The sequence below is a fragment of the Mesoplodon mirus genome, assembly GCF_964341445.2.
Source record: "Mesoplodon mirus genome assembly, chromosome: 1".
Taxonomy (NCBI): domain Eukaryota; kingdom Metazoa; phylum Chordata; class Mammalia; order Artiodactyla; family Ziphiidae; genus Mesoplodon; species Mesoplodon mirus.
The window spans coordinates 206,647,988-206,792,166 of NC_138976.1; the positions used below are offsets into that span (position 1 = coordinate 206,647,988).

A 144,179-nucleotide genomic window follows, 5' to 3' on the forward strand; every position below is an offset into this window, starting at 1 on the left:
CACTAATGATAAAGTCCAACTTCTAAACATGTCATAAAGGTCTCCATATTTTGGCCTTGCTCTGCCAATTTAACTAATGTCTTTTTTTAGTAATTAAAATCTACTATCCTTGTTGTTTTACGAGTGTTAGCAGTTGCTGTTCTCACTTTTGAAAATATTTCCCCCTTTCATTCACTTAGAAAACTCCTATTCATCCTTTAAAACCCAAATGCAGTGAAACCGATTTTCTCTCTCACTCAAATCACTTTCTCCTCAAAACTGTAATTTTACCTCTGTGTAGCTCAATTGTTTGTTATACTCTAATGACAACAGATTCTTAAATATACTCATCTTTGTATCTTAATATCCGATAATATGACTGGCATTTAACAAACGCTAAACATACTTGACACTTGAATTGATTGAATTGAATTAAACTGAATCAATCACTCTCAAGAACACTAACGATTGTGAGGGTTTCCTGCATCAAGAGTACAAATCACGCTGAATTTTCATAATACTGCTAGTTTTGATTGAGGCACAGCAAACAAGTTTACAACAGATTTCCCCTGTGAAAAGAATAACTTCAGTAAAAGATAACAAATACACTCAGAAGTCCATAAAGGAGGCAGGGTAGTCTAGGGGATTCTGTTCTCATCCAAAGTCTTGCTGAGATTTGATTCAGAGGGGAAAGATTGATTTTTCTAGCTTAAGTTAAACAAGGCATGGAACAAATGTCAAAAGCAGGACATAGACTTAGATTCTTCACTGTCACACCAGTAAAGTTACCATCCTTCCATCTCCTTGAGAACAAACAAGAAAGCCTGCTGTGGACCGTGAACAAAACAACAACTGTGAATTTACACAGCTCCTTCAACTTCTAAGCTGTGTACTGAGAGTGAATTAGAGGTCTCCTCCAGATAGCATTGCAAATGAGCGTTATTTTATTTTCACCAAGCCTTTCAGGTGATACATGTGACAAAATCAGCAAAGTCAGTACTCACTGTGGCAGACAAAGTAACTATTATGTATCTGTCCTAAAAGTTCCTGTGATGTTCTGGCTAGTTTTGCTTAAGTACTATTTATAATATTTATGAGAAAGGAGGACAAAAATGAACCTGATGCTTTTGTGGAGAAGGAATTCCCTGGCTGAGCAGAAAAGGCTGCCAAAGTTTTGGTGTTTCTTGTTTGTTTGAAACAAGACTGAAGGACCATATAATGCAAGATGAAGCCATTAACAGTTAAAAGGGAGAGGACACACTAAAGAGACTCAGCCAGGGCCCTGGTAAATTATCAAACATTGTGGGCTTTCTTAGTGAGAGTCTAGGATTTGAGAAATTCATGAGGAGAAAAGGCGGAGGTCCCTGGGCACCTGAAAATGAGAATTGCTGCATTGAACTAGGCTGACTTTGGCATGGCATTTTGAAGAAGGCAGTCATATGGAATGTAACGAATAAATAGAGCATATCAGAGCCTGAAAACCTGAGAATAGGCTCCTGTGGGTGAAACGAGGTGAAGCACGGTGCTTGGTACACTATAAACCCTCAGTAACATTGGCTGGATTTGAATGAAATGAAACCTAACCTGAATCCAGTCCCTACTCGGTAACAGCGGGGAAGATAATGGGTGCCTAGGCAACGTCTAGCAAGTTCTGGGCTAGAGGTGGCTCCCAACTGTTGCGTCACCAGGGGCCACAGAACTGAGTTGGGAAGGGAGAAGGGAGGAATCTGTGCGGAGGGTCATCCGACTGAGTCGGAACCGGACACTCTGGCAGGAAGTAGAAAGCGAAGAAAACGAAACGACCATTGGTGAATTTCAACACCACGTCGTGAATTTCAGATAATTTTCCACTTGTTTATTAAGATGGAAAACTCGGATTCCAACGATGAAAGAGATGGAGTTTCGGCCCAACACATAAATCAAACGGACCGATTGGTTCGGGAAGAAGATTTCTCCAGGTTCGTAAATAATCTGAGTGAAGAAGATTACGAACTTATGAGAGACAACAATCTTCTAGGCATTCCAGGTGAAAGTACGGAAGAAGAGTTGCTGAGAAGACTTCAGCTAATTAAAGAAAACGCACCACAAGACTCAGATGAAAAGACAGGTATATTTTGCTTTTGGAGGGAATAGGATGGGATGAATAAGGAACTTCATAATAGGAAATAGTAACTTCATAATAGTAAATAGTAAATTATACAGAAGTGACTTACATTAATTTGGTAAGTAACTTCTCATAAAAAGAACTGGCATTTACTTGATTTTTGGTGAGCATGTCAAGGTATGTTTGTTTGTTTTCCTGATTCACATCTGGGTTGTTTTAATTGGGAAACAGTGCAAAGTAGCCTATTTGTATTTTTCTTGGTTTTCTACCTCAACTGAAAGTCCCTCCTACATCCTGAATTATTTTTTCTACATAGACATGTAAAAAAAGCAAACAGAAATATTCTCCACTGGGGACAATTGTGCTTTCTTCAACACCTGGGGACATTTGGCAATGGCTAGAGATATTTTTGGTTGTCACAGGGGAGGCATGGGTGTTACTAGCATCTAGTGGGCAGAGGCCAGGGATGCTGCCAAAGATCCCACAATGCACAGGATAGCTCCCCAAAACAAAGAATTGTCCAGCACCAAAATGTCAATAGTGCTAATGCTGAGAAACCCTGCTCGGACCTCAGGTCTGGTGCCTTCCCTTCCAGTGTGAAGTAGAGGATTTTGCTGTCTAATGAAGAAGATACTATAATACTTTGGCTCTTGAATATGGTCTTATATGTACCATGCTAGGTTCAGTCTATTCATTTGATCTGACCTTCAATTTAATGTCAATTAAAAATCTTGGTAACATTAAGAAGTATTCAAAATGCAAACACTTTTAAACCTATAAAACTTGTTTATGTTTGGGCAATAACCTTATATTTTAAAACAGCTTATCTATTATCAAAAGCACATAAGTGAAGAGCCTACAAGTAGTCATGTTGGAGACTAATGAAAATTAGACAATAATGTAAATTGAACTAAACTACTAGCATTGTACCTTAACTGGTGTTTACCTTGTTTAATTGCATTAGTGTTTTGACAGTGGACTGAAAAAAAAGTCTCTTGACATTCCTCTGACAGTGGTACACAGGGCTGTGTATATGATGAAATACTGAAAAATAGACTTCCTCCGGATTCCCTTTTTAAAAAATTCTCTAAGTTTATCTAGGATTAGCTCACTCTTTTTGGATGGAATCGAAACTTTTCTACCTTTACTTATAAATCTACACAGTGCAGTTTATAAAATATTAACTCTATAAATGTGAAATCAGTTGAAAACATCTGAGTATTTAAGTTCTCATTTTTTGTTTTTGAAACAAAGTTTCAGAGTGCTATTTTATGATGGTTCTAATTTTGGTAGTTCTTTTATGCACCCTCCCCATTTTTTTTGTTAACAGACAGAGGAGACTCTTCAGATGACGTGTCTAGTGGTGACTCTATAATAGACTGGCTTAACTGTTCTGGACAAACTGAAAATATGACAAGTGGACAAAGAGAAAACCAATCTTGGAGAGAAGAGAGCCAAATTAATCCTAAAAGTGATCAGTTCATATTCAGTTTAGAAATAAATGCTAACCTTGATAATGGGAGTCCAAATCCAGAGAATGAATATGTAGCATCTGCAAGACTTCCCAGAAGAGAAAATATGGAAGACAGCCAAAGGCAAGTGGAAAGTCCACAATCTGAATCAATATTTACAAGACCATCTATGCCTGAACAAGATACAACTGAAACATTAATGGAATTCCCACCTACCACAAGTCAGAGACGAGCAAGAAGTAGGAGTCCAGAGTATCGGAGAACCAGAGCAAGAATTGAAAGTTGGTCGCCTCCACGTTCACTTAGGGAAATTGTACAAAGACTTAATCATAGTATACCCTCTCAGAATTTTGAGCAGCCGCTGCTAAGTGAGAATGTGAGATTTTCTAGAACTGAGCACCAAGAAATATTGAGACAGCAAATGACTGGATTTGAGTTGCAAAATAGCGGTCTTATTGAAACTTCTAGAACAAGGAATGCTGTTCATGGAGAAAATTCTCCAGATACAACCAGCAGTGGTGAATCTTGGGGAATGAGGGAAATATATCCAACCATACCCTTCAATCTTGAAGTAGGACAAGTTCATTCTGGAGCATATTCTCAGAGAGACAGCAGAGCTAGTAGAACTCAGTTAACATCTGAGACACCAAACAACACTGTCACTTCTGAAAGTGAACGAGGACTGAGGCATATGTATTCACATTCTGAGCAGGCAGGTGTGAGAGCTTATGTCAATACCATTAGAAATCCCGTTTGCAGAATGTTAAATACTAGCTTAAATGATACAACATCTCTTCCAACTCAGAGCACGTTAAGGCAGACAATGACAGAATTTAGTAACTCAAATAACCTTATGGACAGTGACAGTAATTTAGAGCATAGTGTCTCACCTCCAAGTCAAAACATGGAATGGCTAGAGTCACCTAATGGTAGTAGTAGTGGTACATTTGGTTCTGATTCAAATGCTAGCTATGATACCCATTCAAGTTCCACACTGAGTTGGCATTCAAGCCCCAATTGTACGTCTAGTTCCAGTTCTAGTCCTATTTCTGGTTCCAGCTCAAGTGATGAAAATTCAGGAATTAGATCACTGATGTTTGAAGGCATTGAAGAAACAAACTTATCATCAGAGACCAGCCAAGGGGGTATACAAATTAGCCTAATAATATCTGATGAAAGTGACTCTGGGTCCTCCCATAATCTGCAAACTACAGGACTCACCAAAGCACAGATTGACAGCTTGGCTGTAAGATCTTTTGGTGAAAATGATGCACTAAAAGCCTGTAGCATTTGCCTTACAGACTACACAGAAAACAGCAAGCTTCGCATACTACCTTGCTCCCATGAATATCACATTCACTGCATTGATCGCTGGCTGTCTGAGAACTCTACGTGTCCGATTTGTCGTAGGCAAGTAGTGGATTCCAATGAGAGTGAAAATCCTGATCGATGAATTCTCAGCTATATAAAGTGTTATAGGGCTTCCCTGGTGGCACAGGGCTTGAGAGTCGGCCTGCCGACGCAGGGGACTGACAATAAAAATTAATTTCACACCATAGCAGTTCACTGAATTTCAATAAAAACAGCATGTGCACTGGGTTGGGATGTTCCTGATTCCATGGGAGAAATGTCTTAATATGATATAATGAATCTAGATAGATCCTAGTAGTATTATCTCGTCATGTAAATCCCAGACATCTCTTAGCCCTGTTCAATCCTGTTTGTGCATGCAAAGAAACAGAAACCCAACCAAATATCAATAATTAAGAAGCCATTTAAGACTACATTAGAGTCATTCACATAAAGAAGTCATGTTACATTCCTAGAATGCCATAAAAAGCTTTGAAACCCTTCTCTTCCTATCTCTCTCCACAGCAGTTTATCCCACCTCCCTAACACTACCTTAACGTTTCGCCTATTCCTCACTACCAATGTATCAGTCAGTTCTAGCTAAAAACTGATGGCACACTTTAAAAGAGTGATGGAATAGCATTTAATGAAGAGACTAAAGTGTGTAAAGAATGAAGGGAAACCAAGAGATGATGAAGTAGCCTGAGGCTAGCAGCTGTGAGAAGCCAGTATTATAACCACTAGGTTTGAAGGGGCATAGAGAGATAGCAGTTCCTGCAACCCAGAATGTCTTCGAGTTATAGGAGAAGCCCACCCAACAAGAGATGTAACCTTAGAAAATGGCATCCACTGCCAACCTAAAGTTTGGAAGGGGGCAGATCATGGAAATAAATACCCTTGCCTTCTTTCCTCCTGACTTCTAATCACTTATCAGTAGTTCATATTAACCAAACCCAACCTGAAGACACAGAGAGACTGGTCCATGAAGCTGATAAAGATCAGCCTCCTGGAATCACGAAGCAGGGTTAAGAAGGATAGCGAGTAGATCCGGTAAGCAAATCAGAGACCATCTACCACAACCAGCTTTCCCAACTCTCTTCAAACCCAGCCTGTGTATGCTTTCTTGCCTCTTCCGCTTCCGCTTGTTCTCTATTCCACTCTATGACTCAGCTCTTTAACAACCCTCTCTATTTTCCTTTCATTTACTCAGATCTTGTATTTTTAAAAGTGATAAGATGACAAAGCCTTAGAACTTAATTACCTTTCTCTTAAACATGTCACACTTTGATTTGCTGTGATTGTAAACAACTAAGGATAAAGGGCAGTTATAGGTATGTCTTTAATTTTTGCTTCTTCAATATATTCAAGCTTCAATTTCTTTCTATATATGTTTAGTTCATATAATTAATTTTTAAAACAGATTCTAATTTCTTATAAAGGGTTTTATGGTTTATATATGACTCAATCATATGATTAAGAGTGAATTCATGTGAATGACCCAAAGTAGCCAATTGCTGCTTGGAGCCTCACAAGCTGCAATATGAAAGCCTTAAAGGTAAAACTTGGCTTCAGGAAACATGTCTACATAGGTCAATTCTAACTGTCCCCAGTAAAACCATCACCCAAAACCCCGAGTATTTGAAATCAAAATTTAGGTCATGCTTCCTTCCAACCTAAACATAGTGAAGGATTTTTCTCCTAATTCAGCCTGAAGGCTATTTTTGGGGGGTTGTATTGGCCAGTCCAGAAAATTTTGCTTAAATTTTTCAATCCTGGTATAGGTGAGAGTACATTGTATTATAACCTAAAGCAATAATCAGAAATTTTGTGCAATGTGCAGCCTATACAAATGTAGGCAGTGTTAAGTATACACCTTCTCTAAAAAGTTAAAGTCAGAAGCATCACTGACCTTTCTTTTCTCTGTGAATTGCTGGCAGCCACAGTATTTGCACATAACTACAAAATATAAATGGGGAGTGGTGGTGAAGTTTTTGAAAACATCTTTGAGGTAGCATATTTTTCACACAGAAGATATCTGCATGGCCAGAAATGAAGGCTTGGCTCAAACCTCTGAAATTTACATTAACTTCTGAAAGTTGTTTGAATAGTCTGATTTTTAGGAAGTATTTTTGATATCAGATATACTTCATTTAAAGTGAGTAGAATAATTATAACAGTACTTGGCTTTCATGCTATCCTAACAGATTAAAACCTTCCAAAGGATGATAATTGCTTAATTAATGCTTCAGTACATTCACATGCACCTTCTGTGGTCGACAGAATTCTAAGATGATGCCCAATGATCTTTGTAGGAGCCCCTCCCCTTGAGTATGAGACCTGTGAATGTGATGGAATATCATTCCCATTATTAGATTATGATATATAGCACAGTTGATTGGGAGATTATCCAGAGTGAGCCTGACCTAATCAGGTGAGCACTTAAAAGGCACAGAGAGGACTTCTAATCCAGATAAGATGGTTTATACTTCCCTCTCCCTGTTCCCCCTTTATACGCACAACTATATATCCTGGAAATAATATGAGACAACCAAAGGAGATCTCTGAAAGGTCTAGAGAAAGTGAATTGTCTATGGACCCTCAGAATGGATGAACAGCCTCATGGCAGGGCACCTTATGACCCTCTACCAACAAAAAAATGTGATCCAGGCCCAGCATTTCCTAACTCCCAACTTAGTAACAGGAAGTGGCTCAAAGAGGCTCTTCCTCCATCACATCAAATGGGAATCCCCCAAACACCAGGCGAGCCTTGCAGAACCTGCAAGGACGAACAATTGGAAGCCCTGATGACACTAAGTGACCAGGGAAAGTGCTTTCCTTCCCCACTGGGCCTGAGATCCCCCTTCACCACCCAGACACATCAGTGGCTAAGGGTCCCAGCAAAAGTGCTCCTACCACAAAAAGCTCCCACCTGGACAATGCTCTCCTCAGATGGGCCTGAGACTCCTCTCCCCTCCCCAGAAACATCAGGCAACTTGCTGGTACCGGCAACGGAGATCCCTCCACAGAAAGCTCTCAACCTGGTAAGCACCCTCCACTCCGTACAGTCCAGGGAGACCCTGTCACAAGTGCCTGGCCCAGGAAGGACTCTTCATCACGTGTTCCAGAGATTCCCTTCCCTCACCAGAAGCACCAAGTGCCGTATCCTGGGGAAGCTACTTCAGACCCCATAAGCAGCATGAGAAGGGACCAGAGGTAACCCCACCTGCCCAAGAGAAACAGACCATAAGAGTACCACAAAGGGTCAGAAAATTAGGTGATCATGGAACCACCATCCATAAAAGTACAGGAAATGTGTGCCAAACCTATAAAGAGTGAATGCCTGCTAAAAATTAAAAAAAACAAAACACTTTAAATAGGGACCAAAGTATCCTAACATAATAGCCAAAATGTCCAAAAGACAATAAAATATCACTACTTATACCAAGAACCAGATACATGACAGCTTGAATAAGATGTGACAGATGATGCCAACAGAGATGAATTAGATGTTAGAATTATCTGACAAGGGTTTAAAAATGCTGATTTCAGACCTTTAAGACCTTGAACACAGAACCTAGTCACTCCATGCCAGTATCCCAACCTGTAGAACTGTGAGCTAATAAAGGGATGCTGTTTTAAGCCATTACATTTGTACTAATTTCTTATGCAGCAACAGACAACTAATACAACTTCTCATCTAGGATCCATCCTGTACCTAGAAAATGATTATAATGAGTCCTAGACAAGTAAATGGCTTAATGTCTTGGTTCTAGGCCCACTATAACATTATATTCTACCATTTTTCCCAAAAATGGAATCCCTAATTCCTGCTACTGAAGCTGCTAGAAGACAGTATCCTTCCTGTTTGAACAACCACCAATATCGTATCGCTCTAACTTTACTTCACATCACCCTATCTCATTATACCAGTATATGCTGCTTATATCATAAACCCAATTTAACACTATGACTTTGAAACTATAGAGCCACTTATTTTGCTCTCAAAGCGATTGCTGAGTATTATATTGCTCTTCCAAATCATATTCCTCTCTGTCTGCCCTGACAAATCAGAAATGGAGAAGATTTGTACCTGAATCTTCTGAGCTCAACCTGATACGTTTTTTACATTACAGTATATCAGTTTAAATACACAGCATCACCGTGGTTGTGAGCATAAATATTTCCATCGTAAGAATTTTCTCTGTATTTTCTTGGTAGTTTTTAAAACATTTGTTTATTTTGGCCTAATTCCAAAAAAAAACCCTTATCTGAATAACAAATTCTTTTTGAAAGTAGTTATAGCCTGTGGATAAGTTTTTGATAGCAATATAAAGTCTATCTTTTTTGGCTAACCATGAAAATAAGTTGTGCTCTCAATATTCCATGAAGAATTAAGTAGAAAGATTCTTTTGTAAATGCAAACAAGCCTGAGCATCGAACAACATGAACATCAAAACACTGCATGTACTGGAAAGTTCACAAAGAAATGTGACGTTTCTGTGAAGTAATATTACTTGTTATCCATATACAATACTTTGAGATCTTCAGTATCTTCTTTACTACAATTAACCAAACATTTCATGTCTTTTCATTATTTGAGAGGTGAATGTATACTCCCTTCAATGAGAAGTTCCTGGTATGAGAATTTCGACTGGAAATCTGAACTGCATTTCTTTTCTGTGACTTCATTTAAGATTTGAAAATTCTTTACCATCCTAACTCAGGCTTTTTCACCATGAAATAAGAGGCTCTCCTTTGTGTGATATTCAAAACTCTCCATTTTTAAGCATCAAGCCAGCATCTTTAACATCACTGCAAAAATGTGGAGATTTGGAAAAGCATGTTGGGGAAAATCCTTTTTCTCTCATCCACCATTCGTAGAGGACAGACACTAATTATAAGCCAACTCTGGGCTCTGGGTTCTCCATTCTCACATCACTATTCACAACACAGTTATCTACCACCCCTGGCCTTGTCATCTTCTATTCTGGAAGTGTATTTTTTTTTCTTTAGTAGCACTTGTGACTATCTAAAACATTTTTTATTTATCTTGTGCTTGTTTTCTTCCCCATTCCTATCCCAAAATAGAAGCTCCAAAAGATGTTTCTTTTTTTTAAAATTACTACTATATTTCTAAAAACTAGAACAGTTACTGGCATACACACACACACACACTCACACACACACACACACTGCTTCAGAATTTTTGGCCACTGTGAGCATCCCAGACTTATTTTTCACCCTTTATTCTCCAAAGAAAACCTATTTTAATACTGTTACCTACCATCCAGGATTTGATGTATTTCAACCTAGATCTCTCTCACTTACTTAACATATTTGTATAGGGTTTCTTGCCTATTAAGTTATAATATCTGCCAACCCTTTTCTAAATCACTATTTCAGGCATTCAACACTGACCAAGAATGTGCCATGCCCAATGCTGGGTGCTAGGGTTATAGTTACGAAGTACAGCACTTATCATGAAGAAATGTATTACATTTTAAAGAAGGCAGATGAATAAACATACAGTAACACTCTAGGTCAGGGATGCCCTGACACAGATTCAGATACAGGATAAAATGGAATGATCTAGGAGGAGAAATCTACACTAATAATTCAAACCTCCTTAAAGTTGGGTTATATCTGAGTTGTATCTTACAGGACTAGTAGCAATTAGCCAATGAAATGAAGTCATTAATTTTATTCTAAGCAAAATAAACACTGCATGCAACAGTAAAGATGCACTGAAAATTTAGGGCTCAGTAAACAGTAAGTATGAATCATCATGCTCTGGGGTAGAAGAGGAAGAGATGTAAGTACATTAGCAAGAAATGAAGAGATGAGGCCAAAGAGGTAACAAGTGGTATTGTGTATCAGGCTGAAGAGTTGAACTAGATCTTCTAAGCAATGCACAGTCAACACAATTTTTCTTTTCCTTTTTTTTTTAATTTTTTTTATCAGTTTCTGCTTTATAACAAAGTGAATCAGTCATACATATACATCCGTTCCCACATCCCTTCCCTCATGCATCTCCCTCCCTCCCACCCTCCCCATCCCACCCCTCCAGGCAGTCCCAAAGCACCGAGCTGATCTCCCCATGCTCTGCGGCTGCTTCCCACTATCTATCTACCTCACGTTTTGTAGTGTATATATGTCCATGCCTCTCTTTCGCTTTGTCACAGCTTACCCTTCCCCCTCCCCATATCCTCAAGTCCATTCTCAAGTAGGTCTGTGTCTTTATTCCCGTTTTACCCCTAGGTTCTTCATGACATTTTTTTTTAATTCCATATATATGTGTTAGCATACGGTATTTGTCTTTCTCTTTCTGACTTACTTCACTCTGTATGACAGACTCTAGGTCTATCCACCTCATTACAAATAGCTCAGTTTCGTTTCTTTTTATGGCTGAGTAATATTCCATTGTATATATGTGCCACATCTTCTTTATCCATTCATCCGATGATGGACACTTAGGTTGTTTCCATCTCCAGGCTATTGTGAATAGAGCTGCAATGAACATTTTGGTACATATCTCTTTTTGAATTATGGTTTTCTCAGGGTATATGCCTAGTAGTGGGATTGCTGGGTCATATGGTAGTTCTATTTGTAGTTTTTTAAGGAACCTCCATACTGTTCTCCATAGTGGCTGTACCAATTCACATTCCCACCAGCAGTGCAAGACTGTTCCCTTTTCTCCACACCCTCTCCAGCATTTATTGTTTCTAGATTTCTTGATGATGGCCATTCTGACTGGTGTGAGATGATATCTCATTGTAGTTTTGATTTGCATTTCTCTAATGATTAATGATGTTGAGCATTCTTTCATGTGTTTGTTGGCAGTCTGTATATCTTCTTTGGAGAAATGCCTATTTAAGTCTTCTGCCCATTTTTGGATTGGATTGTTTGTTTTTTTGCTATTGAGCTGCATGAGCTGCTTATAAATTTTGGAGATTAATCCTTTGTCAGTTGCTTCATTTGCAAATATTTTCTCCCATTCTGAGGGTTGTCTTTTGGTCTTCTTTATGGTTTCCTTGGCTGTGCAAAAGCTTTGAAGTTTCATTAGGTCCCATTTGTTTATCTGTGTTTTTATTTCCATTTCTCTAGAAGGTGGGTCCAAAAGGATCTTGCTGTGATTTATGTCATAGAGTGTTCTGCGTATGTTTTCCTCTAAGAGTTTGATAGTTTCTGGCCTTACATTTAAGTCTTTAATCCATTTTGAGCTTATTTTTGTGTATGGTGTTAGGGAATGATCTAATCTCATACTTTTACATGTCCCTGTCCAGTTTTCCCAGCACCACTTACTGAAGAGGCTGTCCTTTCTCCACTGTACATTCCTGCCTCCTTTATCAAAGATAAGTTGACCATATGTGCGTGGGTTTATCTCTGGGCTTTCTATCCTGTTGCATTGATCTATCTTTCTGTTTTTATGCCAGTACCACACTGTCTTGATTACTGTAGCTTTGTAGTCTAGTCTGAAGTCAGGGAGCCTGATTCCTCCAGCTCCATTTTTCGTTCTCAAGATTGCTTTGGCTATTTGGGGTCTTTTGTTTTTCCAAACAAATTTTGAAATTTTTTGTTCTAATTCTCTGAAAAATGCCAGTGGTAGTTTGATAGGGATTGCATTGAATCTGTAGATTGCTTTGGGTAGTAGAGTCATTTTCACAATATTGATTCTTCCAATCCAGGAGCATGGTATATCTCTCCATCTATTTGTATCATCTTTAATTTCTTTCATCAGTGTCTTATAATTTTCTGCATACAGGTCTTTTGTCTCCTTAGGTAGGTTTATTCCTAGATATTTTATTCTTTTTGTTGCAATGGTAAATGGGAGTGTTTTCTTGATTTCATTTTCAGATGTTTCATCATTAGTGTACAGGAATGCCAGAGATTTCTGTGCATTAATTTTGTATCCTGCTACTTTACCAAATTCATTGATTAGCTCTAGTAGTTTTCTGGTAGCATCTTTAGGATTCTCTATGTATAGGTCATGTCATCTGCAAACAGTGACAGCTTTACTTCTTCTTTTCCAATTTGGATTCCTTTTATTTCCTTTTCTTCTCTGATTGCTGTGGCTAGAACTTCCAAAACTAGGTTGAATAAGAGTGGTGAGAGTGGGCAGCCTTGTCTTGTTCCTGATCTTAGTGGAAATGGTTTCAGTTTTTCACCATTGAGGACAATGTTGGCTGTGGGTTTGTCATATATGGCCTTTATTATGTTGAGGAAAGTTCCCTCTATGCCTACTTTCTGCACGGTTTTTATCATAAATGGGTGTTGAATTTTGTCGAAAGCTTTCTCTGCATCTATTGAGATGATCATATGGTTTTTCTCCTTCAACTTGTTAATATGGTGTATCACATTGATTGATTTGCGTATATTGAAGAATCCTTGCATTCCTGGAATAAACCCCACTTGATCATGGTGTATGATCCTTTTAATGTGCTGTTGGATTCTGTTTGCTAGTATTTTGTTGAGGATTTTTGCATCTATGTTCATCAGTGATATTGGCCTGTACTTTTCTTTCTTTGTGACATCCTTGCCTGGTTTTGGTATCAAGGTGATGGTGGCCTTGTAGAATGAGTTTGGGAGTGTTCATTCCTCTGAAATTGTTTGGAAGAGTTTGAGAAGGATGGGTGTTAGCTCTTCTCTAAATATTTGATAGAATTCGCCTGTGAAGCCATCTGGTCCTGGGCTTTTGTTTGTTGGAAGATTTTTAATCACAGTTTCAATTTCAGTGCTTGTGATTGTTCTATTCATATTTTCTATTTCTTCCTGAGTCAGTCTTGGCAGGTTGTGCATTTCTAAGAATTTGTCCATTTCTTCCAGGTTGTCCATTTTATTGGCATAGAGTTGCTTGTAGTAATCTCTCATGATCTTTTGTATTTCTGCAGTGTCAGTTGTTACTTCTTTTTCATTTCTAATTCTATTGATTTGAGTCTTCTCCCTTCTTTTCTTGATGAGTCTGGCTAATGGTTTGTCAATTTTGTTTATCTTCTCAAAGAACCAGCTTTTAGTTTGGTTGATCTTTGCTATCGTTTCCTTCATTTCTTTTTCATTTTTTTCTGATCTGATCTTTATGATTTCTTTCCTTCTGCTAACCTTGGGGTTTTTTTGTTCTTCTTTCTCTAATTGCTTTAGGTGCAGGGTCAGGTTGTTTACTCCAGATATTTCCTGTTTCTTAAGGTGGGATTGTATTACTATAAACTTCCCCCTTAGAACTGCTTTTGCTGCGTCCCATAGGTTTTGGGCCGTTGTGTCTCCATTGTCATTTGTTTCTAGGTATTTTTTAATTTCCTCTTTGATTTCTTCAGTGATCACTTCGTTATTGAGTAGTGTATTGTTTAGCCTCCATGTGTTTGTATTTTTTACAGATCTTTTCCTGTAATTGATGTCTAGTCTCATAGCATTGTGGTCGGAAAAGATACTTGATACAATTTCAATTTTCTTAAATTTACCAAGGCTTGATTTGTGACCCAAGATATGATCTATCCTGGAGAATGTTCCATGAGCACTTGAGAAAAATGTGTATTCTGTTGTTTTGGGATGGAATGTCCTATAAATATCAACTAAGTCCATCTTGTTTAATGTATCATTTAAAGCTTGTGTTTCCTTATTTATTTTCATTTAGGATGATCTGTCCATTGGTGAAAGTGGGGTGTTATAGTCTCCTACTATGATTGTGTTACTGTCGATTTCCCCTTTTATAGCTGTTAGTATTTGCCTTATGTATTGAGGTGCTCCTATGTTGGATGCATAAATATTTACAATTGTTATATCTTCTTCTTGGATTGATCCCTTTATCGTTATGTAGCGTCCTTCTTTGTCTCTTCTAATAGTCTTTATTTTAAAGTCTATTTTGTCTGATATAAGAATCGCTACTCCAGCTTTCTTTTGATTTCCATTTGCATGGAATATCTTTTTCCATCCCCTTACTTTCAATCTGTATGTGTCTCTAGGTCTGAAGTGGGTCTCTTGTAGACAGCACATATATGGGTCTTGTTTTTGAATCCATTCAGCCACTCTGTGTCTTTTGGTGGGAGCATTTAGTCCATTTACATTTTTTTTTACACAATTTTTTTTATTAGTTTCTGCTTTATAACAAAGTGAATCAGTCATACACATACATCTGTTCCCACATCCCTTCCCTCATGCATCTCCCTCCCTCCCACCCTCCCCATCCCACCCCTCCAGGCGGTCACAAAGCACCGAGCTGATCTCCCTGTGCCATGCGGCCGCTTCCCACCATCTATCTACCCCACGTTTGGTAGTGTATATATGTCCATGCCTCTCTTTCGCTTTGTCACAGCTTACCCTTCCCCCTCCCCATATCCTCAAGTCCATTCTCAAGTAGGTCTGTGTCTTTATTCCCGTTTTACCCCTAGGTTCTTCATGACATTTTTTTTTAATTCCATATATATGTGTTAGCATACGGTATTTGTCTTTCTCTTTCTGACTTACTTCACTCTGTATGACAGACTCTAGGTCTATCCACCTCATTACAAATAGCTCAGTTTCGTTTCTTTTTATGGCTGAGTAATATTCCATTGTATATATGTGCCACATCTTCTTTATCCATTCATCCGATGATGGACACTTAGGTTGTTTCCAGCTCCGGGCTATTGTGAATTGAGCTGCAATGAACATTTTGGTACATGTCTCTTTTTGAATTATGGTTTTCTCAGGGTATGCCTAGTAGTGGGATTGCTGGGTCATATGGTAGTTCTATTTGTAGTTTTTTAAGGAACCTCCATACTGTTCTCCATAGTGGCTGTACCAATTCACATTCCCACCAGCAGTGCAAGACTGTTCCCTTTTCTCCACACCCTCTCCAGCATTTATTGTTTCTAGATTTCTTGATGATGGCCATTCTGACTGGTGTGAGATGATATCTCATTGTAGTTTTGATTTGCATTTCTCTGATGATTAATGATGTTGAGCATTCTTTCATGTGTTTGTTGGCAGTCTGTATATCTTCTTTGGAGAAATGCCTATTTAAGTCTTCTGCCCATTTTTGGATTGGGTTGTTTGTTTTTTTGCTATTGAGCTGAATGAGCTGTTTATAAATTTTGGAGATTAATCCTTTGTCAGTTGCTTCATTTGCAAATATTTTCTCCCATTCTGAGGGTTGTCTTTTGGTCTTGTTTATGGTTTCCTTTGCTGTGCAAAAGCTTTGAAGTTTCATTAGGTCCCATTTGTTTATCTTTGTTTTTATTTCCATTTCTCTAGGAGGTGGGTCCAAAAGGATCTTGCTGTGATTTATGTCATAGAGTGTTCTACCTATGTTTTCCTCTAAGAGTTTGATAGTTTCTGGCCTTACATTTAAGTCTTTAATCCATTTTGAGCTTATTTTTGTGTATGGTGTTAGGGAATGATCTAATCTCAAACTTTTACATGTCCTTGTCCAGTTTTCCCAGCACCACTTATTGAAGAGGCTGTCCTTTCTCCACTGTACATTCCTGCCTCCTTTATCAAAGATAAGTTGGCCATATGTGCATGGGTTTATCTCTGGGCTTTCTATCCTGATCCACTGATCTATCTTTCTGTTTTTATGCCAGTACCACACTGTCTTAATTACTGTAGCTTTGTAGTATAATCTGAAGTCAGGGAGCCTGATTCCTCCAGCTCCGTTTTTCGTTCTCAAGATTGCTTTGGCTATTCGGGGTCTTTTGTTTTTCCAAACAAATTTTGAAATTTTTTGTTCTAGTTCTGTGAAAAATGCCAGTGGTAGTTTGATAGGGATTGCATTGAATCTGTAGATTGCTTTAGGTAGTACAGTCATTTTCACAATATTGATTCTTCCAATCCAGGAGCATGGTATATCTCTCCATCTATTTGTATCTTCTTTAATTTCTTTCATCAGTGTCTTATAATTTTCTGCATACAGGTCTTTTGTCTCCTTAGGTAGGTTTATTCCTAGATATTTTATTCTTTTTGTTGCAATGGTAAATGGGAGTGTTTTCTTGATTTCATTTTCAGATTTTTCATCATTAGTGTACAGGAATGCCAGAGATTTCTGTACATTAATTTTGTATCCTGCTACTTTACCAAATTCATTGATTAGCTCTAGTAGTTTTTCGGTAGCATCTTTAGGATTCTCTATGTACAGTATCATGTCATCTGCAAACAGTGACAGCTTTACTTCTTCTTTTCCGATTTGGATTCCTTTTATTTCCTTTTCTTCTCTGATTGCTGTGGCTAAAACTTCCAAAACTATGTTGAATAAGAGTGGTGAGAGTGGGCAACCTTGTCTTGTTCCTGATCTTAGTGGAAATGGTTTCAGTTTTTCACCATTGAGGACAATGTTGGCTGTGGGTTTGTCATATATGGCCTTTATTATGTTGAGGAAAGATCCCTCTATGCCTACTTTCTGCAGGGTTTTTATCATAAATGGGTGTTGAATTTTGTCGAAAGCTTTCTCTGCATCTATTGAGATGATCATATGGTTTTTCTCCTTCAACTTGTTAATATGGTGTATCACATTGATTGATTTGCGTATATTGAAGAATCCTTGCATTCCTGGAATAAACCCCACTTGATCATGGTGTATGATCCTTTTAATATGCTGTTGGATTCTGTTTGCTAGTATTTTATTGAGGATTTTTGCATCTATGTTCATCAGTGATATTGGCCTGTAGTGTTCTTTCTTTGTGACATCCTTGCCTGGTTTTGGTATCAAGGTGATGGTGGCCTCGTAGAATGTGTTTGGGAGTGTTCCTTCCTCTGAAATTGTTTGGAAGAGTTTGAGAAGGATAGGTGTTAGCTCTTCACTAAATGTTTGATAGAATTCGCCTGTGAAGCCATCTGGTCCTGGGCTTTTGTTTGATGGAAGATTTTTAATCACAGTTTCAATTTCAGTGCTTGTGATTGGTCTATTCATATTTTCTATTTCTTCCTGAGTCAGTCTTGGCAGGTTGTGCATTTCTAAGAATTTGTCCATTTCTTCCAGGTTGTCCATTTTATTGGCATAGAGTTGCTTATAGTAATCTCTCATGATCTTTTGTATTTCTGCAGTGTCAGTTGTTACTTCTCCTTTTTCATTTCTAATTCTATTGATTTGAGTCTTCTCCCTTCTTTTCTTGATGAGTCTGGCTAATGGTTTGTCAATTTTGTTTATCTTCTCAAAGAACCAGCTTTTAGTTTGGTTGATCTTTGCTATCGTTTCCTTCATTTCTTTTTCATTTATTTCTGATCTGATCTTTATGATTTCTTTCCTTCTGCTAGCTTTGGGGGTTTTTTGTTCTTCTTTCTCTAATTGCTTTAGGTGCAGGGTCAGGTTGTTTACTCGAAATGTTTCCTGTTTCTTAAGGTGGGATTGTATTGCTATAAACTTCCCCCTTAGAACTGCTTTTGCTGCGTCCCATAGGTTTTGGGTCGTCGTGTCTCCATTGTCATTTGTTTCTAGGTATTTTTTAATTTCCTCTTTGATTTCTTCAGTGATCACTTCGTTATTGAGTAGTGTATTGTTTAGCCTCCATGTGTTTGTATTTTTTACAGATCTTTTCCTGTAATTGATGTCTAGTCTCATAGCATTGTGGTCGGAAAAGATACTTGATACAATTTCAATTTTCTTAAATTTACCAAGGCTTGATTTGTGACCCAAGATATGATCTATCCTGGAGAATGTTCCATGAGCACTTGAGAAAAATGTGTATTCTGTTGTTTTGGGATGGAATGTCCTATAAATATCAACTAAGTCCATCTTGTTTAATGTATCATTTAAAGCTTGTGTTTCCTTATTTATTTTCATTTTGGATGATCTGTCCATTGGTGAAAGTGGGGTGTTAAAGTCCCCTACTATGATTATGTTACTGTCGATTTCCCCTTTTATGGCTGTTAGTATTTGCCGTATGTATTGAGGTGCTCCTATGTTGGGTGCATAAATATTTACAATTGTTATATCTTCTTCTTGGATCGATCCCTTTATCGTTATGTAGTGTCCTTCTTTGTCTCTTCTAATAGTCTTTATTTTAAAGTCTATTTGTCTGATATGAGAATTGCTACTCCAGCTTTCTTTTGATTTCCATTTGCATGGAATATCTTTTTCCATCCCCTTACTTTCAATCTGTATGTGTCTCTAGGTCTGAAGTGGGTCTCTTGTAGACAGCATATATATGGGTCTTGTTTTTGTATCCATTCAGCCACTCTGTGTCTTTTGGTGGGAGCATTTAGTCCATTTACATTTAAGGTAATTATTGATATGTATGTTCCTATTCCCATTTCCTTAATTGCTTTGGGTTGTTATTGTAGGTATATTCCTTCTGTTGTGCTTCTTGCCTAGAGAAGTTCCTTTAGCAATTGTTGTAGAGCTGGTTTGGTGGTGCTGAACTCTCTCAGCTTTTGCTTGTCTGTAAACGTTTTAATTTCTCCTTCAAATCTGAATGAGATCCTTGCTGGGTAGAGTAATCTTGGTTGCAGATTTCTCTCCTTCATCACTTTAATTATGTCCTGCCACTCCCTTCTGGCTTGTAGAGTTTCTGCTGAGAGATCAGCTGTTAACCTTATGGGGATTCCCTTGTGTGTTATTTGTTGTTTTTGCCTTGCTGCTTTTAATATGATTTCTTTGTGTTTAACTTTTGACAGTTTGATTAATATGTGTCTTGGTGTATTTCTCCTTGGATTTATTCTGTATGGGACTCTCTGTGCCTCCTGGACTTGATTAACTATTTCCTTTCCCATATTGGGGAAGTTTTCAACTATAATCTCTTCAAATATTTTCTCAGTCCCTTTCTTTTTCTCTTCTTCTTCTGGAACCCCTATAATTCGAATGTTGGTGCGTTTAATGTTGTCCCAGAGGTCTCTGAGACTGTCCTCTGTTCTTTTCATTCTTTTTTCTTTATTTTGCTCTGCATCAGTTATTTCCACTATTTTATCTTCCACCTCACTTATCCGTTCTTCTGCCTCAGTTATTCTGCTATTGATCCCATCTAGAGTATTTTTCATTTCATTTATTGTGTTTTTAATCGATGCTTGATTCATCTTTAGTTCTTCTAGGTCCTTGTTAACTGTTTCTTGCATTTTGTCTATTCTATTTCCAAGATTATGGATCTTGGAAATAGAATCTTGGATCAGCTTTACTATCATTATTCTGAATTCTTTTTCAGGTAGACTGCCTATTACCTCTTCATTTGTTAGGTCTGGTGGGTTTTTATCTTGCTCCTTCACCTGCTGTGTGTTTTTCTGTCTTCTCATTTTGCTTATGTTACTGTGTTTGGGGTCTCCTTTTTGCAGGCTGTAGATTCGTAGTTCCCGTTGTTTTTGGTGTCTGACCCCAGTGGCTAAGGTTGTTTCAGTAGGTTGTGTAGGCTTCCTGGTGGGGGGTACTAATGCCTGTGTTCTGGTGGTTGAGGCTCGATCTTGTCTTTCTGGGGGACAGGTCCACGTCTGGTGGTGTGTTTTGGGGTGCCTACTGCCTTATTATGTTTTTAGGTAGCCTCTCTGCTAATGGGTGGGGTTGTGTTCCTGCCTTGCTAGTTGCTTTGCATAGGGTGACCAGCACTGTAGCTTGCTTGTCGTTGACTGAAGCTGGGTGCTGGTGTTGGGATGGAGATCTCTGGGAGATTTTCGCTGCTTGATATTATGTGGAGCTGGGAGGTCTCTTGTGGACCCGTGTCCTGAAGTTGGCTCTCCCACTTCAGAGGCACAGCACTGGCTCCTGGCTGCAGCACCAAGAGCCTTTCATCCACCCGGCTCAGAATAACAGGGAGAAAAAGCAGAAAGAATTAGTAGAAGAAAGAAAGAGAGAGGGAAAGAAAGGAAGAAGGGAAGAAAGGAAGGAAGGAAGGAAGAAAGGAGGGAGGGAGGAAGGATGGAAAGAAAGAAGGAAAGAAAGGAGGAGGGGAGGGAGGAATGAAAGCAAAAGGAAGAGTGAATGGAAGAAGGGAGGGAGGGAGGGAGGAAGGAAAGAAAGAAAGAAAGACAGGAGGGAGCGAGGGAGGAAGGAAAGAAAAAGAAAGTGGAAAGAAGAAGGGTGGGAGGGAGGGAGGGAGGAAAGAAGAAAGAAGGAAAGGAGGAGCGGAGGGAGGGAGGGAGGAAGGGAAGGTAGGAAAAAAAGAAAGAGCAGGTAAAGTAAATTAGAATAAAGTATGAAATATAGTAGCATTATTAAAATTAGAAAGTAATTATTGAAAAAAAAAAAAAAAAAACGGACCGATAGAACCCTGGGACATATGGTGGAAGCAAAGCTATACAGAGAGAATCTTACACAGAAGATTACACATACACATTCACAAAAAGAGAGCAGGGGGAAAAATAAAAAATCTTGCTCTCCAAGTCCACCTCCTCAATTTGGAATAATTCGTTGTAAAAAGAGGAAAAGGGGGGAAAGTCTTAAATCTTGTCCTCAAAGTCCACTTCCTCAATTTGGGATGATTCGCTGTCCATTCATGCACTCCACAGACGCAGGGCACATCAAATGGACCTTGGAGCTTTAATCCGCTGCCTCCGAGACTGCACAGAGAGATTTCCCTGTCTCTGCTCTCACAGCTCCCGGGTCTCAGCCTTGGACCCGGCCCCGCCTCTGTGCGTAGGTCGCTGGAGGGCGTCCGTTCTTCGCTCAGACAGGACGGGTTTAAAGGAGCCGCTGATTCGGGGGCTCTGGCTCACTCAGGCAGAGGGGAGGGAGGGGCGGGCAGTGTGGGGCGGGCCTGCGGCGGCAGAGGCCGGCGTGACGTTGCAGCAGCCCGTGGCGCTCCGTGCGCTTTACCGGGAAAGCCGCCCCCGGGTCTTGGGACCCCGGCAGTGGCGGGGTGCACAGGCCCCCCGGAAGGCGGGGCGGACAGCGACCCGCGCCCGCACACAGGCCCCGTGTCGGCGGGCAGCGGCGTCGGCGGCGGGCGGCGGCGGCGGGCCGCGTCGGCGGCGTCGGCGGCGGGCTGCGGCGTCGGCGGGCCGCGGCGTCGGCGGCGTCGGCGGCGGGCCGCAGCGGCGTCGGCGTCGGCGGCGGCGGGCCGCGGCGGCGGCGGCGGGCCGCGGGCGGCGGCGGCGGCGGCGGCGGCGGCGGCGGCCGCCCACACCCGTCTCCGAGGTCCGCGCCTTACCCGCGGCTCGTGCCTGTCTCCAGCGCTTCCCTAAGCAGCCCTCTTAATGCTCTCTCCTCGCGCACCAGGAAACAAAAGGGAAAAAAGTCTCTTGCCTCTTCGGCAGCTCCAGACCCTTTCCCCGGACTCCCTCCGGGCTAGCCGTGGTGCACTAACCCCTTCAGGCTCTCTTCCTGCCGCCAGCCCCAGTCCTCTCCCTGCGCTCTGACTGAAAGCTGATACCCGAGCCTCAGCTCCCAGCCCCCCCGCCACGGCGGCCGAGCAGACAAGCCTCTCGGGCTGGTGAGTGCCTGAGGGCACCGATCCTCTGTGCCGGAATCTCTCCGCTTTGCCCTCCACACCCCTGTTGCTGTGCTCTTCTCCGCTACTCCGAAGCTTTCCCCCTCCGCCACCTGCAGTCTCCGCCCACGAAGGGGCTTGTAGTGTGTAGAAACCTTCCCTCCTTCACGGCTCCCTCCCACTGGTGCAGGTCCCGTCCCTATCCTATTGTCTCTGTTTATTCTTTTTTTCTTTTGCCCTACCCAGGTATGTGGGGAGTTTCTTGCCTTTTGAGGGGTCTGAGGTCTTCTGTCAGCGTTCAATAGGTGTTCTGTAGGAGTTGTTCCACGTGTAGATGAATTTCTGATGTATCTGTGGGGAGGAAGGTGATCTCCGCGTCTTACTCTTCCGCCATCTTCCTCCGGGGTCAGTCCATTTACATTTAAGGTAATTATTGATATGTATGTTCCTATTCCCATTTCCTTAATTGCTTTGGGTTCGTTATTGTAGGTATATTCCTTCTGTTGTGTTTCTTGCCTAGAGAAGTTCCTTTAGCATTTGTTGTAAAGCTGGTTTGGTGGTGCTGAACTCTCTCAGCTTTTGCTGGTCTGTAAACGTTTTAATTTCTCCATCAAATCTGAATGAGATCCTTGCTGGGTAGAGTAATCTTGGTTGCAGGCTTCTCTCCTTCATCACTTTAATTATGTCTTGCCACTCCCTTCTGGCTTGTAGAGTTTCTGCTGAGAGATCAGCTGTTAACCTTATGGGGATTCCCTTGTGTGTTATTTGTTGTTTTTCCCTTGCTGCTTTTAATATGATTTCTTTGTTTTTAATTTTTGACAGTTTGATTAATATGTGTCTTGGCGTATTTCCCCTTGGATTTATTCTGTATGGGACTCTCTGTGCCTCCTGGACTTGATTAACTATTTCCTTTCCCATATTAGGGAAGTTTTCAACTATAATCTCTTCAAATATTTTCTCAGTCCCTTTCTTTTTCTCTTCTTCTTCTGGAACCCCTATAATTCGAATGTTGGTGTGTTTAATGTTGTCCCAGAGGTCTCTGAGACTGTCCTCTGTTCTTTTCATTCTTTTTTCTTTATTTTGCTCTGCATCAGTTATTTCCACTATTTTATCTTCCACCTCACTTATCCGTTCTTCTGCCTCAGTTATTCTGCTATTGATCCCATCTAGAGTATTTTTCATTTCATTTATTGTGTTTTTAATCGATGCTTGATTCATCTTTAGTTCTTCTAGGTCCTTGTTAACTGTTTCTTGCATTTTGTCTATTCTATTTCCAAGATTATGGATCTTGGAAATAGAATCTTGGATCAGCTTTACTATCATTATTCTGAATTCTTTTTCAGGTAGACTGCCTATTACCTTTTCATTTGTTACGTCTGGTAGGTTTTTATCTTGCTCCTTCACCTGCTGTGTGTTTTTCTGTTTTCTCATTTTGCTTATGTTACTGTGTTTGGGGTCTCCTTTTTGCAGGCTGCAGATTTGTAGTTCCCGTTGTTTTTGGTGTCTGTCCCCAGTGGCTAAGGTTGTTTCAGTAGGTTGTGTAGGCTTCCTGGTGGGGGTGACTAATGCCTGTGTTCTGGTGGTTGAGGCTCGATCTTGTCTTTCTGGTGGACAGGTCCACGTCTGGTGGTGTGTTTTGGGGTGCCTATGGCCTTATTATGTTTTTAGGTAGCCTCTCTGCTAATGGGTGGGGTTGTGTTCCTGCCTTGCTAGTTGCTTGGCATAGAGTGAACAGCACTGTAGCTTGCTGGTCATTGACTGAAGCTGGGTGCTGGTGTTGAGATGGAGATCTCTGGGAGATTTTCGCTGCTTGATATTATGTGGAGCTGGGAGGTCTCTTGTGGACCCGTGTCCTGAAGTTGGCTCTCCCACTTCAGAGGCACAGCACTGACTCCTGGCTGCAGCACCAAGAGCCTTTCATCCACCCGGCTCAGAATAACAGGGAGAAAAAGCAGAAAGAATTAGTAGAAGAAAGAAAGACAGAGGGAAAGAAAGGAAGAAGGGAAGAAAGGAAGGAAGGAAGGAAGAAAGAAAGAAAGGGAGGAAGGAAGGAAGAAAGAATGAAAGGAGGGAAGGAGGGAGGAAGGATGGAAAGAAAGAAAGAAAGGAGGGATGGAGGGAGGAGTGAAAGCAAAAGGAAGAGTGAATGGAAGAAGGGAGGGAGGGAGGGAGGAAGGAAAGAAAGAAAGAAAGACAGGAGGGAGGGAGGGAGTAAGGAAAGTAAAAGAAAGTGGAAAGAAGGGTGGGAGGCAGGGAGGGAGGAAAGAAAAAGAAAGAAGGAAAGGAGGAGCAGAAGGAGGGAGGGAGGTAGGGAAGGTAGGAAAAAAAGAAAGATCAGGTAAAGTAAAATAGAATAAAGTATGAAATATAGTAGTGTTATTAAAATTAAAAAGTAATTATTGAAAAAAAAACGGACAGATAGAACCCTGGGACATATGGTGGAAGCAAAGCTATACAGAGAGAATCTTACACAGAAGATTACACCTACACATTCACAAAAAGAGAGCAGGGGGAAAAATCAAAAATCTTGCTCTCCAAGTCCACCTCCTCAATTTGGGATAATTTGTTGTAAAAAGAGGAAAAGGGCAAGAAGTCTGAAATCTTGCTCTCTAAGTCCACCTCCTTAATTTGGGATAATTCGTTGTAAAAAGATGAAAAGGGGGGAAAGTCTTAAATCTTGTCCTCAAAGTCCACTTCCTCAATTTGGGATGATTCGCTGTCCATTTATGCACTCCACAGACACAGGGCACATCAAATGGACCGTGAAGCTTTAATCCGCTGCCTCCGAGGCTGCACAGAGAGATTTCCCTTTCTCTTCTCTGCTCTCACAGCTCCCGGGTCTCAGCCTTGGACCTGGCCCCGCCTCTGCGTGTAGGTCGCCGAAGGGCATCAGTTCTTCGCTCAGACAGGACGGGTTTAAAGAAGCCGCTGATTCGGGGGCTCTGGCTCACTCAGGCAGAGGGGAGGGAGGGGCGCGCAGTGTGGGGCGGGCCTGCGGCGGCAGAGGCCGGCGTGACATTGCAGCAGCCCGAGGCGCTCCGTGCGCTTTCTCAGAATAGCCGTCCCCGGGTCCCGGGACCCCGGCAGTGGCGGGGTGCAAGGCCCCCCGGAAGGCGGGGCGGACAGTGACCCGCGCTCGCACACTGGCCCTGCGGTGGCGGCAGCAACAGCAGCCCCAGCGTCCCACGCCCGTCTCCGAGGTCCGCGCCTGTCTCCGGCGCTTCCCCAAGCAGCCCTCTTAATGCCCTCTCCTGGCGCACCAGGAAACAAAAGGGAAAAAAGTCTCTTGCCTCTTCAGCAGCTCCAGACCCTTTCCCCAGACTCCCTCCGGGCTAGCCGTGGTGCACTAACCCCTTCAGGCTCTCTTCCTGCCGCCAGCCCCAGTCCTCTCCCTGCGCTCTGACTGAAAGCCAATACCCGAGCCTCAGCTCCCAGCCCCCCCCGCCACGGCGGCCGAGCAGACAAGCCTCTCGGGCTGGTGAGTGCCTAAGAGCACCGATCCTCTGTGCCGGAATCTCTCCGCTTTGCCCTCCACACCCCTGTTGCTGTGCTCTTCTCCGCTACTCTGAAGCTCTCCCCCTCTGCCACCTGCAGTCTCCGCCCGCGAAGGGGCTTGTAGTGTGTAGAAACCTTCCCTCCTTCACGGCTCCCTCCCACTGGTGCAGGTCCCGTCCCTATCCTTTTGTCTCTGTTTATTCTTTTTTCTTTTGCCCTACCCAGGTATGTGGGGAGTTTCTTGCCTTTTGGGGGGTCTGAGGTCTTCTGTCAGCGTTCAGTAGGTGTGCTGTAGGAGTTGTTCCACGTGTAGATGAATTTCTGATGTATCTGTGGGGAGGAAGGTGATCGCGTCTTACTCTTCCGCCATCTTCCTCCGGGGTCCGATTTTTCTAATAGGAATAAAATTTTTCAATTTTTAGAATGGTCATATTAGCAGGGATATGAACAGTTTGTCAAAATTTAGATTGTCCCACTTATGGTGTTACGGCATTAACTGGAAGAAAAAAGTATAAAGTCCTGATATAATGGTGAGACAGTTGAGATATGGATGCATATAGATTCAAGTAGTATTAAAGAAGCACAATAAAATTTGGTGGCTGCTTGGATAATTTAAAGATGACCTTAAGTTTCTGGTTTAGGTGACTGAGTAGATGGTGAGAAGTTCCACTGATATAAGAAATGCAATATAACTTGTTTGTCATAGTAGAGGAATAGATGACAATTCAGCTGGAATCTCTGAGATTTGAGATGTCAGAGTGATATTTTAGTGGCAATGTTCATCTAGCTATCACGGAATATCAAGTATGCTTCTAAAATCAGGATAAAGATGCCAGACTGAAGTCAAAGAAGTATGAGGTATTGCCTGTGAAAGTATGTTCCATGGTAGTAGTGGAGGGAGATGGATGGAATCCTTTGGAACAGGAGCAATTATAAAGTAGACAGACATAAAGAAGCTAGCAAAGATAATCAAGACAGAAAAATGAGAGGTGTAAAGATAATCATAAACACAGAGCTCATGGTCTTCATTCGTAAATATGAAGAGAAAACAAAATATCTCTAGATGTTAAGAAGAATGTAAACTACTAGGAAAGCAAGGGTTTTGTAATTTTCACTACAATAGTCATAGCACCCAAAAAATACTGCCTTGCCCAAAGTCGATGTTCCATAAATATTTGTTGAGATATTTGAGATAGGCATGACATAAGAGAGAATAAGATAAATATTAAAAATAGCAAAATAAATCCTGGGAGAAATAAGAATAATTCATGGACTAGGAAAGAACCTGAAAGGCTTAGTTTTACCATGAACAGATGGAGACCTGCCACTATTCTAAACACATACAAATGTTGAAAGAATAAGTCTTTGGCAGGAACTGTAACAAACACACTGGCCATTATAGATCACCTGGAAACAGTCTTTACATATCTTTTTTAAAAGGCTCCTTTTTAAAAGAAAGAATTGGTAAGAGGGTGGTTAAATGCCTTTCTGTCAGGCTTTTTGTTTGGAGAAAAAGGTGTAGGTGAAGTAACTCTGCCCCACATAGACTTTCAGTCTACGTCTCCCTCTTGCCATCCTGAGTTACTCAGGAGTTCTGCTGAGCACATATATATCTCAGAAGCTGAAGTCCCCTCCTTGCATATTATAGTAGTGGACTTCCCTTTCTTTCAGATTTCACCGTTATTATGATAGGTTTTTGAGAGGCAAAGGTAATGGCTACGTATGCTTGCAGTCACAAACATCTTGAAGCAGAGCCCATTTTCTTTTGTATTTTGAAATCCAATATAAAGGAATTTAAAAATTCAGCAAGAGGGAAAGGGTTTCAGAGTATGTGAACTTGAAAGAGTATATACCCATAACTTCATTTTTGCAAGAAAATTAGCTTCTTGAAATCTTATGCAATTGCTGCCATGGTCATTGTATTAATTTTAAGTTGTAATTTTAGAGAACACTTACAAATTAGTTTAAAGGCTAAAAAGGAATTTATTGACTCACAATACAACAAAGTTTGAAAGTGCTGATACTTTCAGACACAGGTAAGTGTGGGGGCCCAAAGGATATAAATAGAAAATGTTTCTCTGACTTGGATATTCTTCCCTCTGCAGTTTGTTTTGTTTGTTTTGTTTTGTTTTGTTTTGTATTATTTTGGGGAAACCTTTCTCCAAAGGGTGGCAAGAAAAATGACCAAACACAACTCTATTTTTGTATATTACCAATTTACTGAACCCAGGCAAAGAGACAGCCTTTGTACAAAAGACTGACTCAGCTTGGGATTTCTGTTAAAACCTCAAGATCAGGGAATTCTAACTGGCCAGGTCTTGGTCACATGCCCAGCACGAGAATATGGAGGTGGGATCTCCAAGCCAAACCAGATGGAAATGTGGACAAATTCACCAAAAGTAGCAATGAAGGTCTTCTAAGGGTTCTCTTTTGTTTTTCACACTCTTCTGGAATCAATTCTGGTGGTATATATTTTACTAGGAAATAATCAAATTCATCCAGTTTTTAGATTTTTACAGCATATTTATGTTCCATGCATCATCCTAAATTTAATATATTTCCCTTTGTGTTATTTTTCTTTCTGTTCCTATACTTTATACCTTGGCTTTCTCCCTTTTTCCTTGATCAGAATATCAAATGACATTCGATAAACTCTATATTAAGGTTTGGTTGGACAAGTAGAACCACTAGAAGGACTTTATTATAGAGATTAAACCTTACATGATAGTGGGGCTTTGTTAAGCAGTCTATGTAAATCCACTGCCCCTGCCTCTTGGTGCCAGTCCTGAAGTCAGTAGGGCTGGCGGTCAGGAATGAGAGATGATCTGAAGTTAGGAGATCAAGGATAAGCTGGAACCTTCAAAGATAAGCTATAATCCAACTAGAAAAAATGAACTGAACACCATATTAAAAGGATTATACATCATGGCCAAGTGGGATTTATGTGTAAAATGGTTCAACACACAAAAATCAATCAATGTGATACACCACATTAACAGAATGAAGGACAGAAAAACCACATGATCATCTCAATTGATGCAGAAAAAGGCAGAAAAAGTATGTTCATTGGAGTTCAAAACTCCATAGAAAGTTTAAATAACATATTTGATAAAACTGAATTTGAATTTTATAAGTTGAAAATAAGCAAGAAAAAAATGATGAGATTAAATGAAAATGTGAATGATAAAGGAATAAAGGATAAAACGGAGGACCCACATTCATCTAATAATATTTTTAGAAGGTGAGATTAGAGTGAATTTAACAAGTATTTGAAGAAATAGTACTTCTCAGAGATTAAGTTAGAAATAAATCCTCAGATAAAAGAAGTGCATGGAGTCACCAGTAAAAGAAATAAAAACAAATATATGACTATATCCTGTATCGTATACCTCACCTCAGCCTGATCCTTCCTTTGTTCCACATTAAAAGAATGTGCAACACTGGCAGACTACTTATATATACAATCTGGCAGTGTCTCACTGTGTTCATGATTCCAACAAATCTATCCTCCACCTCTCTCCTTACTCCAGCAGGTGAGAATATTCCTAAAGCAACCCTTTCAGTTCTCCCACAGGCTAAAGCCATGGATGAATTCTTTCTCCTTTCTTCACATTCCCTCCCCATAATTTTGAGATCCAGTTTACAGCACTTCCAGAGGTCAAATCCCAGCTTGATCATGCATTCTCATATTGAATCGCCAGCCTTCCCTGCTTCACTGCTTTTGCCCTGCAATCCGGTTCACTTGCATTGTACTCTCTAATTAAATAATAGCACATAAACTCTTGGCCTGAGGCTCTGCTTTCTGGGGAACCAAGGCTAAAAAACAGCTGGTAAACCACATCACATAATGGCAAAGAGGAAAGTCTACAAAGCAACTTGGAAGAAAGAAAGAATATCAAATAAAAAGAGCAATGAGACTAGTAGCAATCTTCTCATCAGTAACAATAGATGCCAGAAGATAACTGAAAGCACTATCCTTAAAGTACTAATGGAAAAATCACTCTTAACCTAGAATAGAACATTTAACTATCCATATTAAAAAATGAAAGAGATGACATTTTCGGACAAAGACAGAAATTTCTACCTATAGATCTTCAATACTAAAACTTCCAAGGAATAGGTTTCTTACTGAAGGGAATTAAACTCACTGTGAAGAAGTGGGATTAAGGAACAAACTGAGCAAAGAAAGTGATATACAGGTAGATAAATCCAAGAAGTTTAACTGTTAAACACTGTGTAATTGTGTGACTAATTTGGGGGCCAAGTCAAAAATAAAGTGCAGGGGCTTCCCTGGTGGCACAGTGGTTGAGAGTATGCCTGCCGATGCAGGGGACACGGGTTCGTGCCCCGGTCTGGGAAGATCCCACATGCCACGGAGCAGCTGGGCCCATGAGCCAAAATTACTGAGCCTGCGCGTCTGGAGCCTGTGCTCCGCAACAAGAGAGGCCGCGATAGTGAGAGGCCCGCGCACCACGATGAAGAGTGGCCCCCGCTCTACAACTGGAGAAAGCCCTTGCACAGAAACGAAGACCCAACAGAGCCAAAAAATAAATAAATAAATAAAGCAAAACTGTCAACAAGTAAAAATAAACACTAAAAAATAAAAAATAAAATAAATAAAATAAAATAAAGTGCAATTCAATGGAATATTACTCAGCCATAAAAAGAAACAAAATTGAGTTATTTGTAGTGAGGTGGATGAACCTAGAGTCTGTCATACAGAGTGAAGTAAGTCGAAAGAGAAAAACAAATACCGTATGCTAACACATGTATATGGAATCTAAGAAAAAATAAAGGTCATGAAGAACCTAGTGGTAAGATGGGAATAAAGACACAGACCTACTAGAGCATGGACTTGAGGATATTGGGAGGGGGAAGGGTAAGCTGTGACAAAGTGAGAGAGTGGCATGGACATATATACACTACCAAACGTAACATAGATAGCTAGTGGGAAGTAGCCGCATAGCACAGGGAGATCAGCTAGGTGGTTTGTGACCACTTAGAGGGGTGGCATAGGGAGGGTGGGAGGGAGGGAGATGCAAGAGGGAAGAGATATGGGAACATATGTATATGTATAACTGATTCACTTTGTTATAAAGCAGAAATTAACACACCATTGTAAAGCAATTATACTCCAATATAGATATTTTTTTAAAAAAGAAATTAGAAACTCAAATAATAATAATAATAAATAAGTACAGTTAAAATAGAGATGATAATTACATGGAGATGATATAAAATACAATCAGAACCAATGCTTTGAAACTCATCAATTTTGTTTTCTGTAAGGGTTAGAGCTATTAAATATAAGACTGTGATCACTCAAGTAGGAATGTTCGACCTTTAATTACTAAAAATCTAGAATTAGAATAGATAAACTCCAAATCTGTTGAGGGGAAAAACATAACATTGAATGAAAAATGCAAGTTACTAATGGAAATATATTATTTATGCAAGTTCAAAATATAAAAGAGTAGAATAGGATTTCTAACTATAAACAAATTCTTGATTTACAAAAATATGGATGCTAGCTATAGTCAAACTTTAGACAGTGTGTAACTAAGCAGCAAGGAAAATGCCATGGACTTTGAGAGCTCTCATGTGTATCACTAATATTTTATTCTAAAACAAGGTACCAATCAAATAGGGAAAAATCACATCTTGACTCTGAGTTTTGGATATACTAGTGATTCTGTGCTGTTTTATTAAGTTTAAATAGTTGTAAACAGTAAAAGTTAAAAAAAAAACTGTAATGGATCAATGTCCTTTACTAAGTCCTGAGTCTTAGATCATGCTTTCTCCTCCTCCTTGGGCCAGTCCTTCTCTCTTCTTCCTTTTCCTTTTATCTCTAGTACATAACCTTGTATATGGAACATAGTAAGTACACATTAAACATGTGTTGACATGAATAATTCACATGAATGAGCTTTGCAAACTAAAGCCATTATCATAAACATAAACTCCTCACAAAATAGCACAATTGTCTTCCAAGAAGTGAACCACTATAATAAACTCTGTTATGTGCTACAGAGTACCTCAACATTAGTAAATGTGAAAATATGTACCATAATTAGAAAGCTATCTTAAAGAGCATTAAAAACAAAAGAAACAATTAACTAGCATTAGTATATTAGGTAAAAATTGCTTTGTTAGATGTCTTTCCAGAAAACTGCTAGACTACAGAAAATTGTAGACTGAGGAATTTTCTAAATATGATTCTGATGTGAATCCTGTAGACCTATTTTTGCAAATAAAAGTTTCTGTAGAGAAAGTGGCATCATATAACACTGGTGGAACCAAAGCTTTTATGACTAAAGTGCACAATTAGTGGTGCAAAATTATATATAACTTTGGTGGGAGACTATTAAATATCTAGCATGCGAAGGTAATCCATTAATCTAAGAGTATAATTTTTAAGACAGGTGAGAGTAGAAGGCCAATTTTTATGACAGCATAAATGCTATCAGAATTGCACTTGCGTTACTATTATAAAGTAGGACACTCGCTGGTACAGAAAAATAGGTTTCTCAAGTGTGGAAGGTGAAAGAAAGAATAATGGAAATTTTAGCTTTTTGAACATAAAAATGTGAAATATATGCTTTAGCAATGAAAATGAAACTACAAAATAATCGTTTTTATTAAAAATATTTTCTTTCCCGTTACTAGGTCTTGCTACAATACTTTTAACCAGATCATTTAATTCCCATTTCAATCCATTCTTTATACCCGATTTGGTTATGATTTCTAAAAGTAATATGTATTCCCCCCCAAACCACAATATTGCACACAATATGAAAAGAGAATATGAAGCTTACCGTGAGATTGAGTAAAACCTATCATTATGCAGTGTCCTCATAATGAGATTGCATAGTATAAAAAGAACAAAACAGAATTGAAATAATGTATGAACATCCATATGTTATAGTTAGTTCTACTTGGGTGACACATTATACAATAATTCCGTGAAATTAATTGGAGAGAAATATCTCAAGACTTGAAAAAAAATCCAAATTCACAGACATTAATCTACTCTAGCATTAATTTTACTACTGTTCTTTAAAAATACTGTGAGCCTTTCTTGAAAATCTATTCTAAGTCAAACTCTCTGTCATAGTCAACTATGATTTTTGTACATTTATTCTATGGACTCAAGGAGAGAACTGAATGCTGATATCAAAATGTCCCTTGAGTCCACAGATAGATTCATTGACAATCATCTATATACATAACAAAAAAATCATGAGCTGATACTCACTACACGCAACACTTTTGGTATTCATACTTAGAGTGTTTCCTTCAAATTGATGTTCCATAGATTTTTGGTATACAATTATTTATGGAAAAAAAGATGAAATATTAAAATCTATAAAATCGCATAAATACACATACAGTTGATAATGTCTATAAGCAGTTAAACCAAATTTTTAATTCATATTTTATTTTTTGCATTTTTGTGAGAAAAGTATCAAACTCAAAGAAAAGTTGAAAGACCCGTATAATGAATAAATATACCAACTATTAATGTACCACAATGCCAGTTTTCTCTCTCTCTCTCACTCTCCAAACACAGACACACACACACACACACACACTCACACACACCTATGTCTCTTTTATCAAACAATCTGATATTAGCCTGAGGATATTATACTTCACCTCTAAATACTTCATTTTGCCTGTAATGAGGATACAAACCCATATGACCACTACCACACTTATGAAAATTAACATTAATTCAATTCTATCATCCATTATACAAAAGTGGAGGAAAATTTGGGACCCCAAAATATGCCTCTTTGGCATAAGAATTATTTTAGACTGGTTATTTTTAAAAAAAGAGCAGACTCAGGAGAAACTCAGAAAACCAAGTAGAAGTTACCCTTTTGTAAAGGACATTTACAAGGGGAAATCTCCATTTGTAAGGGTGTCTCCCCCTCTATATCAGAACAGGAAGGATGACTCTAAATCTCTAGAAACTCTTATCAGTAGAGAGGAAAATGACTTAAATCTGCATAACAAACATATCTTTATTTACTGTGCTTTGCCGGGTAACCTCCCATAACTGCCCCCCCACACTAAACATCTTCTTTGTCTTTAGCTGGAGATGGTATCTCAGGTGGTGGCTTGGGCCATTTTGGGGAGATACTCAGTTTTCCTGGGTACCTCCCATGTATATAGGAGGTATACCTGTTATTAAAATTCTGTTTGGGGACTTCTCTGGTGGCACAGTGGTTAAGAATCCACCTGCCAATGCAGGGCACATGGGTTCGAACCCTGGTCCGGGAAGATGCCACATGCTGCGGGGCAACAAAGCCCGTGCACCACAACTACTGAACCTGCACTCTAGAGCCTGCGAGCCACAACTACTGAAGACCGCATGCCTAGAGCCCGTGCTCTGCCACAAGAGAAGCCACCGCAATGAGAACCCGCGCACTGCAACGAAGAGTATCCCCAACTCACCACAACTAGAGAAAGCCCGCATGCAGCAACAAAGACCCAATGTGGCCAAAAATAAATAAAATAAAATAAATAAATTTATTTTTAAAATTATCTTTTTATTCCTGTTACTCTGTATTTTATTATAGGAGGATTAAAGGGGAACACATTTTTCTACCCCAAAAGATGTCTCTTTGGCATAAGGATTATTTTGAGCGAAAGATAATCAAAATACATCAGATTCAGGAAAAGCCCTTTACCTGCCCCTCAACAGCTTAAATTTACATTGGAAAGGGAGCCTGTACCAGGAAAAAAGCTATTACCAGAGAGAACTTTTTACCTAAGAGACTTACTTGCGTAACAGGGCAAACTTTGTTTTCTAAACATCTCTTCCTTCCTGTGAATGGCCTTCTTTCCCTTTGTACCCCCAGACCCCTACCCCTTTCCTTAGCTCAGAATGTTATATAAGCTTCAATTCCCTGGCTGCCTTTTGGGGCTCTTATTTTTATGGGACTCCCATACATATAAAATTAAATTTGTTTTTCTCCTGTTAATGTCTTAGGTCAATTTGATTATTAGACCAGCCAAAGAACCTAGAAGGGTAGTAGGAAAATGTTTCCACTCGAGTTGGTAACCATGAAGCGACCTTCACTGGCTGGACACTGCTCACTCTGGCTGCTGCAGCTGAGAGAACCTGGGACCTCTGACAAAAGCCAAAAGAAGAAATCTCATGTCAGTCTCCCAGATCTCTGCCTGCAGGGTCTGATGGAAGTGAAGGTGGTGAGAGTCCTTTGCTTTTTCTAAATTTAGATTAGCAGGAGAAAATATTTGGGTGAATTCGTTCCTTAGGAACACCTACTCTGGTAAAAATTTGATATGAGTACTCTTGTTTTCTATTGATTCTTTTCCTACTGTTTCTTTTCTTTGTTTATGTCTTTTGTGTCATTTGCCATAAGGATGAAAACCACAGTGTATAACAGAGGCAAAAGTCCTATAAGCTTGTCATTTGAGCCTGCCTCACAGACTGGTGAGTTCCCAGTTCTCACCAGACAGGCACTGTGAGTTAATGTGCACATGAGGTAAAGGCTATGACTAATGGAATTTCAGAAGCAAGCCACAGAATTGGTGGGCACAGTCGAGCACTTAAAAGCTGTTAGAGCACTTGCAACCTAACTCCAAGACCCCCAGGTTAGGATAAGTTGGTCATGAATGGGTTAAATTGACTAGGTCACCACCAACCTCAAGAAAATTTCCATGTCATGAGGTACATGGTAAAATACCACAATCCCCAATCCAGTGGCACATGCCTCTTAGCTATCAGTTTGGCTCCAAGAGACCCAAGGCTTATCTGAAGCCATTCATGTGTATATGAAAAAAAAAAAAAGAGGTGCAGGAAATTTTCCTTTTGTGTTGTTCTATGCTTAAGAGCTTAGCTTTATGACCAGTGAGAATATCACGTCTAGTCTCCACCACCTGGAAGGTACCTATACTTATGTGCATTTCCAGTTGAAAAGACTGGGATTCCAAGTGCGGTAACCAGTTGATCAGAATCACTGGTAACAATCTGGGCTTGCAACTGGCATCTCTTTGTCTGACTATGCCAGCTCTCAGGGGAGTCTGTCACAAGGGGCCCTGCACCATAAGGGGCCTTTGTCATCTCAACCTTCATTGTCTCATTCTAGATATTGTTAGGGCTGCATGTTTGCAGTCTCCTTTGGGACATTTCTTGCATCCATGGTTAAGCCATAAAAAGTCTTATTGGTTTGATTTGATATTGAGATTAATATAAGATCCTACCTGTCAATTGCCAGACAATGGGAGCTTCGAATTGGCTATATTTAAGTGTAATGTCTATTGTTAGGGACTCCCTTAATAAGACGAGAGAACAGAAATTAGACTCAGAACAAAAATAACATCTACACCTGACATAAATTCCCCTTTTTCATCCTCTTATACATTCCTTTACCCCCAACTCCCTGTCCCTGACCCTCCAGATCTTTTGGCTCTCTGGGCCTCTGGTCTAAACCCTACCTCTCAAAATCCAACTCCATCACCTCAGTGAACTCCCTTAGGTCCCCAGAATCCTCCAACTTCCCCCCAAATCCATTAAACATCAAGTTGCCTGTTTTGACTTCCCTTTCTTTACAAGATTTACAGAGAGCACTCTGGCCTAACCTCTAGGCCTGGGGTATACAGATTAGGCATTAAAATACTAAAAGCAAGGAACTGAATTTAGAACAAGTACCAGAGACAGATGGTAGGGATCATTTTTCCATCCCTTATGACCCTTGCCACTTTCCAGGGCTCTGTAAACAGGCTCTGCCAGCTTTAGGCCTTCCTATGCAATGCCTCTGTGGTTGTTTCCAGGACCCACACCACAAAAAATTCATGGCCCCCAGACAGCAGCAGATCTTCTAAGTTATAAAGCCTTTTACCTCAACTTTCAGAACATGTTACCAAATTTAGAGAGGAATGGAAAGCTTAGTGGCCATTCACAACCACACTCACAGCAACCTAGATTGGCTGTTAAGGGATGTTCTTCCCACCCTTGATTATACTACAGCTATCAGACAAGCCAGGCAGTCCCCTGAGGAACACCTCCCCGCTGCAGAGGAAACAGATGGCCAGAAGTTCTCCCAGGCCCTCCTACAAATGATCGGGAAATGGGTCACCTGGAGGCCAATGTTTAGGGGCTAGTAGAAGCAATAGTACAGGTTTCTCCCTAAGGTGAATTGGTCTGAGGTTGAATTTTGACTCAGAAAGGTCTTTCTTAAATGCTTTAGACAGACTTTTTGAAGGCATACTGCATTAAACCCTCAAGCTCTAGAAATCTTTTAATTTTCATCTTACTTGGAAATCTCCCTGATATAAAGAAGCAAGTTTAGTTGGATGGGCACATCAGTCCCTTGATAGGCTGTTAACCAGGTCTTTGGGGAATTGGAAACAACAATCTTTGTCTTACAAACCTCTAAAAAACCAGAAATGTGGCTCTAGAAGCAGATCAAATTCCACCTATTTTACCAATCTTCAAATCTCCCCTATTCATCTCAAAATGCTTGTAGATATTGTTAAAAACCAGGACATTGGAGACAGAACTGTCTTGCACTTAAGAAAAAGAAAAATTTAAATAGTAATTACCCTGGACCTCTGAAAACAGGCAAATATGCCTGAAAAACTCCATCTTGGAGAAAACTTGGATACTTTCTCTGTGATGTAGATTTTCTACCTCCATCTCCTCTATTGACTCAACAGCCATTCCCTAAAATGCAAATCTTAGGGAGATGTTCCTCATCCGAAAAACGGGGAGGGATGGTAATTGGAAATTGGGCAAATAAAAAAAATCTTAAATGTCCTCTCCACAAATATTAATAAAAAGCTTTAGCCATCTGAGCAGGTGAACGTCACTTATTCCAAGTGCCAAAACAAAATTTGGATCCACCTGTTCATTTATAAACTCGTGAGTTTTATATTACTGTACCTTAATCATAGCTAAAATTTTAAAACTATAGTTATAAGGCCTATTTGCATCTGTCTGTATGTTTATGTGTGTCTATATATGTACGTGTGTCTATATATGTACATTGTATATGTGTGGTATTTTTCTACCTTAGGATGGTATTGCCAAAATTAATTTGTAAAAGAGCTCTATTTAGTTGGGTTGAAGGTCAAGTACTTGAAAAAATTGGGTCTTCTAAAACTCTCAGAAATATAGAAACTAACCCAAGTGTTAATCTGGGATAATCTTCAGTAAATAAAACCTAGTTTAAGTTTGTTATTTTAATTAAAATGTGTGTTGGTTTAATTACAATAATGAATGTAAACAAATTTTATTCTACCTGAGTTTACTAGAACTGCTCCTATAGAACACCCACTGATCGCTGGCAGAAGACTTCAGACCTCCCAAAAGGCAAGAAACTCCCCACGTACCTGGGTAGGGCAAAAGAAAAAACAGAGACAAAAGAATAGGGACGGGACTTGCACCAGTGGGAGGGAGCCATGAAGGAGGAAAGGTTTCCGCACGCTAGGAAGCCCCTTCGCGGGCAGAGACTCCGGCTGGCGGAGGGGGAAAGCTTCGGAGCCACGGAGGAGAGCGCAGCAACAGGGGTGCGGAGGGCAAAGCAGAGAGATTCCGCACAGAGAACCGGTGCCGACCAGCACTCACCAGCCCGAGAGGCTTGTCTGCTCACCCGCCGGGGCAGGCGGGGGCTGGGAGCTGAGGCTCGGGCTTCAGTCGGATCCCAGGGAGATGACAGGGGTTGGCAGTCTGAACACAGCCTGAAGGGGTTAGTGCACCACGGCTAGCCGGGAGGGAGTCTGGGAAAAAGTCTGGACCTGCGGAAAAGGCAAGAGACTTTTTCTTCCCTCTTGTTTCCTGGTGCGCGAGGAGAGGGGATTAAGAGCGCGAGCTGCGGCTAAGAGCGCGGACCATAGAGACGGGCATGAGACACTAAGGCTGCTGCTGCAGCCACCAAGAAGCCTGTTTGAAAGCACAGCTCACTATCCACACCTCCCCTCCCTGGAGCCTGTGCAGCCTGCCACTGCCAGGGTCCCGTGATCCAGGAACAACCTCCCCGGGAGAACACACGGCACGCCGCAGGCTGGTGCAACGTCACGCCGGCCTCTGCCGCCGCAGGCTCGCCCTGCACTCCGTAGCCCTCCCTCCCACCGGCCTGAGTGAGACAGAGTCCCCGAAGCATCTGCTCCTTTAACCCCGTCCTGTCTGAGCGAGGAACAGATGCCCTCAGGTGACCTACACGCAGAGGCGGGGCCAAATCCAAAGCTGAACCCCGGGAACTGTGCGAACAAAGAAGACAAAGGGAAATCTCTCCCAGCAGCCTCAGGAGCAGTGGATTAAATCTCCACAGTCAACTTGATGTACCCTGCAACTGTGGAATACCTGAATAGACAACAAATCATCCCAAAATTGAGGCGGTTGACTTTGGGAGCAAGATATATTATTTTTTCCCCTTTTCCTCTTTTTCTGAGTGTGTATGTATGCTTCTGTGTGAGATTTTGTCTGTTAAGCTTTGCTTTCACCATTTGTCCTAGGGTTCTGTCCGTCCATTTTTGTTCTTTACTTTAAAAAGAAAATTGATTCCTTAATAATTATTTTTTATTGTAATAACTTTATTTCATTTTATATTACTTTATTTTATTTTATTTTATCCTCTTCCTTCCTTCCTCTCTCTTTCTTTCTTTCTTTTTTCATTCACTTTTTCTCCCTTTTATTCTGAGCCGTGTGGATGAAAGGCTCTTGGTGCTCCAGCCAGGCGTAAGTGCTGTGCCTCTAAGGTAGGAGAGCCAAATTCAGGACACTGTTCCACAAGAGACCTCCCAGCTCCATGTAATATCAAATGGCGAAAATCTCCCACAGATCTCCATCTCAACACCAAGACCCAGCTCCATTCAACGCCCAGCAAGCTACAGTGCTGGACACCCAATGCCGGGGTCAACAATATGATGACAGTTGACAACTAACCTTTTGGTGGTGAGCACACTGTAGTTTATATAAATGTCAAAATATAATATTATACACATGAACCTTATGTGTTATAAACCCATGAAAATATAAATAAATAAAAATTTAATAAATAAATTTACTTTCATTAACTTATGAAACAGCAACATACTTTGCCCAATTTACTTAGCTTCAGAATTTTCATTTGTACAGTTTGAACCAGAAGAAGTACCTTTATTGGTTTATTTTTTTTCTAAAATTCTAAGACTAAATTGTTTTAACAATGTCTTCAAAAATTATTAATAGAATGCTTTCATAATTATCTCACGTAAATATTTAGGTAAATAGCTATGTAATAGCTGAATTTTCTCAAACTGTTAAAATATTATTTCTAAAGGTATATTTCAGGTTAAGAAGGATTAAGCTGCAGAGATATAACGTTTAATGATATTTCTCAAGTGATAAGAACTTACTATCAGAAGCATGTAATATATTAGTACCCTCATTATGAAGTTCAGATTCTCCAGCAGAAAATGCTCAGGGCACATGTGAGTGATGATAATTTTTTTTTTCTATGCCTATATTCCTATAGCATTTCTTATCATGATGTCATTGTGTAACTGCATTTAAAGTGGGCTCTTAGGGACTTCCCAAGTGGCACAGTGGTTAAGAATCCGTCTGTCAATGCGGGGGACACAGGTTCGAGCCCTGGTCTGGGAGGATCCCACATGCCGTGGAGCAACTAAGCCCATGCACCAAAACTACTGAGCCCGTGTGCCACAACTAGTGATGTCCACGTGCCTAGAGCCCGTGCTCTGCAACAAGAGAAGGCATCGCAATGAGAAGCCCACGCACCACAATGAAGAGTAGCCCCCACTCCCCGCAACTAGAGAAACTCCGCGTGCAGCAACGAAGACCCAACACAGCCAAAAATAAATAAATTAAAAAAAAGATGATTCTTTAATCAATCAATCAATCAATCAGTAAAGTGTGCTCTTAAGCATTTGCCAATTAAAGAAACTCAACCTAAAGACCCAAAGACCCCATCTGAGTTTGCTAAGTGATGCAGTGTTAATAAAACTGTGGCTCAATGGAATCTAGTGTGTTAAAGGATTTTTTGCACACTTAGCTCTTCAACTGATTTGGTTTGGATTCTAGTCAAATTACTTGGTACCTTGGTTAAGTGGGCTTGTGAAAAATACCTGATGTATACAACCACTTCCTATGGAGCTAATAGCTATGTGTTTGCTAAGTATTTTGTGAGAAGAAAAGATCAGAGAGCAAAGAAAGCTGGATTTCCTTCAAAGCACTGAACTGTAACATTATGTAAAGACTGGGTAATTACTGGGCAGAAACAGGCCTGCCAGTAAAAGCCAACGATATGCAGCTCCCTTCTTTTGCTGAAAATCTGTCCTAGTTTCATGTTAAATTATATATTAAAAGAATACTACATTTTTCTATAATGATGTTTTTATAATATAGAGGGTATGTTTCTGACCAAAGACTCTACATCCACGATATATGACAAAAGCAAAGGTATAATGATAAAATATCATACTCAACTCATTTAAGTAGTAAAGTATATTCTAAACCTCATAATGGACAAATATAGTCACTGTGAGGTGGTTCTATAAGTCTCTAATATATTTTAAAAAGGTATATATCATGTTCAAACGAATTTCTACTATATCTTAAATTATAACTATATAAAATGAACACATTAACTTTAATGACTACTTATTAATACTAATATAAGTCTGTTCCCCAACAAGAAAGATGTACATATGTATATGGGCGTTTGTATAAGTTAGGTAACTGGCATCTTTTAAAAAACTGTTCAAGAAAGTTTGAAGTAATGAATTTTCATGTAGCATGAGGAGGTAATCAAAATCATTCTCCCATATTTCCTTAATTCTAAGGTACCTTATGTTGTATATGTCCTTAAGTTAGGGAAACTTTTTTTAGAAATAAAAAGCAAGTACACCAAATGCGTACATTAGAAGGAAAATTCTGGTTTTATAAATTTTATAATGAAGAAAGAAAATAGAATACATAGTTTTATTTACCTTAGAATTAAATTTGAATTTAAGCTTAATTTCTACAGTAACCTTTAGAAATTTTTATTATGCAGTCTTTCTTGATGGTAATTTGTAATTTGCTATGATTGATTTAGAATTTCCAAATTTCCATCCATTTTTAGAATTCAAAATTTTGGCTAAAGCCATCAATTATTTGAAATCCTCTCTCAATCTAGACTGTGCCTGAGGCCAGTACCTGAGCTGATCCTCTAGAGAGCTTCATGGAGAGTATAATAAGGGGAGCCCTTGTTGAGTAATTTATAATTGATTAACATCATCATGAATTGCTCCCAACTTTATTCATGATTCTGAACACTTGAGATAATTGAAATACCAAAAGAATGAGTATAAAGCTATTAGGACAAGTGGATACTTGAGCCTACTCACAGTCTCTTTGAGGCAGAGGCTCATTTTGTGCATAAGTGTAAAGAAATATATTTTTGGAAAAATAATTCTAGTTCCAGTTAGAAGATGGTGAACTCAGAGATTTCATTTATCACTGCTCAAAGTGTTTAGAGCCATTGAAAACATTTCCCCCTAGACACTGACATGATGGACTTATTTAAATCAGCAATTACAAAAGTTGACCAAGTGCCAGGCATCAGTGAGTAGATTATTGGGCAAAAATCCGTTTTTCCCCTTGTACAAAACCTGGATGCATCCTGTCCAAGGACAGACTTAAACAGGCAAGGGAAAGTTTATTGAAAACTTGCAATTGGAGAGAGAGATTGGACTAAACTCTGCTGAAACAAAAGGTGGGACAGTTTATCAATTCTGGAGTGAGCTAGTGGACTGGTACTGGAGGACATTAGGAGGAGACTGGTTAATGTGATTAGGCCATCTGTGTTTGCTAATCAGCACTTATTGAAGTTAGACTCTTTCCCTCCCACAGAGAATGTGGTGCCATCTTTCTTGATGATTACATTTCGAAAACTGGCTCCCATGTCCCTGAGAAAGACATTCCTGGGTTGTAAATCTGGCAAGATGACTAGAAGAAGATTTATGAGTCAAAGGGGTGAAAAAAGAATTTCCATGTTTTTTTAGAGTAAATCTTCTAAATAAGGGGAGGTCAAGGGCCTATAAGTCAGGAAGAAACCTGTCTAAAATTTTATTAAGCTGAAAGGAATGTTAAGGCTGTCTTGGTCAATCTAAACCTTGAACACAGGTACAGATGTTTGCCAACTCTAGAGAAAAGCCTACAAGTATGGCAAGCTCCTTTATCTTTAATCTCCCATCCTCCCTAATCTGATTTAGATATTTCACTTGTGTTGTCACAGGCTTACCAATATCACAGAATTTATCAGGTCAAATTGCAATTTTTTGTCTGTTTACTACTCTTGACACTAGACTGTAAGTTACCTGAGAACAGGGATCCTGTTTGCATTTGTAACCACAGGACCTACTGTAATTCCCCTTACCTCAATTAATGCCTGCTAAAATAAACTGAATTCTAAAAAATTAACAGAAAAGTAGCTGAGATAGGAAATAAGAATGTGGGAATTACAAAAAAATTAAGAGCCTTTAGTTTAGTAAAATGAAGATGGTAAGGGAATATGATCAGAAGCCATATATTCCTAGAAGGTATGAAATTTTCTAGTAAATCCTAGAAAACTAGAAGTTGGCCACACCCAGTGGAGATAGGAAAGAGGGCTCACATTTAATGTACACTATATGGTAGACACTATGTTAGCATATCAAATTTAATCGTTTCTCTGTGAAGAAAGCACTGCAAACCCTATTTCATAAGTAAGAAAACTGATACCTGGAGTGGCCATATACCACCTACAGAACAGTGAACCAAGATTGAAACACTCACCTTTATGGCCCCAAGTCATAAAGCTATTAAACTTGGCTGCCTTAAACATAAATTATAATAGTTTAAGTTTAGGAGAGAAAAATGATCAATACTTTTAACTTTGCATATGAGATGATATCCCTAAGAAGGGATCACCCTCAAAATATAAATAGAATCAATAAGTATCAGATGTATCTTTAAATACTAGAGACAAGCCAGGGTGTAAAGAAAACTGGTGATGTTTGGGGGTACCTTCCAAAACTTTTGAAGGTGGTGTCCCCACAAGGAGACTCTGTTTCTTGGTAGCACCATCAGCTCTGCTTCTGGATTGGATGGATATTGAGAAGACGTTAGAAGTGCTCTTCTCTTAGAGTTAGGACATTCTCGGATTTTTTAGTAATGAAATACCTTTGATTCTTTGCTTTATCACCAAAAAAGATTGTTTAAAGGAACAACATTTTTGTTTTTCCAGATACACACTGGGAATGCTATTTACCAACACTCAATACATGCTAGAGATATGATGGTAGTCCCCTTATATATCCCAGTATACCGTACAGAAAATATTAAGGCTACTGGCATCAGTTCCATATGGTTAAATAAGCTGTTTAAAGGAGGATATTCCTGAACTGGAGAGGGATGTCTGGGACAAGAGCAAGCAGGATGGAGAGGATTTAATCAACAATTTAGTTTTATCTGGAAGCCTGATAAAATTCAAATACCCATGTCTCGCTTACATGGGACTTAGTTTTCAACATAATATGGCTTGACAATTTTTCTTAAGAATTTGGGATGAGAAGGAAAAACATAATAATTTAATCTAGTCAATAAAAGGAATATTGATGTTCCTCTTATTTCTTTGAAATCCTTTGGTAAATTTCTTGACTTGTCATCTGACTGACTTTTACCCTTTTCTAGACAAAAAGCATACCGGGAGGAAGTAAGACCTAGTGCTTTTTAGTGTACTCTTGGCATTCTTCCAACTCTTCTGGAAAACATCATTCTATCACTTATATTCCTATAGAACTGTAAGTTGAAATGAAGAACCCTCTTACCCAGCCTCTTACACAAAAGTATCATGATATTCTTTAAAAGACCCTATCCAAACAGACACATTTTAAATAATCATTAGTTCACCATCATGACCCAACCAGACTGCAAGGTTGCTTAGCAACAGAATCAGGCACTCTTAACAGGAACATGCATGGGAACAATGGTGAAAAGTGATGGAGATCTTACAAAGGTAAATTCTTTGAATTAAATCTTTGTGAAAAGACATCATAGGGAAAATGATTTTTTTAACCTAAGAATTGTTTCCTGAGATTGATACATTATTTCATAGCTAAACATCAACCACTTTCCGTAGAATAGATAGAACAATGGAACTTTTAGTCTTTACATAATTTAGGGCACTTACAAAACATTATTTATCAGTGTTAGCTTGAAAATGAATAATATTTCTGTGTCGTCCCATTATCTTTAAAACTGTATAGATATATAAAGAAAGGAAGTTATTTACAAAAATAAATACTGCAAATGTATTTGATTAACGATGTTCTATTTTTATGTCATACATAATTAGACTATAAAAATTGTATTCTTTTAAATTTGAACAAGATATAAGTATATATATATATATATATATATATATATATATATACATACATACACACAAACATGCATTATCTATGTAATTCCCATTTCCAGTGGAAAAGAAAAGAAAAGAAAAGAAAAAGCCTGCAAAGCATTGTCTCTTTGGGACTCCTAGATTGACTAATTTTTGGCTGAATGGGCTGATTTTATACTACAATACCTGTAAAGGCACTAACTTGCTTCTGTTAGTAAATGGAAGAAAATCCAGTACATATAGGCTCTGTTGATGCAATATGTAAACACCCAGCAAGTTCAAAGAGTAAGCTAAACATCCGGGAAGAAGACCTCAACTTTGACCCTAGTCCCATCTCTGGCTTGGACAATTCACTTAACCACCATAGATCTCATATTCCTCATCTCTAAAAGGAGGCCTCCAAGATTATTTTCAGCTCTAAAATTCCTAAAGTTCATGTCCATCAACTCTAAGTAGCATCATTCTTTTTTCTCACAGAAGAATTGTTTGTTTTACTGCATTGGTTATTTGACTACTGTCTTTATGTAAATACTAGAAGTAGCAGGCTTGTTCGCCAATACATTGACGTATCAGGCAGAAAATTTTCAGTACTGGGTGTTTGTTTGTTTGTTTCTTTCTTCATGGCTGATTGCATGTTGCAGAGGTGATTTTTTGTTTCTGGAAGTTAAAAACATGCAGGTGTAGATATAATATGCTGCAGCCATTTATATCACCAGCCATAATGTTTTAAAACAACTGGCTTTTTTGCATAGTCTTTTTAATCCCACTAGTTGATGCCAGGCCAGGTTTTTGATTATACAACTGAGGATGTAGCTCTATAGTCCTGACAGCTGAGTAGTAGAGAAGATGCAGTTTTCTTCCCACAAAAATACCACTTCTCCTACTAACAATTCTAAAGGGAGAGAAAGCCTTTAACAGAGAACACATTAAAGGAGAGTCACAGTTATTTAAAACCAGAAACTTAAATATTGATGGAAGAAGCAAGTAGGTTTAGGAAGAGAGCAAGCTTCAGAAATTGATAAAAGCTTTGCACTTTTAGTTGAAATTTTTAAAATTATAAACAAAAATGAAGAATTCTCTGCAATTTGTATTTTATCCAGTATTCAACTAAGTGGCCTATTAGTTTAGTAGGATGAAAAGTATCGTGCTGGCAAATGTGGAAACTAATACTGAAACAAAAAGATAAGGCAGAGACATATTTTTGTAGCAAAGGATTTCACCAGCTTTGTCAAGGTTGACACAAGAATCATATTATAGTTATACTTAATATAAATGTTAGATTATGTAATACATAAATGTATATTCAGTAGAAATAGTCAATAAATTGTACATAATGTACTACAGTAGTAAATGTTAGGTTCTTTTCAATGAATACTTTATAGTGTTTTTGTGATCTTTATAAAGAGCCTAGTTTTTAAATAAATACTATTTCAAATTTGGGGAATGAGAAGTTTAAAATAAGATGAACCAGATTTCTACAATCCATTTTCTGATGCTCAAAGTGGGCAGACTACAAAATGGAGCATGGCTGAGGCCATGTGGTAATCTGTGTGTTCCTTGCACTGTTTGAATTATATTATACATCCGTAATATGCAGGGGCACAAATCACTCATAGGTTATGCTTTTTAGGCAAACTTTTACACACAAATAACAACTAATTAGAATAGACCTTAGCAAAACCATGATGTTTGCTTGTTTCATCAGGCTCCACTTTCTGAGATGCCCCTGTGAGTCTATTTATTGCTCTGTCTTCTCTATTCCCTAATACCCTCTGCAGAACACTTATGCCCTCAAGTTCTCTTCCCTCTTGCACATCATCAAAACTTGCTTTTGGATCATTCAGGCTGAGGTAAAAATGACTACGATCTTAAAGCACAACCAGTATTTGAATTTTAATGGGAAAAAAAGATTCAAGCTAAAGGGATGAGATTCCGAGATAAAGGGATGAAAGTTGAGTGCCAACCATCAGTTAGTAGATGAGAAGACATTTTTAGGCATCAAAACTTTTCTGCATCTCTAGTCATAATACTAATTCTGCAAGCTATATAGTTGGAGAGATGCAGTCATATGAAAGGCTCAAGATATCAGAAAATAGAAACCAAAACTATTTCTTCTTAGTTCATAAATAGGGTGTAGGTTTACTAAAGAGGACATTAAAATTGCTCCCTGTTTCCTGAACCCAATCCAACCAGCAAGGGAAAGGAGTTGAATAATGTGGCATTTGAGTTGGTTAATGGCAGGGAGTATTCAGAGTGGAATTACAGATGTAAAATGGATATCAGGATGTTATTTGTGTGTATGTGTCCATTGAGTATGTGTATAGAAGCCACCTCTGTCATCTAGGAAAAGACATTTATATCTTCCAGAGTTACAAATTCACTGAGAAGAGACGATAAACTTCAGCATCATTTTGTTGCTCAATTGGGTCCTATTTGAGGGATGAATCAATAACAATGATTTCCTTGAATGGTGTCTCAAGGCTATTGTTTTTTTATGGCCCTGGTATGCAAGTGGGTTGTTCTGAAAGGACACAAACAGGTAATTCTCTCTTTCAAGGATTTTGGTCGTAGGAGTTGAGCAAAAACTACAGTATGATAGAAAGCAGTTCATTTTCTTTGTCTCATATACAGAGTTAAAATTAAAAAGTGAAAAGACCCTACGTTTTATCATTTAATATTCAACACTGATCTACATAAGTGTTAAAACAAATTGATCTTACTACCCATTATGATTATTAAGGAACCAAAAAAAATTCACTTTGAAAACGATTCCTGAATATGGATACATTTTGTATTCAGAATCACATGGAAAAAGAAGCCTCTTAATTTACATGGGCCAGTGTCCCATAGTTATTGATCATTATTCATGGGAAATAAATTAATTTTCTAACATTCCATCATTTGCTATTTTTTTAACAAAAGAGAGATTTTGTTGTTCAGCACAGGGAAATATAGCCATCACTTTATAATAATTAAATGTAGTATAATCTATAAAAATATTGAATCACTATGTTGTACACCTGAAACTAATATAATATCGTAAATCATCTATACATCAATAAAAAGAGGTATTTTAGTTTTCTTATCAGCTGTTCTGTTCTTTGTTAAGAAGTGAGAAAAAAAAACACTTACTGATTCTAAGGAAGTCAGATCCTTTATTTGCCTGATGATTATGAATATGAAAAATGTGTTCTCTACAGAACAGTAGCTCTTAATCAAAAAAGGCCGGCTCTACCATATTCTACAAAGAAGAGTGTGCCAAGATATAACGATCCTTTTTAATTCTTTTGAAGTTTAAACAAATAGTGTACTCTGCATGAATTTTATCTTTCAACTAAATCATTCTACTGGAATTTATGATGCTATAGTACTAGTTTACGAAGAAAGTGTAGTAGGCTTCACATATCTCCATATCTTATATTGATGGCATTTAAATTCTAATACCAAACTGTTATTGTTTCATAAACTAGGAGAAAATTACGCTTATAACAAGCAGGAGAAGCTGGAAGAAGCAATAGATTTTCTATTCTTTGCTTTCTATTGTTTGTAAGCCTAATTACCCTAGTCGACCAATTAATGACAACACATGATGAAATTTTCCTGACTGCTAATTAATGAGCTCTAATTTCACTAGCTTTGTTACTGCTAAGGCTTCCACTAATTCTATGTGTGAATGTCTTCTTACCCTACTCCTCCTACTTTCCCCTTTGAACTTCCTCCTATGTAGAGAACCCATTTGATTGACTTAAGCGTCAGAAGATACTTATAATCAGAGAAAAAGCAAAAAAGAATGACTATAATGCCAATTAGTATAACTATTAATTAGAAATTATGTTTTGAGGATTTTCAGACAGAAGAGGAGTAGAAATGATAATAGTTTAGTTTTAGGAAAGCTGTAGTACACAAAGAGAACCCCAAATCACACCACAGAGAATTTTGCAGGAATTTAATATATCTGATATACACTCAATTTGTGCCCATGAATGGTGAGCAACTAGAAGTAAAGGAGAATCACATAGTTACATTTCTGGACAAATCAGGTTATCAGAATGATGTAATAATGGCAGTTTACCTCAATCACTTCTTAGGCTTTCTTATTTACTATGCTAAATGTTAAATGAGATTTCTGAGTAAAAGCATTACAATGACTTCAGCATTGTGGGACATGAAACACAGTGAGAACTCAGAGCAAGGAAGGAAATAAGTCAGGTAAGAAGGAAAAAGAATTGAAAGAGCTGAAAGATGTATTACTTGGCTGTCAGGTGTTAGGAGAGTTTATTTGTGCTTTTTCTTAATCTTCATAACGCTCTTGTCAGAATGGTAGTAACATACCCATTTTTTTTAGATGAGCGACCTTTAACTGTAGGTTACACGTGATTGTCTGCCAGGTTTTCAAGTCTGTGATGGGGACAGTAATGTCAGAAATTTCAATCCCAGTCAAATCAAGACCTGGTAGAAACACCATTATGGCAGTGCATAGTTTTGACCCAAATTTGACCACATTAAAATGTTGTTCTTTCTTCTCCAGGATGATAGTCTGTATTTCAAGAAGAATTCTAATTCTTGCCCCATAACAATTTCTCTGAGTTCTTTGTGCCAACTAAAGCCTTTGATTGATTTTCATATTAGCAAAGCCCTGGAATTCTATGCAAAATGCTATGAATAGTTAGCAAATAGCAAAAGGATGCAGAGCCGTTATCAGATTCTCAAAACTCAATCAGATTATCTAAGAGTTTACATTAAATGAGGTAATGAATGCCCTTTCTGGATCCAAACATTATAATATTTTTAATCCTTACCGTGGTCCCTGAAATGTCTATGATCTCTAATTATCAGTAAGGGAACTGAGGCGTCGTAAAGTCTAAGTAAGTGAGAGATCTGGAATTCAAATCCAGGTCAGTTTCAGTCTTGAACACCACTAATTCTATAGCTTACACTGCATTCTATACTCTCACTGTAGATAATCAATAAATGTTCATTTATTTCCTTTACCCCAGTTGGGGACAAAGAACATGGGTGTGTGAAAGAAAGTACAGATTAGTTTTAATGTAAATGATATAATAATAATGCTAGTCAGCAGTTACAGAATATTCATATTGTGTTAGGAGTTGAGCATTAAGTACTTTACAGGCATTCTTTTGTTTAAAATCTCATATATATAATACCTACCTTAGGAAGTAGGTAATATAAATGTGCCAAGGTGATTGAAATAACATGGTCATGTACAGTTAATGAAACTGGGAAGGAGTTTTCTGGGCTGATGGTTGAATTTTGGCCAAGACATTAAGGGGAGAAGGGATGAGCACTGGTGGGGAGACTGAAAACTTATTCATCATAGGGAGAAAGCACTGGTGGAAGCATTGTACTGCTTGCTTAAGAACTGTTACCCTCATAACCCAAAAACTGAGGTTTTGCTGAAAGCTGAAGGCAGATTTCTTGCAGTGTGAAAAAGAATTTACTGATATCTCTTCATGTTTGAACATGACTGTTTTGCAGATTTGTTGAAATGACTCAAGTTCTCTTTCAGATCTGGACTAAATGTCTGTATCATAGCATTAGGGCCCATGAAGCAGCATCTGCAAGCCCATACTCACCTCCCCCCTTTTTAGTGTTTTGCACTCTGGAAAAGCAAACAACAGCAACAACAATATCTTATTTCCTTTTATCTATAGTTATTATTAATCTTGTCAAGAAACCCAATTTGATATATTTATGCTAAAATATAAATGAGATTTTTCCAGTTTTATTGAGATTGAATTGATATATAATATTGTATCTGTCCAAGGTGTACAATGTGATGATTGATATATATATATATAAATATAGTGTGAAATGACTACCACAATAAGTTTAGTTAACCTTAATTCACATAATTACAAATTTTATTTTTGTGATGAGAACTTTCAAGATCTACTCTCTTAGCAACTTTCAAGCATAAAATATGGTATTGTTAACTGTAGCGACCAAGCTGTACATGACATCACCATTACTCACTTATCTTATAACTAGAAGTTTTTATCTTTTGATCATCTTCACTCATTTTCCTCACCTCCAACCCCCAGCTCTGGCAACCATCATTCCATTCTTTCTATCATGAGTTCAGTAGTTTAGATTTCACATATGAGATCCTAAAGAATTTATCTTTCTCTGTCTGACATTTCATTTAGCATAATGCCCCCCAAATCCACCCATGTGGTCACAAATAGCCAGATTTCCTTCTTTATCATGGCTGAATAATAGTAGGTTGTATGCACCCCATTTTCTTCATCCATTCATCCACAAAAATCACTGAGGTTGTTTCCATGTCTTGGCTACTGTATTGGGTTGGCCACAGAGTTCATACAGTTAATGAATACACTGTTCAATAAAACTTGGTGGAAATGAAAAATGTGTCTTTTATTTTTACTTAAAATAAATCTTTGACAAAGCCAGCTAGGCATCCCTTTGAATAATGACTTTTATCACATTGAAATATTTTAAACATATGAACAGTAATAGCTTAAATGACAAATGTTACTAATATTGACACAATTGATCAAGGAGAATATGTTAGGATATGTTAAAATGCAGATGGACAGTGAAAGAACCAATATAACTTTTAATTAAATATTGTCTTGATATTTAGACCATTGGTTAAGAACATGATAACAGGTTTCATCCATTTCAAGAAAGCAGAATATTTGCAGATCACTTAACATTTACTAGGTATGTTCTCAGTCTCGAAGGATATATTTCATTTACATGTGTCATTTAATTTAACCACATCCCTCTGTAATAGATAGTGTTATCCCTATTTGCAGATAGGAAACAGGCTCAGAAAGATTAAGAACATTACCTAATTCTAGTAAGTTGTCAAACCTAAACTGATCTAATTCCAGGGCACAGCTCTTTCTGACACGTCAGTGTGGGTCTTTATCTCTTTGAGAATTGTTGAACATTAAAAGCCTTCTTCCAGGTAAATGCATAAAGAAACAACATGAGCAATGATATAACAATACAAGTCTCACTAAATAATTCGTGTGTTTGGCCTTGCTTTTGCTGACAGATCTTTTGCAAAATTGCTTTTCTCTGAGATAGTGGACTTTAAATATTTTCTTTGAAGACTTTCCTAAACTATACCTATCAAAAAGCTACTTTGCTTTCAGCCTAAAGAAAAATGAAAGCTTACTTAACTACACTTAGGTGCCAGGGTCATACTATGAACTCTACACCTGCCAGGATTCACGCTAAGATAGGGTGGCTCCACAAACTGTCCATAGTACTGTGATTTCTTTCTGATATTTTGAAGTAGAAATAATTTAATAACTATTCACAAAAGAGAGAAACACTGTTTCTTGGTCCTCAATATCATACTGCTGTAGGCTAATTCTTTCTCTCTTTTTACCCCTTAGTATAGAGAGTGTGTTTTGGGGACCCTCCTTCACGATCTTCTCCATTCCAAGAGCATCTTACATAAATCCAGGACTTCTCAAGCAGCCAGTTTTGCCAGATGGTCTTAGGGTTGGTTGTACCCATATATGTATAATCCTGAACTTCTCAAGTAAGGTCCTTATAGAGCATAATGGCTAAGAGAATTGGTGCTGATACCAGACCTGAGTCCAAACACTGCCTATGCCCCTAACTAGCTGTGTAACCTTGGAGAAGTAACTTAAGCCCCTTAAAGGGATTAGATGTCTCACCCGGAAAATGGTATCATAAATGCATCTACCCTATATGGTTAGTGTGTAAATTAATGTAACTTGAGATGGTGCATGTTTAGCATTAGCACAGTGCCTGTCTCTTGTTAGTAATACCTGCTTTTATTATTAATTATTCTCTATATTCCCAGTTTCAGCAAGGTGCCTAACATATAATAGTTGTTCAGCAAATATTTACTGGATTGAACTAGCTCTGAAATGTAAGCATTGGGTCAACAGCAAAGTAGTCACCCCACCATCATTTCTCCCACAGGAAGGGAGAATAGATGGAAGCCAGCCATCATACTTTCGTTTCTTATTCTAAACTTCCCATCCAGGCCCAGCACTAAAATAATCTTCCTGAACCCCAACAATTTCGAGAATTTTTTAAATCACACTATTTGAAAATAGTTGGGTTTCCCTAATCTAATATGTCCCAGGACCCCAAGGTCACCAAACTTATATTAATGAAGTCTAGTTAAGATAAATGATTACACTTAGTAAACCAACTGCTTATGAGCTTATTGGGCTTTTTAAATTTTACTATCCGCACTTCATAGAGACACAAGTATTTTGCTTTTGTAGGACACTCAACAGTCAAAGTAGTCTTTCAAAAAGCACAAATCAGATGCTATTATTGCACTGCTTCTAACCTCTAAAGGCTATCTATTGTAAAGAGATTAAATTTTCAACTACTTAGCCAGGCTCACAGGGACCATGTGCTCTGGTCACTTATTACATCTTTCCCTGAGCTTCATGGGGTTCAAGGCACAGTTGTCTTTTTCAGTCCCTCAGATGCAACAAGCTCTACTTCTTGCTCTCCCAGCTTTAGATTGGCTAATCCTTCTACCCAGACCAATTTCCCTCTGATCATTAAGGTCTCGGTTCAAACGCCACCACTACTATCTTGACCAAAGAGACCTGCCTCCTCAGTGCCTCTCTGTCCCATTGTCCAGTCATATTTCTGTCACTGTACAAAATTTGTTTACATGTTTACTCTGTCTTCCTCCACCACTGGACATTTGCTTAAGAGCAAGGACTTTGTAATTTTTTGCTCACCACTGAATCTTCCAAGGCTTGCAGCAGACACTGGCACATAGAAGGTGTGTAGGAAATGTGTGGCTAATAAATGAATAAATATGTGAATGAAAAAAAACTGTGAAACACTAACACAAGAATATTCTTCTTTCAAAAGAATAATGAAATATAATTTCATTCAATAAGAGTCATTCTTAGTTACTGATACATGACTTAGTAGTTCCCAATCAATTTAAAATGTTCCATTTTTTTCTGATACTTCACAAGTCATTAATTAAATGTTGCTCACATTTAGGGCCAATCTGTGAGACATTATTAACTTGTCTACTCTAAAGTTCCAGCATTAACTCAGGCGTAGCTTCACCAAGTACTGATCATGTGACCTTGGCCTCTCATTGCCTCAGTTTTCTCATTTGTAACACGGGTATAATAATAGGCTTATTTCACAGGCCTATGAGGAGGAAAACCTCATATATGTGTGTGTGTGTCTATATATATGTATTTAAACAGTGTCTTAGAATAGTGTCTGGCACATGATAAGCATCACAGAGTATTGACTGCTGCTACTAGTACTGTTATTATGAGAACTAACTGTTGAGAATAATCCTTCATATACTGGTTTATTCCACTGAAGATAAAGGAAACTAATAGAATATTAGAAATAAGATTAAACACAGAAAGCCAATAAAATATACCAAGACAGAAGATGATGAGAGTGTAAAAGCATAGAAGAAAAAAAAAACGGTTTTTGTTTTTCTTTTTCTTTTTTAAAGAAGGAAAAATCCTAGAAATAGGACAAAAACTATTCATTGGCTATAGTGATATGGGAATCGCTGGTGACCTTCATAAGTAAAATTTCAGGACAGTGGGCAGTGAGATTACGGTGAGAGAAGTCAGATGGATGTAAATTATAGAGTAAATGGGACGTGAGGAAATGGAAACAATATATGAAGATAACAATTTTGAAAAGCTCAGACATGAATTGGCTAAAGAAGATATGCAGGGATTAGGGGAGGAGGGAGGCTTTCATGTTACACGTATAGTTTTTAACATTTTAAGTTGGAGTTACTAGTCTAGAATGAGGTTGAATTTTGGCAAGAATCATTCATAAGGGGTAGATGGGTTGTAGAAAATGCAGTGCTGTGAAGTACTTGAGAAGATGAGGGAAAATGAAATGCTATCTGTAGTGCACACGGCCTTTTAACTTTAACTCCTGTAGTAAAAGGGAATACAAAGATCAACGCAAATGCTAATGAATTAGTGGATTTGGCAGTAGACTATTTACTGACTTCTGTGTTCTTAATGAGTTATGAAGCACCTCACCGGCTCAGAATGGAGGGAGTAGAGAGGATGGAGGAAAATTTGAGGAGGACAGGTAAAGCTTCTCAGAATATTGTCCTTAAGGAGAATTCGAAAGAACGTACGATAAGTCAGAGCAATATTTCCAGTCTTGAAAATCCATTTGAAGCGGGTGATTATTAATTTATTGGAATACCAATTTGCCCTGCCACATGATTTTTCTCCAGCTACCTGGATATAAGTTACACAGAGGCAGAAAAGAGTGAGAGATAACAATGGAGGGAAAATACAATTAGTATTTTTTTTACCTTTTTCCACTTCCCAGCTCCAACTCTGGGGAGCCTTCACAGACATGGCTGCCCTCCCAGCCTCCAGCAGCACTCTGTTATCAAAGAATTCAAAGAAATGGAACATAGGTTTCCAACTTATTAATTTAGCAAAATCAAAAATTATATATAATGTCTTCTGTTGGCAAAGATATTTGCAATATAATTTGGTTCCATCTTTTGACAAGTAATTTGGCAATGTCTAGCAAGATAAAAATGTTAATAGCTTTTTACACATTAATTCTAATTCTGGACGCTTATGCCAATAAATACTTTATAATCCAGAAAATTATTATATAAAGAAGCTCATTGTCATGTCGTTTGCAATAACAAGAAATTAGAAACACTTTAATTGTTAACAATAGGAAAACAGTTTAGGAAATTATATCCACTTAGTAGAAAATTACACAGTTACTATACTATAATTACAAGATGATGGAGCAAATTAGAATAATGCTTAATAAAGAAAGAATGAAGAAAGCTTACCTAAAATTTTGTCTTCCTTATGACAGTAATTATGTAAACATATAAATATTTATTAAAACTTAAAACCAAAATAAGGTTTTAAAAGCTCTGTACCACTAATGGGGATTTTATGTTTGTTTCAAAATATTTTTTAACATAACTCTTATAATTTTGTTTTTTCTACTCCTTTTCTTAAGAATTTCGGATTATTACCTCATTTTTCATTTCATAGTTTCAAATAAAGTCAGCAATTTTATCATCAGAGAAGATTAGACTTATTTGACAGTTCATAATTCCAAGTTATTTGGTATAAAAAGACCATATACACTTGTAGGTGCTTTCAAAATAAAATTTCGAGAATTTTTTTTTTTTTTGCTTAGTCTTTCCTAGTATGGAGATTAAGCAAACTACCTAAAATTGCTAGCCATTCTTTTTTCATTTTTCGCATTTTATTCAGTTATTCACAGAAATGATAACAAATGAGTCTGCAGTTGCCTCTGCCAGTTTCTTAAATCCTCTATTATCCACAATATGAAACCATACTAATATGAATGCTTCCAGTATTTTCAGAGCTCTTTAGTTATTATACTTGAGCATTCTGTATGAAGTATCTTATGTAAGTGTAAAATTTAGACTCAACTTCTGGAAGCTTTTCATTTCTTAGTTCAAAAGTGAGAGATGCTTAATCCAGTCATATGATTAACAATTACTTGTATAGTAAGAAGCTCCTAAATTATTGTTTTATGGATACCTGGCAGTTTTCTTGCCATTTCTCAGAAGTTCTCTATTAAACACATTCTCTCTCTCTCTCTCTCTCTCTCTCTCTCTCTCTCACACACACACACACACACACACACACACACATTGTGATTAAAAGCACAGACTTTGGCATTATGAAATCTAAGGTTCAATTTCCAGGTCTGTAGTTTCTGGGCCACTTCACTTTAGGCAAGTAACCTAATGTCTCTGAACCTTGTTATTTTCATCTGTAAAATGGACATTGTAATCATATCAGACAATCCTCAAAACATCCATAATGATTTTAGAGTTTCAGAGTCAGGTACAATCAGGCACTCAGTAAATGGCTAGTGCTTTTATTACTTTATTATTATTTAGGTCTTGATTTTCCTTGAGTCTGTGAGTCCCCATAATGAAACGTAATTTCCAGTAGATTGACACCTGTTTTCACTAAAAATTTTAACTGAGTTCATTACTTTCTGTGCAACCCAGATTAGTTTTCTGCCTTTTTTTCTGTGCCGTCTCTAGGTGTTCAATAGATTTATTTAATAAATGTATGAATGCATAGATGAATTTTGAATGCTTCTTTTTGAGAAGGTAGAACAGATGTGACACAGTAGAACAGATAAGAAAATAGTCCATGGAAAATATGGCAAAGTCACATATGTGCCCAGGGCCAGACTAAGAAGAATTGCTTTTTTTTTTTTTTTGAAGGGAAAATGTGTTGAATAGCTTATTTTAATTATTTTTAAAAGTTAAGTACAGGGACTTCCCTGGCGGTCCAATGGTTAAGACTTCGCCTTCCAATGCAGGGTGTGTGTGTTCAATCCCTAGTCAGGGAGCTATGATCCCACATGCCTTGCAGCCAAAATACCAAAACATAAAACAGAAGGTGTATTGTAACAAATTCAATAAAGACTTTAAAATGTGGTCCACATCAAAAGAAAAGTTAAGTACAAAAAATTGCTGATGATTTACATATTTAGCACCAATAAAATAATGTGAGATTAGCTGTATTAAAACAGAAGGTTGAGCTACATTCACATTAAGTGACATTATAAAGTCTAATTTTTTGGAAAACTTCTGAGATGGCTGATAGAAAGTAAGATGGTGAGTGACCTTTGAGCAGAAAGAGACAGAAAGAGAAATGGCCTTTTCTACATTCTATTGTGCCTCTAAGTAAAATGCTTGGTAATCTAGCTACAAAGCTATATGTCATTTGGCTTCAGGCACCTACTGTGATTTACCTTGTGAAGATCAGATTTTGCCATGGAGAGGATTTGTAAAAGTATCACACATTCCAGTACCATTGGAAACCACAGCTACCAAAAACGCTAATTTAACTTGATGAACCTAATGTCAGATGATAGTATCATTTCTTGTGGGTGTTTTCGGAAAAGGTGGGTAGGAAATGTATAAAAGTGAATACTTTATTGACTGAAATAACAATTCATCATTTTGAAAACATTAAATACATTAAAGTTGTTATAGCATCAGGCATTAATATTTCACTGTACTTTAAACATTGCCTACAATCAAAGTTTTCTGCCCTTTGAAACAGAATCATGCTTGTGGTATGCATTAATCATATAAAAGATTAAACACTGAAAAGAAATTCAGCCTTTAAAGACAATTTGCTTTGATTTATTCAGTGGGTTCTTCCAAAAAGTTAATACCAAGAATTATTGCTTGTTGAATTGGAGTTACAAATTCTTTCAGAGTTACTTAGTATTTTCTGTAATATCAGTATCAAGGAAGGCAAAGCAAATTTACATTTTTTTAGGAAATACAGGCACATAATTATAAAAAAAGAAACACGATGTTTTTATAGACTTTATTTTTAGAAATTTTTTAATTTCACAGAAAAATTGAGAAGATAGCATAAAGTGTTTCCATATACACTATATCCATTTCCCTCTATGATGATCCACTTATATTAGTATGTTACATTGTTACAATCAATTAACAAATATTGATACATTATCATTTATTATAGCCCATCCATTAGCAAAGTTCCTTAGTTTTTACCTAATGTCCTTTTTCTATTCCAGGATTTCATCCAAAACATCGCATTACCTTTAGTTGCCATGTTTCCTTAGGCTCCTCTTGGGTTTGATAGCTTCTCATATTTTCCTTGGATGACCTTGACAATTCTGAGTAGTTAGTTTTTTGTAGGATGCCCACTACTAGAATTTGTTTGATGCATTTTTCATGATAATATTGGGATTATGTGTTTTTGGGAGGAAGACCACAGAGTAGAATGGTCATTCTGTCAGATCACATCAAGTGTACAAAGTATCAGCATGCGTTTTGAATGCTGAGGTCGACCTTGATCACCAGGCTGAGGTAGTGTTTTTCAGGTTTCTCCATCGTACAATTACTGTTTTCCCATTTTCATACTGTACTTTTTGGAAGGAAGTCAATATGCTCAGCCCACAACTAAGGAATAGGGAGTTATGCTTAAGATGGAGTACTACATAAACTATTTGGAATTCCTTTGCACTGGAGATTTATCTATTCTCCTGCATTTATTTATGTATCCAATTATTTATTTATATCAGAAGAACTCATGGATTTTTATTTTATACTTTGGGTTATAATCTAATTCTACTTTAGTTACTTTGTTCCTCAAATTGCTCTAGTCCTGACCCTTGTGAACTCTTTTCAGTTGGCTCTTGTGCCACTCTGAGGTATCCCCATCCTGTATTTTTTTTTTGGAACTTCCTTACTTTCTGACACTATAAGATGGTCTTGTCTATAAATCTTGTATATTTACTGCCCCAGTCCTAGAATCAGCTATTTCTTCAAGGATAACTAGGTCTTTTGAGTGGAGAACGGTATTAGACAGCAGGATCTGGGTGTGGGGTGTGCTAATTGCTGCTCGGATGTCATTGCTTCTAGATCTTCTCAGCTGACAGAGCAAAGAGATAATATGTGTGTACATGACCCATGTATACACACATATCTATAAGTATCTCTCTACATAACCATGTGTATTAAGGTAATATGAAGCAATATTAAGCTAAAAATGAATGTATATTGATGTTTCCAACTTTAATCTGTTACCACATAGATCATCTTAGCCTCATCTCTTGCTTATCATTAAATTTCAACTCCAGCAAAACACTTGGCTTTTAGAAGTATGGAAATCAAATTGTAGCAACTTTGGGAAGCCACATCATCTAGTAGAATAATTCTTAAAGGGCAAGGTGTTTATCATCAAATTTTAATTTACAGTCAGCAGTACTTTTTAACATCAAAAGTCCTCCAGACCTCTGCTTCCAAGAAGATGAAGTAGCCCATTTCTCCCAGGTTCTCCCACTTAAAACTAAAACCCTGAACATAACAACAAACAAACATAGGAAGACGCTGAAAGGTGGAAATGAGAAGGCAGACTTAACTAGGGACTTTGGGACTTGAGGAATAACATGGTGATGAGTCCCCTGTGTTTCCTGTTGCTTCCCATACATCCTGGAGAGGGTATTACAGGAACCCCCAATCAATAACCACCAACAGAACAACAGACAAAAAAGCTTCAGAAAAAAACACAAAACCCAGTTCCCCCTAGCCAAAGTATGAGGAAAGGGGTTGCTAAAGAGAGAAGACCATTTGGGCAATAATATACACACTACTCGAGCCAAGTGCCAGTGGAATATACACACTACTCGAGCCAAGTGCCAGTGGAATATTGCACCCATCCCCTATGTCCTGTGGTTTCAGTTGGGCCAAGCTAGGATTTGATCTTCCACACCACCCCACTCCTGCCCTCCAGAAGAGGCAGCACTCTGAAACAACCCATCAGGGTTGTTTCAGTGTGGTCCAGTGGTGAGCTGAGCCTCCACCCCTTTCCATTAGCAAACAGACTTTTTTTTTTTTTTTTTTTTCGGTACGCGGGCCTCTCACTGTTGGGGCCTCTCCCATTGCGAAGCACAGGCTCCGAACGCGCAGGCTCAGCGGCCATGGCTCACGGGCCCAGCCGCTCCGCGGCATATGGGATCCTCCCAGACCGGGGCACGAACCCGTATCCCCTGCATCGGCAGGCGGACTCTCAACCACTGCGCCACCAGGGAGGCCCTAGCAAACAGACTTTAAAAGGTGGTGCCTGGGCTTCCCTGGTGGCGCAGTGGTTGAGAATCTACCTGCCAATGCAGAGGACACAGGTTCGAGCCCTGGTCTGGGAAGATGCCATATGCCGCAGAGCAGCTGGGCCCATGAGCCACAGCTATTGAGCCTGCGCTCCGCAACAAGAGGGGCCACAACAGTGAGAGGCCCGAGCACCACGATGAGGAGTGGCACCCGCTCGCCGCAACTAGAGAAAGCCCTTGCACAGAAATGAAGACCCAACACAGCCAAATAAATAAGTAAATTTACTTATTAAAAACAAAAAATAACGTGGTGCCTGACAGGCTTGTTAACACTGGGCTGCCCTCACACAGTCGTGGGGTCCAATGGTGGGACATAGCGTCCATCTCTCCCTGACATCAATAAGAATAGGATGTTACAGGTTGGAGGGAGTAGGCACCCCAGTAACCCCCAACACATGATGTCAGTGAGACCCAATGAGGTGCTGAATCCCCATAACCATCCTGAGGCAATAAGACAGAATGAGATGGCACAAGCAGGGCTAGTTGGCAGTTCTCTTCCTCTTACCCTGGTGTCAGTGGGGCCAGCAGGAAGCTGACCCTCTACCCACACCCGGCATCAACAAGAAGGAAAGAAGTGGGAGGAAGGACAGCAAACACTTCACTTCTCCCCTCCCCTGTGTCAAGAAATCTACTGGGGAGATGAACTTCCACTCCTACTAAAAGGCAACACAATGATATTAATGTTCCCTCTTTTGGGGGAAGGTGTCAGAAGGGCCATAGGATAGCTGAACTTCTACTTGATCTGTCTGCAGTGAGGCAATGTAAGTGCCCACTTTTGCTGGGGTATTGTCAGTAGGGCCCAATGGAAATCTGTACGTAACCTCCCAGTCCTCATACTACACCTCAAATAGGATGATTTCCTTCTAAAAAGTAATTATAAAATTAAATGGGATACAGAGTCATATAATAACTCACAATGTTTAGAATACAATGGAAAATTACTCATGACACCAAGAACCAGGAAATCACAGAATAAATGAGAAAAGACAATAAACATACACCAACACTGAGATAAAACATCTATTGAAATGATCAGACAAGGATTTTAAATAAGCTGTCACATAAATGCTTCAATTAGCAATTATGTGTTCCTTGACAGAAATGGGAAAAATAGAAAATGGAAAAAAAGAACTAGAAGTTACAACAATAAAAACAAATGAGAACAGTAGAACTGAAAAATACAACAATCAAAAAACTTTTCTCAAGAGTAGAGTGGAGATTACAAAGCATAGAATCATGAACTTAGATCAATACAATCCACCACATGCACAGAGAAAAATAGACTGAGGGGTAGAGACGGGAGAAAGAACAGGATCTCAAGAACGTGTAAACAGTAACAAAAGCACTAACATTCATATCATCAAAGTTCCAGAATGAAAACAGAGAGCAAGTAGGACTGACAAAGTATTCAAAGAAATCATGACTAAAAAGTCCCCAATTTTTTAGAAGACATAAACACAAATTCAAGAAACTGAGCAAACCCAAAGAGGAAAAACACAAAAATGTCCTTGCCAAGACGTGTCATAATTAAACTTCTGAAAAGTAAAAACAAAAAAAATCTCGAAAGTGGACAGGCAGAAACAATGCATTACTTATTGAGAAACACCAATTCCAATGACAGCATATTTCTTGTCTAAAACTCTGGAGTCAGAAGCATTGACATAACATTTTTCAAGTGCTAAAAGAAAATAACGCTCAGCCACAAATTCACACTTTCTATATCCACTTTCTTGTTTGACTTACATTAATGGACTACTAACTCATCTTTCTATATCCGGGACTGCCATCACCCTTCTCCAAAAATCTAGTCACAGTATTTCCAGAGTGATCTTTCTGAAAATGAAACAAATTTTTCTTATAAAAATACCTGATTGTGTTATGAAACTTTTCTCTCTTCTAAGTTACCAGTTAAAATCCTTCAATGGATTCCCATCTTTCTTGGAGTAAAATCTCACATCCAAACTCTCTTTGTCCTTTTGGGCTGCTGTAAGATTATGGTGCAGGTTGGGTGGCTCATAAACAACAGGCATTTTTTTCTCACAGTTCTGGAGGCTGCAAGTGCAAGAATAGGGTGCCAGTATGGTCAGATGAGGGCCCTCTTTTGAGTTACAGACTTCTCATGGTAACCTCACATGGCAGAAGAGCTTAGAGAGCTCTGTGGCATCTCTTATAAGAGCACTAATACCATAATCATTTCCCAAAGGCCCCACCTACTACTACTATCACCTCCAGAAATTAAGATTTCAATGTACAAATTTAGAGGGGAACACAAACACTAGACCATAGCACTTAGTATACATACATGGACCATTCATGGTCTGGCTTCTACCACCCTCTCCATTGTCTTCTTTTCTTACACTCCAGTGAGCATTTCTTTTTTTTTTTTTTTTTTTTTTTTTTGCTGTACGCGGGCCTCTCCCTGTTGTGGCCTCTCCCGTTGCGGAGCACAGGCTCCGGACGCGCAGGCTCAGCAGCCATGGCTCACGGGCCCAGCCGCTCCGCGGCATGTGGGATCTTCCCGGACCGGGGCACGAACCCGTGTCCCCAGCATCGGCAGGCGAACTCTCAACCACTGCACCACCAGGGAAGCCCCAGTGACATTTCTTATACTGATTATGAATGGAACTCCTTTCTGGACTGATCCTTAACCATTCATTTTCTGGCAAACATGAATTTATCTTCTCTTTTCCTCAAAAATTCACCCTTCCTTCATGTTACGTATCCATTTCCATTGCCTTCTACAGGAAGCCCTACTGATATCCCCCATATACTACTGTCCACGGCATGAATTAAGGTCTTACCGTGTCTTCCTATAGCACTCTGTAATAATTTTTACGGTAACTATGGGTTTTCTTATTTGAGTGTCACAATACATTGACTTCTAGGTGGCACGATAATGATTTTAGTAACAGTAACACTGGTGCCTAGTTTAACCCAGGGCATACTTTAGGTGTTCAATAAATGTTTGTTTAATGAGTGAATGAATGAATGAATGGATGGTCAGTTTGGAATCTTAATCATGTTACTTTTCAAAAATCTGTTAAAAAGATCCCCACAGTTTTCCAGAAGATTAGGGACTTAGGATCTTCAACTTGATTTAATAGAGGAAATTTTTACTCATACATCATGCTTAAATGCCTCAAAGTAAAACCATTAACCCAGGAATTTAAGGTTACCCATTTGGACTTGCAAGCCAATAATTAATATCACCTGCCCCAACTGTATTAGATGGTTTCAATGCTCCACTCATATCTCCCCAGCACTCATCATTCCAGTATATGCTGATAGACTCATGCTACCACCTGCAATTATCCACCTTAGGGCAGGCCAGAAATGTACAGGAGTTAATGTATCTGGGTGTAGCTTTCAACCAAGGACAGAGGGGACTGGAAGATAAGTACTTCAAGTTTCTCACCAGTTCTTGGGATAACTCTGAGACATGTTCTATAGAGTTTCACAGAACTCCCCTGAAGTACTGGCAGCAGTTTCCTGCAGGAGTAATTGATTCAGTAATGCACCTCTGTTGGCTTCCTTCCATGCCTCCATTCTCAATTCCCACTCCACTTCTGAGTTTTCTGAAAGCACCTCCCAGATGAACAGTTTGCATTGAAATTATTGCCTCAGGTTCTGCTTCTAGGGGAATTCAATTTATAGCCCCTTAACAATCCAGTGCTCCTTAGAGAGCCATCACTGGTACAAGTACCAAGGCATGGCACATTATATATCACCCCTCCTAAATCCTAATATTTTTAAACGATAGGAAAGAGCACGACCTTGAAGAGAAAAATCATTTATATGAGAATAGCCAATGGACAAAGGGAAGGAGAGACAGTGCCATTTGTTTTCCATTAATGATAGTGTGAAATTTATGGGCAGATGGTCTAACAGGTGTGACTATAATTTGAGGAGCCTGCTCCCTTGGTTACAGAAGACTGCTATTGTTATTATTATGGAAGCACAACCTCATAACTTTTTTGCTTCACTTGATGTAGCCTTTTCCTTTACCCTTAAATCTTTCTACATCACTGAATTGCAGCCAATAGATTTATTTTTTCCCTATGGCTCCATCACAAAAAAAGACACACATGTGCACACACACACACACAGAGAGAGTTTTGTGTGTGCCAGTGCTAGAAAAGACAAGCTCATGGTGCATGTATGCAATGGGTATTGTACATTACAGGTCTCTGTGAAATTGTCTTCTGCAGGTTCGTATGTTTATTTTATGAATAATTAACTTTAGTAAAGTTAATTTCCTGAAGATCTTGATGAAGGCTGAGGAAAGGAAGTAAATTTTAAAGAAAAAGACTTAGAAACTTGCCCTTTTTACCCTCTCTTTGTGTCTTTTTTTTTTAGTTTCTTCTTTATAACAAAGTGAATCAGTCATACATATACATCTGTTCCCACATCCCTTCCCTCTTGCGTCTCCCTCCCTCCCACCCTCCATATCCCACCCCTCCAGGCGGTCACAAAGCACCAAGCCAATCTCCCTGTGCTATGTGGCTGCTTCCCACTATCTATCTACCTTACGTTTGGTAGTGTATATATGTCCATGCCTCTCTTTCGTTTTGTCACAGCTTACCCTTCCCCCTCCCCATATCCTCAAGTCCATTTTCAGTAGGTCTGTGTCTTTATTCCTGTTTTACCCCTAGGTTCTTCATGACATTTTTTTTTCTTAAATTCCATATATATGTGTTAGCATACGGTATTTGTCTTTCTCTTTCTGCTTTACTTCACTCTGTATGACAGACTCTAGGTCTATCCACCTCATTACAAATAGCTCAGTTTCGTTTCTTTTTATGGCTGAGTAATATTCCATTGTATATATGTACCACATCTTCTTTATCCATTCATCTGATGATGGACACTTAGGTTGTTTCCATCTCCAGGCTATTGTGAATAGAGCTGCAATGAACATTTTGGTACATGTCTCTTTTTGAATTATGGTTTTCTCAGGGTATATGCAGAGTAGTGGGATTGCTGGGTCATATGGTAGTTCTATTTGTAGTTTTTTAAGTAACCTCCATACTGTTCTCCATAGTGGCTGTACCAATTCACATTCCCACCAGCAGTGCAAGACTGTTCCCTTTTCTCCACATCCTCTCCAGCATTTATTGTTTCTAGATTTTTTGATGATGGCCATTCTGACTGGTGTGAGATGATATATCATTGTAGTTTTGATTTGCATTTCTCTAATGATTAATGAGTTTGAGCATTCTTTCATGTGTTTGTTGGCAGTCTGTATACCTTCTTTGGAGAAATGCCTACTTAAGTCTTCTGCCCATTTTTGGATTGGGTTGTTTGTTTTTTTGCTATTGAGCTGCATGAGCTGCTTATAAATTTTGGAGATTAATCCTTTGTCAGTTGCTTCATTTGCAAATATTTTCTCCCATTCTGAGGGTTGTCTTTTGGTCTTGCTTATGGTTTCCTTTGCTGTGCAAAAGCTTTGAAGTTTCATTAGGTCCCATTTGTTTATCTTTGTTTTTATTTCCATTTCTCTAGGAGGTGGGTCCAAAAGGATCTTGCTGTGATTTATGTCATAGAGTGTTCTGCCTATGTTTTCCTCTAAGAGTTTGATAGTTTCTGGCCTTACATTTAAGTCTTTAATCCATTTTGAGCTTATTTTTGTGTATGGTGTTAGGGAATGATCTAATCTCATACTTTTACATGTCCCTGTCCAGTTTTCCCAGCACCATTTATTGAAGAGGCTGTCCTTTCTCCACTGTATATTCCTGCTTCCTTTATCAAAGATAAGTTGACCATATGTGCGTGGGTTTATCTCTGGGCTTTCTATCCTGTTCCATTGATCTATCTTTCTGTTTTTGTGCCAGTACCACACTGTCTTGATTACTGTAGCTTTGTAGTATAGTCTGAAGTCAGGGAGCCTGATTCCTCCGGCTCCGTGTTTTGTTCTCAAGACTGCTTTGGCTATTCGGGGTCTTTTGTTTTTCCAAACAAATTTTGAAATTTTTTGTTCTAGTTCTCTGAAAAATGCCAGTGGTAGTTTGATGGGGATTGCATTGAATCTGTAGATTGCTTTGGGTAGTAGAGTCATTTTCACAATATTGATTCTTCCAATCCAGGAGCATGGTATATCTCTCCATCTGTTTGTATCTTCTTTAATTTCTTTCATCAGTGTCTTATAATTTTCTGCATACAGGTCTTTTGTCTCCTTAGGTAGGTTTATTCCTAGATATTTTATTCTTTTTGTTGCAATGGTAAATGGGAGTGTTTTCTTGATTTCACTTTCAGATTGTTCATCATTAGTGTACAGGAATGCCAGAGATTTCTGTGCATTAATTTTGTATCCTGCTACTTTACCAAATTCATTGATTAGCTCTAGTAATTTTCTGGTAGTCTCTTTAGGATTCTCTATGTACAGTATCATGTCATCTGCAAACAGTGACAGCTTTACTTCTTTTCCAATTTGGATTCCTTTTATTTCCTTTTCTTCTCTGATTGCTGTGCCTAAAACTTCCAAAACTAAGTTGAATAAGAGTGGTGAGAGTGGGCAGCCTTGTGTTACTCCTGATCTTAGTGGAAATGGTTTCAGTTTTTCACCATTGAGGACGATGTTGGCGGTGGGTTTGTCATATATGGCCTTTATTATGTTGAGGAAAGTTCCCTCTATGCCTACTTTCTGCAGGGTTTTTATCATAAATGGGTGTTGAATTTTGTCAAAAGCTTTCTCTGCATCTATTGAGATGATCATATGGTTTTTCTCTTTCAACTTGTTAATATGCTGTATCACATTGATTGATTTGTGAATATTGAAGAATCCTTGCATTCCTGGAATAAATCGCAATTGATCATGGTGTATGATCCTTTTAATGTGCTGTTGGATTCTGTTTGCTAGTATTTTGTTGAGGATTTTTGCATCTATGTTCATCAGTGATATTGGCCTGTACTTTTCTTTCTTTGTGACATCCTTGCCTGGTTTTGGTATCAAGGTGATGGTGGTCTCGTAGAATGAGTTTGGGAGTGCTCCTCCCTCTGCTATATTTTGGAAAAGTTTGAGAAGAATAGGTGTTAGCTCTTCTCTAAATGTTTGATAGAATTCGCCTGTGAAGCCACCTGGTCCTGGGCTTTTGTTTGTTGGAAGATTTTTAATCACAGTTTCAATTTCAGTGCTTGGGATTGGTGTATTCATATTTTCTATTTCATCCTGAGTCAGTCTCGGCAGGTTGTGCATTTCTAAGAATTTGTCCATTTCTTCCAGGTTATCCATTTTATTAGCATAGAGTTTCTTGTAGTAATCTCTCATGATCTTTTGTATTTCTGCAGTGTCAGTTGTTACTTCTCCTTTTTCATTTCTAATTCTATTGATTTGAGTCTTCTCCCTTTTTTCCTTGATGAGTCTGGCTAATGGTTTATCAATTTTGTTTATCTTCTCAGAGAACCAGCTTTTAGTTTTATTGATCTTTGCTATTGTTTCCTTCATTTCTTTTTCATTTATTTCTGATCTGATTTTTATGATTTCTTTCCTTCTGCTAATTTTGAGGTGTTTTTGTTCTTCTTTCTCTAATTGCAGGTGCAAGGTTAGGTTGTTTATTTGAGATGTTTCCTGTTTCTTAAGGTGGGATTGTATTGCTATAAACTTCCCCCTTAGAACTGCTTTTGCTGCGTCCCATAGGTTTTGGGTCGTCGTGTCTCCATTGTCATTTGTTTCTAGGTATTTTTAAATTTCCTCTTTGATTTCTTCAGTGATCACTTCATTATTGAGTAGTGTATTGTTTAGCCTCCATGTGTTTGTATTTTTTACAGATCTTTTCCTGTAATTGATGTCTAGTCTCATAGCATTGTGGTTGGAAAATATACTTGATACAATTTCAATTTTCTTAAATTTACCAAGGCTTGATTTGTGACCCAAGATATGATCTATCCTGGAGAATGTTCCATGAGCACTTGAGCAAAATGTGTATTCTGTTGTTTTTGAATGGAATGTCCTATAAATATCAATTAAGTCCATCTTGTTTAATGTATCATTTAAAGCTTGTGTTTCCTTATTTATTTTCATTTTGGATGATCTGTCCATTGGTGAAAGTGGGGTGTTAAAGCCCCCTACTATGATTGTGTTACTGTCGATTTCCCCTTTTATGGCTGTTAGTATTTGCCTTATGTATTGAGGTGCTCCTATGTTGGATGCATAAATATTTACAATTGTTATATCTTCTTCTTGGATCGACCCCTTGATCGTTATGTAGTGTCCTTCTTTGTCTCTTCTAATAGTCTTTATTTTAAAGTCTATTTTTTCTGATATAAGAATTGCTACTCCAGCTTTCTTTTGATTTCCATTTGCATGGAATATCTTTTTCCATCCCCTTACTTTCAATCTGTATGTGTCTCTAGGTCTGAAGTGGGTCTCTTGTAGACAGCATATATATGGGTCTTGTTTTTGTATCCATTCAGCCAATCTGTGGCTTTTGGTGGGAGCATTTAGTCCATTTTCATTTAGGGTAACTATTGATATGTATGTTCCTATTCCCATTTCCTTAATTGTTTTGGGTTCGTTATTGTAGGTATTTTCCTTCTGTTGTGTTTCTTGCCTAGAGAAGTTCCTTTAGTGTTTGTTGTATAGCTGGTTTGGTGGTGCTGAACTCTCTCAGCTTTTGCTTGTCTCTAAAGTTTTTAATTTCTACATCAAATCTGATTGAGATCCTTGCTGTGTAGAGTAATCTTGGTTGCAGGTTTTTCTCCTTCATCACTTTAATTATGTCCTGCCACTCCCTTCTGGCTTGTAGAGTTTCTGCTGAGAGATCAGCTGTTAACCTGATGGGGATTTCCTTGTGTGTTATTTGTTGTTTTTCCCTTGCTGCTTTTTTTTTTTTTTTTTTTTTTTTTCTTTTTGTGGTATGCGGGCCTCTCACTGTTGTGGCCTCTCCCGTTGCGGAGCACAGGCTCCGGACGTGCAGGCCCAGCGGCCATGGCCCACGGGCCCAGCCGCTCCGCGGCACATGGGATCCTCCCAGACCGGGGCACGAACCCGTATCCCCTGCATCGGCAGGCGGACTCTCAACCACTGCGCCACCAGGGAGGCCCCTCCCTTGCTGCTTTTAATATGATTTCTTTGTATTTAATTTTTGACAGTTTGATTAATATGTGTCTTGGCGTATTTCTCCTTGGATTTATTCTGTATGGGACTCTCTGTGCCTCCTGGACTTGATTAACTATTTCCTTTCCCATATTAGGGAAGTTTTCAACTATAATCTCTTCAAATATTTTCTCAGTCCCTTTCTTTTTCTCTTCTTCTCCTGGAACCGCTATAATTCCAATGTTGTTGTGTTTAATGTTGTCCCAGAGGTCTCTGAGACTGTCCTCTGTTCTTTTCATTCTTTTTTCTTTATTTTGCTCTGCATCAGTTATTTCCACTACTTTATCTTCCACCTCACTTATCCGTTCTTCTGCCTCAGTTATTCTGCTACTGATCCCATCTAGAGTATTTTTCATTTCATTTATTGTGTTTTTAATCGATGCTTGATTCATCTTTAGTTCTTCTAAGTCCTTGTTAACTGTTTCTTGCATTTTGTCTATTCTATTTCCAAGATTTTGGATCTTGGAAATAGAATCTTGGATCAGCTTTACTATCATTATTCTGAATTCTTTTTCAGGTAGACTGCCTATTACCTCTTCATTTGTTAGGTCTGGTAGGTTTTTATCTTGCTCCTTCACCTGCTGTGTGTTTTTCTGTCTTCTCATTTTGCTTATCTTACTGTGTTTGGGGTCTCCTTTTTGCAGGCTGCAGATTCGTAGTTCCTGTTGTTTTTGGTGTCTGTCCCCAGTGGCTAAGGTTGTTTCAGTAGGTTGTGTAGGCTTCCTGGTGGGGAGGACTAGTGCCTGTGTTCTGGTGCTTGAGGCTCGATCTTGTCTTTCTGGTGGACAGGTCCACGTCTGGTGGTGTGTTTTGGGGTGCCTGTGGCCTTATTATGTTTTTAGGCAGCCTCTCTGCTAATGGGTGGGTTTGTGTTCCTGTCTTGCTAGTTGCTTGGCATAGGGTGACCAGCACTGTAGCTTGCTGGTCGTTGACTGAAGCTGGGTGCTGGTGTTGAGATGGAGATCTCTGGGAGATTTTCGCTGCTTGATATTATGTGGAGCTGGGAGGTCTCTTGTGCACCCGTGTCCTGAAGTTGGCTCTCCCACTTCAGAGGCACAGCACTGACTCCTGGCTGCAGCACCAAGAGCTTTTCATAATGTAGAGAACATATCATGGGAAGCACATAGACAGTTGTTAAGGTACTCCACTGTATGATAAAGTTCTTGAATTATTACATTATAAACTGGTCCGGGGAGGAAGGCGCCATCCGGGCGCGCATAAGGGCTGCGCGGCACAGGCGGCAGGCAGGGCCGAGCGCTGGCGGCGGCGCTGTCCTAGGAGAGGTACTGGAGCCGGGGGACGCTGAGGCGGCGACAGCGGCGGCGGGAGCGCGGGGCCCTCTTTTTGTGTCTTAATGAACAAAGGATAACTGAGACTTTTTTGAAGTCTTTGCTTGAGTTGAAGACACAAAATGAAACCTGTACTCTTATAATATGTTCAGTTTATCAGTACACAAACTTATAAACCGTGAATTTCCCTAAAGTTATTATACTATTTAGAAGATGTTTGCTGGGACGTTTACTTAAAACCAAACAATTGAGGTCTATATGTCCAAATAATTTCCTTCTCTCTTGCTGTCTCCATTTCAGTTTCCTGAGTTTCTGGGAAGGCCTGGTTTCCCCAAAGGAACGATTTCTGGTAGAAGTCTGAAGGTCTGACCCAAGAAAAAAAATCCAGTATAGCCAATGAATTGAGGACAAGAAGGTTTCCAGTCAGGAACATTTAATCTCATACATTACAATGACCTTAAGTAAGATGTGCTGATAGCTGGATATGATTTAACTTCTTGGAAAAAGATGCATATATAACCTGCCCCACAAGGAAGCTGTTCTCAATTCCCTTAGTGGTTGTGGTGTTTATCAGAGAGTGCCTTGGGGGAAGATGAATACAATAACAGTATGATGCTCTTTTTTTGTTCATTTTTAGCTCATTGTTGCCAAGTACACTTGGTGACCTTGGTGCCTGTGGTTTAATCCCAGGAGGTTAGACATGTGAAAGAGCACATTAACCCTTTTTAGTATTTTCTCCCAATACAAATCATTTTTATAGGTTGTCTCCATGGACTTCTAGTTGCTTATCAAAATTAAGCATCAAGTCTTCTAAGTGAGCAATAGCCCCAGTCAGTGTGAGGAAATCAACTTGGTTCTTATTGGGGCACAATTTCTTTGTCTTGGCACAAAGTGAGTTCACATAGGGAGTTAGAAGGAGAAGAATGGGGCATGCGAAAGGGGAGTTCTCTGTTCTCATTTACCTATGCATGTTGAAACTCCACTAACAGTTTTATTTTCATTAGCAATTTGTGATAAAAACTTAGGGTAAAGGGAATAATGAAGCTGTCCCATTATATGGCAGGACAAAAGATAGTAGTGACATCAAAATCAGGGCCTATCCATCTCATTTGAAGTTATATACTCAGTGTTTAGCATAGCATTTGACCCCTCATCAGTATTCAATAAGAAGATGCCTGTTGAATGACTTAGGGATGAATTAATGAACGAAAAAAGTTAATATGGTAGAAAATGTGTTTGATCCTTGTATTTTCGTGTGTTGACTTCTGTATTTCAAGACCCAGCACTGTAACTGACACATAGAATATAAGTAGTAAAATTTGCTGAAAGAATGAATGAGTCCCCACAATTCTAAGAATAATTTTAAGACCAACACAGACCCCATATCTGCCAAGGTCTATGACAGAAGTATCCAGAGAAGAAAGCCTGATCTCAGCTAGTGGTAGAGCTGACAGAATTTATCTAGTTTTAATAATTTACAGCTCATCCCATTACATCTAAGCATAGTACCTACGTGAGCCATACAATTAAATGTTGACTGAAAAAAAATGCACAACCTAAAAGTTGAGAATTATGTTTTATTTGGAGGACATACTGAGGACTTAAATCAGGAGACAGCCTCTCAAATAGCTCTGAGGGACTGTTCTGAAGAGGTCAGGGAGGGCACAGGATATTTAGGGGTTCTTGCAAAAAAAACCCAGGTAGTTGGAACATCAAAAGATTACTGTTAAGTAAAGAAACTAGACATCTTAAGTTAATAAATTTAGTACTTTTCTATATATGGTGAGATGCAAGAATCTGGTCTCATGGAAATCATTCCCTTGATATGCACTTTAATTATCTAGGGCCAGTATCCTGTTTTCTCCATCCTGAATCCCCTCAGGGTGAAGCATTGGGGGTGGCTACAGTGGCTGATGGCTGGATGGCTCTAACATCCTTTGTTACTGATACCGCAGGCTACATTCTTTGTCCACGTAAATGACTTGAATATGGATAGTAAATCTGTGGATTTGCAAAACGTAATTCTTGGAGCATTTTTAGAAGGACAAAGATAAGGGCAATTTCAGAATCACTAGCAGCTAAAATTGCTATTTATACTTTTCAACCAGTAGGTAGTAATCTGCTGTTGCTATCTTCAGTATTCCCAAGGGATAACAAATGCCATTTAATTCAAGAAAGAAATGTAAACTTTAGCACAATGCAACTTCCACAAAACCAAACACACAAACACACACCCAACTCTCGCAGATATGAAGTAATAAACTAAAATAGAATCCTGGAACTAATTGCAAAAAAAGAGCAAATGTACTCATATTGGATTTTATTCTTTTATTAATGTTTGATATATATATATGTATTTATTAATAAAATTCAGAGTTGCTTTATGGAGAAATAGCTTTGTACGAATATTGTCTTTGTATGTGTTTATCAATAATGTATGAGATTGCCTCCTATGCTCCTTTTCCTTTATTCTCTAGCAGGCAGTAGATGTAGTTATCAGTTGTTTTTAAAATTTCTAGGCAGCCAAAGGACTTGTATCACTTAAATAAAGAAGGCAAATTGTCCCAAAGTAGGAACAATTTTCCTTCATTATGGAACATAAAGTCCTCCTATGAAGGGGGAAGAATTTCATAGCTAAAAGCTTTCAACTACAGAAGATTTATGAGTAACTATGTATGTTGTTTCAAAGTGGACTCTCTATAATTAATGTCTAGGTGTTATCTTTGGTATATAATGGATTTTGATTTTTTAAATATTATTAGATAATATACAGAAGAATATATTTAATTGTATGTAAGTTATGAGAAATAATAAAAACTCCTGCAAACACACCACCAAAACTAAGAACCAGAATCAAAACTGCTGAGTCTTCTCTCTGTTCTCTACCCTGATCCCACCTTCCTGCTTTCACCAAAGAAATCACTCTGATCTTGGCTTTATGTTGAACATCCACATAATTTTTATCTGATTTTGCTTATTATTGAGATTTATAAAATTGATATCATACTTGAGTCTTCTGTGCTTGCTTTTTTTACTCAACATTATGTTTCTAAGGTTCATCCACTTTACTTTAACTAGTGTTCATTCATTTGTACTACTGTATAATATTTGATTGTATAAATACAAGAAAATGTGTTTATTCTATTAATGATATTTGGGTTGTTTGGGGCCTATTACGGACAGTACTTCCATGAACATTTATTTTAATGTTTCCTGGTACACATGTGCAAGATTTAACATAAGTAAAAGAGTAGACATACTAAGAGTAGAATTGCTGAGGTGTCGGGAATTCAAATATTCAACTTTAAAAATTCATGTCAAAATGTTTTCCAAAGTTATGGAATCAATTTTCAGCCCTTTTGCTCTATAGCTTCACCAGTTAGAATGGCCATTCTAGTCTTTTGTTCCTTGTATTAGTCTGCTCAGGTTGTCCTAGCAAAATACCTCAGATTCAGTGGCTTAAAAAACAAGAGATTTATCTTCTCACAGTTCTGGAGGCTGGAAGTCCAGGCTCAGGATGTTGGCAGTTTTGGGTCCTCCTGAGGCCTCTGTCCTTGACTTGCAGATGACCACTGCTTCCTTGCCATGTCCTCACATGGCCTTTTCTCTGTGTGTATACATCCCTCTTATCTCTTTCTCTTCTTACAAGGACACCAGTCATATCAGTTAGGGCCCCACCATTATGACCTCATTTAACCATAATTATGTTTTTAAAGTCCCTGTCTCCAAACAGCCACATTGGGAGATGGGGCATCAACATACGAATTTTAGGGAACACAATTCAGTCCATAACAATTTTAATTTGTATTTCCCTAATTACTGATAGGCTGAGAATCCTTTCATTTGTTTAATAGTTGCCTATGTTTCCTATTCTGTGAAGTCCAGAGAATATCTTTTGTCCATTTTTCTACTGTTTATCTTTTTCTTACTTATTTGTATTGTTTTTTAAATACAAGCAAATAATCTTTGGTCAGCTATATACGACACAAATAAGTTATTTCATACCTTCTAACTTTTTTAATGTTGTCTTTTGATAAATAGCGGCTCTCAATTTTAATGAAATCAAATTTATCTTTTAGCTTAGTGTCTTTTTGTTCTACTTAAAATGTCCTTCCTTAGTTTAATGCTACCCAGATATAGTATATTTTCTTCTGAAAGTTCTAGTGTATCTTTGTTTTATATTCAAGCCATTAATGCACTTACAATCGACTCGTCTGTATTATCCAATTTCTTTGTTTTCTTATGAATAATTAAGTTTTCCAGGACCATTTTGGAATGAATGGATTTTTTAGGTGTGTCTGAGCTGTTCTTGACCATTCACATAAATTTCAGAATTGGCAATCCTGTAAAACCTCTATTAAGTATTTTTATTGTAATTGTATTGACTATATAAATTAAGTTGGGGGAAACTTACACCATTATGTTGAGTCTTTTCTATCCATAAACAAGATGTACCTCTCCATTTATTTAAGACTTCTTTAATATCTTTCAATAAGGTTTCATTTTCTCCATAAATGTCTTGCACATTTTTATTTAGATTTATTCCTAGGTAGTTTTTTTTTCCATTTTAAATAATTTTTAAGCTCTCTCTTTGTTCCTGGATTATAGAAATCCAATAGATTTTTGCATCTTGAGCTTATATCTAGCCATCTTGCTAATATTGTTTTTTAGTAAGAGAGAGGATTTTCTTAGCAAAGAGGAATAAATGTAAAATTAAGTAAAAAGGTTATGGGTCAGCTCTGGTCAATAGAACTTTCCATGATAATGGAAATGTTCTTAGTGCTGTCAAACACTACAGCCATTAGTCACATGTGTTTTTAAATTTTTAAATGTAAGTTCAATAAAATTAAAATTTCAGTTCCTAAGTCAAACTTGCCCACATTTCAAGTATTTAATAGCCACTTGTGACTAATGGACACTATACTGGACATTGTATCTCTAGACTATTAGACTGTGAAGCCATGGCGTCCCAGGATTTTATCTTTGTCAATGGCATAGTCAGATCTTTCATGTGACAGTTATTCTGTTATTAAAAAGAGAAGTTACTTAACCTAGTCATCCCTAACTTTTTGAAATAATCCAACATAGCTTTCACCATCCATGGATTTCTTGAATCATATTTATGTTTCTAAACTATTTTTTATGTCATGTGTTCACTTTGTAGCAAGTTCATTGTCCTAAAATGGCACATACCAAAGTATCAAGAGGTTCTCTTATTCCTGATATGCTGTGATGGGATGAAGAAGACCTTGTTACCCTGCCAATCTGATTTTTATTATAATCAGATGTTAATCTGTATCAGTCTCCATATTCAAAATTCACCTTCAAAATTATATGTTATTCACATGATGGTTGTCTTTATTTCATTTAGCTAGTATCATGACCTTATAAATGCAGTTTTGGTCATTTTCTACTAAAACCTCATATTTATCTGTGTGGCAATACATCTCCTACTTGTTTGCCCTCTTATAAACTCTTCCTGTAATTTAATCCTCATGAGCTTTATTTCCCCTAATTTTAATTACTTAATATTTTGTAAAACATTTAAGAGATCACTGGTATGCTCTTTTTTTCAATCATCTATACATTTAAACAGTGTGTTGCAATAAGAAATAGTACTGGTAATCAGAAGACCAGAGTCCTAGTTTTACCCGTAAAAATGAACTATATGTGCATTTAAATAAGTTTTATGTAAGGTTATATAAGGTTTATCCTGATTCTAAAATTGTTATGATTATTTAGAAAATTATGTTTGAAATATGACATTATTCAAAACCAATAGAGGTTTGAAATCTATTAAAAATCTACAAAGAATTCAACTATTTCACCTTTCTCCCTGATTTGATATTAAACTGTAATCCTTCATCTTTCACTTACAGCAGGCTGTAGCTGCTGTGGACACAAAGACAAAATATAAGGTCTAAATATTGTGTACTTGTTTTTTAAATGAATACTTTTGTTTAAAATTGTCTTTTACATAGATTCTTGATTCCCTTTTCACAACGTTTCCATTCCCCATGCTACTGCAATCAATCACTCATGACAGAAAATTATTCTCTTTTCTGTTTGCTAAAGCTCTTTTTAAAATACCAAGTTTCAAATGATCATCAATTCAAGAAACTTTGGGAAATGAACCTCATAATTTCCAGAATGAATATTTTGTTTCACTGGCTACCAGGACACCATCCTCTCCTAGATTTCTCCCCTCCTCACTCACCATTCCTTGGCAGTCTCCCTTGGTGATGCCTCCCATCCCTCAACGTCTTTTAGAATGCCCTAAGGCTCATTCCTGGCCCCCTTCACTCTCCATCTACCTTAACTACTCATGAGTTTTAATCTAGTCCCATTACTTTAATGGGAAGATGACTTATGACTCCCCAATTCATACTTCTAGCCCTAAGCACTCACCTAACCTCCAGACTCCTAATTCCAATTTCCCACTAAATATCTCCAGTCTATGCATAATAGACATTTCAAACTTAGCAAATAAAACTAAATATTTTGCTTTGATCCATCCATTGCACTCCCGTTTTTCCTGGCTCCATAACTAATCTAGTTGCTCAGGCCAAAAATGTTAGATTCATCCTTAAACTCTCACTTTCCCACAATTCCTGTGTCCAGTCCATCAGTGCCAAATGGCACTGCACATTTTTTTAAGTTGCTGAGTATTAAAGTGTATGGCTAAGCATCATAAGTTTTGTTAAATTATATTTTGGTTGCTATAAAATTAGGTGTACGTTGTGTGTCATAGATGTAGAGATACAGATGTGTAAATATATGTCGTTGTTTCAGTTCTTCAGCTGATACTTCATAATGTCTTTGCAACTTCTAAATGAAGGACCTCTTCAAATATTGTTTAGAAAGGAAAGATACCTGTTCATCCCTGTCCACCTCCCTTTCTTCATCCCCGTTCTTGTCCCTTCCCTTCTTTTTTTTTATATCTTTATTGGAGTATAACTGCTTTATAGTGTTGTGATCCCTTCCCTTCTTGAACAAATTAGTCCATTAAGTGAGGTAAAATAACACTTTGTCAGCATGGGGGAGGTGGGCATTCAAGGAACCACATGACTTGGCATTGGGTCTCAGAGTCTGAGAAAGGGGAGAGGATGTCTGCATAAGGGAGCCTGGAGTTGACTGCTGAAGTCTGATTCGTGTGAAAGGGCATCCACATGAGGAAGTGGCCTTGGCAACCACTCTGTACAGATTGTCCTAACCCGTGCCAGGTGGAGAAAATGTGTGGATGGGAAAGTGGCAGCTACAAGAATTTACTTAAATACAGGAAGATTGATCAAATAATTAAGGATATTAAGAATATGGTAATCAGTGTTATTTTAATATCTGTGGAGGGAGTTAAAATATGAAAAGGGCAAAAACTAGAATGAAAGGGTGTTGAAAGGGAATGGAGGATGTTAATGTGAACACATGATTTTCAATATAGTGACATTATAGAAAAAAACATAGACTATACGTATGCATATGTTTATGAATGTGTTTGTGAATATGTGTAAATGGTTATGAATATGTGTTTTCATATGTGTGTATGTATATATGTACATAAATCCCCTAGCTCTGCCTATTGAGAGTACCTGGGACCACTGCTTCCCAAGAGCAATGAATACACCTAGTGTCCAGATCTTGGTTTCTAAATACAGCTCTCCAACTGAAGGAACTAAAGCTCTTTGGAGAAATGGCTGATTCTAGAACCACTACAGGGAAAATATAAGATGACCCTAGAACATACTATTGTTTCAAGAAGTAAGGGATCAGCCATAAAAAGAAAGGAAATTGAGTTATTTGTAGTGAGGTGGCTGGACCTAGAGTCTGTCATACAGAGTGAAGTAAGTCAGAAAGAGAAAGACAAATACCGTATGCTAACACATATATATGGAATCTAAAAAAAAAAAAATGTCATGAAGAACCTAGGGGTAAGACGGGAATAAAGACACAGACCTACTAGAGAATGGACTTAAGGATATGGGGAGGGGGAAGGATAAGCTGTGACAAAGTGAGAGAGTGGCATGGACATGTATACACTAGCAAACGTAAAATAAATAGCTAGTGGGAAGCAGCCACATAGCACAGGGAGATCAGTTCGGTGCTTTGTGACCTAGAGGGGTGGGATTGGGAGGGTGGGAAGGAGAGCGATGCAAGAGGGAAGAGATATGAGGATACATGTATAACTGATTCACTTTGTTATAAAGCAGAAACTAACACACCATTGTAAAACAAGTATACTCCAATAAAGATGTTAAAAAAAAAACGAAGGGAGATATCACAGAATAATTGGGAAACATCAAAGGATATAGAAGCCAAACGGAAGGGGTTTCCACTGGACAAATCTTGAACAATCTCAGCCTCAAAATAAATAATGGCAGAAATGTATTATAGTCAATTGAATAAAATAGGAGTCTATGAGTTCATACTGATTTAAATAATTAAACTGAGTAAATTATGTTTGATGAGGAACAGGATATTTACATAATTACAAAGTGCCTTACCACAAAATTTATTAATAATGAAGGAGAAAAAATAACTTTACAATGGAGAAGACTGGGTGATACACCTTAATCAAATGAGTAACATGATAGTCCAGTAAGGTTACAAGTTAAAAGTTTGCCAAAATTGTTTGATAGGAAGCAGTGAGAAGAACAGAGCTTCACCACTGTGTTATTCCTGCCAACTACACATATCCTGAATAATCATGAGACAAATACAAACAGCTAAATCCTACAAAATAACTGATCCATATTCTTTAAAACTTTCTAGTTCATGAGATTCAAGGGAGGCCTGAGAAAATTTTCCAGATTAAAAAACTAAAGAGACAGGACAGCTAGATGCAACATGTGACACTGGGCTGATCCTTTTATTATGAAGGACATGATGGGGATAATTGACAAAACTTGAAAGGGGTCTGAGGATTAGTAGCTCTGTGGTCATGTGTCAGTGTTAATTTCCTTATTTTCATGATTATATTTGGATATATGTTTGTAGGAAATACTAGAGGATTTGGGGGAGACATTGCATTGTGTTAGCAACTACTCTCAAATGGTTTGGGAAATAAATTATTTTTATTGTCATTTCAATCTTTCTTTAATTTTCGAGATTGTTAAAAGAAGGCAAAAAAAGAGGAGTAACCCTCCTTTTCCTGGCGACTGCCATAGTTAAAAGCTCAGTTTACAATGGTGGTCAGTTTTTCAGTCTATTTGTGCTAATTTCTGTTACTAACAACATAGCATCTTATTTTCTATTTGAGGTTTTTGGATTTTTCCGAATTATGCTTTTGCTTTTTATTCTATCAAATGTCTATGAATTTGACAAAGTCCCCGGTATTAAAACAAAATCAGTAAGATTCATAAAAATAAAAATAAGTTCTTGGAGAAATTTATAAATTTCTACCTGCATTCAAATTGGAGTAAGTTGGCAAGAATTTTATAAGGGGAAAATACTCTAAGGAGCACTCCCATTCAGAAACTCAAAATGGTTGCACGTGTTTATCTTGTAAGAGGTCTGTGATGAAACAGCAGGATGAAGGCTATATGTCCAAACTTAAATGCAATCTTTTAAATCACCTTTCATGTCAGGCCATGTAAGAACTGGGCAATTCAAGAAGTAAATTAGAACAATTCTTATTTTCAATAATTTCTTAGGTCAACACTTAGAATAACGAAAAACTTATCTTTAACTCCAAGAAATCTGGACAGTTGTTAAAGCAAATGTGTTGTCCTACTGGCCTACACCTGGTTACAAACAGCAGTACGACTTCAGAAAACCCTGGACACTGAGTGGGCTTTCTAAATATAGCTTTTTCTTTCTATAAAGGTGTTTTACAAGAATGCTATCTTTTGTGAAAATGTGGCCTTTATAAAGGGTACACTAAGGTCTGTGACTTTTAGACCTAGAAAAGATTTGAAATATTTTCTTAGCCTGGGAATCCACATTTTAGAGGCATAGAAAGAGAAACCCAATGAAATTAAATATTTTGCCCACCATCAAATGGCAAACAAGTAATAATGACAGCACTCAAGCCTCTGTCTTCTAAATCCATTGAATGCAGCATAAATAGATTGCAATAACTGCTGATTTTCATTGTCCTCAACACTACATTTCTTCTGTGCCTTATCCGTCTTCTTTTAAGAGGGATGACAACATTATCTGCAAACTTTATCTATAACTTTTTTTTTTTAATTTTGCTGTTTTGTAAACTTTTTGTTTCTATGTTGAAAATGTGTAAGGACATTTACCTTCTTTCTTGAAACACCTTTGCCTGCAGTTATCACATTTTATTGTTGAACTATTGTGTAGCAATAAGTACAAAAGCGCCTCTAGTAGAGGAGATAATATCAGAGGCAACAAGGTGTGTGTATGGGGGGGCGGGGTTAGAGTTGACATACCTTAAGGGAGATGAGGAGAGAGGGAAGAGAATAGAAAGTTTATTTATTTGAAAAAATATGGCAAGTTAGAGAATTTTGGCTAAACTTTATACAATATAGCTTTCCTTAACTTAAATTCCGGCTTAACTTCCACTCTTTACATTGCCACAGACTAGGGAATAAACAAAGCAATAAGATTTTTGGTACCACCATTTTGTGTTAATTTCATAAAGATTTCTACAAGACTTTTAAAAAATAAATTGAAAAACGAAAGTCTTGTCTTTAGCTTATTTTCCCTGCATGCTTGCACTTTAATAAGTTGATAAATGGCATTTAAACTCAATAGTTATGATTAATTCTGTCCCACAATTTTTAAAAGCACTGGGGATTGTGTGCGTGTGCATGTGCCCACCTTTACAACCAGTAAAATAAAGTTCTTGATCAAAAATTATTATCACTTAGACTATTGAATAAAATCAGATATGATAGAGGGGCCAGCTGTTGGTAGGTTTAAAAGTCACCCTAGGTGATGAATTCATGCAGCAGTGTTGCACGTCTCTCTTTAGATGAAGCACTTAGAAGTATAACCAAGCATGGATCTAATTTCATATCTGAGATGTGTTTTATTTAGAGTTCTTTGGCAAGTGCTTGCTCTATGTGTTTTTATAGTCTTTGGTTGTGCTATAAAAATGTCAAAATTATGAATTAACAGATATGCAAAAGTGAAATCCTAGAAGATAGGATAAACATGAAGTCCTCTAATTATCACTCAAATAAGTTTGGTTGACACAGAACTGGGAATCAGATAAAGACATTAATAATTCATAATGCTGAAGTTAAAATCTTCTAGTTACAGTATAAAAGAAATCCTCATTTGTACCACAAGGTAATGAATTCAGTACTTTTCATTTGTTAAACATTTGCTTATCACCCTGCACCGTGCAAATAAAACTGTTCCCAAATTTGGAGGGCAAACAGGAAAAACAGACACTCTCTACCCTCAAGTTGTTTATACTGCAGTCAGTGAAATTTCTCTACTTTGAGATCTTTTAATTCCTCAGCTCATTGTAACATCTTCTTCAGATGAATTGTTTTTTATTTGTTAAAACCAATGTTTAGCACTTTAAATAGTTTCTTCAATGTTCCTGATAGTGAAATAGAGTCATCATGGTAATTTCCAATACTAATTATAGAGTTGATAGGAGAAATGCTCAAGATTGATAGTAAAGTGATTTTGATAAGTTACAAAATGTCTTGAGGTTTCCCAGATAACAACTTGTCTCCCAGGCAAAAATGCGCTTATTATTTATATTCCAAGCTTATAAAATTTTTTGTACTTTAATCATATAGAGATTTTACAACATCTTTTCATTCATATTTTAAGATATTTTGTTCAGTAGATTATCTCATTTAGAAACTATTGATTTATATATACATACTATGTAAATATTAGTATACATTTCTCAATGACTAGATTAGTGCTTTCTTAACTACTTAAATTTGTTTAATTCTTATTGTTGTTCTTCAGCATTTCTTTTACTCACTGGAGCCTATCCTACTGACTTCAAAAAGCCTGAAAAATCTGAAAATCCCGTTTAAAGTAACTGTATGGAAAATCTTTAAAATAACATATAATAATGATAGAGAAGAAGTGTATTTAACATTGTGCTGAGATTATTCCATTAATAAAGAGATTAATCAATAATTCTAATATTCAGACATATAATAAAAATGAAAAACAATCATAATACTGAGCAATGACATTTTCAATAAAGGGAGATATTAAATATTGTATAGGAAACTAGAATCTGCAAAGCAGACAAGTTGGCAATGATTATACATATATTTAAAATATGTTGAAACAGTCATAGACAGTTTTTCTTTTAGGCTGAAAAGAGGCATATTGAAGTGTTTAAGCACTACTTCAACTGGAATAGATATTTAGACACTATACAGAAAACACATGATTGCAGAAGAGCAGATATTAGCAGGTGTGTGAATGTGTGTGTCTTCTTTTTTTTTTTTTTTTTTTTTTGTGGTACGCGGGCTTCTCACTGCTGTGGCCTCTCCAGTTGCGGAGCACAGGCTCCAGATGCGCAGGCTCAGCGGCCATGGCGCATGGACCCAGCTGCTCCGCGGCATGTGGGATCTTCCCAAACCGGGGCACGAACCCGTGTCCCCTGCATCGGCAGGCGGACTCTCAACCACTGTGCCACCAGGGGAGCTCGTGTGTGTCTTTAATTAATGTATTTTCATTCATTCAAAAAGGAGAAGAATACCAAATTTACTTTAAAGGTGGCATTGTGATATGTTAAAGTTCCATTCTTAGACTTTTGCTGCTGTTGCTGTTCCTTTAGTATTCACCAAAGAGTACCGTCCTGTCATTTATCCAAGTTAGAAATCTAGGAGCAATCCTAGGATTCTCATTATAGGGTCCACTACCTTCATGCTCCCCCCTCAATAAGTAACAAATTCTTGGCTCTCCTATATAGGAAAGCTCTCTCCAATGTACGCCTGCTCTGTCACTCTCCGGGTCCAGCATCTCTGCCTCAGCCTCCCACTGAAGTCACTTCTAGTTCATTCTGTGCAGGGCCATTTTTAAACCTTCCTCAGTCCTAGGCAATTGCCCTTTTAGAAGCTTTACCCTAAATGTTATCAAATGCATTAAAATGTGCCCAAGTCACATATCCAGTATAATTTACAGATAACTATATGAAAGCTGAGTAACATTGCTGTTGTAGTAATATTAGTTAAAAATATTAATTACACAGGTTTTGATCTCAATTTTGCAGATTTGTTTTCATATTCTGGAGCCATTTTTTTCAGGTTCCAAACAATTTTCTAAGTCCTTCTCAAACTCCTAGTCCCTAGTGAGTGTGCTTTTACTGTCACAGGGTTGAACAGCCCAGACAGCAAGATGTCTGAAGATGAAGACCATCACAGGGATGAGTAAATCAGATACGTGGAAGTTGGAATGCAAAGTGTTTGTAGAAAAAAATATACAAATCAAGGAAGAAATTGCAGTGTCAATTAATATGATGTATATCAGATGATAGTATTAAAAAGCCAGGTGAAAATAAAATAACTTAATAATGTACATACATGTCTGATTTTTTACTAGTGATATACTGCTCAGTGTAAGGTGAGAACCTCAGATATTATCTTCTGGAAAAAAGCCCTTTAAGCCCTAACAGTTTCAGTTTATAAATTTCCTCTCTAATAAATGAGGAATAAAATAATTTACAATAAATTAATTATTTCCTCTTCTGAAGGTACCAATACCACAAATTCAGTCAGAAGATGGATCAAGTTTTTCATACATTTCTCTCATTTCACATTTTTTAAATAAATGAGACTATATTTTGTCTAATGACTACCAGAACAACTATCTGGAAACTGTGACTTCATTATATGTGAGAGAGTATTTTAGGAGATATAGATGTATATTTAGATGGAGATATAAATACATAGCATATATACACAATATTTAATCAGACACAGGAAATGTAGGATAGCTCCAGAGTGGTACACCCTATGTTCTGAGCTGCTCCGAAATGCAGTTGCTTTTTTTTTTTTTTAACATCTTTATTGGAGTATACTTGCTTTACAATGGTGTGTTAGTTTCTGCTTTATAACAAAGTGAATCAGTTATACATATACACATGTTCCCATATCACTTCCCTCTTGCGTCTCCCTCCCTCCCACCCTCCCTATCCCACCCCTCTAGGTGGTCACAAAGCACCCAGCTGATCTCCCTGTGCTATGTGGCTGCTTCCCACTAGCTATCTGTTCTAATGGGAGTTCTCTGGGCACAAAGGGCACTATTTTCTGTAATGAGACTAGAAGAAAGGATTTGCTAATAATTGCTTCTATAGCAACTAAAAATCTTGGAATCCCACCTTTCAGCATTTTGAAAATCTTAAAGGGGATGTTGTCAGTAACAAAAAAATTGAAGACTGATTATGTATTTAAATTAATGATTCTTTAAATTCATCTGCCCTTTCATCTTTTAAATTGATTCATGCTTCTCAGAAAATAAAATATGCTAATCCGTATATCATTTTTCCACTGCGTAGGGCAACTATATCTAAAAACAAAAATACTATCATTTTACTTTCCTTTACTCTATTCCTCCACAACTTGTGTTGTACTTTCATATTTTCTTTTCATTCTGCTAGTGAGATATATATACATATATGTATGTATACATATATGTATATATACACATAATATTTAGATTTTAGATATTTGCATTATGCAGGGCAATCCATAAAATGGATAGATGCTTCATTTTAATACCATTGAATACAATTTTCATAATTTTATACTTTAATTATTTTTGGAAGCACAAAGCAGAAAGGGTAAAGCAAACTTGAAATGGAAAAAGATGACCAAGCTGGCATTTTGCATTTCAGACTTTATATTTGGACTACTCAGTGGGACAGATTATAATAACAAAATTTTGCTTTTGCACGGAGGTCAATCTTTGCTTCTGCATTGCCTCATCTCTTTTAATCCCATCCAGTTTATTTTTCATCTCAGAAACTATATTTTTCATCTCTAGGAACTCAATTTGGGTTATTTTTATATCCTCTATATGTCTATTTAAGATGTTGATGCTTTCCTTTAAACTTTTTGAACCTATGAAAATTAGTTATAATAACTGTTTGAATGTCTTTGTTTACTGATTGTACCATTTTTCAGTCTGTTTTCATTAATTAATTTTTCTCCTTGTTATGGGTTATATTTTCCTTCGTCTTTGCATCCCTAGTAATTCTAGATTGCATGTCAGATATTGTGAATTTTACTTTACTGGTTGCAGAGCGTATTTGTATTTTTTTAAAATATTTGTAACTTTGCTCAAAGAGGTAGTTAAGAAATAGTTTGATCATTTTGAGGCTTCCTTGTAAGCCTTATTAGGCTGCAAGTGAAACAATTTAGTCTAGGGCTAATTTGGTCCCACTACTAAGCCTATACCCATTGAATACTCTGTGTATTGAATACTCTAGTTGATGCTGCATGTATTCAATTATATCAAAACATATTTGTATAATCTTAAAGCAATAAATGCAACACATAAAAATATAAAAATTTTAAAAATTAACTCTTATTAAATAAAACAAAAATGTTTTCTTCTAGTAATTTTAGTATTTTAACATATTTAAATACTGCATCACTATGAAATTCATTTTGTTAATAAATATGAAAAGAGAATCCACCTTTATTTTTCACAGGTGACCAGGGACTTGTTCAAACACCAACATTTAACTGTATTACACAAAACATTATGCCACTGGTTTTTATGGGTTATCATTATAATTAAAGCTTTATACAACCGTTGTCTTGTGCTGTTTGTTGTTCAATGTCTAAAAGTATTGTTTAATATATATATATTTTTTTACTTTTAGCAGTTTAAGCCAGGAGAGTAAATCCAGTTCCTATTACTCCATCCTGTCCAGAAGCACAGGTCTTAAGTGAAATTTAATACCAAAGAAACAGTTCCAAATTTTACAACGGATCTATCACTGGTTGTTAGCATATCTTCCCACACCCAAGACACCAAGATACCTTCTACTCACTGTTAAAGCTTTATGATGAGCAAAACTTCCACCACTGTGCTTCCTTAGCATGTGAGTATATTTTTAATTTACTGGTTATATATATTCTCTAATTATCCATTATTTTGTCCTTCTTTTTGATTAGATATTGATATCCACATTTTTTTTCTAATAGATCACAGAAATTTCTCTCATTAACAACACCAATAGAAATAACAATAAAAATCGCCTTGGGGGACCAAATTTATATCACATTATCAAGTTTTTATTTTGCTCCCATAAAACTTCTGCAAAATACAACCACTGTCTATCATCAGTATCATTAGAACAAAACCAAGTCATTCTAATCTCAAAAGCACAATATTTTATTTAACTTAATAAATTTCACATTATAAAATTTTCTCATAGCATCATCCTTAATCCCTCAGTATTCACTAATATTGGGGGATTTTTCTTTCAGTTATATGAGACTAAGGATGATTTTATTCATCTCTACAACCTGGTATATATATGTACAATGTTTGTCAAAAGTGGATATTCAAAAAAATTCTTGACTAAATTACGGTAATTCATGTGATCAGTTCTGCAGTTCTTAAAATTTTAAATTACTTGTTAATTCTAAGAGAAAGTCAGATACTTTTTAGAAGGATTTCCAAACCATGCTAAAGTGTCAGCCTTCATTTCCTTGTGTGAGGGAAACAGGAGAGAAATAGATGGTTTTAAAGTTCTCCAAGCTTCTGTGTCCTTTATACATCCACAATTTTAATCCTTATCATTTTCAAGATTTGCTAAATTATTTGAGGTGATCCATTCTCTTATTAAAGTTACATATTTTATGTCACATACTGAGCATATTAACAAATAACTTACTGATAAATGACAATGCCCATAACATCAGGTTAATCTGATTTCCATGAAATGAGCTATAACTTCAAGAATATTAATTCATCTAATAAGGGTGATGATTTACATAATGTTGCCTAAACTATTTCTCTTGATTATTTAAGAGAGTTTTCCTAGGGGAAAATAGCTGGGAAGTCTATAGAAAAAAAAATACAACCATGATTAATTTAATTCCAGGCTAAAGGACTCCATATATAATGTATTTGAGAAAACCAAGTCACTATTATAGATTCCGATAAATGGTTGTATATATGAGATATTTTTAATGTAACCCAAATTATAAGAAATAGTTTTTTGGTATAGAAGCAACCACTCTTTTACCTAAAGGAAAATATAAAATCTGAGTTCATTGAAAATTTGCCTCATTGCCCTCTGTTAGTTTGTGCCTGCCCCATCCTTAGGGGCCCAGTTAAGGACTATTCTATCATCCATACATCAGAAGAGAATGTCTGTGTTCTATGTTGATAGTCAGTCTAAACAAATATTTATACAGTTGAGATCAGAGATATAAAATGTCAGTTCCAAATCCACCCATGATGGCACATATACCAGACAGATGACAAAGGTTATAAAGGCCTGTGAAATACTTGAATCATATTTTGCAACCCTTGAAAGAATTCAAGTTGGAGATTAGCAGAAACCAGGCTCAGTTCTGTCCATAATCCCCTTTATCTGTCTTCTAGCCAACAATATGAAAACCTGAAGCCAAGCTGACAAATAGAGTGTGAAGGGTCTTCTACTGCATTTAAGAAAAAACTGAGACTTGCTATAGGTAGAAATTATCTTTTCTATTACTATTATTGTTGATGTTGTTGTTATTCATAGAAATAATGGGAAAAAAACCCTAAATAATATTATTCTGCTGGATTCTTTACTATATGCAACACAATAAATTAACTCGCTTCATATTACACAGGGCATATAACATGAAAACATGTGCAGAGAACAGAAATCAGTATCTGTACAGACAAATGCCCCTGTGATAGAGAAATCTATTATTTTAAGTCCAGACAATTAGATCTATTAAGGTGTAAGAGTGTTTCAGTACAGTCTTGCTAAAAGTAAACCTTAAAAGTAAATCGAAAAAAAAAAAAGGAAAACTGATGCCAGTTAGATACAAAATATAAGATTATGCTATGTATATGGGACAGGATAGAACTCTGAATGCACTCACATGTAGGGAAAGCAATATTAGTGACAAGTCAACTAATGTCCTTATTGAGCATAGACGTTCCAAGAAGGGTGAAGAGTACTGCATATTAGATGTAAGACTCATAATATTCAAGTTAGTTGTAAAAGAAACAAGGTAAATGCTTTCAGTCAATAGGATAGGCTGAACTGATATTGAGAATCCTTTCTTCCAATCTGAACACACAGTTTGTTATACTTGTGTTTTCTTTTATATGTTGCTTTTACATGTAGCAACACATAAAAAGAAAATGAAGAAGCTTACAAAAAATGGGGGGATCCCCAGTCTCAGGATTTAAGGAGAAAAAACAAATTCAACATTAGAATAGTGAGGAGGAGTTGAAACCAAGAAATTCAAGGGGGCCCTGGAAATAATAAGCCTTGTTTTTGAGGTCTGGCTTTAAATATCTGTTGTCTTATCAGAAAACAGGTAGATGCTGTTGTCTTATCAGAAAACAGGTAGATGCTGGAAAACAATAGAATAATATCTTCAAAGTACTGAGCACATATAGCTCTCCAAATTAAAATTCTACACTTCATTTTCAAAAAACTACTCAAGAACAAGAAGTAAAGAAATTTTCATTCCTAGACAAAGAGGAATTACCACCCACAAACTGTAACAACAACAACAACAAAATGCCTAAAGCAGTAGCAGCAGCTATTGGAATTGTCTGAAGGCATTAAAAAATATTCTGATGCCTGAAGCCAATACTTGGAGATTTTTTTTTTTAACCAAAGTGATCTAGGCGGTGTTTCAATAATGGGAGCTTTAAAAAGTTCTCACATAATTCTCATGTGTTTTAGGCAAGATTGGAGACCATTGTACAAAGAATGTTCTTCAGTAAGAAAGAAAATAAGCATAAAAAGAAGTAGGAAGGTGCACTGAACAGTGACCAACAAAGAAATTTGTAATGTTGGAATGAATCTGAATAACGGTTGAGTGTAAAAAATAATAGCCAATGGGGGTGTGTACAAAGTAAAACTAAAACACTAGATAATATACTGAAATACTGGAGATCAGATTTAAAAGTTGAGGGGTCCATGAACCGCTTAGGAGGAAGATGAGATAATTAGTTTTAGACTTTTTCAAGTTAGACATATATGTCAAATTTTTCAGAAAACACTAAAAATGAAGACTTCATATATGATTCATAAAAAGGTAGACCATAAAAAGAGAATGAAAAATGTGTTTAAACGAAGTTAGTACCGGGAGGGATAAAACATGGAAAAATAAAGGAGAAATAGATCAATAATCACCATACATTTGATCACAGAGACAATAAAAATAAATTTTAAAATTCCATTTTATGCTGCTTACAAAAGACATATATAAACTATTTTTAAGATGCAATGCAATACTTCACTCGAAGTAATTAATTATATACATGATAAATGATTTTTAAGATTACATATTTGGCATGATGACATGTATATAAATTTTTAAAACTCAAAGCAGTCATGTGTTTTTCATGGATTCATTTGCATATAGTAAAAAGTTCAAGCATGGATTCAAAGTATTTATATTCAATTCATGATACCAGTTACCTAAGAAGAGGAAAAATGGGACTGAAATGAGAATAGAGAGGAGAGAAAAGAAATGTGTGTTTATCTGTGTGTTTGTGTGTGTGTGTGTGAACACATGTACAACAAATATGTGCTTCTTTCACAGCATGATTCACTGTATTCCATCACAATATTAATAAGATTTCATACAATATGGGCATCTCTGCAGAAATTAAAATTGTCACATGCTTATGTGTATTGGGCAATGAGCTCACCTTACTATTTCCATCCATTCTTCAATTAAAATCTAGAAATGTGAATGGGCTGTTAGAATTTAGTTAGTGAGCCAATTATCTTTACAGAACATGCTAGTTATGCACAGCTTTTCCTTGGCTTAACTATGTTTTCAAATAGCAGGCATTCATTTTACGTCTTTAATTGATGGCTATCACACACAATTAGTTTGAAATTTCTTATCAATATGTTGAAATATATTTGGTTGAAGCATTGGAGTAATCTTTTTTGAACTTACCCAAAAGTATGTGTTTAGCCTTCCTAAACACAGTGGCACATTTCCAAATACAAAGTAGTTGCATTAGAATTATTCCTAATATGAAGTCATTCAATATTTGTGGCAACAAATTTTCTCTTGAAAACTTAGCTTCCAGATGGAAGAAAAATAAGGGTAGAAATGTATTTAAAGGCAAATTTGAAGATGAGAAATCAAAATTCACATTCCATAGTGAAAGAAAAAGGGTTAGTAATTACAGAGAGAAAGGCAAATACAATGCAAAAATTATTGGAACATATTTTGCTCAATTACAAACAAACTTACGTGGTAAGTTGTAGCTTCCATTATTGCACCAATTTGTAGCATATTTTAATATTTTCATTTTGAAAGGAAAAATTTAAAAAGTCATCTATTTTTTTTAGAAAGTATCTAGAGTGGTTGAAGTGAAATAACTTTCAGAAAATGTGTTAAAATGGGGCTACAAAAGACTTAGGAGGACATAAGCTTGGTTCTTATTATTGACAGTTTGCAAATCAGCCATGGGGATACACATTATTTCCAATTTAAAATGAATGATGATTCTATATACATATATATGCATCTTATCATATTGATTATAAACCAAGTAAAATCTCATGAAATCTAAGTATGTTTGAAAAACTTAAACCTATTTTTATGTTTTTCCAAACACTAGAAAATGAAAGCAATTTCTGTTGTTTGTCATTTTCTTTTGGACTCTCTTGGCTTCCTGAAAATGATTATGTCAAGATATTGGAGAAATATTCATAGGAAGCAACAGAGGCCATGAGAATAGAGACCTACACTGCTTCCTCATTAGAAAAAATAAAACAAAAATTCCTGTCTATCCATTTCAACTTACACTCAGGGATGCTTATAATATAGAATTTGAAAGTTGAATACATACTAGTTGTCAAGTAGTCAGCCCCGTTGATTATTCATGCATTCCCTCCTAAGTATGTTGTTCTTAGAATTCAGAGGGGTCCTTTAATCACACCCCCCATCTTGACCACTCACATCTCCAGATTTTCCTACTTCACGGCATACTGGTGTTTAACTTATTAAACAAATATTTGTTGAACAATTACTATGCATGCTAAGCAAAGGGGATCAAAGATGAATGAATATTCATTTGTCTTTAAGGAGACACAGTCTACTGGAGAGAGGCAGAACTGTGAGCAGATGACTGCATAAAGAGGCAAAGTCAAGTCTTATTTATTCAGAGGAAGAAGTCCCCGTGATCAAGCAACAAGTAAAATCATTTCAGTGTGCAAGACATGGATTTGTGATTGAAAATGCACAAGCATATTTATTATCCATCATAGATGATCACCTATTATAATCAGTGAGATTTCTTAATGGCACAGCATCTAGAGGAGGACGTCATGCATGAACCTGTCATATTCAGAAAGTAAGGAAGTGGCACAGTGGGAACAATTCAGGAAAGTAAATAAACATGACAGTAGATTTAAAATCTACTTTAACTGTTCTTACTATTATTAATCTATTTGGGCAAGTAGTAGTTTTCATTGATGTTAGCATTTTTTCACCCACGACTTGAAATCAGACATTAAATATTAATATTATAAAAACGTTACAAATCGAATTCATTCACAAATTTATAAAAATAGATCAGCACCAGAGACCTATTTATTGGAAACAAAGTAGGTAGAACAATGAAACTCATTTATAGTTCCTCCTCAACCAAAGTGGACAGAAGTTTTATATGTAGAGGTCAATCCTGGGCCAGAGGCTATTTAATATTTTCATCAAGTCTAGGATGATAGAAAAGCATGTGGATTTAGTCATTTACAGTTCTCTTTAGTTGATAAGACTGATTAATACTTTGTCAAGATCAAAATTCAACATGACCGTAATATGACCTTGACAAATTGGAGAAGTGGTTTAAAACAATGCAATTTAATAAGTCTAAGGGTCAGATATGGGCTTTAAAGGGATTGGGAAGGAAATGGAAATTATAATAATGTAGGTGATACCATGCCAGTGAGAATGCATTTGTGTGTGTAATATAATATGTAACAAATAATATTGAGTATGACTTGAGTCAAGAATATAGCAATAGCTTTTAGTTTTTTTCTCTCTCTCACCATGGCATAGTGCTTACTCACTCACAAATATTTCTAATACATGTCATCAAAATTTCATCATTAAATCCTGTATCCCTGCTGATAAAATTAAAAGTAATTCTAAGATATATAAATGAAGAGAAGGGTATAAAGGTACAAATAAGTGGGTGAATATTAATGAAATTACTTTGTATTGTGCTTTACAAATACGATTTATGCATTTATCTTGTTACTAACACATTCATTCATTCATTCATTCAGCAATCATTACATATTTATAGAACTTCTACTATGTCCCAGGCACTGCATTAGGTGCTGGTAATACAAGGTGTGGAAAAGCAAGCATTGTCCATATTTCTTAGAGCCTGCAGTCTAAAGAATAATTACTAATTGTAGTAAATATAGACAGGGTACTATGAGCCATGGGACAGGGAGCCTTTCTCACCTGGAAGGATGAGGAAAGGCATCCCTTGTGAAATGTCTTCTTAACTGAAGTATGACGTAGGTAGCCTAAGGGGACAAGGGAGTAAAGGAGTAAGTATTTCTTGCAAAGGGGAAAGCAAGTGTTAAGAATTTGAGCTTCAAGAAAGGAATGCTTCACGTTGATATTACAGTCTCAACAAATACAATTAAATTTCTGGTTGTTAATACATTGCATAAAAGTGGAGGAGTGGATTTCTGCCAAAATTAGGGCATATAGTTAGGATTAGAAATGTGCTCTGTGATATCAGTGACTTTAACATTGCAGTGAGACTGGGAGAAAAAAAACGTACAAAGAGGCTATCCTCTGGACCCAATGGCACTGATGTACATCAAGGCTTTTGCTGAAGTAGAAAACCTGCTATTGATATTGAGATGCTCTTGAATGAAACAATGACTTCAAATAAGAGTTCCAAACTGAAACTCAGAAAGACCACCAATCTGACATGACTTAAATTTGAACTGCTTCTCAGATAGGCAATTTATACTTTGGGGTAAATGGAAACTGGGCTTGATTTCACTAATGATATCAATGACATTTTGCTATTAAATTTGGTTTAATATTTTCATTTTACAAATCCCTAACTTCAAAAACTCTCTAAGGGAAAGTAAGGGGAAAAGGATAGGACTAACTTGTTTAGTTACATTACCTTGAATTTTACATTTAAATTGAGCTGCGCTATCTCCACCAATGCTTGACTAGAAGCCTGCACAGTGAGTAGTTGTAATGGAGGAGATTGGCTCATTTTAATGGCCACATCTGATGGATCTCAAAGAAATTCAGGTAAAACAACTCTCTGCATAGTTCATAGTCAACTATTTATACTTACAGAAAAATGCCAAAGCCCAGAAAACTTTAAATGGTGGATAATCAGCAACATTCACATTTTTCCTTGAGGTTTTCAGGATTGTACAAACACATTTAGGCTTTGAAAGACACGTTTTGGAACTTTACTGGAGGTATTCTAAGAAATACCTTCATGTTAAAACAATCTCCAAATATTTTAGGAATAACTAGTATCTCTCCGTAAATAATTCATGCCTTAATTAATTATTATCATTGTTAGAAATTCATACTGAAGTATTTCAGAAAAAGATGACATATTAAGAATGTGACACTGCTTCCATGTCATATAAGAGCATGAGGATATCTCTATTATGAAACTTACTGCATTTTGCTACAACATTTTTGTCTATCTTCTCTTCCAGATTACAAGCTTCTTAAAAAATAGACTGTGCACAGATCTAACTTTCTGGCCTACATTTGCAGCACTGGAGACTACTATTGAAATATTAATTCAAAGGATATTTTAGAAAACATTATAGACAGAACTCTACCATAAAAGAGCATATATAAATATAGCATATTTTCTGATGTTATTGAATCATCTTAAATATTGGTTAATGCAAATTTCAATCTCTAAGGCACTTCTACAACATACCTGAAAAATGATCGTCATCTTGTACTTGAATGTCCTCACTGAGAAAGAAATTGCCAACTCAAAATAAGTTTATTTCATTTTTAGGAAGCTCTAATTGTTAGAAAACTCACTCTTAAAATAAGTTAAAATCTCTATTCCTCAACTTCTATGCATTTTCTTGGTTTTTAAATTAGGGGCAACTTGATCTTTTTTTTGATTTTACAGCTCTAACATAACTAAAGCTGGCGTTCAGGTCCTTTGCCCACTTACTTACTCTTCATAATTATTTTATTAAAAGAAATATATTGTGGTATAATATAAAAAATATACTAACTTGAATGTCCACTTTAATGAATTTTGACAAATGTAAATATTTTGTAACTCTGTTTCCATCAAGGTAGACAATTTTCCTATTACCCCCCTTTGCAGTTTTCCCTTTCCTCTTTGCAGTCACTCTCTACTCCATATTTGATACAGGCAACTGCTGATATGTTTTCTGTCGCCATAGATTCATTTTTCCTTTTCTAGAAAGTCATATAAACAGAAACATAAAGTACATACTCTTGTGTGTCTAGCTTTTTTCTCAGCATAGTGTTTCTGAGATTCATCCTTGTTGCATTCCTCATAATTCTATCCTTCTACTGCTGTATGATATGACATTGTATGGATATACCACAACTGGTTCACCCATATAAATCTTGTTGGAGATTTTCTGATGATGGCCATTCTGACCGGTGTGAGGTGATACCTCAACGTAGTTTTGATTTGCATTTCTCTAATGATTAGTGATGTTGAGCATCCTTTCATGTGTTTGCTGGCAATCTGTATATCTTCTTTGGAGAAATGTCTATTTAGGTCTTTTGCCCATTTTTAGATTGGGTTGTTTGTTTCTTTGATATTGAGCTGCATGAGCTGCTTCTAAATTTGGGAGATAAATCCTTTGTCAGTTGCTTCATTTGCAAATATTTTCTCCCATTCTGAGGGTTGTCTTTTCGTCTTGTTTATGGTTTCCTTTGCTGTGCAAAAGCTTTGAAGTTTCATTAGGTCCCATTTGTTTATTTTTGTTTTTATTTCTCTAGGAGGTGGGTCCAAAAGGATCTTGCTGTGATTTATGTCATAGAGTGTTCTGCATATGTTTTCCTCTAGGAGTTTGATAGTGTCTGGCTTTACATTTAGGACTTTAATCCATTTTGAGTTTATTTTTGTGTATGGTGTCAGGGAGTGTTCTAATTTCATACTTTTACATGTAGCTGTCCAGTTTTCCCAGCACCACTTATTGAAGAGGCTGTCTTTGCTCCACTGTATATTCTTGCCTCCTTTATCAAAGATAAGGTGACCATATGTGTGTGGGGTTATCTCTGGGCTTTCTATCCTGTTCCATTGATCTATATTTCTGTTTTTGTGCCAGTACCATATAAATGCTGGAGAGGGTGTGGAGAAAAGGGAACCCTATTGCACTGTTGGTGGGGATGTAAATTGATACAGCCACCATGGAGAACTGTATGGAGGTTCCTTGAAAAACTAAAAATAGAACTACCATACGACCCCGCAATCCCAGTACTGGGCCTATACCCTGAGAAAACCATAATTCAAAAAGAGTCATGTACCAAAATGTTCACTGCAGCTCTATTTACAATAGCCAGGACATGGAAGCAACCTAAGTGTCCATCATCGGATGAATGGATAAAGAAGATGTGGCACATATATACAATGGAATATTACTCAGCCATATAAAGAAACAAAATTGATGTATTTGTAATGAGGTGGATGGACCTAGAGTCTGTCATACAGAGTGAAGTAAGTCAGAAAGAGAAAAACAAATACCATAGGCTAACACATATATATGGAATCTAAGAAAAAAAAAAGTCATGAACAACCTAGGGGTAACACGGGAATAAAGACACAGACCTACTAGAGAATGGACTTGAGGATATGGGGAGAGGGAAGGGTAAGCTGTGACAAAGTGAGAGAGTGACATGGACATATATACACTACCAAACGTTAAATAGATAGCTAGTGGGAAGCAGCCGCATAGCACAGGAAAATCAGCTCGGTGCTTTGTGACCACCTAGAGGGGTGGGATAGGGAGGGTGGGAGGGAGGGAGATGCAAGAGGGATGAGATATGGGAACATATGTATATGTATAACTGATTCACTTTGTTATAAAGCAGAAACTAACCCACCACTGTAAAGCAATTATACTCCAATAAAGATGTTTAAAAAAAAATCTTGGATATTTTGGTCATATCCAGTTTTACCTATTATGAATAATGGTGTTACACATTTTTGTGAACAAATTTGTGTGACCTAAGACTTCATATCTCTTGGATAAGTATGAACTATTAGGTAATTGCTTGGTCATATGTAAATGTATATTTAACTTTAAAGCTTTCATGCTACAAGCCCATTAACAATGTATTCATGATTCTCTAGGTCCACACCAAAACTTGATATTAACAGTTTTTTAAATTTTAGACATTATAATGGTATGTAGTGGTATCTCATCATAATTATAATTTGTACGTCTTTGATGGAGCAATCTCTAAATATATATAAATTATATATACTTAATATATATGTTGTATACAATATATGTAAATATTTTAATTAATTTTTTTGGAGTATAGTTGATTTACAATGTTGTGTTAGTTTCTGCTGTACAGCAAAGTGAGTCTGTTATACATATACATATATCCACTCTTTTTTAGTTTCTATTCCCATATAGGACATTACAGAGTACTGAATAGAGTTCCCTGTGCTATACAGTAGGTTCTTATTAGTTATCTATTTTATATGTAATAGTGTGTATATATATATATATATATATAAAATGTAATTAGGCACTTAAAAATAAAAGGAAGACATGCAAATAGCCAATAGGCATATATTCATGGATACATATACTTTACATTTATATATATAACATATCCATAAATATATTTTTGCCATTTTCTCCCATTGGATTGTCTTTTTATTTTTGAAGTGTAAAAATTCTTTCATCTGTATCTAAGTTCTTTGCCAGATATTGATATTGCAAACATTTTCCAAGTTTGATCTTTCCTGTTGATTTTCTTAATTTTGATTTTTATTCAGCAGAAAGTTCCCTTTCCTCTGTGGCTGTCACTGCCTTGTCAGGGTTGGGTTCTGATCCTTAGTCGTTGGAGCAGAGGCCCTCAGGTCTGTTTCTTGACTGTGTTTCTGATCTGCGGTGTGAGGTCGGGAGGACTGGCGCACCCCCACTGGGATAGAAGCCGTTGAGTATTCCTCCTCTGGAGGTGTCCACCTGTGGGTGTGCTCTGTTTTGTCTCCTTCCCGCCCATTGTGTGGGTTTACAAAGTACACTGCTGTTGGTACTGCTCCCAGTCCCACCTTAACCATGGTTATGGCGGCAACTGGCCCTGGTGACTCAGGCATCATTTTCACCAGGCCACTGGTCCAGATCCACTGAGGTCAGGTCCCAGGACTGCGGTAATTATGTACCTGGACCCACTATGTGAGATACGGAGGCAGCTCAGACTCTGGCCTGGCCAAACCCCAGCGTATATGTGCCCACAAAACCCACAGCTGCTAAAGCCAGACCTGTCTCAGCTGCAGGAGCACTTGTCCATTGGGATGTTCCCAGGTGCTGAATTTAGGAAGCCATCAGAGGAAGTGTAATGCCATGATTTGCACAGCCATGAGGAGAGATTTCAGCTCTTCTTCCTTAGTTGCATGTCCCCTGGAACTCAGCTGTGGTTTCAGCCCCATCTCTGCATGTGGGCCACCCACTGGCGTCTGCTCCCAAGGCTGCTGGAGCACATGAGCTTGTCAGGCAGGAGGATGTAGAAGCGGCAATCAGGGCAGGCAGGCTGCCCAGGTGAGAGGGTGCTCGGTGGCTATGGGATGTACGAGCCTGTCAGGCAGGAGGGAGTCAAGGTGGCAAGCTGGGCAAATGGGCCACCCAAGCAGGAGAGTGCTGAGGTGATGATGGCTGGGGGCCCGTGAGCCACTCTGGCAGGAGCCCTTCCTAGTGCCTGTGGAGGCAGGGGTCAGTGCGTGAGGAGAGAGGCTGCAATGGGGGCCCCGCCCTTTGTGCATCACGCAGCAGTGGCACTTTGCTTCTCTGCTGGTCTGGGCTTCCTCCAGGAGCATTCCTTGTTGTGGAGCTCCTCACTCCTATCCCCTTGAGCTGTCTCCTCACAGCCAACATCATTCCCCTTCCTGGGTCTGCTCTTCAAACCCCACATTCCAACACTCAGCCCCCCTTGTGCACCAGTGGTCCCCAGTGGCTGGGGCATGCAGAGCTGTGGCCAGACCACTTGTGTAGGCCTCACTCTCTCCTGCCTGCCACAGACTGGTTGCTGCACTGTTCTCTGAGCCACCAAATTTCTCCTTCTGCCCCAGCTTCTCTCCCCGCTGCTTCCCCAGATGCGGGAACCTCTTCTCACCTTCAGCTCCGCTCCCCCGCCCAGGGTCACAGGTCACGTCCCACTTCATCTGCTCTTCCTTTTCCCTTCTTCTTTCTTTCGTCCTACCTGCTTACGTGGGGATCGTTCTTGTCCTTTCAGGTGCCTGAGGTCCTCTGCTAGTGTTTATCAGGTGCTCTGGGAGAATTGTTCCATTTGTAGATGTATTCTTGATGCATTTGTGGGGAGATATGAACTCCACATCTTCCTACTCCTCCGTCTTCTTGACTGACTAATCAGCAGTTTGAGTTTTAAAAGGCCACTTTTTCCCCTTTTTTAACCTTGGTTTCAGGTTCTACCTAATTTAGCTAATTAGGCTCAGTCTCAGGTCATTGTGGTCTGTATTTACATTTCTGATTTGTACCGATTTGCAAGACAAAGACAGTTGCTTTTAATTCCCCAAAGAACTGGCCTGTCACCTAAATAATATTAAAAGATTGATTTGCCCAACTACGTTTTCTTTAACTTGCTTTTCTGTATCAGTGAGAAGATTTCCAACTAGACTGAAATTTCAGAATTCTATAGTCTAGAACTTTATGGTTTAATTGATCATACCTTCTAAACTTGCATAAGGCATTCAACAAAGACCCTCTTTCTGAGTGCACAGGTTAGACCCAGAGTAAGGTCTCCATTATTTATTTTTATTATCCCTTAAATATTAGCTGTCAGTTCTTACTTTATATTGTATAGGCTCAGGTAATCACACTGGTTTCCTTTAGTATGTTTAATTAATATTTCCTTCATATGCCGTCTTATAATATCAGGCAGGGGAAGAATTCCCCAGTGAAACATGTCTATCCCACACAATATAATTAGGCAAAAGAGAGGTAATTATCTTACACAATGCCCATTTAAACATACCAAGTTTTATAAAGACTCTGGGGTCCCCAGAGAGTGGTTGAACCAAGGGACTCAGGCACTTTTGTCAATCTTTTAACTTGATTAATTGGTCTAACTTTTGCCCCAAGTAATTGTTGGTCAGGTATCTCAGTGTAATTTTATGTGTATAAAATTTACATGTAATAAAATATACGTACTTTAAACTGGGGTAAATAGGGCAGACTTGTTTGGGTCTGGCCCTTTAATGTTGATGACAAGTAGGAGATCCCTTTGGCCCATCCAATCTTAGGTAGTATTGTATCCAATCTTTGATTTATCTCATTAATGTCTGTTTTATTTATCCCACTTTAAAATAATCATCTAAAGATTTCTTATTCGTTTAGGAGAAGTCCCTTTAAAATTTCCACCTTGTTGGGAAAAAGTTTTTAGGCTTTTCCTTCAGTTTTTTTCCCTGTTACTTAACCTAATTAACAATAATTATTCTAATGTTTTTATTAGCATCTGTAAGACCCATTTAGGGGAAGCAGAGACCACAAATAAGGTTTCCCAGACCAATTTTTTGGGTTTGTTTGAAACTAAAGGAGTTTTTAGGTTAACCATTTTATGACTAATTTCCAGCATTTCCGCCCCCCCATAGGAGCCAATGAAACAGCTGTTTATAATGAGAGCTCTCTAAAAATGTACCAATTTAGAAGTTTCTCCAATTTGAAGGATCCATCATCTGGCCATAAATGAGGTATACCTTAATAGTGACTCAAACCAATAAGATGCAAGAGGCTTCCCCACAAAAGAGTGTAAAGGATGCTGTCTAAATAAGATCCAGAAAGTTTACTCCCAAAAGTAGTTTAAGAAAGTAATGGTCTTTGTTGTACAGGCTGACACAATGAAGGTTAAGATGGCAAAAAGCCCCTGAGAGTTGTACAGTCAGACAAAAGACTACTCAGAATCCCAGTCTATTTGACTGGCTGCCAAATGTACACCATATAAGTACTTTTGGATGGTAGTGACCAAGTTCTCAAAACACACACACACACACACACACACACACAGAAGAATATCAGAACACTTACATTTCAAAGACACAGGAAGAGAAATGCAAGTTTCCCCTAGAAAGCCTTTTGTTTTTTTGAAGTCAGAATTCTGAAAAGATGTTTTTATTGAGCCAGCTTTTTCTAACTTAACTGCATATGCAATAAAAGAGTCTTATCTTAGTCATTTTTAGGGCAAGATTTTCTTTAAGTCCCAAGTAAGTAAGCACTTGTAAATGTAAATTTTGTATGGACATAAACCTGGCCAGGATATCCGTTGGAGGCTGGAAATCTGTTGTTCCTTTTTCTTTTGTATTGAAAGCTAAGTTCCCCATTCTGAGTTCAATTTGTGAAGATCACTTTTATTTTGACAAACTCTATTAAAGTAGCCAATTCAAGGAAGACAGGTTAGTCTTCCACCTAATTACCCAGTCCAACTTTTACTCAGTGTCTTTCACCTGAGCAAAGTCTCCCCAGTCTTTCAGCTGAGGATAAACCACAGTGTCTACACTGAGCAAGATCTTCCCAGTGTCTTTTAAGTGAGGCTAACCCACTTGAGCAGAAGTCTTCCCAGTGTTTTTCTACTGAGGATAAGCCCTCAGTGTTTAAACTGAGTAAAAATCTTCCCAGTGTCTTTCACTGAGGATGACCCAAGTACTTCTTCTTGAAACCAAGTTTCAAGGATAACCTACTACTCAAGAGAAGAGTTGAACACCACTGCATACAACTTAGGATCATCAACCAAAACTGGAGATCCAAGAACCAGGAGATACTCACCGAAATTCGTCTGGACTCTCTGAGAAAGCGGACAGGCCCAAGAAGCCTCTGCTGGTGCCAGGACTCTGGATCCTCATAGAGTTCAGGCAAAGAAGAAAAGTCTGCTCTGGGCCCCTTCATTGGTTGCCAAGACTGCTGACTGAAAACTATGCACAACCCAAAAGGAGAATTATGTTTTATTTGGCAGATTTTCTGAGGACTTAAGCCCAGAACACAGCCTGTCAGATCACTCTGAGGAACTGCTCAGAAGACCTAAGGGAGGAGTCAACCAAAACCAGGTAGTCAGAACATCAAAAGGTTACTATTAATTAAAGAAAACTAGACATCTCAAGTTAAGGACTTTAGCACTTTTCTATGTATGAGAAGATGAAAGAATCTGGGCTCTGTGAAATCATTCCTTTGATGTGCACCTTAACTCTAGAATCAGTACCCTGTTTTTCTCCATCCCGAATCCCCTCAAGGTGCACAGTTGAGGGTTCCTGCTTTGACATCTGACTTGATGACTGCAACATCCTTTGTCTACTGATATGGCAGGGAACATTTTTCATCCACGGGTAAGAAATTGAGGAGAAAATTAACATAATTCAAGATATAAAACCATTACAATATTAAAAATTCCCAAAGGTCAAACAAACATAAGTACCCTTGACCTGTAAAATGGAAGATGCCAAAGAAGGGAAAAAAAGAAACAATAAAGAAAATGTAGAAAATAAAGCATAAAATAAGATGGCAGAAATCAATAACAGTAGAACAATAATTAAATAAATCAAGGTAAATGTTATCATAAGATTTTTAAATTTCCAAAAAAAAACCCCATCAAACAAAACATATTGAAAATAAAGTAATAGAGAAAATTTAGAGAGCAAATATGAATGCAAAGAAGACCTGTTAGGTAGTTAGTCAGACATTAGCAGCAAGGAGGTGACAGTGGTGAGAAAGACAAGAAGAAGAAATTGAGTCACACGCAGCCATCTGGGGACTCTCCCTTGACTCCACCCAGAACGGGAGAAACTATGGTCTGGTGGTGGGCAGCTTATCCTGATAAAGAGAGGCACAGTAACACAAGGGGACTTCTCCAGGCTGTGCATGCCCAGACCAGACAGGCGTATAACCTATAGTAAATCCAAACTCATTATACCATAATTACAATAAATTACATGTGGTTTTGCCCCTCCCCCCACCCAGTAGGCATTTCTTGGGGATTCAAGGATGAGAGCATGCGCAGCAGAAAACTTGATCCATACCTCAGGACTGTCAATCAAATAATGATCCTTGTCACTCACCCCCGCCTCTCTGCCAAATGCTCCTTAAAAGTGCTCGTAAGGGGCTTCCCTGGTGGTGCAGTGGTTGAGAATCTGCCTGCTAATGCAGGGGACACGGGTTCGAGCCCTGGTCTGGGAGGATCCCACATGCCGCGGAGCAACTAGGCCCGTGAGCCACGACTACTGAGCCTGCGCATCTGGAGCCTGTGCTCCACAATAAGAGGCCGCGATAGTGAGAGGCCCGCGCACCGCGATGAAGAGTGGCCCCCGCTTGCCACAACTAGAGAAAGCCCTCGCACAGAAATGAAGACGCAACACAGCAAAAATAAATTAATTAATTAATAAAAACTCCTACCCCCAACATCTTCTTTAAAAAAAAAAAAAAAAAGCGCTCGTAAGCCTTTATAGGAATGCTGCTTTCAATTTGCCGAAACAGTACACCCATCCCCCCCCCCCATCCCGAGAGTGTACCTTTGCTTCGATATACTTTGCTTTGGGCTTGCTTCACTTCGCTGAAATAGCCTGTTCTCAGAAACAGCCTGCTCTTTCTCTCTCCTTCTCTCTCTCCCTCTCTGAGAGTGTACCTATGCTTAAATCAACTTTGCTTTGTGCTTAAGCTTAACATGGTAGTTTGCGATCCTTTGCTTACTATCATGGAACCAAGATAGCTGGTCCAGGCCTTCCACTGACCTCCTCGGTTGAAGCTATTTTGTTACAAAGCATGTCCACATGGTGACAGACCTAAGTCTAAATTTTGATAAAAGGTTGAATTAAGGTGAGACTATCATATGGGAGGAAAAGACTAGGAAAAATAGTAGATGTAGGAGATATGTTTGTGAAAGTGCACATTCATGGCAATATAGCCAAATAAACTCACATGCCCACGTTCCCACTAAAACTGTATAAAATTATGACCAACAAGCAGAGAATACACATTATTTTAAAGCCCTCATGGGGCATTAAGACATATTTACCATGTGAATCCTTCAGTGAATCTTGTGTTACTGCTAAGGGATGTCATAAGGGAATTTTGTGTAAGACTCAAAGCTCCCTTTCTATATGGTTCAGGCTGGACTTGAAGCTTCAGGGGCCTGGGAGGATGGGGCAGGAAAGGCAAGGCACACTCAGAAAAGAGAATACATCCATAACACACTAGGAATATCTGAAGAGGCTGCTCAAGACCTGGCTCAGCCCCAAGGGTTTGACCCCTAGTCCTACTCTTCACCCTACAGCCCTTTAGGGTCAGGACCTTGGCTCACCCTAACCCATTCCTAGCTTCCAGGTATAGAATGAGTGCACATGTCTGAATGTTAATGTTCTCTCAAAATTTACCTGTTGAAATCCTACCTCTTAAAGATAGGAGGCGGGGCAGTGCAAAAGTGCTTACGAGCTTTCATGAATGGGATTAGTGCCTTATGAAAGAGACTCCAGAGATATCTCTAGCCTCCTCCCATCATATGAGGATACAGAGAGAAGGCTCCAGCTGTGAACCAGGAAGAGAGCTCTCACTACGAGGTGGCCATACTGGTGACTTGATCTTGGGCTTCCCAGCCTCCAGAACTCTGATAATAAATGTCTGTTGTTTTTAATCTACCCAGTCTATGGTATATTGTTATAGCAGCCCTAATGGATTAAGACCACATATTTCAAAATTTATCTGGAGAGTGGGGACTGTCTTATCAGTGCAAACTAAGAAGTTGGGTTGAGACAACATATGAAAGATTTTTTTAAGTAGAAAATTATGGATTATTGGATTTGAAAGTACTAGATTGGTTAAGGAACATGAGTACGTGTGTGTGTGCGTGTTTGCAGTGTGTCCCAAAAGTTTTTGTGCAGTTTAAAGATTTACTAACTCCAGAATTATAAACACTACAAACTTACAAAAACATCATTTGAAGGTTTAACTGTTACCAGATGCAAGTCTGTGTGCCTGATGCACAGTGAGGCTAAATACTGAAACATCAGAGTTTGAAGCAGAGAAAGGTTTACACAGTGCCATGCAAGAAGACATGTGGCTCATGCCCAGGAAAAACCCCAAGCTCCCTGAAGGCTTTCAGCAAAGCCTTTTTAAAGGCAAGGTGAGGGAGGGGCATGACTAATTGTTGCAAATATCTTGGTGTTGGATCCTTTGTTCTAGAGGCTGGCCAGATGGGTCAGATCCTGGTCAGGTCATGTGGTCCTGTAAACCTCCAACAAAACAATTATTATTCTCTGTTCTGCAACTTTTTATCTCCATGAATGGGCTCTTAAAAGTCAGAGCCTTAGAAATAGTCTATCCTGTATATTTCAGGCTCTAGGCAACATTGTTTTACAAAAAGTGCAGAGCCAGCCTGGATCACAGGGATGGACAGAGTTAGCTCAGGCAACAGAGCATAAAGTTTAAAGTAAAAAAGATCTCATGTGGAGGCAGATTTGTTCTTCCCTATTACATAACTATTTATAATTCTTTCATACTTATGAATGTTGAAAAATAAATTATTTCAATTTTTGTGTGTAGTTCCCTCTGATAGAAAATGAGGCAAAACATACACTATTCAAAATTCACAAAACTAAATAAGTGTAAAAGAAATTCAAGTTCTATCCCTGGGTTTACACAAGACACATACATGATGTGGGAAAGTTGGAGCTGAGGACAAAGGAAATCCTGAGTAAAAATGTCTGTGAAACAGCCAGTCTTCCAGGGTCAGCTTAAGATGTTCAAGAGTTATCAAGTTGGTGGGCCTCAAGTAAAGGTCTCTAATGGATGAAGGAACCAGGTTCCAGATGGAATGAAGAGAAAATTGGCTAAGGTCTCTCTGACAGGATGAGAGTAGTTGGAAGGAGGGATCTGGAAGCCCCAGGAGGGTGCAGGTGTCTGTGGGTGTGGATGGGAAGGGAAGGAGGGGCAGTGATTCAGCCTATTTCTCTTATTGCCCCTCCCCCACACTCAGGAGCCCTTGTGACAAGGCCACAGCTCTGTGATGCAGGCCTGGGGTTCTGCCATCAAGTGAACTCCCAGTGCTCTGTTGCCTGAGGGCAGCAATGCAGTTCAGAAGATGGAGAATCTCTTTTCTTTGAAAGACATTGTTGCTATCTGGCTGAGATCCAGCCCAACTTCCTGGGTGATTGATATCATCCTTGGGTTCCTGTGTGGACTGGGGCTCTTCCTAATGTTACTCCACTGCTTCCAGAGTAATCTATTCTTAGCACCACCTAGGAAACATAGAAACATCAGGAAGGTAAGAAACCTTTGGCTTAATCCCAGCAGAGATTCTCTCTTTTTTTCTTATTCTTATTTCCACTTTTCTAAACCACGTAGAGAGACTCCTGAGATGGGAACTCTCAGAAAAGTATAGAACATCATCCTTCTAGGGAAAAGCCAGGCCAGAGAGGGGTTAGAGTGGGCATGAGGATTTCTAGCCTAAGATCTTAGACCAGGAGTTCAGGTATGGTAGAGGGCTCCAGGGCAAGTCCCAAATGCAGTGACTAATGGTTAAGGACTGGATTACTAAGAGGTCAATCTCTGCAGGAAGGCTGACCCCTGAGCCCTGGTTCACCAGCCACCTTCCCACAGTGGGTGTCTCAAGTGAGACCTTCCTCTGTGTTGGGGCTGAGCCCCTGAGAGCCTGAGAGAAGAGGCTGGAGTGGAGGTCTGGCCTTGGGAAGCAGAATCCTATCTGACAAAGCTCACGTGGGCATCTAGGTCTGAGAATGTGTGTGTTTCTTGATCAGAGGAACAGTGACAGAAGAAATCTATGGTGATTAAAACTTAAAAAATCCTTCTTGGGCTTCCCTGGTGGTGCAGTGGTTGAGAGTCCCCCTGCCAATGCAGGGGACGCAGGTTCGTGCCCCGGTCCGGGATGATCCCACGTGCCACGGAGTGGCAGGGCCTGTGAGCCATGGCCGCTGGGCCTGTGCGTCCGGAGCCTGTGCTCCGCAACGGGAGAGGCCACAACAGTGAGAGGCCCGCATACCCCCCCAAAAAAAAAAATTCTTTGCACTCTTCAAAGAAGAAAAACTGAAAATATTGTTATCCACTTTAAAAATAAGTAAAAGGGGAAAAAACCCCACAGAGTTTTAGTTAAATGTAGAAAGTCATGTTGTTCATGAACACAGCTTGCCTAGATAGAGGACAGTGAGAGTTGGGTGTTCGCCCCTCACTTTTTCTTATCTCTCAGCATCAAGTAAAGCTGAAGGGGAGGAGCAGGAGTAGGAAGAAAAGTGGATCTTTGAAAGGTAAGCCTTTGCCATTCAGCCCTGCGCGACCCGAGAGTTAGCTTCCATCTCTCCTAGTCCTGAGGGCCCAGCTTCACGGTCTCTGAGGATGCCAGTGGCAGAGCTTATTCCTCAGGAAACAGAGCCTGAGCCTAATTAACAGAGCCTAATGAACGTGGAAGCACTTTGCAAAGGACAAACCCTTTTCAAGTGAGACTTACCATCACTGTCAGGGACATGTGGCCTTGGACACTGATACTTGGGCTCCAGAGTCTAATCCTCCAAAGATTTCCCTTAAAGGGCCATTGCACTCAGCCTCCTGAAAGACTCTTAGGCCTCTGCCTTCACCACCATGACCCAGTCTCCTGATTTCCAGCTTGCAGGGATTGCCTGGAAGAACTGGAGGGGACTCACAACCTGGTTTCACTTCTGCAAAGGTAAAGAACCTTTCCCCTTCTCTCCTGGGTCGTCCTTCCTCCCAGAGCCTATAATGTGACCCCAGCCCTGGGAGGGGGAGCCATGGGAGGGCATGGCTAAGGCCCTAGGGTGAGGGAGAGCAGGAGCATTATGAAGTCAGTGTGGGGGCAGAGGAGGGTTCTTGGGCTGCAGGTGCCCACCCCTGCCTGTCCTGTCCGGCCATCCTGGCCCCATCTGCTCTCCTACAGCTGCCTGGGGAGGCTTCCTGGCAAGGGCAACGTTCATCAGCTCTCATGTCAAGACCCTCCTGGTGAGACGTGCAAAGCAGTGCCTGCTGGAGCCTGTGGAAGATACTGCTTGAAGGGTTGGGAACCCTGCATAAACACCTCCTGTAGGGTTTCCTTCCTTGATCCAGACGCTCGAGAGGTGCTGGAAGCACATATTAAAAGGTTTTGGGTAAAGCACAGGTGGACCCTACCCCTCAAGGTCCTCAAGCCCATAAATCTCTTTAAGTCGAAAAAGTTCCAACCCTCCACCGTTCTGCAGTTTGCCACTTCCCCTTCAGCCACCTGTGTGTCTGGGTCCCACTCAACAGTCAAGTGTGCTGAGTTCCTGGAGAAACCTCCTCAGGCTCATTCAGGAGAGAAGGTGATAAGAGAAGAGTCAGTTCCTACCCTGAAGAGGCCTCTCCTTGTCCCCTCCACTGTGTGTAAGGAAATCCAGAGTGCCCTGGGAGCGATTCCATCTGCTGACTACCATGGGCCCTCAAAGGCTTCTCTGACTGGACAGGAGGGCAGGCCACCTTCTCAGTCCCTCACACTCAGCCTTGTGGGCAGAACCTGGAAGAGTGAGACTGTGGAATGGGTCAAGAGGGACAGCCTAGAGCCAGGTCCAAGTTCAGCAGTGGTCAGGAATGAGCCAAGAGAGGAGAGTGGTGGTCAGGCCTCACGAGACCCCTGCCATAGGGTAACAGTGATGGAGGTGAACTTAGGATCCCAATCTTTGAGAGGTGAAGAGGCCAGGGAGGCTGTGGAGGCCAAGGAGTCTCCTGCTCTTCAACCACAGTCTAGTGTTATCTTGGAAACCAAAGTGTTGACAAAATCCCAAACCACAAATGTACATATGAGGAGTTTAGAGGTGCCAGGGGCCAGTAGAAGTTTCCTACTACCTAGACTGTCTGTTTTCCAACATCCAGGTGAGCCATGCCTTAACATGGAGGTTGCTAGTGAGTTTAACTCCAAAGTAAAGGTACAGTCAGACAACCAGCTTCAGGACTTTCCCAAACACAGGTTCCTTGCTGCAGACAACTTGGCTTCTCAGGTGCCTCAGTGCCATCCCCAGAGAGTCCCCACCAGAGACAGGTTAGCTTCCCAGGAGCCAAGTGGCCTTATGGAAGGCCAAAGGAGCCACCTAGGGCAGCAGGAGCCCAAAACTTCAAAACTCCAAGACTCATGCAAGAGCCAGAGCAAGATGATTGCCCCTACTTACAAAAGAGAGGACTGTAGGAGGCATAAACCAGGAGAGCATGAAGAAAGGTTTAAAGAATTAGGGACCTCTCAAGCTGGAAGTATGAGCCGCCCTGCCCAGGTCAGGGGAATAACAGACTCTATTGGGAGCAGATGTCTCCAGCTCATGCCAGAGAAGAAACATAGCCCTCCAGAAAGCCTCTTCAGAAAAAGGATGAGGCTATTTTTAAAGTGGATTTCCCCCAAGAAAAAAGTCAATGGTCGAGATGCTCTGCAAAAAAAAAAGCCCATATCAGCCACTGCCCAGAGTCACGGATCAGTCAAAAGCAGATCGACCTTGAAGAGTGAGACTGCTGAGGGTCGGGCACGCATGACAGCTGTTGGACAGATCCCAGAAGAAAAAAGAGCAATTCACCATGGACTTCATGCCACAAAGTTAAATGAACACAAACTGGAATTCCAAGTCCCAGTATGTGGGTGTTTCGGCTACCATAGGCTTACCTCCTACCCAGAGCAAGGGAGAATGATGGGTTCTACAGCCTGCGGTCATAAAGCCACCTCCAAGGGCCAGAGTTGTTCTATCAGGGAAAGGGAAGTCAGACACCAACATAGTTTGAAAACTGTAAGGTTCGACGATGAGCAGCTGGGCCTAAGGTGCCTCCTATCCTTGCCCCCCAAGAAGAGTTTGTTTCCAGTTAGTACCTGCCAGTATGGGCCAAGGATTCCAGGTGCCCCAGCCCGCCATCAACACTGTCCAAGGCATTGTCATCTTTGGGGAGGTGTCTTGCCTGGTCGACAGTAAAATCCTTCTTTAGTCTTCCCTTTAGTAGGAAAACATGTCTCCAAGTAAAAATTCAGTCCATGTAGAGAAAATGATTTTCTCATTAGCACATCCAAGATATTTAATGTTCCCCAATACATATATATATATACATATATTTTTTCTAATAAAAGCATAGTGTAATGGCTGCTGTCTGTGCTGTGCACTTTGTCTTCTAGAAGGGAGGGGCATGGAGGGAGGTGGACAGTAGCATCACAAGCTTGCTCCTTGTCTCGTGTCCCTTCATTGCACCTTATGATACTGTCATTACACAAACCAAAATTACTCTAACAATGAGATGGGAAAAACCTACGAAACCCACACCCAAGGACCTGGTTCAACCAGTCTTTCTCCTTCTTCTATGCTACTTTGAACTTTATGCAACTGTAGTGGATAGGTTTACACGATAGGGCCGGACATTCCAATTCAGGCTCCAGGAAGTGCCAGAGCCAAGTGGATGGAAGTTTGGGGGGAATAGAGTATGGGCTCTGCGTTCAGAAATGGGAGAAATCTTGCCCCTGGATCTCTTGGTAGGGAATATCCAACATCTGCTCTTAAGAGTTCCTTCTCTCTCTGATGAAGGTTGGGATTGAGATATGCCCTATGAACCCCTTTTAGCTTAGGCATAATAAAATGTACAGCATCACCCTCCCCCACCTCTGTTTCTCCTAGACTTTAGAGCAGCAGCAAGGATGGCATTTCCAGCTCTGTGTGTGTAGGTGGGGGGAGTATCAGGGAGGCTGCTGAGGGCTGTGTTGAGTCCAGTCCCATATAAATGAATGGCTATGTTCATGGGTCACCTACCTTCCACTCTATGTTAACCCCAGAGAAGGAGTTTTGGATGAATGGAATAGGGGTGTGACTGTGGGTAGTAACTATCTGATGGTCAAACACTGTGAATTTAGGGTGGGACGTAGGTGTAGAAAAATCCCTGGATCCAAGGAAGGAGGCAAAGTGGTACCAGATTCCCATAAATGTGCAGTTCTGAAAGAGCAGCCCCCTGACATACAACCACCATCTAAAGGCCTAAAGGGGAGGAAAAGTTAAGGGTCCAGTAGCTCATCATGGCCCCACCCCAGGGTCTCTACCCTATTCCAACTCTAAGATCACAGACCTAGAGAAACCACCTTTAGGTCAAAACAGAAGGTCAAACTTATAGAAGTAAAGCAAATCAGGGAAGGTTAATCTCTTAATACTATATTTAATAAGCTTACACATCATCACCTCTTGACTTTTAGGAAGGATAACTTAACAATAGGTGTAAAAGCCAGGACTAGGGAACTTGGGATGTGACTCCTAGTCTGGTGACCTTCACATAAACACATGGCCCAAGGACTGCTCCAGGGGAGAGGTGGGGACTGGCCTGTGATTGTGTAGTAAGCCTTGCCTGTCTCTCAGTCCTTGATCACCCCAGAGCCTGGTAGGTGAAGAAGCAAGCAGACAGGATTTGTGGTGGTGTGGAGGTGACCTGTGCAAAGTGGATGGGGCAGGGTGCAATCCAGGGGTGTTCCACTGATCTGCTTATAGCACAGCTTTTCTTGTCTCCTGACCCCCATCCATATGGAAAAGCAGGGAGATGAGGAAGAATTTCTCTAGAGTGATTTGGTGCTTTCTGCCATGTGCAGGGCGCATGGTGGACACAGCTTCAGGTGGTGTGTTTCTCATTGTGGAGATTTCTGTTCCAGCTGATGCCCCTGATCCAGATGACAACAGAAATGGACCCCATCCCCCATCCCTGTCAGGCCCCTCAACACGTGGAAATGCTGTGACCTGGGGTGGAGGGGGCAGAGTGAGCACAGGACTGCTCACACCCCTGGTTTCTCCCTGGAGCTAGGCCCTACCTCTGGGCCCCAATTCCCAAGGCAGCCTCCAGAATGGGCAGAGCAGTGAGAGAGGAGCCAGGACTTGTGGGAGGGGTCGGTACCCAGAGGAAAGAGTTGACAGGGCTGGGACCTGAGCCTGGCTGCTGCTGGGTGCTCTCAGGGGCACCCAGAAGTGAGTTCTGGGAATATGGGGAAGCTGGACTTGGACCCCCCTGGCTCCTGCTGGGAGAGTGCCACAGACAGGTGATGCTGATGGAACAGCAAGAAAACAGAAAGAATCAAGTCCCTTTGCCTTTCTCTTGCTGTTCCGTCTTCCATAAGGTACAGTAAGACAAGAAATTGAGAGACCAAAAGAAAAAAAGAAATGGAGAGACCCAGAGACAATACACAAAGACTTCACAGACACACCTCTCAAGAGACACTTCTCACACAAACACCTTTCTCAGAGATCACATACTGAGACCTCACACAGGGACCTCATGTTGCTTCACAGACCCTCAGACAGCAACCTAGCACAGATTTAACAGATTTCCCAGAGATACCTTCCAAAGGGACCTCATACAGAGACTTCACACAGAGATCTCACCCAGAGACAACACACAGAGACTTAGCACAAAAACCTCACAGAGACCTCACATCTATTCTTCAGTATCCATTGACAAGCCTTTCTTAGTGAATATGAAACCACTTAGCAAACTGGCAGCATGATAAATATATTATCAGTTGTGCCCCTCTGAGATCCACCAGACACTCACTGTCAGCATTACTCTAAATGGGGACATGTTTGAGAAGTTTTGTTCTTTTGGAATGTCACTGCCTCTGAACAAAAGAATTATACATTCCAAATGTAGATTTTCAAATTTCTTTCTTAGGTGTTCATTAGCTTGAAAATCACATATTACATTATTTTATTTTTATTTATTTTAGAAGAATAAAGAAAATAATGTTTATTTCTTAGAAATGCATGTAGTACTCTATTTTTTTATTTTAAAAGATTTTTATTGGAGTATAGTTGAGTTACAAATTTGTGTTAGTTTCAGGTGTACAGCAAAGGGAGCCAGGTATACATATACATATGTCCACTTTTTTTAAAGATTCTTTTCCCATAGAGGCCATTACAGAGTATTGAGTAGAGCTCCCCATGCTATACAGTAGGTTATTATTATCTATTTTGTATATAGTCGTGTGTATATGTCAATCCCAATCTCCCAATTTATCCTCCCCCCCTTATCTCCTGGTAACCATAAGTTTTCATTTGTACCCTTTTTTTAGGAGAATCACAAATTTTAAGCACAACTAAAATACTGTCAGTCTCCAGTGAGAGAAAATATTTGTCCAGTTTTAGTTATCATCCAGTCAAGTGGTATCTGGCACATTTTTTACTTTATTGAGGACAGAACTTAAACTTGAGATGGCTTACTTGTTTCCTTTGGGAACATAAGAAAAACCTGCAACAAAGGTACTCTAGGAATGAAATAAACCAAGAAAGAAGCATCTGGACTCACATTCACTTCTCAGAGGGCTGTGTAACTAGCACATTATTTTGCACATAATAGCTTGCATCAGGTTTGTGGGGTTTGCTTTACTTTTTAACAGGCCAATAATCATGTGAGGGTTTTTCACAAGTCAAATTTCTGGTTTTAAATTTTACATTCTGGCAAAATTATGCTTCTGAATATTATTTTATTTCTTAAAATGTGGTAATGCCCTAAAATGATATTACACAATCATAACGTTCAGCTAACATACTTAAAAAGATGGGCTATTAAGGATTCATTCTTAAATAATTCTATGAAATGCACATTTTCTAAGACATGCAGTTAGGATCCACTTTATATTCATTATAGGGTTAACACATTGCTTAAAAATTTTTTGAAAGATTATAAAATATATGACTTAGCCTATGCTTGACATTCTACATGTTACCTCATAAAATTACTGAGGGAAGGATATCTTAATATCTGAATTGAAGGTAGTGTACATTTAATCTACATTTGGCTTATAACAATGAATAATGAAAGGCTTTCATTTATTATATATCTCACACTTTCCAAAGGGTACACTTCTAAAAGACTACTGATTTCTCACTGCTAATAAGCAACCTATTGTCCTTGCCTTGGTAAAATCTATCTTAATGACAACTGGTTGTCTCCCAGATTATCCATTGGTATTACAGCATCACGGTCTTTTAAGAGGAACAGGGCTGACACAAGGACTCTTTGGGCTTATTTCTACAAGAAATTTAGTTTTTCTATTCTCCTAATTAAAAAATGTATAATTATTAATTTTTCCCTTTACTCCTTTATGTCATTGAATCAGAAAACAATGGACCATGGTCATGTATGTCATCTAATACTCTATCAGATCACTTTTTTTTTAAATAGTGCAGCTTGGGCTTCCCTGGTGGCGCAGTGGTTGAGAGTCCGCCTGCCGATGCAGGGGACACGGGTTCGTGCCCCGATCCAGGAAGATCCCACATGCCGCAGAGCGGCTGGGCCCGTGAGCCATGGCCGCTGAGCCTGCGCGTCCGGAGCCTGTCCTCCGCAACGGGAGAGGCCACAACAGTGAGAGGCCCGCGTACCGCAAAAAAATAAAAAATAAAAAAATAAAAATAAAAATAAATAAATAGTGCAGCTTACTCAGGTAAGTTTACTGATCAGAACAAAATGGAATCAATTAGGAAAAAGTTCATACAGGAAAATATCCTTTTCAAAGTTGACTATTTTAACACAGTTAAATAAGTGATTATTTTTTAATCCTTTGTGTTAAAATTGTACAGGGTGGCCAAGAAAGTCTGGAAACATGAAAAATGTCCATAAAAGCACTTTATTACTATAATACGTTGAATGTGTTGCTCCTCATTATTAATTCACAGTTCATTAAGCTGGGCAAAATTACAATGAACAATGTGCATTAAAGCAAAATTCCCATCAACCATTTTCCATCTGTCATACATTGTGTCAGATGATTTGTGTGTCTAATTTTCATGGAAAAACTTGTACCTTTACTCCAGAATAAGAAATCAAGGGGGATCAATCTATTAAAAAGATATTAATATTCCCAGACTCTGTGGCCTTCCGTATTTTCTTTTTAAGAAGATTCACCTAGTGCAAATCTTATAAATATTTTTACCATTTAATATGCCCAGACAAAATGCATACAAAAATTAGATAAAAGAGAAAACAACAAAAACAGATCCCCTTTGTTTTCAAAACATTTGATGTTTACATCGAAATATTTTGTTGAAAATGAAGTGATTTTTAATCTATAGTTAAAAGACACTATAATGATATTTAGAACATATTACAGATCTGGATTTTTACAAATAGATTTTTATTTAAAACAGGTCTCACACTGATATCAAGAAACCAGGCACTCTAGAACAAAATGTGGAGAGATGGTAATTATGCGATGACTTCTTAATACTCCAAGGGAAAAAGATTTTTTCCAAAGTAGTCCATCTACAATAGTAACCCTTAAGATCTACTCCCCTTGATAGGTGTCAATATTATTTCCTCTTTTATACACATTTACTTTATAATTAACTCCTACAGGAGGACATTTCTGGAAATGTTCCCAGATATCTACAGCCACACTTTCTGTCATGATCACACCATGGAAAAAGTAGGGAACCTCCAGATCCTGATGATCCAGGGGTTTCATAATTACCCCTTTGAGGTCAGTCAGAATCATAATCATTCCCAGAACAGGGTCGGTCTTTACATTTGTGCCCCTAGACATGCAGATTGTAACACTACCCACCCAAAGGCAAGTTGTCTTCCTTACTCAGGTTTGCAGGGGCACCACTCACTGTGGTAGCTAGAAGAGTCCGTTGCCCCCAGCCCGGACCTGCATTCTCTACTCTCCACAGACACATCGTACTACAGATATACCAGTGGTGCTGATGAAACTTCCAGAAAGCTATAAAATAATGCATGCCAGGCACGGTAGATGAGGATTTAGAAAATGCTAACATCTTCTCTAGGAAATAAAGGTGACATACCTATGTGGCTTTAAGCATTTTTGTGCATTAGCTGGCCCCCTGGATCTGGGAAAAAGCATCTGATTTTAAAGTTTCTCAGCCTCATTCTCTGCAATGAAATCTGAAGCTCTTCCTTCCTTCTCTGAGTCCAGAAGCTGGAATTGATACAGTCTGCTCTCTGTGATTTGTCTCTACCATTTGTTTCCAGTGACCCCTTCAACTCAGATATCTCTCAATTCAGGGATCACTCCTAAACTTCAGGACGAAGGTCACTGCCCTTTTTATTCCCACCACAATTTTATGCTAGTAACCATTTACAGTGTCGATAAATTTATTTTGTAGAATGTGCCCCCTGGACTCCACCTGCTAAATCTGTTTTGTGGGCAAATCATTTGTTACTTAGCTAAACAAATTTTATAAAATCATATTTCATAAAATTGTATTATATAAAATGTTACTTTCTTATTTTATAAAATTGGTAAATCCAGGGATTTAGGCTTAATTCTTATTTTTAAAAATGTTGGTACTCATTTTGCCAAGTTTTCTCTTTTTACATATATCAGAAAATATGTTAAGAACTCAACTGTGAAGATACCACTATTTTTATTTTTTCTCACTTTTTGTACTTAACTTTTATAACAAACCTTTATTATTGCACAGGAAACAGGAAAGTTTGTTCCTTGGAAAACATCAGGTCTAAGAACGTACTAAGTTAAAGCTTAGCATGTTAGATCTGCGAGTAGCCTTGTCTTTTTTTTTTTTTTTTTTTTGGTACGCAGGCCTCTCACTGTTGTGGCCTCTCCCGTTGCAGAGCACAGGCTCCGGACATGCCGGCTCAGCGGTCATGGCTCACGGGCCCAGCCGCTCCGCGGCATGTGGGATCTTCCCGGACCGGGGCACGAACCCGTGTCCCCTGCATCGGCAGGCGGACTCTCAACCACTGCGCCACCAGGGAAGCCCAACCTTGTCTTTTTTTTAATGATGCTTTTTTCTGAATTGGTAAAAAAAAAAAAAAAAAAAAAAAAAAGCCTTAAGGCTTAGGAACAGAAGCAATTTGAGAATTAAAATCCAAATCATTCCAATGAAGTTTGTCAGAACAGTTTGTGTGTGGAGAGGACAGCTTCTAGGCACTTCAGAGAAACCAGCAGGACAGAATTGAGAATAGCCAGCACCTTACAGGGCTTCCCACAGAAATGCTTTAATGCAAAGAGGTGACTAGATTTCACAGGGAGACCAGGGAGAGGATGCAGAGAGAATTAAATCACATTCAAGCACCTGTTTACCTGGGAGGTAAGTTCCTTCATATTGTGGTCAGATGCTGTTTAGGGGGACACTGGTGCAGGGGAGGTGTTGGGAGGATGAACTCTTTTCTGAGTGATTTTGCAAGTGTGAAAATTCATCCAACAGAGATGCTAGAAAAATTTGCTCCTAGTAGCGAGCATCCAACATGATATTTTGGGACAAAAATGTGTATTTGGAAGAATTTTTCACAAAAGAGCAGTGATGGGAGGAAAAGATTCATATGGGCCTGGCTAGTAATATTCTTCCTTCGCAATTTTCTTGTGGGTTCCTGAGGCCTGTTGTGACTGCTTGGAGACCTGGTCCCCAAGCAATGGCCCTCTTTGTCATACTCAGGGTAACCCAGGAAGTTGCTTGTCTGAAGCAGAAAAGGTTCTCCCTTCCACTCATGTCCTCTTGCTGATCAGATGAACACATGGCATCATCTACAGCTGAGAGGTGTTTGTTAACTACCTTTGTTTCATAGGACACAACTCATATATACTCTACAGTAATGTTTATCACTGTCTTTTATAATCTCAAGGTAAGAAGTAATCAGTGTTAAAATCATTCTACTGGAATAACAAAGCACATGACTTTTTTTTCCCTAATAGTGATTGTATTTGTTTGCTAGGGCTGCCATAACAAAATACCATACTGGCTACTAGGTGGCTTAAACAACAAAAATATATTTTCTCATAGCTCTAGAGGCTAGAAGTCCAAGATCAAAGTATCAAGTTTAGTTTCTTTGAGGTCTCTCTCCTTTGATGGCTACCTTCTCGCTGTGTCCTCACATGGTTGCCCCTCAGTCTGTGCATGTCTGTGTTCTAGTATTCCCCCCTTATAAAGATACAAGTCATATTGGATTAGAGTCCATCCATATGATCATTTTACCTTAATTTTCTCTTCCAAAGCAGTATTTCCAAGTAGAAGTTAAGCTTACTGTACAAGCAATCAGGTATTGAATAAGAGGCATTGCTATGGAGACAAAAAAACAATGGTTAATAATGGAGGCAAATTTCATACCAGTTTTTGAGTTCTGAGGGTAGACAGTTGAGAAGATCTCTAAATGTCAGGGTTAAAGCATCTTTTGTAGTTTGAATGTCCATCAGATGTTCAGGTAAACTTTCTGAGTGGTCCATAGAGCAACAGGAACGAAGAAGACTGTCTAAACATGAGCTGCTGTGGAGATTTCTCTGAAGTTTATATTAAGATATCTACCTTCAGTATGCAGGACTTCAGAAAAAAAAGGCAGTTTTAGTTTCAATGATTCCAAGTTAAAAGGGTGGGAGAAAATTTGGAAACACTAGTTTGGAGAGTTGTAGTCAGGTAGTGGAGGAAACTAGAAAAATTCAGGACACAGTCCAGTTTTCAGGTAATTAACAAAACTTCAAGGAAAATTAATAGCACTAGAATCTAATATCCACAATACGTATTTTGGTTTCTATCAAAAGATAATTTTTCTCTCTAAAATCACCCTCATTTCTATCAAAGATAGCCAAATTAAGACAAATTTGTTTGCAAAATAAGTCTAGATTCAATAAACTTGGTCTTATTTATATAAGTATAGCAAGGATTGTGACTGACCATATAGGCTTATTTTTTATTTTTATTTTTTGCTTTTATTAAGAGAATTTATTGACTCTCTCTCCTCCCAATAGCTCAAACATGAAGAAGCAACATCAGAGGAAGACAGACAGAAAGTGGCTCTTTGAGTTTGTCCTTCTTGGCATTGGTGAAGGAAGAGGCAGCTTTCTCAAAGTTTTTATCTGCTTAATAGGATGTAGTGGAGAAAGGGAACAAGGAAAGTCAGAGGATAAGTGAACAGGCTCTGCACCTACCAAGGATGTGTTATCCTCCTAATCGTCCCAGTAGGAATATTCCATTCATGTTCTTTGATCTGATCCTTGCATTGGAAGACACTTCTTTTGTTAATCTCTTCTTTTAATTTAATTTTTATTTTATATTGAAGTATAGTTGATTTACAATGTTGAATTAGTTTCAGGTGTACAGCAAAATGATTCAGTTATACATATACATATATCCAGTCTTTTTCAGATTCTTTTGCCATATAGGTTATTACAGAATAGTGAGTAGAGTTCCCTTTGCTATACAGTAGGGTCTTGTTGATTATCTATTTTATATATAGTAGTGTGTATATGTGAATCCAAACTCCTAATTTATCCCTCCCCATACCTTTTCCTTTAGTAACCAGAAGTTTGTTTTTTAAGTCTGTGAGTCTGTTTCTCTTTTGTAATTAAGTTCATTTGTATCATTTTTTTCAGATTCCACAGATAAGTGATATCATATGATATTTGTCTTTCTCTGAATTACTTCACTTAGTATGATAATCTCTACGTCAATTCATGTTACTGCAAATGGCATTATTTCATTCATTTTTATGGCTGAGTAATATTCCATTGTATATATGTACCACATCTTCTTTATCCATTCATCTGTCAATGGACATTTAAATTGCTTTCATATCCTGGTTATTGTGAATAGTGCTGCACTGAACACTGGGGTGCATGTCTCTTTTGGAAGTATAATTTTCTCCAGATACATGCCTAAGAGTACGATTGCTGGATCATATGGTACTTCTATTTTTAGTTTTTTAAGGAATCCCATAATATTCTCCATAGTGGTTGAACCAATTTACATTCCCACCAACAGTGCAGGAGGACTCCTTTTCTCCACACCCTCTCCAACATTTTGGTAGTCTACAGTTTGTAGACATTTTGATGACGGTTATTCTGACTGGTGTGAGGTGATACCTCATTGTAGATTTGATTTGCATTTCTCTAATAATTAGCGATGTTGAGCAGATTTTCATGTGCTTTTTGCCCATCAGTATGTCTTCTTTGGAGAAATGTCTGTTTAGATCTTCTGTCCATTTTTTGATTGGGTGGTTTGCTTTTTTGATATTGAGCTGCATGAGCTATTTGTATACTTTGGAGATTATTCCACTGTCAGTCTCATCATTTGCAAATATTTTCTCCCATTCTGTAGGTTGTCTTTTTGTTTTGTTTATGGTTTCCTTTGCTGTGCAAAAGCTTTTAAGTTTGATTAGGTTCCATTTGTTTATTTTAGTTTTTGTTTTCTTTCCTCTAGGAGGTGGATCCAAAAAGGTATTGCTGCTGTGAAAGAGTGTTCTGCCTGGATTTTCCTCTAAGAGTTTTATAATATCCAGTCTTACATTTAGGTCTTTAATGCATTTTGAGTTTATTTTTGTCTGTGATGTTAGAAAATTGTTCTAATTTCATTTTTTTACATGTAGCTGTCCAGTTTTCCCAGCACCACTTATGGAAGAGACTGTCTTTTCTCCATTGTATATTCCTGCCTCCTTTGTCATAGATTAATTGACCATAGTTGTGTGGGTTTATTTCTGGGCTTTCTATTGTGTTCCATTGATCTATATTTCTGTTTTTGTGCAAGTACCATACTGATCACTGTAGCTTTGTAATATAGTCTGAAGACAGTGAGCCTGATTCCTCCAGCTCCATTTTGCTTTCATAGTATGCTTTGGCTATTTGGGGGTTTGTGTTTCTATACACATTTTAAAATTTTCTGTTCTAGTTCCGTGAAAAATGCCATTGGTGGGGGCTTTCCTGGCGGTCCGGTGGTTGGGACTTCACCTTCCAATGAGGAAGATGCAGGTTCGATCCCTGGTCAGGGAGTTGGGATCCCACATGCCATGCAACCAAAAAAACAGACAAAAAAAACAAAAACCAAAACATAAAACAGAAGCAATATTGTAACAAATTCAATAAAGACTTTAAAAATGGTCCACATGAAAAAAATCTAAAAAAGAAAATTCCACTGGTAATTTAATAGGGATTGCATTGAATCTGTAGATTGCCTTAAGTAGTATAGTCATTTTGACAGTATTGATTCTTCCAATCCAAGCACATGGTATATCTCTCCATCTGTTTGTGTCACTTTCGATTTCTTTCATCAGCATCTTAGAGTTTTCAGAGTACAGGTCTTTTGTCTCCTTAGGTAGATTTATTTATAGGTATTTATTCTTTTTGATGTGATGGTAAATGGGATTCCTTCCATAATTTCTCTTTCTGATCTTTTGTTTTTAGTGTATAGGAATGAAAGAGATTTCTGTGTATTAATTTTGTATTCTGTGACTTTACTGAATTCATTGATGTGGTGTATCACACTGATTGATATGTGGAGATTGAAAAATCCTTGCATCCTTGGGATAAATCCCACTTGATCATGGTGTCTGAGCCTTTTGATGCGTTGTTGGATTCACTTTGCTAGTATTTTGTAAATGATTTTTGAGTCTATGTTCATCAGTGATATTGACTTATTTTTTCTTTTTTTGTAGTACCTTTGTTTGGTTTTGGTATCAGGGTGATTATGGCCTCATAGGATGAGTTTGGGAATATTTCTTCTTCTGAAATTTTATGGAATAGTTTCAGAAGAACAGGTGTTTAGTGTTCTCTAAATGCTTGATAGAATTCACCTGTGAAGCTATCTGATCTTGGACTTTTGTTTGTTGGGAGCTTCTTTTTTTAAAATAAATTTTAATAAAATTTAAAAATAAATTTATTTATTTATTTTATTTTTGGCTGCATTGGGTGTTTGTTGTTGTATGTAGGCTTTCTTTTTTTACTTGTGGCAAGCAGGGGCTACTCTTCATTGTGGTGCATGGGCTACTCATTGCGGTGGCTTCTCTTGTTGCAGAGCATGGGATCTAGGCACGTGAGCTTCAGTAGTTGTGTCATGCAGGCTCAGCAGCTGTGGTTCGTGGGCTCTAGAGAGCAGGCTTAGTAGTTGTGACCCACGGGCTTAGTTGCTCTGTGACATGTGGGATCTTCCTGGACCAGGGTTCGAACCCGTGTCCCCTGCCTTGGCAGGTGGTTTCTTAACAACTGCGCCACCAGGGATGCCCTGTTGGAGTTTCTTCATCACAGTTTCAAATTCAGGACTTGTGATTTGTCTGTTCATATTTTCTATTTCTTCCTGGTTCAGTCTTCGAAGGTTGTACCTTTCTAAGAATTTGTCCATTTCTTCTAGGTTGTGCATTTTACAGGCATATAGTTTCTGGTAGTAGTCTCTTATGAGCTTTTGTATTTCTGTGGTGTCCATTGTAACTTCTTTTGTATTTCTAATTTTATCGCTTTGAGCTCTCCCCATTTTTTTCTTGATGATGCTGGCTAACGTTTTATCAATTTTGTTTATCTTTTCAAAGTTCCAGCTTCTAGTTTCATTGATCTTTCCTACTGTTTTCTTTGTCTCTCATTTATTTCTGCTCTGATCTATATGATTTCTTTGTTCTACTTAATTTGGGTTTTGTTTGTTCTCCTTTCTCTAGTTGCTTTACGTATAACGTTAGGCTGTTTATTTGAGATTTTTCTTGTTTCCTGAGGTAAGATTTTATCACTATAAACTTCCCTCTTAGAAATGCTTCTGCTGCATCCCATAGGTTTTGGATCTTCGTGTTTTTGTTTTCATTTGTAGGTATTTTTTAATTTTTGCTTTGATTTCTTCAGTGATACATTGGTTGCTTATAGCATATTGTTTAGCCTCCATGTATTTGTGTTTTTTACAGTTTTTTTCTTGTAGTTGATTTCTAATCTCATAGCATTGTGTTTGGAATAGGTGCTTCATATGATTTCAATTTTCTTAAATTTACCAAGGCTCACTTTGTGGCGCAGCGTGTGATCTATCCTGGAGAATGTTTCGTGTGCACTTGAGGAGAATGTGTATTCTGTTGCTTTCAGATGGAATGCTCTCTAAATATCAATTAAGTCCTTCTGGTCTAATGTATCATTCAAGGCCTGTGTTTTCATATTGATTTTGTCTGGATGATCTGTGCATTGATGAAAGTGGGGTGTTAACATCCCCCAATACTATTGTGTTACTGTCAATTTCTCCTTTTATGGCTATTAGCATTTGCCTTATATATTGAGGCGTTCCTATGTTGGGTGAATATATATTTACAATTGTTGTATCTTCTTCTTGGATTGATTCCTTGATCATTATGCAGTGTCCTTCTTGGTCCTCGTTACAGTCTTTATTTTAGAGTCTATTTTGTCTGATATGACTATTGCTACTCTGGCTTTCCTTTGATTTCCATTTGTATGGAATACCTTTCTTTTACCCTCTCACTTTCAGTCTGTGTGGGTGTCTAGATCTAAAGTGAGTTTCTAGTAGGCAGCATATATATGGTTCTTGCTTTTGTATCTGTTCAGCCAGTCTATGTCTTTTGGTTGGAGCATTTAGTCTCTTTACTTTTAATGTAATTATCAATATGTATGTTCTTATTGTCATTTTGTTCATTGTTTTGGGTTTGTTTTTGTAGCTCTTTTTTCTTCCCTTCCTCTTTTGTTCTCTTCCCTTGTGGTTTGATGACCATCTTTAGTGTTGCATTTGGGTTGCTTTTTCTTTGTGTATTTATTGTAGATTTCTGGTTTGCATTTCCCATGAGGTTTTGATATAGCATAGTGTGTGTGTGTGTGTGTATATATATATATATATATATATATATATATGAAAAGTTGCCTTAATTTGCTGGTCTCTTAATTTCAAATGCATTTCCAATATCCTGCATTTGTACTCTCCTCCTCTCATGATTGCTTGTTTTGATATCATATTTGTGAGTGGATGATTTCCTACCTTTACTGTATGTTTGCCTTTAATGGTGAGCTGTCCCATTCATAATTTTCTTTTTTTCTAGTTGTGGCATTTTCTTTTTCATCTAGAGAAGTTCCTTTAGCATTTGTTGTAAAGCTGGTTTGATGGTGCTGAATTCTCTTAGCTTTTGTTTGTCTATAAAGCTTTTGATTTCTCTGTCAGGTCTGAATAAGAGCCTTGCTGGGTAGAGTATTTTTGGTCGTAGGTTTTTGCCTTTCATCACTGTAAATATATTGGCCACTCCCTTCTGGACTGCAGAGTTTCTGCTGAAAAAATCAGCTGATAAGCTTACTGGGGTTTCCTTGTATGTTATTTGTTGTTTTTCTCTTGTTGCTTTTAATGTTTTCTTTGTCTTTAGTTTTTGTCAATTTCATTCATGTGTGTTGGCATGTTCCTCTTTGGGTTTGTCCTGTATTTGACTCTCTGTGCTTCCTGGACTTGAGTGACTGTTCCTTTTCCATGTTAGGGAAGTTTTTGGCTATTATCTCTTCAAATATTTTTTCAGCCCCTCTGTCTCTCTCTTCTCCTTCTGGGACCCCTATAATGTGAATGTTGGCACATTTAATGTTGTCCCAGAGGTCTCTTAGACTGTCCTCATTTGTTTTCATGTTTTTTCTTTATTCGGTTCCAAAGCAGTGATTTTCACCAATCTGTCTACCAGCTCACTTATTTATTCTTCTGCCTCATTTATTCTGCTATTGATTATTTGTAGAGTATTTTTCATTTCAGTTATTGTTTATCTCTGTTTTTTAAAACTTCTAGCTCTTTGTTAAAAATTTCATCTATGTTCTTGGTCTGTGCCTCCATTCTTTTTCCAGTTACTTGTATCATCTTTACTATCATTACTCTGAATTCTTTTTCAGGAAGATTGCCTATCATCTCCACTTCACTTAGGTGTTCTTCCAGAGTTTGATGATGTTCCTTCATCTGGATCACATTTCTCTGCCTTCTGTGTTTGTAGCCTCCTTTCCTCAGGCTGCAGGATCTTGGCTCCTCTCACTTCTGGTGCCTGCCCCCTGATGGGTGAGGTTGGTCCAGGAGCTTGTGCTGTCTTCCTGGTGGTAGGGACTGGTGCCTGCCCACTGGTGAGTGGAGCTGAGTTTTCTCCCTCTGGTGGGCAGGGCTGTGTCAAGTGGTGTTTAGAGGCGGCTGTGCAATCAGAATAACTTTAGGCAGCCTGTCTGCTCATGGGAGGGTCTGTGTTCCCACCCTGTTGGTTGTTTGCCCTGAGGCATCCCAGAACTGGAGACTGCAGGCTATTGGGTGGGGCCAGGTCTCAGTGCCCAAATGGTGACCTCCAGGAAAGCTCACACCAAAAAATATTCCCTGGGTCCTCTGCCACCAGTGTTCTTGCCCCCACAGTGAGCCACAGCCAACTTCTTCCTCCCCAAGAGACCCTCCAAGACCCTCAGGTAGGTCTGGCCCAAGCTTTTATGGAGTTACTGCTTTGCCCTGAGTCCCAGTACACATGAAACCTTGTGTCACCCTCCAAAAGTGGAGTCTCTTTCCCCCAATCCTGTGGAGCTCCTGCCCTCAAGTCCCACTGGCCTTCAAGATCAAATGCTCTGGGATCTCCTCCTCTCATTGCCATGTCCCCAGGCTGAGGAGCCTCACGTGGGTCTCAGAGCTCTCACTCCTATGGGAGAACCTCTGTGATATGATGATTATTTTCCACTTTCTGGGTCACCCACCCAGCAGGTATGAGATTTGATTATATCATGAAAGCACCCCTCCTACCATCTAGTTGTAGCTTCTTCTTTGTCTTTGGATGTAGAATGTCTTTTTTGTATGTTCAAGTCTTTTTTGTTGATGGTTGTTCAGCAGTTCGTTGTGATTTGGGTGGTTTCATGAGAGGAGGTGAGCTCACGTCCTTCTACTCTGCCATTTGTCTCTACCCTCTCTCCTGAATGTCACTGTGAGGAGTTCTGGCTTCTTAAAGTTCAATTTTGATTGAAATTCATGAAGGACTTCAGGCTTTACCTCTGGTCAACCACTATCTCTGCAGAATATCTCCAGGGTTAGAGGGAAATCTCCCATATAGGCTCTTTTAAATCTGCTTTGCTGGAACTTTTTATAAGGAATCTCCAGATTAAACTTTTAATAGTCCCTTGAGGCTAAGAAGCCAAGCCAATCATTTGACATCTATAGATTTGGGTGAATTCTTCTCCTCAATGTCCCCCACATATTCTGAGGTTCTTGCATTTGCCAGGAAGTGACCTTCCTTACTCAGCTAGTAAGGCTGCTGGGAACTCTAAGCAAGGTACCACACTATTTTCCCAAGGGGCTTTATTGGCTCCATGAAGTCAACCTTAGTTTCTTAAAGCTGTTTGGTCAAACCTAAGTTTATGTATATCTCTCTCAAATATGACATTCTAGGCAGAACTTTAGTAATATAATCAATGTTTGCAATTATGTGCTATTATAAGGAGAACAGATTCTTATTGAAATTATGCAAATAACTATATTGCCAAGAAAACAAGAATGTTCACTGAAAGCTTCTGAATTCTGGAGGAATCGGGTAGGGAGAAAAAGACAAATGATTCAATTTTTCTTACAAGGGTATAATTTACCAAACTGCTCTAAGCTTAAGAGAGAAAAACAAATTTTCCTACATTTGGAGAAACAAAAGTTAAAAAAAATAAAACCAGCAATGTTTCAAATGTAAAAATCATAGGGCTTCCCTGGTGGTGCAGTGGTTGAGAGTCTGCCTGTGATGCAGGGGACCCGGGTTCGTGCCCTGGTCTGGGAGGATCCCACATAACATGGAGCGGCTGGGCCTGTGAACCATGGCCGCTGAGCCTGCGTGTCCGGAGCCTGTGCTCCACAACGGGAGAGGCCACAACAGTGAGAAGCCCGCGTACCACGAAAAAAAAAATCATAAAATGGGGCTTTCCTGGTGGCACAGTGTTTAAGAATCTGCCTGCCAGTGCAAGGGACATGGGTTCAAACCCTGGTCCAGGAAGATCCCACATGCCGCAGAGCAACTAAGCGCACGTGCCACAACTACTGAGCCTGTATTCTAGAGCCCATGAGCCACAACTACTGAAGCCCATGCACCTAGAGCCCATGCTCTACAACAAGAGAAGCCACTGCAATGAGAAGCCCACGCACCACAACGAAGGGTAGCTGCCATTCGCTGCAACTAGAGAAAGCCCACACACAGCAACAAAGACCCAATGCAGCCAAAAATAAATAAACTAAATAAATTTATTTTTAAAATCATAAAATATTATAACCATCTTCTTCAGTTTACTTAGTCCCATGTAATTAATTCTTGTTTTGCTTGATCTTTTGTTAGAAGTTTTATGAAACCGTCAATTTCTCCATTAGGGTTTTGTAAATCCTTACTCAGTTCAGTGTAATGATTTGAAATTCATCAGAAACTTGTGTTCTAGAATACTTGTTAGATCCTTTTCCATGAATTTCTCTGAACATGAAACACATTTTCAGGAAGCTTTTGTAAAAGCATCTGAGTAAAACCATTGTCTAAGTAATAAAAGACAAATATCCATTACTAAAAATTTGATTCATTCTAATGGAATTGACAAGAAAATTTATCTCTGTGACACAAAACATTTAAGATAATAACTAGAATTATGACTGATAACATTATACTAGGACATATCCAATTTTAGGAATTTCATATACTTTCCAGAACATTTATATTAATAACATTCACCCTTATGATATAACCTAGAGTTTATGATCATTTAGTTAGCAATGCTTCCCACGTAAGTAACATACCAAATAAGCCTAATGAGTTTCATAGCTCTCTTTTCTAATAAGATAAAACAAATCTTTGAGGGTGTTCCAAGGGGCCTCTGGAAAACCTGAACATTATTTCCAGGTCAATAAGACTTCATTTAGAATTTGACTTAGGGGAAAATCTACTTTTTCAAAAATAAAAATGTTTTAAAACACTTTGTCAAATATGATCATATGTCACTGTGAATTAATATTTAGTTATCAATTTAATCAAAGTGACAAAGATTCACATGTAAATACAGATAGTTAAATAGTGTAAAAAGACTTAGCTCTTTTAATATTGAAAGCACTCAGTTTTTCTTCAAAATTATCAGACTCATCAAGACAAAATGTACAATATTTGTTTTGCTAGACAGATTACATTAAATGTAAAAAAAAAAGTCTTTGTTTATAATTTCTCATTAAGAGCAGACCAATAATTAAGAAAATTTTGCAAAAAGAGAGAAAAAACAAATTTTAATTTTCTACCAGCTTACTTTGGATATTAAAACTCAATCACTTTATTAAATTCATTCCAATCTTAGACCTGACTACACATAAAATTCCTTTCTAAAGATTCCTTTTTAACAAACCTCTTACAACTTTCTCTGCCCATTTTGATTTGTCCCTTGTTCTCTTTCCCATTTAGAAGTTACCAGCTTTAGGACAAAAATCACTTAACAAAGTTTTTACATGAACAAAAACGTCTCCATAGCTTACACTTTTTCTTACCCCAAAACATATTCTAATTTCCTTATAATTCCTAGTAGCTTTAACCACATATATTATTTACAATTCTTAATCCTTTGAAGCTTTAATTTTTTTGTAAAGATAAAGTTAAAAATTATTAACTGTGTAAGTATTTTGTGGCTTGGCAAACTTATAAATACATTTCATAATTTCTAGAAACATATTCTACTTCATAGTACAAGGTTTTTGTTTATTTATTTATTTATTTATTTATTTATGGCTGTGTTGGGTCTTCGTTTCTGTGCGAGGGCTTTCTCTAGTTGTGGCAAGCGGGGGCCACTCCTCATCGCGGTGCGCGGGCCTCTCACTATCACGGCCTCTCTTGTTGCAGAGCACAGGCTCCAGACGCGCAGGCTCAGTAATTGTGGCTCACAGACCCAGTTGCTCTGCGGCATGTGGGATCTTCCCAGACCAGGGCTCGAACCCGTGTCCCCTGCATTGGCAGGCAGATTCTCAACCACTGCGCCACCAGGGAAGCCCCATAGTACAAGCTTTTAATGAAGCACAAGACGTGTTTACTAATAGAACCAAACATATTTCGTGTGTAATAAGAGGTCAAAAGTAGGTAAACTTAGACTCGTGCAGCAATTAATATTTCAGTGTTTTGTCTTAGTTGGAAATGATCTAGACATTCAATTCATTTAATTTAACTTAGCAAAACTCTAAGGGTACAATTTGTCAAAGACATTTAGAAAACTATTTAAGTTGACTTAGCAAAAACAATTATTGCTAAAAAAAGTTTACCTAAAAGAATTCTTATCTTATGTCTATTTAATTAATTTGTCCTTAACAATCACTCAGATTACTCATGACAATTTCATAAGATGTTAAAGTAGTGTTAGCCATCATCTTAAATTATTATTATTATTACTGTTTTCTGAGAAATTTTGTAAAAGAGATAACATGAGCTTATTTGACTTTTAGTAAAACTACATAGCATAAAGCTATTATACTTAATGCTGATAACTCTTAAGATATGTCTGTATTAATTAAACCATTAAACCTGAACTAGATTTTACTTACCAAAAATTATCCAAGATCATGTGAATTTGAAAAATATTTGTATTCGTTTTTGTTATATTTTTGAGAATTTTTAGATTGCTTGTTGGAATAAATTAAGTTTACTCACTCAGATAGCTACAGTCTTTTATCAGTTATGGAGAAGACTTTTAAGTCTTCTTGCCCTTTAAGTGTACTTGCCCTTGATAAACAATTTTAAGGAGACTGTGATTTAGAGTTTGAGCAAGAGAGGGTTTTTTTGGTGGTTTTTGTTTAAAAAAAACACCTCTTTTTTTTCTTTAAATTTTAGTTTCAGGTTCTAACAATTGAGATAATCTGGGCTCAGTCTCAGGCAATGTGGCTGTGTTTACGTTTCAAAGACATGGTAAGATTTATAACTTTAAGGGACAGAGAAAAAAATGTAAATTTTCTTCTGTGAGTTTTGGAGTGTATTTTTCTATTATCATAAGTCTCAGGGTAATTATTATTTTAAAAACTTTTTCTTCTTACGTACAGGACAATTTTGCTCCAATTATCCTCAACTTTTATAATATCTACAAGAATTTGAGAGGAATAGGTTTCAGGGTTGGTGAAGATAAATGGGCCTTGACTTGTTCCTAAGTTGCATTTCTGGTTTGGTAGAGATTTGGAAGACAAAGATAATTGTTTCTATTAGCTCTTGAATATTGGCTTCTTCCAACTGATCTTTTCCTAATTATTTGTAGGAGGGCCTAAGGAATTGCTGAGGAGGTGGGGCAATTTTTAAAATTTTTCTTACAAAGGGGAATTCACGTTGGATCTTTATTTTAAGTCTAATTTCTGTTATTTCATCTTAATAACGATTCCCTAAGGCTAGCTGTTATACATTATTTTTCCTTTCAATTTGATCCTTCCATAAATACCAATATGACAGCTGTTTATGATGAGAGCTCTCAAAAAGGTAATCTTTTAAATACAGCAAATTTAAAGGATCCATCATCTGGCCATTGAGGAGTAAGACCTTTCATTAATTTCAAATAGTGACTCAAATCAGTAAGGCTTTTTATGGAACGACCCAGAGGTAACTTTTCAGGCTTAGAATAAATCCTTACCATGGATGAAATAAGCATACTTTCAGATGGAGAGGGCACGGATGGTATAGCCCCTATAATGTGAAAATTCATTTCCAAGGATAATCTAAGAAAGCAAAGGCCTTCATTGCACAGGCAGTAAGGGTGGTATAGTGCAAACTGTGTCCCTGGTCTCTCCTGGGAATTTGAGGCACCTCTGATCCCAAACCTACTAATCTGTGACATCAGGCATATGCTGCTGGAATGGGACTTTTCCAACACTTACAAGGTAATGAAGGTTGAAACAACAAAGGCCCCTTATGGACTGGGTCCCCTTAGGACAAACTCCTCTGACATCTGGCACAACAAGACTAGAGTGTGTTGTTTATGACTTTGCATCTCAGAACCCCAGTCAATTCAACTGGTTACCAGATGCACCCCAGTAAATACACCATCCAGATGGTGGAGACCAGAGAGAATATTCTCACTGGACAAAAAGCCAAACTCTCAGGACAGAGAAAAATACAGAAGGAAAAATCTCATCCAGTTTTTATATAGAGGACTGACAGCAAAGTTTGTCTTAATAGGCACTGGACTGGAGAGAACTGTTAACTCACCAGTCTGTGAGGCTGTCTCCAACAGCAAGCTTATAGGGCCTATGCCTGTACTCTGCCCTATGGTTCTTTCTTCTTATGAAACATGACTCAGGAGACAGAGACAAAGAAAAACAGTGACTATCTCTGGGAGGAAAGGATTAAGAAAAACTGAGACGAGATTATTCATTTCCAAAAACCAGATTTTCTATGTCACAAGGATCTTGCTTGATAAGTATTTTCTTCTGCTAATCTAAATTTAGAGATAGAGAAAAGGAGACTCTTAAGCACTTTCCCGCCCACCAGACCTTACAGGCCTGGGAAGTTGAGGAGATAAGAAATTTTACCTTCTGCTGGCCTTTGTCATGTGTCCTAGGATCTCTCAGCTGCAGCAGTCTTGTGGTGGGAAGCAGGGTTTAGCCAGCCTCCTGGTTGTCTTGTCAGCTGTTGAGGAGGAAGAAATGTCCCTGCCAACCTTCTTGAGTTAAAGAAGTAACAAGGTTTATACAGCCTTCTTGACCCTGCATTCCCTATCTCTGGTGCTAATGATGTCTTTCTACCTCCTGGTACAGGGAGGGCACCATTCACATGAGATATTAATTTCCTGCTTTCATGGAGACAGATAGGAAGGTCAGTGTGTCTCTCTTGCATCAGTCATTTCTTCAGTAACTTTAATTCAAAGTAATATTCCACTGAGGCATATTTTGGAGCATCCTGCCCTGGGCACCAACAAAGTCAAATGGTTTAGAGAGAAAGCAAGTCCCTTTGTCAGCAGTGACCTGTGCTCATGGTGATTGTTATTCCATCTCCACAATACCGTTGGGCTGGGTGCTCAAGAAACAGAGCTGTGAAAACATGGCTCCTGTCTCTTATAATTTATAGTACCAATGTTTCAAAGAAAAACTTTTATTTAGTGCCTCCTTTGTGTTAGACAATAATGCTGGTATATTTTCAAGATATACAAATAATAGAAAGAGACATGTATGGTACTTGAATTGTAGTGAGACATTAAAAATTTCCCCCCCCAAAAAATCTTTTTCTTTATACTTATAAGAAAAAAAAAATGTAGATTCATTTTGGACAAGATAAAGAAAATTTATGAAGTGATAAATCTAACCTGAGAAAGTAGAAAAGAACACAGTACATAGGCTCTGAGCATTCTACTCACAGAAAATATTGTCCTGTTCTTTTGCAATATGGACTTGTTCCCCTGTCCCTATGGCTGTCTCTTCGCCTCTCTGTTTCTGCCCCTCTTCTCTCTCTCCCTCACACATACAATTTTCCCCTACAGAAAAACCCATTGACTAAATGCTAATGGGCAGGCACTGTGCTCAAACTGAGGCTACAGTGGTGAGTTAAAAGCAGAGATCATTTTTCCATCCTCATCAAACGTATATTCCAAGATGGAGAAAGTGAATACTAACCAAAGAGTCACACAACCATAATATTGCAACCACAACTAACAACCATAACCACGGAGTTAAGCTAAGCAAGCCACTATTGTCAGCTTTCTCTCAACCCTCAGTAGAGTGTGTTCCACTTAAAGGCCTTGAGTAAGTCAATATTCTGTTGAGAAAATCCAGGAAATTTCTCAGTCTTCCACATCTGAAATTATGCAGTTTGGAATGTCAGGAACAAGAGTGAGGGGAAAGGTCATTCAGAACTGCAGCTAACCAGTTTCTCTCTTTCTGACTGCTGCAATAACCTCCTAGTCTATCCTGTGTTTACTCCTGTTCCTCTGGCCTGTTCACAGAGCTGCCAAAGTGGTCCCTTAAAATTTAAGCCTGATTGTGCCACTCTATACTCAAAATCGTCCAGTGAATTCAATTTAATTACAATAAATCCAAAGTTCTCACCAAGGCCTCAAAGTCCTTTTTGATCTCTTCTCCCCTTCTCCCATGTCTCTCTTGGCCTCATTCCTACCACTCTCTCCCTTGTTTTCTGTAATCCAGCCAAACTTGCTTCTTCTCCAGCTTTTACTAAAACACTACTTAGTAGACAAACAATTTATTTTAAATTAGGCAAAAACTTTAATAAGACACTTAACCAAAGAAGATACATGAATGGTAAATAAGCAACATTTTAAAATGTTCAGCATTATTAGTCATCAAAGAAAAATTAAAACCACAATGCAAATAACTTCACATCTACTAGAATGACTAAAATTAAAAAGATTGATAGCATCAAATGTTAGTAAGGATGGAGAACAACCAGAAGTCTCATACATTCCTGAAGAAAATGTGAAATGATGTACTACTTTGGAAAACAGTTCGGCATTAATACAACCCCCTAATTTCACCCCCTAGGAATTTAAATGAGAAAAATATGTCCACACAAAATGTGTACATGAACGTTCATAGAAACAACTTTATTCATGATTGTGAAACTGAGTAGATCCTGTGGGGCTTTCCCAGTGACAGACTCAAAGTGTTCCCTGCTTCTTGTTTGTAGAACAAAGCTTTAGTCTCCTAGGCCTCCCTTGATTTCCAAAGAGCAGTTAATGATTATAGAACTGACCAAATTCAGAAACAAAGGAAAAGCAGTCAAGCAAGAAAAGTAACAATAGATTGAAAAACAGTGTTGTCTCTATCCCTTTCTCCTCAAGGGATATAGATAACAGTCTGACACATATCCTTGATGTGGTGCTCCAAGGACAATGGTGCTTCAAGGACAAAGGACAACCCTCTCTGAAAAAGTGTCAGTGTTACACCCCTTATCAGACCCTTAATTGCCCTCCCCACCATGTTGTGATGGTTATGAAATTCCTGAGCCCAGCTGGGCGATGAGACCTGTCCCAAATAAGAAAAGGCATCTTCCCTGTCCCACTGCCACTCTATAGAAGGAAAGTATATGTGCCTCGACCAATCAGTAAATGAAATTTTCACCATGAACCATTCCTTTGATTTCTGGCTATAAAAACTGATCAATAGCACATGTTTGGGGTCCACTCCCCCAGACTACTAGGAAGTCAGCCTGCTGTTCTGGCAGAAAAACTTTCCTCTAATAAATTCTATCTTCTCTACATTCTGCCTTGTGTCCGGAAATTCTTTTCCAACCCACGTTTGGACCACGACACATGAGTGTTTTTTGTAGACACTAAGGCTCTCCACCTGATGGAGGATTTGACTACATGCTGATCACAAGCATGTAGGTCCCAGACTGTTTGGAAAAAGAAGGCTGATGATTAAGGTTCCCAAGACATCACCCTGTCACCTCTCCACCAACTAATCAAAAGAATGTCCATGAACTGATAATTCACCCTGAGACCCTCACTCCTAATGTTGTCTTTAGAAACACTTGCCCAAAAGTCTTCAGGGAGTTTGGGTCTTTTGAGCATTAGCTGCTTGTTATCCTTGCTTCGCATCCTGCAAATAAACACTGTACTTTCCTTCACCACAACTGGTATCAGTAGATTGGCTTTGCTCTGCATTGGGTGAGTGAATCTGTGTTTCGTTTGGCAATAATTTTGGCAACCATGAAGGGGCCACCATCCCCAGTGGGCATCTCAACCATAGCACACTGGCCGCTGACCAGTGGCAGCTCATGGATACAACTCAGCAGCTGCTTGAGCACCTTTGTCTCAGAGATGGCCCTGAACACTTGCCACTGAGCAGGCATCATTGGCCCATGGCACTTTTGATTTCTGTGGTAAAGGGAAAAAGACACATGCTTTGCTGGTTGAGATTTCTCTAGTAAGTAGTGGAACTTGTGTGTGATAATACCAGGGTATTCATTCTCTTAGCCATCTGGGTCTGTCAGTGGCTAAACATTTGTTGGGATTTTCCCTTTTGGGCTGAGGAGTTTGAAACTCTGAGAGACAACATTTGTTTGTTTGTTTGAGATTTTAAGATTACCAGCCATAAACAACTGAGAATGGGTAATCAGAGCTCTGTTTCATCTTATATTCCCTACGGTGTATTTTGCAGAATTGGGAAATTCTTAGCTCTTAGTTTCGTGGGCTCATACCCATGAAAAGGAGAAGGTGATATTTTTCTAAAAATCATGTGGTCACAGTATTCTTTAGGCTCTGGAGAATAATGCCCCAGATGGGGCACTTTTTGACATTCTAAATCTTGTTTTTGCATATGAAAAAGCTGGCTTGTTAAAAGTATCTCTTCACTCTTCTGACCAGAAGGAAACAAATCTTACTAGGAGGAACTTACATTTTTCTCCCTGTGCCTCTGAAATGTAAATGTTCTTCCCTGGGCTCTAATGTACTCTCACTCACTCTTGTCTATACCATTGCCAATTCCTGAGACTGAGGGGGGAAAAGGGAGAAGAGTCCTTTTAAAACTCAGGCAGGAAAACTGTGAGATCTCTGTTTGTCTGGAATGTATGTATGTCCATGTGTACATTATAACTATATCTCTTTTCCTTTGGATGGTATTATCAAAGTTAGTTTGTAAATGAGCTCTATTTAATTGACTTAAAGGAAATTAAGCACTTACAGAAATTCTCAGAAATATAAAAGAAACTAACTTGAATGAATTTCAGATTCATGTGATCTGAAAAATATTCAATATTCAATTTGGGATAATGGCTGACTTGGTCTAATGTCTCATAAAGTTTTCTTGGGTAATCTAAACATAATTTTTGAGAACAAGTGAATAAAATAGAAGTAAATGAGACAAGAGTTTTTAGGTGAACTCTGGGAATAATTATGTTTTAGGAATGTCTACTTAAAAATAGCTTTTCTGGAAGTTTTAGTAACTTGAAATTTTAGAGTTTAACTAAATTAAGCTAAATGATGAGAATTCATTGAATATCGAGGTCTTTTCCAAATAAAATGATATACTGACCTATTAATTACTAAACATTGGCTTCCTTTTACAGAGAAAGTAAAGATATTTAAGACTATTAATAAATATGTTTGGTGTCACACTGAGACATTTTCCATAAGAAAGTACATATTTTTAGAAATAATAAATAGCATTTATTTATAAATTTGCCAATCTACAGAATGCTAATGTAAAGAACAGCTCATAATTGCTTACTTCTTAATTTTCACTAGGAATTTAGGTTTTTAAGACTTGAGAATTCTAATTAAATATGTAATTAAAGCCACTAGAAATAATGAGAACATTTTCGTATACAGGGTAATAGGATGTGTGTTTTCATTAAAAGAAGGTATGAAGAATAGGAATTTATTTTGTTAAAGAAAAAGGAAGTAATTTTGTCTTAAAGCTGGTTATTTCTAAAGAGGAAATAAAATAAAGGGCAAGTTAATATGAATATAGAAAGTTGTAGATTTCTGGGGAAAAAGTAATCTTTAGAAAGAAATTCTATGTGTTGTCAGGACTCACTAAGATTAGAATGAATTTAATTGAGTAAATGAATTTTAAGATTAAAAGTAAAGTGGTACAAAAACTTAAAATTTTTTTCTCTCTCTGTTAAGAGAAAAAAGTTTTCTTGGCATATTGATTTGCTTTTGATTACAGATTGTAAATTTTCTTTACCTTTTAAATAATCTGTTATAACTTTCTCTATTTGCTTTTAAAATCTTTCATTGTAACTTTGGTTAAATGGATACACATTGTTTCACAGTGATCTGTAATCCTATTTGACCAAGTGTCTTGAAACTTTTTAACATTTTGGATAAACTTCTCAAGGATAGAATCCTAATGAAAGATATTTTGACCTCTTGATAGTTTTGGGATGTTTCAGAGGACCCCTAAGTCATCTCAAAGAGAGATATTAAACTAATTAGGATTATTTGGTATGTTATGGGAGGCACTGTCAATTGATTAGAGATAAATGTATCTCCAACATTTTAGGTTATACATTTAGATTATACTAAATATCATTAATATAGATATTCTTATGTTATATGAAATTAAATAAAATTTCTAAAATTTGAATATGTCAAATTTGTATATTACAGAAGTAAACAAATTTTTTTTGTCAATTGCATTTTAACCAGCTCTTTAACTGTGTCTTTTTAAGTCTTTTTATCATTCATAGATGCTTTTGCAAAAGTGCTTCATCTTCAGGAAGATTCATACTAAAGACTTTCTGACAAGCGCAGGTTTCTGATAACTTTCAAATCATACCATTGAATTGGGTAAGAAATTAAAGAATTCTAATGGAAATCCCGATGGTTTCATAAAGGTTAAGGCTGCAAACTGTAAACAGCTCAAATGTTCATCATCAAGTGAATGAGTAATTCACATCAGCAATAAAGGGGAATGAAATATTAATATACATAACATGGATGAATCTCAAAACATGCTGAGTGAAAGAAAACAGGAACCAAATACACACTGTTAGATTCTAGTTATGGAAATTTGAGAATGGGAAAACTATAGTCACTGAAAGCAAATCATCATATCACTTTTGTAGGAAGGTGAGGATTGACCACAAAGCAGCCTAAGGAAACTTTCTGGGTAATGGAAATTTTCTGTATCATGATTGTGGTAGTGATTACACAAATGTACATATTTGTCAAAATTTATCTAACTGTGCTATACACTTAACATGAGTGCTATTAGTTGTATGTAAATTGTACCCCAAAAGGGGTGATTAAAAGGAAATATATATTATGTATGACATATAAATATATGTTTACATATATTACATATATATCATGACAATAGAATAAAATATGTTCTTAGTGATTAAATTGCCATTTAGCCAACATCCAGAATGCCAAACATCCTTATTTTTTTCTTGTTTTTCCTTTCTCTAACCTCTCAAAAAGCATCATTTTTAAGTCACATCAACATTGCTGATTAGATTTGCAGTAATTTGAAAACACAGAAGACATTCCTTTTACAAATATAAACAAAAGCTTCTTTCATCTGTTCTCTAGATCTTTTTATTCTTATGCCACATTCTTTACACCAGTTGACCAATTGAGTTAGGCACTCATTTCCTTTTTCACAAATCTTTGTTGTGTTTCTGCTAGTTCTGCATTAGGGACTATTAAGGAGGAAAACCACTGACACAAAATGGTTTCATTTGTGCTGAAGCCCACGATACCACGCATATATTTAATACCTAACCTACTTGCAATTTCGACCTTCACCAGAAATGTTATCTTAATTCTGAAATCTGGAATTTTCTGGTCGGCACCAATGTGGTAATCTATCACAGGGGCCCTCTCCATCTCCCCCAAACCAAGAAGAAGAGGCAATCTGCATGATAAACTCAAGGCTTCCCTTCCCTACAAAGAGAAGATAGTACTGGTCCCAAATAACCTTTTTTTCTTTTGCTAATGACTTTCTTGCCCACCCTCCTTTCTATAAAAACCTTCCACTCTGTATAACTTCTCAAAGTGCCCTTCTATTTACTAGATGAGATGCTGCCCAATTCATAAAGCATCAAATAAGGCCAATCAGATTTTCAAATGTATTCAGTTGAACTTTGTTTTTTAACAAGACATGATCTTAAACAAGATAAACATTGCCCCTGTTTTCATCTCAGGTGGCCTCAGCCTGCAGCTGCTTGAAGCAGGATTTTGGTTCCTGGCCAGAGATTGAAGTCAGGCCGGGGCAGTGAAAGCACTAAATCCTAGCCACTAGACCACCAGGGACTAGGGGCCAGTGACAAGTTCCTGGCCTGTCTGCTGTGTAGAAATGAATTTCCACAGACATGGAAAGTAGTGAAACAAGTAAAGTGTTTATTAGGAGGACAAAGAATACATGTGGCTAGACACATGGGTGGGCTCAGAGAGAGAGTTGCGCTCACTTTAGGTAGTTTGAATCACTTTTATGGGGAATTTCTTCCAGGTTTCCTTTGACCAATCATCTTGCTTTGCCTGGTTCTGAGTCCATATTTGGTATACCTCAGGGTCCTCCCGTGTTCATGTGCATCTCTTAGCCAAGATGGATTCTAGCGAAGAGGCCTATGGGTAGTTGACATCACTTACTATGGGGTGGTGCCCTCTCCCTTTTTGACCTCCAAGGAACCTTTCTGCACATGTGTAGCAGGGAAGGTCTCCTTGACTACGAGAATGAGGAACATCTAGTCTTTTATCTCTTATCTGGGCAGGGCACAGCCTCCTTTCTCGATTGCACTGTTATTGATATTTTGGAGTTTCTGTCCAGAGGGAATGAACTCCTGCTGCTTACCCTGGGGCCCATCTATCTCCTGCCTCACTTTCACAGAACTCACAATCTGCTGTGAGAGACAGTCAGAATATGAGCCCACACACACAAATAATTTTAAAGCCCGATAGATTTGAAGTCAATAGAAAAGACATTGAGGGCTTCCCTGGTGGCACAGTGGTTAAGAATCCGCCTGCCAGTGCAGGGGACACGGGTGCAAGCCCTGGTCCAGGAAGATCCCACATATCGTGGAGCAACTAAGTCCGCGAGCCACAACTACTGAGCCCGCATGTTGCAACTAGTGAAGCCCATGAGCCTAGAGTCCGTGCTGCGCAACAAGAGGAGCCACCACAATGAGAAGCCCTCAGACTGCAACGAAAACCCAATGCAGCCATAAATAAATAAATAAATAATTTTTTTAAAAAAAGAAAAGACATTGAAAAAGAAATGGGCCTCCTTTTGATAAGGAAGTCAGAGGTTTCTCTGTAACTTCTTTTGAGAACAATAAGCCATGTCTTTTCCTTCTTCTACATTTTCTCTCCCCACTGCTGACCCCAACAAAATGCTGAAGACAGAATTTGCACTCAATAGATTACCTTTTAAATTGATGTAAATGTATAAAGTATATTTATGTGCGTTAAAGTATGGAAGGGCATACATTTGGAGCATAAAAGCTCAGTACCTGCTGGAAATATCACATAATTGATGAATATAAAACTAATTATATAATAGGGAAATTAAAAAGAAATTTCAGGCTGTGTAGAGACTAAATTAAGAGAACAATAACATATATAATAGCTGAATATTTTGGCATTTGAAATTGGAATTTAAAAAATAGATAAGAGAGGAAGAAATAGGAGTCTTAATTAATAACTGAAGGACAAAGGGGGGATAGGTAGCTTATTTAGCTTATTTCTGCCTTTTTAGTTGCAGAAAATATCAGTTTTGAAACCAGATATGGTTGCAATGTATTAGTTCTGCACAAAGTGCTAGGATGAGTTTCCCCACACCCACGGTTTGGGGATAGTGCTTTACTCATAACTCATCTTTCATGCATTTGCCTAAATTCTCGTGGAATACAGCTGGACGTGCAGCTCATAAATATGACCTTTGGATGTGTTTTAAACACTACTGAACTCCATTTTAATTTTACATATTAAAGCCTCTGGGCTCTATTTACTCTTTCATTATATAACATTCATTTATCTTATGAAAAACGCTGTGATTCACTGTTGGTCTAGCATTTTTTTTTCCACTTATTTGGATGATTTTTAGAATCCAAACTGTATTGTTATTTATCTTGGAAAACAGAAACACTTTCGGGAGTCAATTCTCTGAGTCCAAAACCCCTCACCTGACACCCTCTTGTGGTGCTGTGCCCTGGGGGGAGGACACAGCAGGATCTGCAGGTGGAGAGGCCTAGAGAGCTGAGGGTATTATGTGTCTGGTTTATCGCCAAGATTAGTCAAGCCCCAAATTATAGTGTTGAGGGAGAAATTTTTCACCTAATGGGGTATGGGGAAGTCATTTAGGCTTATACATGGTTCAGTGTAAACTTTGTGTGAACTGAAAGAGCCTGTCAAACACACACAGCACATCTGCTTTAACCATTAAGGAAAAGAAATGTCTGATTCACAAAGAAGGATAAATGACTCCCTTCTTACGATGCCCATGTTAACACCCTCTCGAAGATGAGCTTCCTTTCCCACGTGCCAGGATCCTACTGTCTCACTAGATATGTCCTCAATCTGTCTCTTTTGAAATCTTTAAGGAATAGACCCCTGTCATGTTTGATGTATGTTCTTTGTTCTGATAAAGCATAAGACTACCATGCTTCAGTGGAGAAGTTCCTTAGAGCCTTTTGAGGGGCTGCCTCCCAGATTATAGCCCTCAGCTTGGCTCAAATAAAACTATTTTCTGTTCCTATTATAAATTCTTTATTAGTTCCCTCCACAGTGTGTTATTCCTTATGAAGTCCAGCTGTTCTAGGCTGACACCAAGCCACCCTGAAGCAGCCATCGTGTCTTCATTGCCTCTTTCTCACATCTGGGTCCTTGAAGGTTGCTGAGATCACACTTGCTTGTCTGTGTCCATGGAACCCAGGGCAGAGCCCAGGTCCTCCCACCAGGGCCCTGGATTCTGGTACCAAACCCAGGAGAAGGTGTGCTCTAGTGATATCAGCCTCACCTGGCACCAAGGCCAAGATCGTCGTGTGTTTTTTCCCAGACTTCTTCTGTGGGAAAGGGTTTTGTGATGTTTTGTTTTCCCTAGTTCACCCTAGAGAGATGCAAGGAGGAAGTCTGATGCAGACTTTCCAGCTTACAAACATCTGAGGGCTGTGTCTCAGGTCAGGATCAATGTTCCCTTTTCCATGGGCATTCAAGTCAGTGAGGCAGCCTGACTTGAGAGCCAGGACTCTGCCTCTGTAGTCCTGGAGTTGATGGCTGAAGGCTGGGGACAGGGCCGCTGCAGTTCTGCCCAAGGGGAATTAAAGGCCAGAAAGCCCTGGTTTCTGCAGGAGTCTGATCATCGCCTGAAATGTATGCCAGTTAACATATAATTTCTTTATCCTATTTATTCATTATTGTTATTTCTCATTGTACTTTGGGACTCAATTTTTTATTGTTATAGAAATCCAATGTTTTCAAAGATTCTCCCTCAAGGATTCTACTGTTAACATTTTTCATTAAGAGAAATGCCTGTCTATTCCAATCTTTCTTTCCCTCCATTATTGACTGTGTCTTTTCTAGGTCTTGTCCTTGTCTCCTGGGCCACAGTCAGTAATGTCTCCACTTATGTATTCTGAGTGTGTGATCATTTGGTCCAAGGGATTCTGCTGAATGAAGTATAAATTCTGATATCTTTCTCTTGCAAACTTTCAAAACCTACAAATAAAATGAAGATATGGGCAATATAAAATGAAAATATAATTTTCCATTCTTATTAATATCTATCTCTATTTCAATAGAATTCAATTATTGGCCCCCAATGACTATATTTTTCAAAAGAATTCCCTAAATAATTACCAGTAATTCACTACTCCAATGTAATGTAGAAGATATTCTTAGTGTATTCTTCAAATTCATGTTGATGGAATGCTCAAGTTCCCTATATCAAATTGAGCTCCTATATTCCCTCTGAATAATAAAACTAAGATATGTTTGCTAAAGGTTGTTGAAAAACAACATTTTAGCTTGACATGGATGGTACAAATATAGTATCACTAAGGGTGAAAATTTAGTATATGTCCTGTGGACTACCAGTTTCATGTTCCACAATCACAATCGAACCATTTAAATACAGAATTATTTCCTAATTCTGTTAAATAAACCTCATTATAAATAACAAGCATTTTGAAAGCTTTAAATTTTTAACTATAGCTAATTAATTTGTTCCTTTTCTCCTCTATCAACAAAAATTGACTTTCATGGTTAACTCAGTTAAAAAATAAAACAGCACAATAGGAAAGAAGTAAAATATCTCCATTGCCTACAATATATAGTAATATATATAAATATGCTGATGAAAAAAACGTGGGTCTGCTCTCTCATGTGCAGTAAAGCAAATCTACTGACACCAGGTTATGGCGAAGGAAAGTGCAGCGTTTATTGCAGGTGCCAGGCAGGGAGTTCAGGTCAGGTAGTGCTCAAAACACTTGAACCCCCTTTCCTGATGGGTTTTATGAAAGCATTTTTAAATACCAGGTGAGAGAGGGGAATCACAGGGTATGTGATGAGCTCCTGCACAATTCTTTGATTGGTTGATGTGAGGTAACAGAGCAGTGTCACAGTGGTTAACATTATCAATCCTCAGGCTCCAGTAAAAGATCTCCTACTTAAAACAGTTTTAAAAGTTAAAAAAATAAACATTAACTGAGTAGAGGGAAGGTATCCTCAATTTCAGAACAGTGTAAAGTCAGCAAATATCACAACTGATGCACCCCTTGAAGATACTGATCTTGACTGGTTGCAATTTTTAAGAAAACACATTTGGGTAAAATTAACTCTGCACTTAAAAAAATTGAGTCACAGGTTTTAGGTTTTCTAAATGCTCTAAAAGTACTTATTTTTTCCTTTCCAAGAAGGGACTTTCAACCTCCCCCAAAGTAAAAGGGCAGTGCCTCTTGTATTGCTTCTCTCACTGAATACACTGAAGAAAAATTGCATCATGTTGGTGTCTATCTGAATAATGTGCTCAGGACTCTCCCTGAGTCATTGCATGGTTCTCATTTGCACGTGGGAACCAATGGGTCTAAGTGCAGGCCACCACAAGATGTGCCACTATGGCATGTGGATTATTTTGAGCTGAAAACAATCAAGGCCCAAAAGACTCAGGAAAAGCCTTTGAACTTCCCCCTTATTGCCTAAAATAATTTAAAACAGGAGGCCTGTCCCAGGAAGAAGCTATCACTAGAGATAAATGTAGTATAATACTAGGTGTGGTAGAACAGGAGGAACGTTGAAAAGCCCATTTGATCAAAATCCTCTCTGTGGGGCTTCCCTGGTGGCACAGTGGTTGAGAGTCCACCTGCCGATGCCGGGGACACGGGTTCGTGCCCCGGTCCGGGAAGATACCACGTGCCGCGGAGCGGCTGGGCCCATGAGCCATGGCTGCTGGGCCTGTGCGTCTGGAACCTGTGCTCCGCAAGGGGAGAGCACACAACAGTGAGAGGCACGCGTACCGCAAAAAAAAAAAAATTCTCTCTCTGTCTCATTGTCTTTGGATAGATCAGCAAACATTTGTTTACCAAACATTAAATCTTTTTAACTTCCTGTGAATTACCTTACTTCCCCTTGAAATTTCA

General features: G+C 38.3%; 1 protein-coding gene across 1 annotated transcript; it reads left to right on the forward strand.

Moving 5' to 3' along the window:
- Positions 1-1,842: 1,842 nt before the first annotated feature.
- LOC309807150 (E3 ubiquitin-protein ligase RLIM-like) lies at positions 1,843-71,239 on the forward strand (the record flags this gene model as incomplete). Its single annotated transcript, XM_082626440.1, has 3 exons — positions 1,843-2,101; positions 3,414-3,931; positions 71,045-71,239. 3 exons carry the CDS (start codon positions 1,843-1,845, stop codon positions 71,237-71,239), a joined length of 972 nt encoding a protein of 323 aa, XP_082482566.1.
- Between the last annotated feature and the right edge of the window lie 72,940 nt (positions 71,240-144,179).